Raw genomic sequence first — 144,179 nt, forward strand, 5'->3', positions numbered from 1 at the left:
TTCAGACGAAAGAATGACCAAGTTTATTCCTTCTGTAGATAAATTAGTGTCGGAATGCTGTGCTGCTAAAATTCCGTAGTGTGCACTGGAGTAATGGGGCTCCGCTGCAACAGAATTTCCGAGAGGTGTGGTGTTGTCTCAGCAGTTCCCTGGCTCCTCACTCTCTCCTCACAGGAAGTTGTGTAGTCTTCTCATTGTCAGTGTGGTGTTGTCCCCCCAGCTACTCTCTCCCACCCTAGACAATGCATACTCATCTGCTGCTGTCTCATGGGGTGTGGCTGGATCTTGTATCTAAGCTTTAGCCCCACCCCCTGAGTGATGTCATCACCTCTGACCAGCCCCTTCATCACCATCTAACTGTCATATACATATATACCTTTTTATTGGGGCATTTAGGGAAGAATAAGGTGTGATTACAGCAAGCTGCTTTGTGCTTAGCGTTGCCACAGGCAGAGGAGCAGACAGGAAATGGATACAGCAGATGCAGCAACCTCAGTCTGCTATGAAATGTTCTGCAGCACTTCTGGGCGGTGAACTGGCAGGGGTGTTGTGGGAGGGGAGTAGGCAGGGTGGGAGGATTGTGGTAAATTGAAAACAATGCATTCTGGGAATTGTAGTACTGAGCAACTGTTCAACTGGGAAGTACAACCAGTAAGTACAGGACTGAGATCCCCAAAACAAATGGAGTTTTGGTGGTTTCACAACTAGGACAGACAGGTAAGCAGCATTGCAACTGCAGCATGTGTATGTTTTTCTACACAACATCGGAGTTCCTCTTTAATATATTTTTTAAGGGTAGGTCTCCTTCCTCTTCCTGTATGTTGGGGGGTGTGGGCTGGCTCATCTTAAAGGGGTACTCCGCCCACAGACATCTTATCCCCTATCCAAAAAATAAGATGTCTGAATGCGGGGGGGGGGGGGGGTCCTGATCACGTGCCTTCACACCACACCCCCTCATGACTATGGGAGGGGGCGTGATGACCGTCACGCCCTCTCCCATAGTCATGAGGGGGTGTGGTGTGATGTCACAAGGGGCCCGGCGTAACATCACGTCTCTGGCCTTGGAAACCCAGTGTTCTAAACATACTGCGGAACCCCCACGATTAAACATCCTTTGGCTAGGGGATCAGATGTCTGTGGGCGGAGTACCCCTTTAATGTGCTATCACTGCAGCCTACGTTCCTATTCAATGGCCGAATATTGGTGCAGATGACACATTAGAGGTACTCCGGTGGAAAACCATGTTTTGTTTTTGTTTTTTAAAATCAACTGGCTCCATTTGTAAATGACTTCTATTAAAAAAAAAAATCTTAATCCTTCCAGTACTTATCAGCTGCTGTATTCTCCACAGGAAGGTGTGTAGTTCCTTTCTGTCTGACCACAGTGCTCTCTGTTGACCATGTCAGGAACTGTCCTGAGCAGGATAGATTTGCTATGGGGATTTTCTCCTGCTCTGGACAGTTCCTGACATGGACAGAGGTGTCAGCAGAGAGCACTGTGGTCAGACTGGAAAGAACTACACAACTTCCTGTGGAGCATACAGCATCTAAGTACTGATTTTTTTTTTATGGAAGTAATTTACAAATCTGTATAACTTTCTGTAGCCAGTTGATATGAAAACAATTGTTTTCCACCGGAGTACCCCTTTAAGCAATGACCTGTACACACGACCCGATCCCCACGTTCTGCCCGTTCCACCTTCATTTTTAATTTTCTGTGTTTTATGTTTTTCTTGCAGGCTGGTGCTGAAGTACGACAATGAGAATGTGAGAATAGTGTAAGTACCGACCAGGGTTTGTCTGTGCGCTGACATCATCAAGTGTCGTTGATGAGTTCTGATGTCATCATTTCCGTGATGTCATTTTTTACTTTAGTTTTTTCTTTTTGTTGTCTCTTTTAACATTTTTTCTGATCTCCGCAGCTTCCAAATGGAGAGGAGCTGGTATCCAGTATCGGGGAGATTTTGGTTCACTTTGAACAGCGTGGAGGTGTTTAACGGCACAGTGAACGCCACGTTCCTGGCCCCTCAGGTCAACGCTCCCAGTATCTACTCCTACCGCTGCGAGTACGTCAGCACCATGGCCAAGTATGGACCCCTCCTGGTCAGGAACACCTCCGAAACTTCCCCTTCTTCCAACTGGCACCTGACCATCACCGATTTTCAGGTAGGTGGGAGAGGGTGTCACAGAAGACTTCACTGTATCCCTAATGGGACATCACATACAGGATAAGTAATGTAATGTATGTACACAGTGACCTCACCAGCAGAATAGTGAGTACAGCTCTGGGGTATAATACAGGATATAACTCAGGATCAGTACAGGATAAGTAATGTAATGTATGTACACAGTGACCTCACCAGCAGAATAGTGAGTACAGCTCTGGAGTATAATACAGGATATAACTCAGGATCAGTACAGGATAAGTAATGTAATGTATGTACACAGTGACCTCACCAGCAGAATAGTGAGTACAGCTCTGGAGTATAATACAGGATATAACTCAGGATCAGTACAGGATAAGTAATGTAATGTATGTACACAGTGACCTCACCAGCAGAATAGTGAGTACAGCTCTGGAGTATAATAGCGGATATAACTCAGGATCAGTACAGGATAAGTAATGTAATGTATGTACACAATGATCTCACCAGCAGAATAGTGAGTACAGCTCTGGAGTATAATACAGGATATAACTCAGGATCAGTAGAGGATAAGTAATGTAATGTATGTACACAGTGACCTCACCAGCAGAATAGTGAGTACAGCTCTGGAGTATAATACAGGATATAACTCAGGATCAGTACAGGATAAGTAATGTAATGTATGTACACAGTGACCTCACCAGCAGAATAGTGAGTACAGCTCTGGGGTATAATACAGGATATAACTCAGGATCAGTACAGGATATGTATTTAACCCCATCTTTCTTTCTCCCATTAGATCCAGGCCTTCAATATGACCAGTGTGAGGTTTTCCTACGCCAGTGACTGCGCCGGCTTCTTCTCTCCCGGGATCTGGATGGGTCTCATCACCACTCTGCTTTTCGTCTTCATCCTGACCTACGGACTGCACATGGTTATGAGCCTGAAGACCATGGACCGCTTCGATGACCCCAAGGGACCCTCCATCTCTGTGCCCCAGACGGAGTGATCTCCCCACCCTACTGAGCCGTCATCTCCTTTCTCTCCTGTGTCCAGGTCCTACGACATTCCAGACATTGATTCGCCTCCCCGGCTCTCCACTTATGTCTTCATATATGCCCCCGTGTGTGCCCAAAGTCAGGTTTAACCCTTGGTTTGCCAGCCTCTTCACTGTATATAAAAGCTATCTCTACGTATCGGGATCACTGAGGCGTAATTGACCTCATACCTCTGAGGTGTCCCAGACTAGAGAAGCGAGGCTCTCTGCCTTGGTGAGTGGGCGGAGGTCCCTTTTTTAAAAACGTTTACTTTCCGGTAAAAGTATTAGGGGTTTAGAGGGTTAATCCTGTAGTTGGCTTCTCATCCATGGGGCTGCACGGTGGTAGCTGTGCCCATATTTCCCAACCAGGGTACTGGCAGCTGTTGCAAAACTACAATTCCCAGCATGCCCGGACAGCCAACGGCTGTCCGGGCATGCTGGGAATTGTAGTTTTTCAACAGCTGGAGGCACTCTGGGTGGGAAACCCTGCTTTTAATTTAATTAATTTTTATTTTTTCATATCATTTGGCTCCAGAAAGTTAAACAGATTTGTAAATTACTACTATTAAAAAAAAATCTTAATGCTTCCAGTACTTATCAGCTGCTGAAGTTGAGTTGTTCATTTTTTATCTGACCACAGTGCTCTCTGCTGACACCTGTCTGTCTGTCTCAGGAATTGTCCAGAGCAGGATAGGTTTGTTATGGGGATTTGCTCCTACTCTGGACAGTTCCTAAAATGGACAGAGGTGTCAGCAGAGAACACTGTGGTCAGACAGGAAAGAACTACACAACTTCAGCAGCTGATAAGTACTGGAAGGATTAATATTTATTTTTTTCAATAGAAGTAATTTACAAATCTGTTTAACATTCTCAAGCCAGTTGATATGAAAAAAGAAAAAAAAAATTATGGAATACCCCTTTAATTTTACTTGCTCTTTGTATCCCCTATATATATTCTGTGAGATTACTTGAAAGCATTAGCAATGAGTAATTGTCAGGTCCTTCATACCTATGCGTGGGCACAACATGGCACCACCTATATATTTGTCATCCCCTGTACGCCCTGCAGGGGGAGCAGCAATGATGTATAAATTCTTTAGGAAAGTGTTCCCCCCCCCCCCCCCACCCCTTGGCCCTATTTGCAAAACTACAACTCCCATCGTGTAACAGAGGGCCACCGATTGGGGAACACCACAAGTGTACAGAATAAGAAGAAATGCTATTTATTTGTGTTTATGTGTTTATGCCAGCCTAGGCAGGAATGCTGGGATCTGTAGTACCCTAGTGATGTGATTCTGTGATCGGATAAAGTGCACTGTTAGGCAGGTTAAAGGGGTATTCCAGGAAAAAACTTTTATAAATATATATAATATTTATAAATCTCAACTGGCTCCAGAAAGTTAAACAGATTTGTAAATGACTTCTCTTAAAAAATCTTAATCCTTTCAGTACTTATGAGCTTCTGAAGTTAAGGTTGTTCTTTTCTGTCTAAGTGCTCTCTGATGACACGTGTCTTGGGAACTGCCCAGTTTAGAAGAGGTTTGCTATGGGGATTTGCTTCTAAACTGGGTGGTTCCCAAGACAGGTGTCATCAGAGAGGACTTAGACAGAAAAGAACAACCTTAACTTCAGAAGCTCATAAGTACTGAAAGGATTAAGATTTTTTAATAGAAGTCATTTACATATCTGTTTAACTTTCTGTAGCAAGTTGATATATATATATAAAAAAAAATGTTTTTCCTGGATAACCCCTTTAAGCTGCTGAGATATATATATATTGTCATGTGTTCCATGGAAATGAATGGGATACGTGCGATTTCCTCTGTAACTATTCACTGTATGGGATGAAATAAATCTTCCTGTGGGTTGTGTTTATGACGTTGTAGCTTCTCTTTTATAAAGAATCCAAGGTATTCACCGCACTGGTAAAACGTCCATTTATTCACTCCATTAAAGGGGTACTCCAGTGGAAAACTTTATGTATAATTTTTTTTTTTAAATCAACTGGTGCCAGATTTGTAAATTACTTCTATTAAAAAATCTTAATCCTTCCGGTACTTATTAGCAGCTGTATGCTCCAGAGGAGATTCTTTTCTTTTTGGAACACAGTGCTCTCTGCTGACATCTCTGTCCATTTTAGGAACTGTCCAGAGCAGGAAAAAATCCCCATAGAAAAGATATGCTGCTCTGTAGAGTTCCTAAAATGGACAGAGGTGTCAGCAGAGAGCACTGTGCTCGTGATGTCAGCAGAGAGCTCTGTGTTCCAAAAAGAAAATAATTTCCTCTAGTATTCAGCAGCTTATAAGTACTGGAAGGATTAAGATTTTTTTAATAGATTTAATTTACAAATCTGTTTAGCTTTCTGGCACCAGTTGATTTAAAAAATAAATAAATTACCACCGGAGTACCCCTTTAAAATCCACATAAACAAAGTAAGGTGCAATCCAACATGTTCAAGGTCAGAAACCTCCCCCTCTGACATGTTTCCGCCCTACCGGGCCTTAAAGGTGTACTCCGCTGCTCAGTGTTTGGAACAAACTGTTCCGAACACTGGAGCCGGCGCCGGGAGCCCCACCCCCTCAGTGCATAACGGCTGGAACAAACTGTTCCGAATGCTGGACACGGGAGCTCGTCATAGCCCCGCCCCCTCATGACGTCACACCCCCACCCCCTCAATGCAAGTCTATGGGAGGGGGCGTGACAGCCGTCACGCCCCCTCCCATAGACTTGAATTGAGGGGGCGGGGCGTGACGTTATGAGGGGTCGGGGCTAAGACGTCACAAGCTCCCGGCTTCATCGTTCGGAACAGTTTGTTCCAAACGCTGAGCAGCGGAGCACCCCTTTAATCATAGAGGGGATACTATTAACAGGTATTTAAAACAGTTAGCTCCGCCTATACTGGGGCGTAGAGATTCCACACACATTAAAAACACGACAAATATAAAAAATATTTAAAAAAACTATCAATAAGTCATAACCGAGTGTAACCTATGATTCATGGCTTTCGGGTACGAGGTATTAAACATGAGAATCCAGAAACCTTCACCTGCCCGTCTGTCTCCTCCACGTAATGGTTCAGTAACCCTTTCAATTCCAGTGATCACAAGGAGACTGACATCACCTGAGTGCGAGTGTGCAGAGTGCTTGGAGACATTAGAAGGATGTGGCTCCATAGATATGTTCCTGTAATCTATCTTTAATACGTCTCCTGGTGCATCCTACATGGCCTAAATTACAACTCGTACATAATAAATAGTCCATGTTGTGTTACAACTTATAAAAGATGGAATGACATACAATGATCCCGCCGACAATAGTGTCACTGATTTCTTTGGTCTGATTCATAAACGTACAGCAACCGCATCGGTTAGGCTAGGTTCACACTACGGAATTTCCACCTGAAGAATGGCGTTGCTCATTCTTCAGGCGGAAATACTTGCGGAACACATTGCAGTCTATTGGAGACTGCAGTGTCCGCGCGGTCCTAGCGCCGACTGATTCAGTGGGCACTGGCCGCACCCGGAGATTCCGTAGTCTGAACCTAGCCTTACCGCTGCATTTAAAGCAACACTTCCCACTAAGCCTTGTATTCTTAGGCTAGGTTCAGACTACGGAATCTCCAGGCCGAAAATTTCTGCCCGGAGATTCTAAGTGCGGCCAGCGCTGACTGAATCAATCGGCGCTAGGACCGCGCGGACACTGCAGTCTCCAATAGACTGCAATGTGTTCCGCGAGTATTTCCGCCTGAAGAAAGAGCACCTCCATTCTTCAGGCGGAAATTTCCAAGCGGATTTTCCGTTCACAAATTCCGCTTCACAAATTCCGAAGTGTGAATTTGTGAACGGAAACCCATTCGCTACACTATACACTATATGCGCCCTGTGGTCTTCACAGATGAAATCAGGTTCACACTGAGCACATGTGACAGACGTGACAGAGTCTGGAGACGCCGTGGAGAACGTTCTGCTGCCTGCAACATCCTCCAGCATGACCGGTTTGGCGGTGGGTCAGTAATGGTGTGGGGGGGGGGGTGGCATTTCTTTGGGGGGCCGCACAGCCCTCCATATGTTTGCCAGAGGTAGCCTGATTGCCATTAGGTACCGAGATGAGATCCTCAGACCCCTTGTGAGACCATATGCTGGTGCGGTTGGCCCTGGGTTCCTCCTAATGCAAGAAAATGCTAGACCTCATGTGGCTGGAGTGTGTCAGCAGTTCCTACAAGAGGAAGGCATTGATGCTATGGACTGGCCGCCCGTTCCCCACCACAGACTGTCCAGGAGTTGGCGGATGCTTTAGTCCAGGTCTGGGAGGACATCCCTCAGGAGACCATCCTCCACCTCATCAGGATCATGCCCAGGTGTTGTAGGGAGGTCATACGGGCACGTGGAGGCCACACACACTACTGAGCCTCATTGGGACTTGTATTAAGGACATTACATAAAGTTGGATCAGCCTGTAGTGGGGTTTTCCACTGTGATTTTGAGTGTGACTCCATATCCAGACCTCCAGGGTTGATAAATTTGATTTCCATTGATAATTTTTGTGTGATTTTGTTTTCAGCGAATTCAACTATGTAAAGAGGAAAGTATTTCATACGATTAGTTCATTCATTCAGATCTACGATGTGTTATCGCAGGGTTCACTTTATGTTTTGAGCAGTGTATGAAATGATAAATTCATCTCTGCTATGTATAGTTGTGGCCATAGCTAATGTTGTAGGGGTGTATTGATTACTCCGCCATTTACAGGACATCTGTTCTCTTTGGGATATAGGACTGTATAGGATGTGGATGGCATCATATGGCAGGTTGGTCCCTGCAGGGCTCAGTCTTAGGTTACACAGAACGGAGGGTGTGGATATAGACGGCTGATATAGTGGTGGGGATGGAGGAGCATGTATGTGTGTGTGTATATAATGGATATATAATCTGATTTAAAGGAGATATCCAGTGATGAAAAACGTATCCCCTATCCTTAGGATAAGGATAGGGGATAAGTTTCAGTTCGCGGGGGGTCCGACCGCTGGGGCCCCCCGCGATCTCCTGTACGAGGCCCCCGGCAGCCCGCTGGAAGGGGGCGTGTTGACCACTGCACGAAGCGGCGGCTGACACGTCCCCTCAATACAACTCTATGGCAGAGCCGGAGCGCTGTATTGAGGGGGCGTGTCGACCGCCGCTTCGTGCGATGGTCGACACCCGCAATCTGGCCAGCGAGCCGGGGCCCCATTCAGGAGATCGCAGGGGGCCCCAGTGGTCAGACCCCCCGCGATCTGAAACTTATCCCCTATCCTTAGGAGTTTTTCAGCACTGGACTACCCCTTTAAGTAATGTTGGCTGCTTATATAGCGCCAGCCTGTTCCGCAGTGTTGTACATGGACTGCCATTAAATTAATAAATATTAATAATAAATAAATATATATTTATACACACACAACTAGATTCCTATTTTTATTTCCCATCCTGCACTGGTCAGCTAACATCTGGAGTCCATTCTATAGTCTATAGCCGCCATTATTGATCTCTGTTTTTTATGACCATTCCCATCCCTTGCGCCTCTTCTACATCACATTCCCAGTAGCCTAGACCTCTGGTGCCTTCCTGCCCCAGCCCCATGCATGTGCCAAACAACAGACTGACCCCCGTCTAAGCCTAGATTTAACCCTAGATTTAACCCGTAAATTTAGAATGTCTATGAAGACGACGCGTTTCTGTGCGATCCTAGCTATTTCTGCCGGCAATCGTTATCTGCGGAATTTCTGCCTGGAATTATTCCAGGCGGACATTCCCTCGTGTGTATATAGCTGTGTTTTTCAACCAGGGTGCCTCCAGCTGTTGCAAAACTACAATTCCCAGCATGCCCAGACAGCCGAAGGCTGGGTGTTGTAGTTTTGCAACAGCTGGAGGAACCCTGGTTGGGAGTCACCGGAATGTAGCCTTGGAGTAGGGTCACAAGTATTTCATGCTGCGGAGGAGCTGGCAGTCACAAGAGTGAGCTGCCTGCTGTGGCCATGTACCTCTGTGTGTCTGCTCGTACCGGCAAAAATCAACAGCCACGAGCGGATACACAAAGCTACTCAACCGCAGGAGGGAACTCTCTTGTGAGTGCCATCAGCGCATCCACAGTGTGAAATATGATGCGGATGCGTTACGCGTGACCCTACCCTTAGTCCTTAGTGAGCCTTCACATGCTGCAGATTTGTTGCAGAACATTTCTGCAACTCAAAAAACAGTTTCATTCGTTCCGCAAATTTCCCGCCGTGTGAACACGGCCTGAGGGGGAATTTATGTGCAGAAATTTCTACGACTGAAAAGGAGTTCTGTTTCTTTAAAAGTGTTTATTTCGGAGGTGAGTGCATGGATTTCTGCACGTTTATGGAGATGAATGGGACAGTTGTGGAAACAGAGGATGACTGGAAATGATGATGATGATGACTGAAACCTGAGCCGCTTCCCGCCATAATCCTCCATCTTTCCCCTCAGTGTCGCGTTCCACAATTCCGCCATCTGCTGCTTCATGTGAATTGGCGTCTTCTCTTGTGTGGAGCTGCAGACCTCACAATATGGCCAGAAATAAGGTGCGGCCTGAAGATCAGTTCTATGGAAAGGGTACGTTCACACGAGCGGATCCCCAGCGCGAATTACGCCGTGGATATGCCGCTAAAGGACCGCTGTATGCTGCCTTTACAGGTGCCTGCTCAGAGCAGCAAGCAGACACACTGAAGCGATGTACGAGTCGCTGCGCATGCGCGGTGTACTCACACACCTCGCGTCCGCTCCCCCTGCTCTATGAGTTAGGCTGAGAGCTGCCGCGATGAACGAGTATATCGCATATCTCACATCGTAGTGTCTCTGCTCCTAGTAGCGTATTTCCGCTCCGAAAAGGCATCTGTAAAGGCAGCATACAGCGGTCCATCAGCGGCGGATCCGCAGCATAATACGCGCTGGGGATCTGCTCGTGTGAACGTTCCCAAAGGCTGAAAGCCCTGGCGAGCAGTGTCCTGCAGAGCGATGGGCGGCCATTGATCCCAGCCAGCTCCTGGTTTATAGGCCTTAAAGGGGTACTCCACCCCTAGACATCTTATCCCTTATCCAAAGGATAGGGGATAAGATGTCTGATCGCCCAGCAGCGGGACCCCCGCATTCTACCATGCGGCACCCACCTGTAACGGCTTCAGAAACGGCTGGAGGCCCTCAGGCTAATACCATTCCAACCAGCGGTTCCGGAAGCCGTTACAGGTGGGTGCTGCATGTTAGAATGCGGGGGTCCCCAGTGGCGGGACCCCCGCGATTAGACATCTTATCCCCTATCCTTTGGATAGGGGATAAGATGTCTAGGGGTGGAGTACCCCTTTAAATGAGGGAGATTTATCAAAACCTGTCCAGAGGAAAAATTGACCAGTTGCCCATAGCAACCAATCAGATCGCTTCTTTCATTTTTGAAAAGGCCTCTGAAAAATGAAAGAAGCGATCTGATTGGTTGCTATGGGCAACTTTTCCTCTGGACAGGTTTTAATAACTCTCCCCCATAGTGAGTCCTTCCTCTGGGATGTTGGCAGCGACCACCTCCTCAGGGCATCCTGCTAGGGTTACCATCTTTCTTGCAAAAAACATACTGGCCATGACATCACAGGATACATATATCTGGGGGGAATTTTGTCCTATTCTGACCCCTATTATAACTTTTTAACCTCTCCTTTTTTTTTTTATTAAATTCGGGAGTTGCAGTTTGTTACTAACTACAACTCCCAGCATGCCCTGATACAGCCTGTGGCTCAGCAGCTGCCCCTAATGAACACTATAGCCCCGCCCCCCATGTGACATCACGCCCTGTCCCCTCAATGCAAGTCTATGCATAGACTTGCATTGAGGGGACGGGGCGTGACGTCACACGGGGCGGAGTCGAGACATCACAGACTTCCATTCCTGTGGTCACGACCCAGACCCTCCAGCGCTACCGGACAAGAAACAGGTGGGTGCTGCATGCAATATTGCGGGGGTCCCCAGCGGCAGGACCCCCGCGATCAGACATCTTATCCCCTATCCTTTGGATAGGGGATAAGATGTCTAGGGGTGGAGTACCCCTTTAATGGCAGTCAGGATACCTCTAGCAAGCACATGGAGGGCTGTGCGGCCCCCCCCAAAGAAATGCCACCCCACACCATTACTGACACACCGCCAAACTGGTCATTCTGGAGGATGTTGCAGGCAGCAGAACGTTCTCCACGGTGTCTCCAGACTCACATGTGCTCAGTGTGAACCTGCTTTCATCTGTGAAGAGCACAGGGCGCCAGTGACGAATTTGCCAATCTTGGTGTTCTCTGGCAAATGCCAAACGTCCTGCACGGTGTTGGGCTGTAAGCACAACCCCCACCTGTGGACGTCGGGCCCTCATACCACCCTCATGGAGTCTGGTTCTGACCGTTTGAGTGGACACATGCACATTTGTGACCTGCTGGAGGTCATTCTGCAAGACTCTAGCAGTTCTCCTCCTGCTCCTCCTTGTTGCACAAAGATGGAGGTAGTGGTCCTGCTGCTGGGTTGTTGCCTCCTACGGCCTCCCCCACGTCTCCTGATGTACTGGCCTGTCTCCTGGTAGCGCCTCCATGCTCTGGACACTACGCTGACAGACACAGCAAACCTTCTTGCCACAGCTCGCATTGATGTGCCATCCTGGATGAGCTGCACTACCTGAGCCACTTGTGTGGGTTGTAGACTCCGTCTCATGCTACCACTAGAGTGAAAGCACCGCCAGCATTCAAAAGTGATCAAAACATCAGCCAGGAAGCATAGGATTTGAGAAGTGGTCTGTGGTCCCCACCACCTGCAGAACCACTCCTTTATTGAGGGTGTCTTACTAATTGCCTATAATTTCCACATGTTGTCTGTTCCATGTGAAATTGATTGTCAATCAGTGTTCTTCCTGAGTGGACAGTGGGATTTCACACAAGTGTCAGTGACTTGGAGTTACATTGTGTTGTTTAATGTGTTCCCTTTATTATTTCTTTGCGCAGTGTATATTTTGTTTCCAATATACCAGTGTTTTCCAACCAGTGTGCCTCCAGCTGTTGCAAAACTACAACTCCCAGCATGCCCGGACAGCCGAAGGCTGTCCGGGCATGCTGGGAGTTGTAGTTTTGCAACAGCTGGAGGCACACTGGTTGGGAAACTATGTAGCAGTCCGTATTATATAAGAGATATATGGGGGGGATACATGACACACAGCATCCATCCATCCATCCATCCATCCCCTCAGCAGATGATGCAGGCGCGCACTGATCCGCATCTGGAGCCGCATCACCAAGGTCGTCCACCCTGTTCATCCTCACATGACAGGCTCCGCTCCCCCTCCTCACACTATAAATTAAAAAAATTAAAAAATACATCAAAATACACCCAAATCAGGCTTCCGAGCTGCCCCCGGCCCTCCCCTGCCCCTCCCTCCCCTCCTCTCCTCCGCCACGTCCGATAGCCCCGGCCCCCGGGGGCTGCACGAAGGGACTACTTTGCCGTCGCGGAGGCGTACAGGGCGGTGCTGCCTTTGCAGCCATCTTTGGTCCATTTCCATTTCAGAAGCTGCAGCTTTGCTGAGTTGTGTTGGGCGGAGAGGAGGCTGCGGACCCCGGGCACCTGCACCATGGATGAGGAATACGATGTCATCGTCCTGGGCACCGGCCTGACAGTGAGTATTGCCCGGTGCCCCCTTAGTGATGTGGCAGCCCCTCTTGTCATTGTGGGCACTGCCATTCACTGCTTTTATAATACATTGCCATTCCCTCCTGGCACTACCCTACACCCTGCCCTGCAATAGATATGCCCAGGAAGATGCCATGCATTATAGATGGTGGAGCCTGCGCCTGGCATCATCCATCATTCTGCATCATCTTACATTTGCCCCCTAGATATTGTTGCATCCATTGTCATTGCCCCGTGGCCTGTAGCTCTCTCCTTGGTGCTGAACTGGTTAAATGCAACATAAGCAGGACCCACCCTCTTATGGTGGCACCCCGAGAGTTACAGGAGAGCGGAGATGGGTGCAGTGGGTGGGGGGTCAGTTATTTGTGTTGTGGTTGGGGGGCGCTGTTGTGCGGAGCCGGGTGCAATGGGTGGGGGGTCAGTTATGTGTGCTGTGGTCGGGGGGCACTGTTGTGCAGTGGGTGGGGGCGCTGTGGCGTCCGGGTGGCCCAGCCCCATCTCACTGACGGCTTCAGGTTTCTCTGTCAGGGAGGATTTCACATCCTGGAATCCCAGCTGTAGACATCAATTCATGCAAATCTGCCTGACACATTGTTACGCAGCAACGTGACCAAGGGCTGGAAGCGCACAATGCACAGAATCATACAGATACATGGCGATCATTATGGAGGTTCACAGATACATGGCGTTCACTATGGACGATCACAGATACATGGTGTCACTATGGAGGATCACAGATACATGGCGTTCACTATGGAGGATCACAGATACATGGTGTCATTATGGAGGTTCACAGATACATGGTGTCACTATGGAGGATCACAGATACATGGTGTCATTATGGAGGTTCACAGATACATGGTGTCACTATGGAGGTTCACAGATACATGGTGTCATTATGGAGGTTCACAGATACATGGCGTTCACTATGGACGATCACAGATACATGGTGTCATTATGGAGGTTCACAGATACATGGTGTCATTATGGAGGTTCACAGATACATGGTGTCATTATGGAGGTTCACAGATACATGGTGTCATTATGGAGGTTCACAGATACATGGTGTCATTATGGACGATCACAGATACATGGTGTTCACTATAGAGGATCACAGATACATGGTGTCATTATGGAGGTTCACAGATACATGGTGTCATTATGGAGGTTCACAGATACATGGTGTTCACTATGGACGATCACAGATACATGGTGTCATTATGGCGGTTGACAGATACATGGCGTTCACTATGGACGATCACAGATACATGGTGTCATTATGGAGGTTCACAGATACATGGTGTCATTATGGAGGTTCACAGATACATGGTGTCATTATGGAGGTTCACAGATACATGGTGTCATTATGGACGATCACAGATACATGGTGTTCACTATAGAGGATCACAGATACATGGTGTCATTATGGAGGATCACAGATACATGGCGTTCACTATGGACGATCACAGATACATGGTGTCATTATGGAGGTTCACAGATACATGGTGTCATTATGGAGGTTCACAGATACATGGTGTCATTATGGAGGTTCACAGATACATGGTGTCATTATGGAGGTTCACAGATACATGGTGTTCACTATGGACGATCACAGATACATGGTGTCATTATGGAGGTTCACAGATACATGGTGTTCACTATGGACGATCACAGATACATGGTGTCATTATGGAGGGTCACAGATACATGGTGTCATTATGGACGATCACAGATACATGGTGTTCACTATAGAGGATCACAGATACATGTTGTCATTATGGAGGATCACAGATACATGGCGTTCACTATGGACGATCACAGATACATGGTGTCATTATGGAGGTTCACAGATACATGGTGTCATTATGGAGGTTCACAGATACATGGTGTTCACTATGGACGATCACAGATACATGGTGTTCACTATGGACGATCACAGATGTATGGTGTCACTATGGAGGTTCACAGATGTATGGTGTCACTATGGAGGATCATACAGATACATGGCGGTCACTATGGAGGTTCACAGATGTATGGTGTCACTATAGAGGATCATACAGATACATGGCGGTCACTATGGAGGTTCACAGATGTATGGTGTCACTGTGGACAATCACATATACTTGGCGATCACTGTGGTGGTTCACAGATGTATGGTGTCACTTTGCAGGATCACAGATACATGTTGTCAGTCACTATGGAGGATCACAGATACATGGTGTCACTATAGGGGATCACACAGATACATGGTGTCACTATAGAGGATCACACAGATACATGGTGTTTACAATGGAGGTTCACACAGATACATGGCGTCACTATAGAGGATCACACAGATACATGGTGTCACTATGGAGGATCACACAGATACATGGTGTCACTATGGAGGATCACACAGATACATGGTGTTCACAATGGAGGTTCACACAGATACATGGCGTCACTATAGAGGATCACACAGATACATGGTGTCACTATGGAGGATCACTCAGATACATGGCGTCACTATAGAGGATCACACAGATACATGGTGTCACTATGGAGGATCACACAGATACATGGTGTCACTATGGAGGATCATACAGATACATGGTGTCACTATGGAGGATCACACAGATACATGGTGTCACTATGGAGGGTCACACAGATACATGGTGTCACTATGGAGGATCACACAGATACATTGTGTCACATTGGAGGATCACACAGATACATGGTGTCACTATAGAGGATCACACAGATACATGGTGTCACTATGGAGGATCACACAGATACATGGTGTCACTATGGAGGATCACACAGATACATGGTGTCACTATGGAGGATCACACAGATACATGGTGTCACTATGGAGGGTCACACAGATACATGGTGCCACTATGGAGGATCACACAGATACATGGTGTCACTATGGAGGATCTCTCAGATACATGGTATCACTATGGAGGATCACACAGATACATGGTATCACTATGGAGGGTCACTCAGATACATGGTGTCACTATGGAGGATCTCTCAGATACATGGTATCACTATGGAGGATCTCTCAGATACATGGTGTTCACTATGGAGGATCACACAGATACATGGTATCACTATGGAGGGTCACTCAGATACATGGTGTCACTATAGAGGATCACACAGATACATGGTGTCACTATGGAGGATCACAGATACATGGTATCACTATGGAGGATCACAGATACTGTACATGGTGATCACTATGGAGGATCACAGATACAAGGTGTCACTATAGAGGATCACACAGATACATGGTGTCACTATAGAGGATCACACAGGTACATGGTGTCACTATGGAGGATCACACAGATACATGGTATCACTATGGAGGGTCACTCAGATACATGGTGTCACTATAGAGGATCACACAGATACATGGTGTCACTATGGAGGATCACAGATACATGGTGTCACTATGGAGGATCACAGATACTGTACATGGTGATCACTATGGAGGATCACACAGATACATGGTGTCACTATGGAGGATCACACAGATACATGGTGTCACTATGGAGGATCACACAGATACATGGTGTCACTATGGAGGATCACAGATACATGGTGTCACTATGGAGGATCACAGATATACATGATGTCACTATAGAGGATCACAGATATACATGATGTCACTATAGAGGATCACAGATATACATGGTGTCACTATGGAGGATCACACAGATACATGGTGTCACTATGGAGGATCCCACAGATACATGGTGTCACTATGGAGGATCACTCAGATACATGGTATCACTATGGAGGATCACAGATACATGGTGTCACTATGGAGGATCACAGATACATGGTGTCACTATGGAGGATCACACAGATACATGGTGTCACTATGGAGGATCACACAGATACATGGTGTCACTATGGAGGATCACTCAGATACATGGTATCACTATGGAGGATCACAGATACATGGTGTCACTATGGAGGATCACAGATACATGGTGTCACTATGGAGGATCACACAGATACATGGTGTCACTATGGAGGATCACACAGATACATGGTGTCACTATGGAGGATCACAGATACATGGTGTCACTATGGAGGATCACACAGATACATGGTGTCACTATGGAGGATCACAGATATACATGATGTCACTATAGAGGATCACAGATATACATGATGTCACTATAGAGGATCACAGATATACATGGTGTCACTATGGAGGATCACACAGATACATGGTGTCACTATGGAGGGTCACAGATACATGGTGTTCACTATGGAGGATCACACAGATACATGGTGTCACTATGGAGGATCACATATATACATGGTGTCACTATAGAGGATCACATATATACATGATGTCACTATAGAGGATCACAGATACATGATGTCACTATAGAGGATCACATATATACATGATGTCACTATAGAGGATCACATATATACATGATGTCACTATAGAGGATCACATATATACATGGTGTCACTATAGAGGATCACATATATACATGATGTCACTATAGAGGATTACAGATATACATGATGTCACTATAGAGGATCACATATATACATGATGTCACTATAGAGGATCACATATATACATGATGTCACTATAGAGGATCACATATATACATGATGTCACTAGAGGATCACATATATACATGATGTCACTATAGAGGATCACATATATACATGATGTCACTATAGAGGATCACATATATACATGATGTCACTATAGAGGATCACATATATACATGATGTCACTAGAGGATCACATATATACATGATGTCACTATAGAGGATCACATATATACATGATGTCACTATAGAGGATCACATATATACATGATGTCACTAGAGGATCACATATATACATGATGTCACTATAGAGGATCACATATATACATGATGTCACTAGAGGATCACATATATACATGATGTCACTATAGAGGATCACATATATACATGATGTCACTATAGAGGATCACATATATACATGATGTCACTATAGAGGATCACATATATACATGATGTCACTAGAGGATCACATATATACATGATGTCACTATAGAGGATCACATATATACATGATGTCACTATAGAGGATCACATATATACATGGTGTCACTATAGAGGATCACATATATACATGGTGTCACTATAGAGGATCACAGATATACATGATGTCACTATAGAGGATCACATATATACATGATGTCACTATAGAGGATCACATATATACATGATGTCACTATAGAGGATCACATATATACATGATGTCACTATAGAGGATCACAGATATACATGATGTCACTATAGAGGATCACATATATACATGATGTCACTATAGAGGATCACATATATACATGATGTCACTATAGAGGATCACATATATACATGATGTCACTATAGAGGATCACATATATACATGGTGTCACTATAGAGGATCACATATATACATGGTGTCACTATAGAGGATCACATATATACATGGTGTCACTATAGAGGATCACATATATACATGGTGTCACTATAGAGGATCACATATATACATGGTGTCACTATAGAGGATCACATATATACATGGTGTCACTATAGAGGATCACATATATACATGATGTCACTATAGAGGATCACATATATACATGATGTCACTATAGAGGATCACATATATACATGATGTCACTATAGAGGATCACATATATACATGATGTCACTATAGAGGATCACAGATATACATGATGTCACTATAGAGGATCACATATATACATGATGTCACTATAGAGGATCACAGATATACATGATGTCACTATAGAGGATCACATATATACATGATGTCACTATAGAGGATCACATATATACATGATGTCACTATAGAGGATCACATATATACATGATGTCACTAGAGGATCACATATATACATGATGTCACTATAGAGGATCACATATATACATGATGTCACTAGAGGATCACATATATACATGATGTCACTATAGAGGATCACATATATACATGATGTCACTAGAGGATCACATATATACATGATGTCACTATAGAGGATCACATATATACATGATGTCACTATAGAGGATCACATATATACATGATGTCACTATAGAGGATCACAGATATACATGATGTCACTATAGAGGATCACATATATACATGGTGTCACTATAGAGGATCACATATATACATGATGTCACTAGAGGATCACATATATACATGATGACACTATAGAGGATCACATATATACATGATGTCACTATAGAGGATCACATATATACATGATGTCACTATAGAGGATCACAGATATACATGATGTCACTATAGAGGATCACATATATACATGATGTCACTAGAGGATCACATATATACATGATGTCAATAGAGGATCACATATATACATGGTGTCACTATAGAGGATCACATATATACATGGTGTCACTATAGAGGATCACATATATACATGATGTCACTATAGAGGATCACATATATACATGATGTCACTATAGAGGATCACATATATACATGATGTCACTATAGAGGATCACATATATACATGATGTCACTATAGAGGATCACATATATACATGATGTCACTAGAGGATCACATATATACATGATGTCACTATAGAGGATCACAGATATACATGATGTCACTATAGAGGATCACATATATACATGATGTCACTATAGAGGATCACATATATACATGATGTCACTATAGAGGATCACATATATACATGGTGTCACTATAGAGGATCACATATATACATGATGTCACTATAGAGGATCACATATATACATGATGTCACTATAGAGGATCACATATATACATGATGTCACTATAGAGGATCACATATATACATGATGTCACTATAGAGGATCACATATATACATGATGTCACTATAGAGGATCACATATATACATTATGTCACTATAGAGGATCACATATATACATGGTGTCACTATAGAGGATCACATATATACATGATGTCACTATAGAGGATCACAGATACATGATGTCACTATAGAGGATCACATATATACATGATGTCACTATAGAGGATCACATATATACATGATGTCACTAGAGGATCACAGATACATGATGTCACTAGAGGATCACAGATATACATGATGTCACTATAGAGGATCACATATATACATGATGTCACTATAGAGGATCACATATATACATGATGTCACTATAGAGGATCACATATATACATGATGTCACTATAGAGGATCACATATATACATGATGTCACTAGAGGATCACATATATACATGATGTCACTATAGAGGATCACATATATACATGATGTCACTATAGAGGATCACATATATACATGATGTCACTATAGAGGATCACATATATACATGATGTCACTATAGAGGATCATATATATACATGATGTCACTAGAGGATCACATATATACATGATGTCACTATAGAGGATCACATATATACATGATGTCACTATAGAGGATCACATATATACATGATGTCACTATAGAGGATCACATATATACATGATGTCACTATAGAGGATCACATATATACATGATGTCACTATAGAGGATCACATATATACATGGCATTCACTATGATATCCCCATGTGGTCAGATGTCACAGATCAGGAGGTATTGAATAGTGACCCTATGTATTCAGGACAGTCCTCAGTCATTCATTCTGCTTTTTCTTCCTTTTTTTCAGGAATGCATTTTGTCCGGGATCATGTCTGTTAATGGAAAGAAAGTTCTACACATGGACAGGAACCCGTATTATGGCGGAGAGAGTTCCTCTATCACCCCACTGGAAGAGGTAAAGCCCCAGTACCATGTCATAGTCCATAGTTGTGTTCATTACGCATTGTAGATGTCAGTGTTTCCCAACCAGGGGGCCTCCAGTTGTTGCAAAATTACAACTCCCAGTATGCCCGGACAGCCAAAGGCAAAAAAGAGTTTAAAAAAAGTTTAAAACGCACACACATTAACCCCTTCCTTATTAAAAGTTTAACCTTTTCCCAAATTCCATATAAAAAATATATAAACATAATAAAAATAAACATATGTGGTATTGCCGCATGCGTAAATGTCCGAACTATAAAAATACAAAATCAAACCTATATAAGTAGGGTATCAATTCAATCGTAAGCACCTACGGAATAAAGATAAAGTGTAATTTTTACTTAAAAAATGTACTGCGTAGAAACGGAAGCCCAAAAAATTTACAAAATGGCAATTTTTTCTTCAATTTTGTCGTACAATGATTTTTTTTTTCCGTAGATTTATGGGTAAAATGACTGATGTCATTACAAAGTAGAATTGAAGGTGCAAAAAAAGCCCTCATATGTTTTTTTAGGTGCAAAATTGAAAGAGTTATGATTTTAACCCCTTAAGGACTTAGCCCTTTTTCACCTTAAGGACCGGCCGTTTTTTGCACATCTGACCACTGTCACTTTAAACATTAATAACTCTGGAATGCTTTTAGTTATCATTCTGATTCCGAGATTGTTTTTTCGTGACATATTCTACTTTAACATAGTGGTAAATTTTTGTGGGAAATTGCATCCTTTCTTTGGGAAAAATCCCCAAATTTGATGAAAAAAATGAAAATTTTGCATTTTTCAAACTTTGAAGCTCTCTGCTTGTAAGGAAAATGGATATTCCAAATAAATTTTTTTTGGGTTCACATATACAATATGTCTACTTTATGTTTGCATCATAAAATTTATGAGTTTTTGCTTTTGGAAGACACCAGAGGGCTTCAAAGTTCAGCAGCAATTTTCAAATTTTTCACAAAATTTTCAAACTCCCTATTTTTCAGGGACCAGTTCAGGTTTGAAGTGGATTTGAAGGGTCTTCATATTAGAAATACCCCATAAATGACCCCATTATAAAAACTGCACCCCCAAAGTATTCAAAATGATATTCAGTCAGTGTTTTAACCCTTTAGGTGTTTCACAGGAATAGCAGCAAAGTGAAGGAGAAAATTCAAAATCTTCATTTTTTACACTTGCATGTTCTTGTAGACCCAATTTTTGAATTTTTGCAAGGGGTAAAAAGGAGAAAATTTTTACTTGTATTTGAAACCCAATTTCTCTCGAGTAAGCACATACCTCATATGTCTATGTAAAGTGTTCAGCGGGCGCAGTAGATGGCTCAGAAGGGAAGGAGCGACAAATGGTTTTTGGGGGGCATGTCACCTTTAGGAAGCCCCTATGGTGCCAGAACAGCAAAAAAAAAACACATGGCATACCATTTTGGAAACTAGACCCCTCGGGGAACGTAACAAGGGGTAATGTGAACCTTAATACCCCACAGGTGATTCATGACTTTTGCATATGTAAAAAAATAAAATAAATTTTTTACCTAAAATGCTTGGTTTCCCAAAAATTTTAAATTTTTAAAAAGGGTAATAGCAGAAAATACCCCCCAAAATTTGAAGCCCAATTTCTCCCGATTCAGAAAACACCCCATATGGGGGTGAAAAGTGCTCTGCTGGTGCACTACAGGTCTCAGAAGAGAAGGAGTCACATTTGGTGTTTTGGAAGCAAATTTTTCTCTGGGGGCATGCCACATTTAGGAAGCCCCTATGGTGCCAGGACAGCAAAAAAAAAAACCCCATGGCATACCATTTTGGAAACTAGACCCCTCGGGGAACGTAACAAGGGGTAATGTGAACCTTAATACCCCACAGGTGTTTCACGGCTTTTGCATATGTAAAAAAAACAAAACATTTTTTACCTAAAATGCTTTGTTTCACAAAAATTTTACATTTTTAAAAACGGTAATAGCAGAAAATACGCCCCAAAATTTGTAACACAATTTCTCCCGAGTACGGCGATACCCCATATGTGGCCCTAAACTGTTGCCTTGAAATACGACAGGGCTCCAAAGTGAGAGCGCCATGCGCATTTGAGGCCTGAATTAGGGACTTGCATAGGGGTGGACATAGGGGTATTCTACGCCAGTGATTCCCAAACAGGGAGCCTCCAGCTGTTGTAAAACTCCCAGCATGCTTGGACAGTCAGTGGCTGTCTGGCAATACTGGGAGTAGTTGTTTTGCAACAGCTGGAGGCTCCATTTTGGAAACAGTGGCGTACCAGATGTTTTTCATTTTTATTGGGGAGGGGAGGGGGGCTGTGTAGGGGTATGTGTATATGTAGTGTTTTTTACTTTTTATTTTATTGTGTGTTAGTGTAGTGTAGTGTTTTTATGGTACAGTCACACGGGCGGGGGTTCACAGTAGTTTCTCGCTGGCAGTTTGAGCTGTGGCAGAAAATTTGCCGCAGCTCAAACTTGCAGCCGGATGCTTACTGTAAACCTCCGCCCATGTGAGTGTACCTTGTACGTTCACATTGGGGGGAAACATCCAGCTGTTGCATAACTACAACTCCCAGCATGTACGGTCTATCAGTGCATGCTGGGAGTTGTAGTTTTGCAACAGCTGGAGGCACACTGGTTGTGAAACACCGAGTTTGGTAACAAACTCTGTGTTTTGCAACCAGTGTGCCTTCAGCTGTTGCAAAACTACAACTCCCAGCATGCAATGATAGACCGTACATGCTGGGAGTTGTAGTTATGCAACAGCTGGAGGCATACTACTTTGGCTGGGGATGCTGGGGATTGTAGTTTTGCAACAGCTGGAGACACACTGGTTTGCTACTTAACTCAGTGTTTCACAACCAGTGTGCCTTCAGCTGTTGCAAAACTATAACTCTCAGCAGTCACCGACAGCCAACGGGCATGCTGGGAGTTGTAGTTATGCAACCAGCAGATGCACCACTACAACTCCCAGCATGCACTTTAGCTGATTGTGCAAGCTGGGAGTTGTAGTTATACAACAGCTGAAGGTACACTTTTCCATAGAAAAAATGTGCCTCCAGCTGTTGCAAAACTATAAGTCCCAGCATGCCCATAAGGGAATGCTGGGAGTTGTGGTGGTCTGCCTCCTGCTGTTGCATAACTACAGCTCCCAGCATGCCCTTTTTGCATGCTGGGAGCTGTTGCTAAGCAACAGCAGGAGGCTGTCAATCAACTCCAACTGCTGCTCCAGCCGCCGCACACAGGTCAGTCCGTCGTCGTCGTCGCTCCTGGGGCCCCGATCCCAACATTGATGCCGGGGATCGGGGTCCCCAGCTCCCAGGGTCTTCTTCCCGCACCCGCTCACGTCCTCCGGAAGAGGGGCGGAGCGGGTTGCGGGAGTGACACCCGCAGCAGGTGCCCTGATTGGTCGGCCTGTAAACCGGTCGACGAATCAGGGCGATCGTGAGGTGGCACCAGTGCCACCTCACCCCTGCTGGCTATGGCTGTTCGGGGCCGTCAGAGACCAGCCTGTAATACCGGGTCACTGGAGACTCGATTGACCCGTAATCCGCCGCAGATCGCTGGGCTGAATTGTACAGCGATCTGGGGGGTCATGCCGACATGGGGGGTCATCATGGGCGATATGCCGCGATGCCTGCTGAACGATTTAATAGAAGTCTCTGAAGACTGAGTTAATCATCTGGGGGTCTGACACCACAGCACCTTCACCAGCCCTCATACATAGAATAGAGGCGGCTGGCCGACTAGTTCTCGCCAAATAAGCCTGCAACTTCCCATTCTTGTCCCCAAACTCAAAAAGGGCCGCCTCCCTGTCTGCCAATCACAACTGGATCTTATCCCTCTGAACCACCAAAAGACACCTCTGGGCCCTAGCCCACGCCCTCTCATTATCTAGGGAGGGATCCCTGACATACTCCACCTCCAAAGTATTCACCTCCACCTGCAGCCCAGCCTCCATAGCTGACCTAAGCTTCCTCTGGCCCCTCACACCCGCTACAAAGGCACCCTGTATCGTGGTCTTATATGCATCCCACTGCTCCCAGTACTCAGCATGAGCCACCCCCAACGCCTCCGCCACAGCCTCAGCCCTCAACCAGCCAGGGTGCATGCACCAAAGACTTGAAGTTGAGGACTACAAGTACAGCCGAGTGGTCTGAGATCCCCCTAGTGGTGTGGGAAACATGAGGAAAAAGCCGAGAGAACAATGTAATATCACTAATCTCCCAAAAATGGTCACAAGCCGTCTGGGAAACAACCAACCGCAAGGATTTAGTAATCAGCACAGAGACACCCCTAGCGTAGTTAGAGGCATGATAACCTCGCCCTATCCAGGCCCTTCTGGCCCATTATATGAGTCTCTTGTAGACATATAATATGAGGAGACTGACGTTTCACAAAGTCTAAGCATAAATTTGGAGTTAAGCCCCCCGCACGTTCCAGCTAACTACCCTTAGGGTCCCCATCATCACAAGCAGGTAAGAGCAAACACGGGAAAGACCAAGGGAGGACCAGAGCAAGGAAGGAGAGAGCACCGGGACCACACATACCGCTCCCATCCAACACAAAAACCGACAGGGCACAAACATAAAACACTGATTTGAATAAGCATAAACAAAACATTCCCCAAAACTTCCCTGTCTAGCACTAAACAGACAGAATACAAACTCTATGCCCTAACACAGTGCACACCTATACCCTAAATGCAACTACCTTGGGGCGTTAGAAGAACGCCTAGTAAACTGATCAGCTAATACCAGAACCCTCCCGCCACCCCACCATTAACACTAAAATGGCCGGTAACTAAGGAAAATGACCGCCAGAGAACCCCTAAGGAGAAACGGGACCTAGGAAGATTCATTGGGCAAACTAGCTCCCTAACCGCTAACTAAGTACAGTCCAGTACAGTTCAGTCCGGAGGTCTGACAGGCGGTGCCGCATCAACCTAGTGGAGAGCCTCAGTCGGGGAGGTGAAGAATTTATTGGAGGCCCCATCCACCACCCTCAGGCGAGCAGGATACAACATTGGGTAGCGGTAGCCCTTTGCACGAAGCTCCGACCGGACCTCAGTGAACTGAACCCACTGCTTGCGTAACTCCACGGAGAAGTCCAGATAAAAGGATACTTCTCTACCACCACAGATGACTTCTCCCTTAATTCGCACCGTACGAAGAACAGAATCCCTGTCTTTGAAGTGGAGAAGTTTCACCATTTAATGAACCCCTCTCAATTTATGTTTATCTACCCCTATCATGTCACTCACTACCCCTCTGTTTCATGTTCATTTCCTCTTTTGATGTTCAACCCCCTCATTTTATGTCCCATCCCTACCATTAGCCAATATTCTTATATGCCAAGTAATAATATGGTGTTGGGTCGCGGGGTAAACATAAAAAACTGATGCTTGCCTAGCCCCAATCCTCCGTTGGTCTGCCATAGACCCCGTTCTCTTCCGTGCGGTCCCAGTATCTTCTGTGCTTCCTTCTTCTGAGACAAGTAGCTGGTTTCAGGACCTTTCCCCGTCAGCCAATCAGTGACGGAGACAGGACATTGCTGTGGACAGTGATTGGCTGAGCGTGAAGGTCCAGCAAGCAGCTACTTGTCCCAGGAGAAGGTACCGGGACCGCACGGAGGAGAACGGGATCTGCAGGAGACCAATGGGGATCGGGGCTAGGTAAGCTCCCACGCCCCAGAACCATATTACACACACACATGGGAGTCGGGTGAAAGGTAGTGAACAACTGGACCCACACAGGAATCGGGTTTGGGCCCTTGCGGCCGCAGACATTCAAATGCAAGGTGATAATCGCAGGATTTAGCAGGCATGTAGTTGTGAATATCACAATTCAATTGTTTTTGCGATAAATCGTTCAGCCCCAATTTGTATGTGTCTTAGAATATGGGGCTTTCATCTTAACAATATCTATTGTTCCACCTTCAGCTCTACAAAAGGTTTGAAATCTCAGACGGTCCATCTGAGAGCATGGGGCGTGGACGTGACTGGAACGTGGATCTGATCCCCAAATTTCTTATGGCTAATGGTGAGTCAGTATTGGTGTAATCGTGTTATAATGGGGGTACTACATCTGCCCAATGGGGCACATCCTACTTGTCTTGTGGTCAAAGGAGGCAGCTGTGTAATAGGGATCAACCGATTATCTGTTTGGCCGATATTATCGGCTGATAATCACGATTTTGGGCATTATCGGTATCGGCAATTACCCTGCCGATAATGCCCCGCACCGCACCCCCCACCACACCACCGCTGCCGGTGCCCCATTGCCTCCCCCATCCCTGGTTTTATAATTACCTGTTACCAGGGTCCGCGCTATTTGTTGCTCCTGTGGTGTCCTGAGCTGTCCTGCATTACGCTGTGCGCTCCGCCGTCAGTGCGCACAGTGACGGCTCGGGACGGGAGCCAGAAGAAGCGCGGACCCTGGGCCCCGCGAACAGGTAATTATAAAACCAGGGGTGGGGCAGTGGATAAACTCAGGACGGGCAGAGGGAGAGAGGCGGGCGGCGGCGGTCTCTGGGCGGGGGGGGGGGGGCAGTGGCGGTAGCACTTTCCGGCGGCAGCCCTATGCGCATAGTGAGTTTTGGAGGCAGGGCCTGCGTGACTGTGACGAGCGGCTCCACCTCCAAAACTCACTGCACGCATAGGGATGCCGCCGGAAAGCCCTGTGTGTTTAGTGAGCGAGGAACACGCAGCGTATTTCCCGCTGCTGCCGTAAATTTTGCGCAGCGTGAAATATGCTGCGTATACCCCATGTGGGAACACACCCTTAAGGGTAGGGTCACACATAACTGATCTGCAGCGTATTTCACGCTTTGGATCCGCCAGTGACCCGACCCATAGTGTGCCTCCAGCTCTGACCAAAAGCTCTGCGGCTGCTCCACGATGTCTGAGTACTCTGCGCGTGTGCGTGGCCCCTATGTGGCTACAGGCTATTACTTCAATAGTGTTGAACTGCAATACTGGACACAACCTGTGAACAGGTGTGGTGCTGTTTCCGGAAAGAAGCAGGCATGTCTTTCTTATTCTCTACAACCCTTTTAACTACCTTGTGTCCTAATGTCAAATCTATCCGCACCTTTGGTACACACTGGATATCAGACTGGGCTTTTATATGCGCTTGGGAGCAGAGCCAATATACAGTGGTCCCTCAACATACGATGGTAATCCGTTCCAAATGGACCATCGTTTGTTGAAACCATCGTAGTGTTGAGGGATCCGTGCAATGTAAAGTATATGATGTAATACTCACCTGTCCCCGCCGCTCTGGACCCGTCACCGCTGCCCTGGATGTCACCCTCCATTGCTGTTGCCATGTCCCCGGGGTGTCCCCGCCGCTCCGGACGTCTCTGCTTCCTCGAGATCCTCGCTCTCCATCGCCGCCATCACGTCACTAAGCACGCCGCTCCTATTGGATGACGGGGCGGCGTGATGACGACGATGGAGTGCGCCGGCGATGCAGGGGATCCCGAAGAGGACGCTCCAGAGCCCTGAGGACAGGTAGGAGACCTTCACCGGAGCACATGGGGCACCGTAAACGGCTATCCGGTGGCAGCTGAAGCAGTCTGCGCTGCCAGATAGCCGTTTATGCGATGGCCCCGACATACAAAAGCATCGTATGTTGATGCTGCCTCTGAGAGGCCATCGCATGTTGAAATGATCGTATGTCGGGGCCATCGTAGGTTGGGGGGGGGGGGTCACTGTACACGAGGCTACATGTCTGTGGGCACAAGATATTGAAGTAGAGAAGCTTGGGGGGGTTTGTAAGATTTCCCCACTGAATAACAGGAAGCCGAATGGTAAAACTTAAAGAGGAAATCCCGAGATTGCAGTCTTATGTTTCCGCTCAGCTGTGTGCACAGGGATCTCCTCATATGTACAGTCAGGGTGGAGATCTCTTATGAGATCAGATTTACACAAGTGTAAGGGGAAGGTTCTGGGACAGGGGAAGGGGAAGGTTCTGGGACAGTCACCTATATACCTTTATATGAAGGGGTCACAGTCCATAAGGTGCCCAGGTTGGCATCAGCTGCTTTACCAAATCCGTCTTGTTTTGCCCATGGCGAACAATCACGACATTGATAAATCTGGGCCGATGTTTAACCCCTGAATGACGCAGCCAATTTAGATTTTTTTGCGTTTCCATTTTTTCCTCCCCAGCCTAACCCGCCTTATAACCACATTATTTTCTTATCTACAGAGCCATGTAAGGGCTGTTTATTTTATTTTTTTTTATTTTTTTTTTGCAAAACCAATTGTACTTAGTAGTCACATCTTTTATTATAAAATGTGTGGTGGAACTGAAAAAATTATAATTTTAGAGGTGAAATAATATAATAATAATAATAAAATAAAAAAACACAACAATTATTTGGCAGCTTTTGGGGGCTTTGGTTTTAACTTTTTATGGTTTTTACTTTTTTTAACTTTATTATAGGAGTCAATACAATTGCAGCCATACCCAATGTATAGCTATTGCGTAACATTGATTAGTGCAATCGAGGCTCTACTAGTACAGATTGTTTGAGGCAGCCTGTAAAAGCATATGTATTATGGCAGGAAAAGAGGCCTAGTATAGTGGCTGCCATAGTAACTGATCAGCAATCCACTATACCAGTGGTCTCCAACTAGAGATGAGCGAACTTACAGTAAATTCGATTCGTCACGAACTTCTCGGCTCGGCAGTTGATGACTTATCCTGCGTAAATTAGTTCAGCCTTCAGGTGCTCCCGTGGGCTGGAAAAGTTGGATACATTCCTAGGACTGTATCCACCTTTTCCAGCCCACCGGAGCACTGGAAAGCTGAACTAATTTACGCAGGATAAGTCATCAACTGCCGAGCCGAGAAGTACGTGACGATTCGAATTTACTGTTAGTTCGCTCATCTCTATCTCCAACCTGCGGACCTCCAGATGTTGCAAAACTACAATTCCCAGCATGCCCGGACAGCCAACGGCTGTCCGGGCATGCTGGGAGTTGTAGTTTTGCAACATCTGGAGGTCCGCAGGTTGAAGACCACTGCACTATACATTGCAGAGGTGTCCATCAGGCACCTGTCATTTAGCCCTTTAAATGCCACAATAACTATTGATAGCAACAAGTACTCACCAGGTGTGTGGCTCGCTCAAACATTCCCACCTGCACCTGACGTAATAGGTACGACATATTGCAAAAAAGGGGTTAATCCTGATGAATAAGCTTGTTGTTCCAGTGAGAAATAGGCATCTACTACTAACCCCTGATGCCGCTTATCTCCTGAAGAGATACATACATAGCAAACTGATGGCAGATCCCATCGATAGGTGCAATCAGTAGACAGATCTCTAAGACAGGGTTTCCCAAGTGGTGTGCCTCCAGCTTTTGCAAAACTACAACTCCCAGCATGCACGGACTGCCAAAGGCATGCTGGGATTTGCAGTTTTGCAGCAACAGGAGGCACCCTGGTTAGGAAACCCTGCTAAGGAGTAGGCCAGCTTAAAGGGGTACTCCACTGGAAAACATTTATATATATATATATATATATATATATATATATATATACGGTATATATATCAACTGGTTCCAGAAAGTTAAACAGATTAGTAAATTACTTCTATTTAAAAATCTTAATCCTTCCAGTACTTATCAGCTGCTATATGCTCCACAGGAAGTTGTTTGCTTTTTGAATTTCCTTTCTGTCTGACCACAGTGCTCTCTGCTGACACCGCTGTCCATTTTAGGAACTGTACAGAGTAGGAGCAAATCCCCATAGCAAACCTATCTTGCTCTGGACAGTTCCTGACATGGACAGAGGTGGCAGCAGAGAGCACTGTGGTCAGACAGAAAGGACATTCAAAAAGAAAAGAACTTCCTGTGGAGCATATAGCAGCTAATAAGTACTGGAAGGATTAAGATTTTTTTAAATAGAAGTCATTTACAAATCTGTTTAACTTTCTGGCACCAGTTGATTTAAAAAAAAAAAAATGTTTTCCAGTGAAGTACCCCTTTAAGTGGGGCTGTCAAGGGAAACATAGGACTGAGGGGGGGGGGGGTCTACACTTACAGATTATTTTCACGCTTTGCAAATGGCTAAAGTAGTGACCGCTGCATCCAAAAGTGTCTCCCAAGACCAATTTGGAAAAAGAACTTAGCTAGTAGAACAAAAATAAAAAACGCAAAAGAAACAAAAGACTAACAAAAAAATAAAAAAACAGCAACAAACATAGACCAGACCAAAATAAATAAAAGAAATGATAAATTACAACAGACAGTTTTAGTTTCAGGCAGATTGAGAAATCTGGGTCATTGTGTCTCACGTGACAAGGGGAGTGGCTTTGGAGGAATAGGTGTGGCCTAAAAAGAGCCGAAAGTTTGTTGTCGAATTTTGGTACAAAATAATACAAAAAAATAATTGGTACAAAAAGTTAGACAAATCTATAGATCACAGCAAATGTGTCAAACAGCCTGAGCTGCTGTGATCGACGTATCATATTCTTAGGCTAAGTTCACACTGTGACATTTCTATGCAGAATTTCTGCTGGAGATCGAGCCGGCGGCACGCTAGGACCACGTGGACTACATTGCCGTCCCCATAGATGGCAATGCATTTCTGAGCAGATCTCCCAAAAGATGCACCCAGAAATGCATTGCAGTCTATGGGGGCAGCAATGCAGTCTGCTCGGTCCTAGCACCGCCGGCTCTATCTCCAGCAGAAATTCTGCCCAGAAATTCCACAGTGTGAACCTTAGGGTCTATTTAAAGCCCATAGACTTCTGTAGGATTCCGCACACTCCCTGAATTTCCGCTTGTGGAATTCCGCTATTGGGAATTCAGAAGTGTAAATGGGAGTGCGGAATCCCATAGAAGTCTATGGGCTTTCATTTTAGGCGGAATTCCGCAAGCAGAAATTCTGCCATGTGAATAGACCCTTAGGCTAGGTTCACACTGCGGAATCTCTGGGCAGAAAATTTCCGCCCGGAGATTCCGAGTGCGGCCAGCATCGACTGAATCAGTCGGCGCTAGGACCACACGGACACTGCAGTCTCCAATAGACTGCAATGTGTTCCGCGAGTATTTCCACCTGAAGAATGAGCAACGCCATTCTTCAGGTGGAAATTTTCTGCCCCCCCCCCAACATACACACAAAAAAAAAAAACTGAAACTAGGAGCAGGTTGCAAACAGCTGCATATCATGGGTTCTGAACATAAATGAAGGAATAGATATTACACTCAGTACAAGGAAACCGATAACATAAAAACTACTTTCTCATAGCTAAACCAATGACCACCCAAGCTTCCCACAAAGTCATAAAACCAATAACTAGTCCGTGCAAAACCAACCAATGTCTACTCTGGTGCTTTGCACGGCTCTTTTGTTTGTTCACACTCGTATGTCAACATTACAGAACTGGTGTGACATGTACAGAGCAGGGGGAGCCGCTGGGGAAAAGAGCGAATCAAGTAGATAGTATTACACACCTGACGTCTAAAGAGACAGTCCGTCTGGATTCAGGGGGGCAAATAGAGGGGTTTCAATCATTGTGTAGATTCTGTGGTCTATTTCTGGATTCCTTCTGCTCCTCATGGGAGTATATGGTGTATTAAAGGGGTTTTCCAATCTAATTTCTTCTATACAGGATACGGTATAATTAGCTGATTGCAGGGGGGGGGGCATCTAAAAAAATAAGGACACCAGTTCCCCTTTAGAATAAAGCGCATTTTCTATGTGAGCTTCCAGAAACAGCCGAATACTGTACTCGAATACTGTACCATAGAGAATGAATGGAGTGGTGGTGCGCATGCGCATGCGCAATATAGTAACATAGTTTGTAAGGCCAAAAAAAGACAAGAGTCCATCGAGTTTAAAGGACAACTGTGGTGCGAGACTTTTCTATATTGCTGTGCCCGGGCTGGGGATAACTTTATAAGATGGTAAAATCCCCGTACTGTGTAAATTATAATCACGGTGGTCCTGGAGACCACGGGAACACATTTATTATTTTTTATTTCCTTTTGTACATTTTGCACAATTTTGTAGAAAATAACCCGATCCCTGGACGTCCTGATTCTGAGTGCCGGGTATTGCGGTAGTATTAATCCTGTTCTTTTGGTTACAGGCCAGCTGGTGAAGATGCTGCTGTACACCGAGGTCACTCGCTACCTGGACTTCAAAGTGGTGGAGGGAAGCTTTGTGTACAAAGGAGGGAAGATATACAAAGTCCCGTCAACCGAAACCGAGGCCCTGGCGTCCAGTAAGTGAACGCAGCGTTAGGCGGTAGTAAAATCCAGGACACAACACTTTGTATATTAAAGTTATACTAAACCAGGACGCCCCCATAGACTCGCTAGTGTAGTCCAGTTAGCCTTCAGCTGTTGAAAAACTACAACTGCCAGCTTGCCCGGACAGCCAACGGCTGTCCGGGCATGCTGGGAGTTGTAGTTTTGCTACAGCTGGAGGCACCCTTGTTGGGAAACAATTCTTTTGTACCTCCTATAGTAACTTTCTTCTAAGTCAATGTGCTACCTGGCAAGGAGCCTTACAACATGACTAAAGCTATTAGCTAATCCCTAGTTTAAGACTTACTGTTAAAGGGGTACTCCGGTAAATAAATAAAAAATGTTCTCGGTTGCTCTTCATTGAGGGACACCTTACTGATGGGTATATGCTCTTGCCACTAGGAGGTGCTGACCAGGGCTGTGGAGTCGACTCCCCGACCCCGACTCCTCTGTATTAATATGCGAATGTATTTATAAACACTTACAGTTGAATCCAAGAAGCTTTTCCACCAAGTTCTTCTAAGCTCTTCTAGCAGAAAGAGGTAGTTGGGCAGAAGCTGCTGCCTTCTCCTTTTTGTGTGCTGATCTGCTGCTGAAGATAGGGCAGTGGGAGGATCCAGGAAGGGGCATTTATTATAAAACATGATTTCCCTAGTAGAATCCCATAGTCATGTTTAAAGTTTAAGCTAACAATCAGAGTTTACAAGTTTTTATAGCCTTAGCTGAATGGCAGCAGTTTTTCCAATGGTTTACAGCTTCAGTCTTGAACTATTGACCCTCCATTCCCTTCACTTATACAAGTGTCTCTAGTCCTGCAAAAAACAGACTGTATCTGCATGATTTGTTCCTGCTTTGGAAGGTTTCTGACATGGACAGAGGTGGCAGTAGAGAGCACTGTGGTCAGACTGGAAAGAACTACACAACTTCCTCTAGAGCATACAGCAGCTGATAAGTCCTGGAAGGATTAAAGGGATATTCCAGGAAAAAACTTTTTATTTATTTATTTGTATCAACTGGCTACAGAAAGTTGAACAGATTTGTAAATGACTTCTATTAAACAATCTTAATCCTTTCAATAATTATCAGCTGCTGAAGTTGAGTTGTTGTTTTCTGTCTGGCAACAGTGCTCTCTGCTGACATCTCTGTTTGTCTCGGGAACTGCACAGAGTAGAAGAGGTTTGCTATGGGGATTTGTTTCTAAACTGGGCGGTTCCCGAGAAACACTTAGACAGAAAAGAACAACTCAACTTCAGCAGCTCATAAGTACTGAAAGGATTAAGATTTTTTATAGAAGTAATTTACAAATCTGTTTAACTTTCTGGAGCCAGTTGATATATATAAAACATTTTTTTTTCCTGGAATACCCCTTTAAGATTTTTATATAGAACTAATTTACAAATCTGTAGAACTTTATGCCACCAGTTTACTTAGAAATGTTTTTTTCTCCACCGGAGTACCCCTTTAACTTACAGCATCCGACACATAAAAAAAAGACAACTCCCATCATGCCCCAAGAGCTGATTTTACCTCCAGTCTTTTGTTTTGTTTTCTTCATAGATCTCATGGGGATGTTTGAAAAACGCAGATTTCGCAAGTTTTTGGTCTTTGTAGCCAACTTTGACGAGAACGACTCGAAGACATTTGAAGGTGTGGACCCAAAAAGCACCAACATGCGAGATGTGTACAAGAAATTCGACTTAGGGCAGGACGTCATTGATTTCACCGGCCACGCCCTGGCGCTGTACAGAACCGATGAGTAAGTGGAACATTTAACACGGCGTTTATTCAGTAATAGAATTTATTTAGACTTGCAGCAATGTCTGTTGATTCGCTACAGTCACATGGTGGAAATTCTGTGATTCCGCTCAAATTATGTTCTGCAAAGTTTTGCCGAATTTCCACAGAATTGCTCAAAATGCGGAATTCTGCTGAAAATTAAAGCCCCATTGACTTTAGTGGGATTATGCATGGAGTTCTGCCAAATTTAAAGGGGTACTCCACTGCTCAGTGTTTGGAACAAACTGTTCCGAATGCTGGAGCCGAACGCTGTCCCATGAAACATTGTCCTTAAAGGGGTACTCCGCTGCTCAGCGTTTGGAATAAACTGTTCCGAAGAGCCGGGAGCTCGTGATGTCATAGCCCCGCCCCTTCATGATGTCCCACCCCGCCCCCTCATGCCGTCACACCGGCCCCTTCAATGCAAGTATATGGGAGGGGGCGTGAGGGCGCTTACGCCCCCTCCCATAGACTTGCATTGAGGGGGTGGGGCATGACATCATGAAGGGGCAGGGTGGGGCGTCATGAAGGGGCGGGGCTATGACATCACAAGCTCCCGGCTTTTTTTTTTAAATCAACTGGTGCCAAAAAGTTAAACAGATTTGTAAATTCCTTCTATTTAAAAAAATCTTAATCCTTCCAGTACTTATTAGCCACTGAATACTACAGAGGAAATTCTTTTCATTTTGGAACACAGAGCTCTCTGCTGACATCACGAGCACAGTGCTCTCTGCTGACACCTCTGTCCATTTTAGGAACTGTCCAGAGCAGCATATATTTTCTATGGGGATTTTCTCCTACTCTGGACAGTTCTTAAAATGGACAGAGATGTCAGCAGAGAACACAGTGCTCGTAATGTCAGCAGAGAGCACTGTGAAGAAAGGAATTTCCTCTGTAGCATACAGCAGCTAATAAGTACTGGAAGGATTATGATTTTTTAATAGAAGTAATTTACAAATCTTTTTAACTTTCTGGCACCAGTTGATAAAAAATAAAGGTTTTTCACCGGAGTACCCCTTTAAGCTTTATTAGGATACCCTGACAGATTAACATTTAGGCTAGGTTCACACTGCAGAATTTCTGCCGGAGATCGAGCCGGCGGCACTAGGACCGCGCAGACTACATTGCCGTCCCAGTAGATGGCAATGTATTTCTGAGCAGATCTCCCAAAAGATCCACCCAGAAATGTATTGCCGTCTATGGGGGGCAGCAATGCAGTCTGCTCGGTCCTAACGCCGCCGGCTCGATCTCCGGCAGAAATTCTGCCCAGAAATTCTGCAGTATTGAACCCAGCCTAAGGCTACATTCACACTACGTAATTTTAGAGCAGAGAAATTTCACTTGGAAATTCCCATGCAGCAGCCTCCCGTTGTCTTTAATGGGATTCTGCTGCTCTGTGCACACTACAGAATTTCTGCGGTGGGAAATTCTGCTGCAGAAATTTAAATTCCGCACTGGAATTTGCTAAGAAATGCATTGAAGTGCAGGGAATGTCCATCCGAAGTTTCTCTGGGCAGACTTTCCGTAGTGTGAACATAGCCTTAGGACCACAGCACTGCTTAGAATTGTACAGGATTACAGCTCGCCTAGAGAAGGGCATTGTTTGCAGTTTGTATGGATGTGGTTGGGTTTGGGTAACATCTATTTTACTTTCATTTAGTTATTTGGATCAGCCATGCCTGGAAACCATCAATCGTATCAAGCTGTACAGCGAGTCCCTGGCAAGATACGGAAAGAGCCCTTATCTGTACCCTCTGTATGGCCTGGGGGAGCTGCCTCAAGGATTTGCCAGGTGAGGTTTTTTTTAACTCTTTATTTTGTTAAAGGGGTACTCCCCTGCTCAGCGTTTGGAACAAAGAGTCGGGAGCGCGTGACGTTATAGACCCGCCCCCCTCATTATGTCACACCCCGCCCCCTCAATGCAAGTCTATGGGAGGGGGCGTGTCACGCCCCCTCCCATAGACTTGCATTGAGGGGGCGGGGCGTGACATCAAGAGGGGGCGGGGCTATTATGTCACAAGCTCTAAGCATTCGGAACATTTTGTTCCAAACGCTGAGCAGCGGAGTACCCCTTTAAAGGGCTTTTTTTTTTTTTAACTACTACAGTGCTGGGGCGAAGGGACAAGTGCTTGATGCAGGACCTGCCGGCTCAGTCAGTCAATGGCCACAGTGATGACCCCTCTAGGAGGTCCTGCATCAAGCCCTCGTCTCAGTATCAGAGAGAAGATTGGGAGCCCAGACAGAGGCGGAAAGGAGCTACAGGGGACTGGGGCTAGTGAAGTATAAGGATATTTTTTTCTATTTTCCTTAGTTTTATTTATTTATTTATTTTTTACTCTTTATTTATAAAACACTGGATAACCCATTTTAAAGGTGAAAATTTTTTTTTTTTTAAATCAACTGGTGCCAGAAAGTTAAACAGATTTGTAAATTACTTCTATTAAAAAATCTTAATCCTTTCAGTACTTATGAGCTGCTGAAGTTGAGCTGTTCTTTTCTGTCTAAGTTCTCTCTGATGACACCTGTCTCGGGAACTGTCCAGAGTAGAAGCAAATCCCCACAGCAAACCTCTTCTACTCTGTGCAGTTCCCGAGACAAGCAGAGATGTCAGCAGAGAGCACTGTTGCCAGACAGAAAACAACAACTCAACTTCAGCAGCTGATAATTATTGGAAGGATTAAGATTTTTTTTTTAATAGAAGTAATTTACAAATCTGTTTAACTTTCTGGAGCCAGTTGATATAAAAAAATATTTTTTTCCTGGAATACCCCTTTAAGAGGTTAAAGGAATACTCAACCTAAAAAACGAAAATTCAGGTTTATTGAATATTTTAGCAGCCACTATGGACCAAAGGGTTTATTTATCTTTAGTGTGATGCCTAGTAGGCTCCATGACAATAACATGACTCCATGACTGCTATTACACAGGACGATGTGTGGCCGATAATCACCCCATGAAATTGGACCCCAATAGGTCACCGGGCTAAACCAGAGATATTTAGGGGCCGCCATTAAATTGTCATGTAATGTGGGCTGGTATTGTAGTCAGTAGAGATGAGCGAACTTACAGTAAATTCGATTCGTCACAAACTTCTCGGCTCAGCAGTTGATGACTTATCCTGCGTAAATTAGTTCAGCCTTCAGGTGCTCCGGTGGGCTGGAAAAGGTGGATACAGTCCTAGGAAAGAGTCTCCTAGGACTGTATCCACCTTTTCCAGCCCACCGGAGCACCTGAAAGCTGAACTAATTTATGCAGGAAAAGTTATCAACTGCCGAGCCGAGAAGTTCGTGACGAATCGACGAATTTTTACTGTAAGTTCGCTCATCTCTAGTAGTCAGCGTTCACTTATCCTCTTAATAGATATAAATGATATACCTGAATGAAGCTAATGCCGCTCTCTTCCTCTCATCTCCCTCTGTACAGGCTCAGTGCTATCTATGGCGGGACGTACATGTTAAACAAAAGCGTGGATGAGATTGTGATGGAAAAAGGAAAAGTTGTTGGTGTAAAGTCAGAGGGAGAGGTAAGTTCCATGGATACTGGAGGTAGGTGAGCTGTCTGGGCAGGATCTAGGTGCTTTTGCCTTTCCTATGTGGTTTCATATCTGGTCCTTAGCTTTGTATATAAATATATATATATATATATATATATATGTATCTGGGGAGATGTGCCTGTAGGATTCCAGAGCATTGTATGGGTAACATGGTAAGTCATTGTTGCCTTGGACTGTAGTGATTGCACCCAGGGGATAATCTACATCAGTGTTTCCCAACCAGTGTGCCTCCAGCTGTTGCAAAACTACAACTCCCAGCATGCCCGGACAGCCTTTGGCTGTCCGGGCATGCTGGGAGTTGTAGTTTTGCAACAGCTGGAGGCACACTGGTTGGGAAACACTGATCTACATAGAGTTTGTACAGTGTTCTGTGCCCCAGATTCCACTCTTGTCCATGGGCTTGGACTGGCATGGCGGCTTGGTTTCATTTAAAGGGGTATTCCAGGCCAAAACTTTTTATTTATTTATATATATATATATATATATATATATATATATATCAACTGGCTCCGGAAAGATAAACAGATTTGTAAATTACTTCTATTAAAAAATCTTAATCGTTCCAATAGTTATTAGCTTCTGAAGTTGAGTTGCTGTTTTCTGTCTAACTGCTCTCTGATGACTCACGTCCCGGGAGCTGTGCAGTTCCTTTGGACATATTCTCCCATCATGCACAGCTCCCGGGACGTGACATCATCATTGAGCAGTTAGACAGAAAACTTCAGAAGCTAATAACTATTGGAAGGATTAAGATTTTTTAATAGAAGTAATTTACAAATCTGTTTAACTTATCCGGAGCCAGTTGATGTATATATAAAAAAAGGTTTTGCCTGGAATACCCCTTTAAATAAATCATGATGCCAATGCAAGCGTGCACTTATGCTCTTCATATTCTTTTTTTTTTATTCCCTTCTTAGGTTGCACGTTGCAAGCAGCTGATCTGCGACCCCAGCTATATTGCCGACCGAGTGCGTAAGGCCGGTCAGGTGATCCGTGTCATCTGCATCCTGAGCCACCCCATCAAGAACACCAATGATGCCAACTCTTGCCAAATTATCATTCCACAGAACCAGGTCAACAGGAAATCAGGTGATCTAGAATAAGAACCCTGCGGATGTTATGTAACCTGGCATCTGTTATATCCAGGGACTATTTCTGTGTCGTCACTGATCTAAATCCTGCTCATGTCTTCCTGTACAGATATTTACGTCTGCATGATCTCATATGCGCACAACGTGGCCGCACAAGGGAAGTACATTGCTATTGTCAGCACCACGGTGGAGACGACCGAGCCCGAGAAGGAGATTGAGCCGGCGCTAGAGCTCTTGGAGCCTATAGATCAGAAGTAAGGACAGCACAATGCCCTTTAAAGGGGTACTCCGGTGGAAAACTTTTATTTTTTTTTTTTAATCAACTGGTGCCAGAAAGTTAAACAGATTTGTAAATTACTTCTATCAAAAAATCTTAATCCTTCCAGTACTTATTAGCTGCTGAATACTACAGAGGAAATGGTGTTCTTTTTGGAACACAGAGCTCTCTGCTGACATCACGAGCACAGTGCTCTCTGCTGACATTTCTGTCCATTTTAGGAACTGTCCAGAGCAGCATATGTTTGCTATGGGGATTTTCTCCTACTCTGGACAGTTCCTAAAATGGACAGAGATGTCAGCAGAGAGCACTGTGCTCGTGATGTCAGCAGAGAGCTCTGTGTTCCAAAAAGAAAAGAATTTCCTCTGTAGTATTCAACAGCTAATAAGTACCGGAAGGATTAAGAATTTTTTTTTTAATAGAAGTTATTTAGTAATCTGTTTATCTTTCTGGCACCAGTTGATTTAAAAAAAAACACCGGAGTACCCCTTTAATACATTTATAGGAAGACTCAGGGATACTAAATAAACATAGGAGTGGATATATTCATTGAACATTGCCCAAATGTTGTAATTCCTGATAAAATGTGGTACGTAGTGTACTACAAAAAGGGCGAGAAAATGCCTATACAGCATCCCCCTCACCTTTTATAGTACACTACAAACCACATTTTATCAGGAATTACAACATTTGGGTAATTAAAGGGGTACTTTGCCCAAAGACATCTTATCCCCTATCTAAAGAATAGGGGATAAGATGTCTGATCACGGCGGTCCCCCTGCTGGGACCCCCCGCGATATGCAGCACCCAGCATTTTAAATAGTATGTCTATAACACTGGGTTTCCACCGCCGGAGACTTGACCTCACACCGCGCCCCCTCATGGTGTCACATCCCCTCCCATAGACATGAATGGAGGGGGCGTGGCGTGACGTCTCCGGGCGATAAAACCCAGCTTTCTAAATATACTGTCTAGAATGCCGGGTGCTTCATTGAGATCGCAGGAGGTCGCAGCGACAGGAACCCCGCAATCAGACATCTAATCTCCAATTCTTTGGATATCCACACCAAGAGAAACGAGGACCGCAGCACTCCAGGAGTGCTGCGGTCCTCGTTTCTCTTGGTGTGAATATCCATGGGACCCCTGACCCGGGACCTTCTACTGCCTGCACCCACTATTACACCTATGAGAGGTTGTGCTGCTCTTTTCTATTTTTTCCAATTCTTTGGATAGGAAGAAGATGTCTGTGAGTGGAGTACTCCTTTAATTAGTCTACATTCACTTATATTGTCCAAACATTGTGAGAAAGGTCCTAAAGGGACCTTTATAGCTTTTGAGGACTGTTTTGTTCAGTTCCTTGGATTATTCTGGTATTATTGTTCTATAACCTTGAGCGATTCGGTTTGTGAGCCGCACGCACCGTTATCTACTAGAAATCTAAGACAGACCGTGGACCTGTAGGTTTAATGATTGGATTGTTGTTTGTAACGGTGTCTGATGACAATGACATTTTATTGTTTCAGGTTTGTCGCTATCAGCGATCTGTATGAACCAACTGATGATGGCTCAGAAAGTCAGGTACGTGCCTCCTCCTCCTCCTACCAAGGTGTCAGAATCCCATATGAGGGAGTCATTTGCTGCGAAAAAATACCAATTTATTGTGCTGCAAGTCAGCAACAGGACCACTTAGTCTGAATCTCAGGGTTCGCATGTGGCGTATTTGCTGAAGATTTTCTGAATGGAATCGCTGATTTTTAAATGCATTGAAATCAAATATTTTGTGCAACTCGATCTCCTCACATGACCCAGTTGTGCCGACCTCACATGGACATGTAACCTGTGAGATGCCTGTACTACATTGTCTTTACATCTGCGTTCTCCTCTTTCCGCGACAGGTGTTCTGCTCACGTTCTTACGACGCCACCACGCACTTTGAGACCACGTGCAACGACATCAAAGACATCTACAAGAGAATGACTGGAACAGACTTTGATTTCGAGAACATGAAGCGCAAGCAGAATGACGTTTACGGGGAAGAAGACCAGTGAAGGGGGGAGATGTCGGATCGGGGGTGGGTGGGTTATAGCAGTAAGGTACAACCGATAAACAATTAGGGTTTTATGGGCAGTCAGAAGGTTTAGACAAGCATGTTGGGGGAATCATGTCTTGGGATAAAGCTGGAAAAAAAATGGTAAGGTAAGGCCGGGATGTGGGAACAAATAGCTGAAGCTTCCATTTTCCCTTTTTGTCCTCATGATTCCAGGTTAACTTTTTAAGTCTTGGGCTAACACTGTGGTGGAGCTTCAACCTACAGAGTGCTGTCAGGTCCAGTATCTCAGCTAGACATCCGGCCACATAGTCCTTGTCGAAACGTTTACATTGCTAGCACATTACCGCCTGAACATTCCCTCTCTTGCAACCCGAGCAAAAATTGTGTAATGTGTGAGCGTTTCCCGGTCCCATATTTCAATAATTCTGACGACTTTGGCTGCAAAACCGGCCACTGGCATCATAAATGGTGGACGCGGGCTTACAGTCTGCCAGCTTTTCCTGTAGAATTCATATATAGGATCAGGGCATTCGGCCTTATTTCACAGAGGTTAGGCTGATTGTAGGGTTAATGTAGAGCGAGAGATTTCATACGGCACTTCTGTTGGAAATACAAAAGCTCCTTAAATGAGCCCAGCAGCAGTGAGTAGGAGCTGGATTACGTCAGCTGGTGGCGCAGAACGATCATGAGACTCGGTTCTTAATAGAAAATATGTAGAAGAAGAGTGAAGACAGTCGCACTCACCGCTCTGATCAATTCCTTTTTTAGGGTACGTTCACACTGAAGGTTTGGAGAGGAATTTCCTCGAGTAATTCTGCTCACTTATTCCTCTCCAATTCATTCAGCAGTGAAAAACCCCATAGTATGTAATGAAATTTCTGCTCCTCAGTTCACACTGAGGAATTTCCGCTAGCGGAAATCTGTCTCTGAATATCCGTTCCGCATGAAGAATTAACATGTTCTTTCTTCATGCGGAATTTACATCCTAACCCCATAGAAGTCAATGTCAAAATTAGTTTCAGGCCCCCACACTTCCGCGGAAGTTCGGGTGGAAATTGTGCGGATTTTGCTTGGAATTCCCGCAAAAGAAAAAAATGATTTCTGTGCGGAATTCCGCGCGGATTCTGAGCAGATTCTGCGCGGAAAAAGTTCACACTGAGGAATTTCCGCTAGCAGAATTCTGTCTCTGAATTCCGTTCCGCATGAAGAATGAACATGTTCTTTCTTCATGCGGAATTCGAATCCTAACCCCATAGAAGTCATTGTAAAAATTTGTTTCAGGCCCCCACACTTCTGCGGAAGTTCGCGCGGATTTTGGGCAGAATTCCCGCCAAAAAAAAAGTATTTTCTTTAACAATGTCTCCTATGCCGCGCTGAATTCCGCACTGATTTCTGTGAGGAATTTCGTGCAGATTCTGAGCAGATTCCACGCGGAAAAAAACTGTAATTTCTGAGCGGATCTGTTCAGCGCAAATTCCTCGCACATATTTGTCAGTGTGAACATACCCTTAAGGTACGTTCAGACGAGCGGATCCATAGCGTATTTTATGCTGAAATACTGCTGTGTGCTGCCTTTACAGGTGCCTGCTCGGAGCGGCAATACGCCGATACAAACAGACACACTGAAGCGATGTGCGAGTCGCTGCGCATGCGCGGTGTACTCACACACATCGCGGCCGCTCCCCCTGCTCTATGAGCTAGGCCGAGAGCTGCCGCGATGTGCGAGTATACTGCACATGTGTGAGGCAAATCGCACATCGCAGTGTGTCTGCTCATAGCGGCGTATTGCCGCTCCGAGCAGGCACCTGTAAAGGCAGCATACAGCGGTCCTTCAGCGGCGGATCCGCAGCGTAAAATACGCTATGGATCCGCTCTTCTGAACGTACCCTTATTCAGGTAACTTCAGGTACAGTCATGCATGATGCAGGGGCGCGTCACGCGCCCCTGCATCATGCATGACTGTACCTGAAGTTACCTGAATAAAGAAGGAATTGATCAGAGTGGTGAGTGCGCCATTCTTCTTCTACATATTTGATTGCAGGGTTACACTAGGATAGATACAGATATATGGCTGAAGCGTATAACAATGTTTTACCGAGGTTATATCTTAGGCTGATTGTAGGGTTACACTATATACAGATATCATATGGCTGAATTCTCGGGGAGACTAATTTTAATTTAAAGGGGTACTCCGGTGAAAATTTTTTATTTTTTTTTTTAAATCAACTGGTGCCAGAAAGTTAGACAGATTTGTAAATGACTTCTATTAAAAAAAAATCTTAATCTTTCCTGTACTTATTAGCTGCTGAATACTACAGTGGAAATTCTTTTCCGTTTGAAACACAGAGCTCTCTGCTGACATCATGAGCACAGTGCTCTCTGCTGACATCTCTGTCCATTTTAGGAACTGTCCAGAGTGGAAGAAAATCCCCATAGCAAAAACATATGCTACTCTGGACCATTCCTAAAATGGACAGAGATGTCAGCAGAGAGCACTGTGCTCCTGATGTCAGCAGAGAGCTCTGTGTTTCAAAAAGAAAATAATTTCCGCTGTAGTATTCAGCAGCTAATAAGGACAGGAAGGATTAAGATTTTTTTAATAGAAGTCATTTACAAATCTGTTTAACTTTCTGGCACCAGTTGATTTGAAAAAAAAAAAAAAACGTTTTTCACCGGAGTACCCCTTTAAAGATAGATTTTTTATTTATTTTTTTTAAACTCCAGGCAATGACCCTTGATGTCGGTCCGACTGGTAGGATGTAAATTCTCAACACAGAGACTAAAAAAGGTGAACTAACACAGTAGCGTGCCTTCAGGAGGGACTAGAGATGAGCGAACTTACAGTAAATTCGATTCGTCAGGAACTTCTCGGCTCGGCAGTTGATGACTTATCCTGCGTGAATTAGTTCAGCCTTCAGGTGCTCCGGTGGGCTGGAAAAGGTGGATACAGTCCTAGGAAAGAGTCTCGTAGGAATGTATCCACCTTTTCCAGCCCACGGGAGCACCTGAAAGCTGAACTAATTTATGCAGGAAAAGTCATCAACTGCCGAGCCGAGAAGTTCGTGACAAATCGAATTTACTGTAAGTTCGCTCATCTCTAGGAGAGACTCCTACAGAACATTTGGTAGCATAGTAAGTGTGTAGAGCTCCTTTATTGGGATGGACCGTCTCCTTGGCGAGGTCCTGTAGCAAAGTTAGCCATTGTTTTTTTTTTTTGTTTTTTTTTTTTGTTTTTTTTTTTTGTTTTTTTTTTTGCATTTTGTACATTCCAGAGGCCATGTTTGAGCATTCCTCCATAAGATAAGCTTCAGAACGTTATCCGCCCGCACCTTTACTCGGGTGGACCAACACGCAGCGACGCAGGCACAACGCATTTCATATCAAGGTTTTTTTTTTTCATCTAATACACAAGTTGTAGATCCGTCAGAATCCGTCGCTGCTCCTCGTAGCTTTGTGTTGTCCTCCATCTCGAGTGTTTCTCTAACAAGTGGCTTAAAAAGTTACACTACATTTATTATCTTCCTAATTTATTTAACTTATTAGCGAACGGGTCACGAGCCAATGCGGATTTTACAGAAAGCATAGGAGATTTATGGGGAAATTACGGTAACTAAAATTTAAAAAAATTTAAAAAAATCGCTTTTTGGGCTCAAAATGACACAGATGCTCATAGCAACCACTGCTGATTGGTTACTGTGGACACCTTGTGCCCCTTTGGCTATAGCAACCCAACAGAACTTTGTAAAATTCGGAATGGTTGCTATGGACACTTGTGTAAATAAAGGTGCATTAATATTTCCGTCATTTTGGGAAAGATGACTCCGGTCCCTGGTCATGACATTGCTCACCCCATACTAGAGGCAACTAAAACCCTACACTACACTAAAATATCGGAGGAGACCGTGATTGTGACATATTTTTTATTTCATATGTATTTCCTGTCGCTAGTAATGGCAATGCAGAGAATCGGTCCAACCAATTCCATTCCTCGTAGGGGAACATGAACAAGGTGGGATCCATCTTTCTGTAGACCTTAGTAACCAATGGGCTGTCATCTTGAGACATGGACTCTGGTTGCTATGGGCATTCAGAGTCTGACATCAGCTTAAGATATATACTTTGGTTGCTATCGTCAACCAAGTCGTGTATCAGCTTAAAGGGGTACTCCGCCCCCCAGGACATTTTATCCCATATCCAAAGGATCTCCAGCGGCGGGACCCCCGCGATCTTGGCTGCAGCACCTCAGACATCTGATGCACGCAGCGAACTTCGTTGACCGGCGATGCGGAGGCTCGTGACGTCACGGCCATGCCCCCTCAATGCAAGTCTATGGGAGGGGGCGTGACTGCATTGAGGGGGTGTGGCCGTGACATCACAAGCCTCTGGCGCTGCACCCTACACTCTAAACCAGTGATCCTCAACCTGCGGACCTCCAGATGTTGCAAAACTACAACTCCCAGCATGCCCGGACAGCCGTTGGCTGTCCGGGCATGCTGGGAATTGTAGTTTTGCAACATATGGAGGGCCACAGTTTGAAGACCACTGCTCTATACAAACACCGGGTGCAGCAGGGAGATCGTGGTGGTCCCCAGCAGCGGGACCCCTGCGATCAGACATCTTATCCCCTATCCTTTGGATAGGGGATAAGATGTCTAGCAGTGGAGTACCCCTTTAAAGGGGTTATCCAGGAAAAAAAATCTTTTTTTATATATCAACTGGCTCCAGAAAGTTAAACAGATGTGTAAATTACTTCTATTAAAAAATCTTAATCCTTTCAGTACTTATGAGCTTCTGAAGTTAAGGTTGTTCTTTTCTGTCTAAGTCCTTTCTGATGACACGTGTCTCGGGAAACGCCCAGTTTAGAAGCAAATCCCCCATAGCAAACCTCTTCTAAACTGGGCATTTCCCGAGACAGGTGTCATCAGAGAGCACTTAGACAGAAAAGAACAAGCAACCTTTACTTCAGAAGCTCATAAGTACTGAAAGGATTAAGATTTTTTAATAGAAGTAATTTACAAATCTCTTTAACTTTCTGGAGTCAGTTGATATATATAAAAAAAACTTTTTTTTTTCCTGGAATACCCCTTTAAGTTGGGGACTTGTTGCTGTGGGCAACAAGGTCACTTATCCATGGGCCAGTCCCAGTATTTGTCTCTTTGGTCCTATGGGAGGTCTATGGTATTAGTCACCATAAAGAGCATAGGGTTTCTCAGCATAGGTTCCAAATATCCCGTTTATCCAAGGAGTCCATGTTTGCAATCATCAGCAGTTCCTTAGACAATTGTATAATTGATAATCATTTATGGAAACGCGTGGGTAGACGGTAACAAGAAGTAAGAGAAGAGCCTTCCTTATTTCAGTATGGATCTCCTCGCATGGCGGTCATTAGAGATGAACGAACTTACAGTAAATTCGATTCGTCACGAACTTCTCGGCTCGGCAGTTGATGGCTTTTCCTGCATAAATTAGTTCAGCTTTCCGGTGCTCCGGTGGGCTGGAAAAGGTGGATACAGTCCTAGGAGGCTCTTTCCTAGGAATGTATCCACCTTTTCCAGCCCACCGGAGCACCGGAAAGCTGAACTAATTTATGCAGGAAAAGTCAGTCCCACAGGGGTAAACTCTGTCACTTATCTTGTGTTCACTGTAGAGTTTGGATCATGTCTCTTGTAGCGGTCGGCATTGTCCCTTTTCCGGTGTAGAGTATGCACCTTGTCTCCTGTGGTGGTCACCGTAGAATATGGTTCTCGTTTCCGGTGATGGTCACAATACAATATGGATCCCTGTGTCTGGTGGTGGCCATTGTACGTCGTTGGTCACCGCTCTTATATGGTGTCCCCTAGCTCCTCTTATATGTGGTGGCCGCCATGGCATATGAGGTTCATATTTTGTGGTGGCCACCATGTAGACTATGGTCCCTTCTCGTGTGGTGGGCTTCTTCCGGATACAGCTTACTCCACTCTGCTGTCTGTACTATTTCTTTGAACCTTTTTGGTTCTCTTTTTAATCTCTATTTATCGGCTTCTTTGCATTGTCCGCCCCTCTATAAAAATACAGATCTTCTTACTAGTAGATATTATTAATTTACTGTGTTTGACATAAACAATATCAATTAAAAATGTTGTGGAAATTCTGTGTCTTGTGTTTTTTTTTTTGGTCTTGTAGAAAACTTGGTGGCCGTAGACTTTTGGCCAAAACAATGGCTGCCTCTAGAAAGGGTTTCTTATTACTCAACGGTAGGGAGGTCAATTTCTGCTTCCTACATCTCAATGGCAGAAATACTGTGCTGAGGTAAAGGGTAAGGTCCCTCATCTGTAATATATTTACTTCCTGTTATAGGGAAATATGAAGCTGAATATTTGTACTAAACTACTCCCGGCTAGCTCAGTGGGCTGATCGGGACTTCCGCGGCGAAATCGCGGTGTCCAGAACAGCTGGAGCACACAAGGTGGGCCCCTACCTTCCTCCTGGGTGTCTGATCGACAAATGACTGCTCGGTGCCTGAGATCTAGGCATGAGCAGTCAAGCAGCAGAATCATTGATCAATGTTATCCTATGGGATAACCATGATCAATGTAAAAGATCAGTATGTGCAGTGTTATAGCCCCTAGATCATTTAACACCTTCCCTAATAAAAGTTTGAATCACCCCCCTTTTCCCATTTAAAAAAAAAAAACTGTGAAAATAAAAATAAACATATGTGGTATCACCGCAAGCGGAAATGTCCGAATTATAAAAATATATCGTTAATTAAACCGCACGGTCAATGACGGACGCGCAAAAAAATTTCAGAGTCCAAAATAGCGTATTTTTGGGCACTTTTTAGATCATGAAAAAATGAATAAAAAGCGATCAAAAAGTCCAATCAATATAAAAAAATGGTACCGATAAAAACTTCAGATCATTGTGCAGAAAATGAGCCCTCATACCGGCCTGTATGCAAAAAAATCGACATTTTCGTGCATGTTGTTATGATTTTTTTTAGAAGTACGACAAAATCAAACCTGTATAAGGCTGCATTCACACCTCGTTTTTTACATACGGGTGCCGGATCCAGCTGGGGGAGGGGAAAACCGGGCGCTCCTGTAGCCCAGCCGGATCAGCCCGTAAATCCATTTACTTTAATGAGCCGACCGGAGTCAAAACGGTGACTCCGGTCGGCTCAGCTTTGACCCGTATCCGGTTTTGTGACCCGACCTAAAGCCGTAGTACACCGTTTTGACTCCGGTCGGCTCATTAAAGTAAATGGATTTACGGGCTGATCCGGCTGGGGTAGGGGAGCGCCCAGTTTTCCCCTCCCGCAGCCGGATCCGGCACCCGTATGTAAAAAACGAGGTGTGAATGCAGCCTATGTAGGGTATCATTTTAACCGTATGGACCTACAGAATAAAGATAATGTGTCATTTGTACCGAAAAATGTACTGTGTAGAAACGGAAGCCCCCAAAAGTTACAAAATGGTGTTTTTTCTTCAATTTTGTCACACAATGATTTTTTTTTCCCCGTTTTGCCGTAGATTTTTGGGTAAAATGACTGCTGTCATTACAGAGTTGGAGGGGCAAAAAACAAAGCCATCATATTGATTTTTAGGTGCAAAATTTAAAGAATTTTTATTTTTTTTTTACGTAAGGAGGAAAGAACGAAAGAGCAAAAACGGAAACCCCCCGGGTCCTTAAGGGGTTAAAGGGGTACTCCGCTGCCCCATCGTTCAGAACATTTTGTTCCGAATGCTTGGAGCGGGCAGCAGGGGTCACGACGTCACGGCTATATCCCTTGTGACGTCAAGCCACGCCCCCTCAATGCAAGTCTATTGGAGGGGGCGTGGCCGCTGCCACGCCCCCTCCCATAGAATTGCATTAAATGGGCTTGGTGTGACGTAACAAGGGGCAAGGCTGTGATGCACAGAGATCTCTGCTGCACAGAGATCGTGGGGGTCCTGCCGCTGGATAGGGGATAAGATGTCTAGAGGCGGAGTACCCCTTTTAAAGAGTAGACTTGTTCATCCTTTCCTGCCCATCTTCATCTCTAATGACCTCCCGGCAGTGCACACTGAGTAACTCCATGGTTGGGTCATGCAGATGGATATGAATATGGTTACACTTCTTTGTATGTTCTCTATAGAGGTTATCCTCCTTGAACAATCCTTACTTGCTAAAAGGGTCTCTTCATATAAAGCATATCACAAAGTTTTCCACCCACAGCTCCACCACAGGAGAAATTAGGTATTACACTGTCCATTCACATAAATGGATTTTCTGTAAAACAAAGACGGGTCCTACAGACATTCTTTGTAAGCATTTTCCATTTTGGCCAACAGGTAAGGATCCTGAACAGAAGACCCCTCTCTATTAACTCAGACCCCCTAATAGGTTGTTTGAAAATGAGATTTTTTTACCAGAGCGACCAATTAATAAATCAGCAAGTAATTATTTGCTATTATGTATCCAAACCACATCTAGTAGCACATTGGACCTCATTTGGCTTTCACTTACATTAGATGAAGGTCCTGATATAATCCCAGACCTGTCTGTTGGATTATTTTCTGGGTACCAGGGAAGCAAGGAAAACTCGTCATGCTCCTCAAACTAATCCCTGACTATTCAATCCTTGTGAATGGTGCATTGTCATAATGATAGTCAACATCTGCCATAGGGAAACAGACATCTGGATCCATCTGACCAGACCATGTTTCTCTACAGAGATCTGGATCCATCTGACCAGGCCATGTTTCTCTATAGAGATCTGGATCCATCTAACCAGGCCATGTTTCTCTATAGAGATCTGGATCCATCTGACCAGGCCATGTTTCTCTATAGAGATCTGGATCCATCTGACCAGGCCATGTTTCTCTATAGAGATCTGGATCCATCAGACTAGGACTTGTTTCTCTATAGAGATCTGGATCCATCTGATCAGGCCATGTTTCTCTATAGAGATCTGGATCCATCTAACCAGGCCATGTTTCTCTATAGAGATCTGGATCCATCTGACCAGGCCATGTTTCTCTACAGAGATCTGGATCCATCTGACCAGGCCATGTTTCTCTATAGAGATCTGGACCCATCTGACCAGGTCATGTTTCTCCACAGAGATCTGGATCCATCTGACCAGGCCATGTTTCTCTATAGAGATCTGGACCCATCTGACCAGGCCATGTTTCTCTATAGAGATCTGGATCCATCTGACCAGGCCATGTTTCTCTATAGAGATCTGGATCCATCTGACCAGGACATGTTTCTCTATAGAGATCTGGATCCATCTGACCAGGACATGTTTCTCTATAGAGATCTGGATCCATCTGACCAGGCCATGTTTCTCTATAGAGATCTGGATTCATCTGACCAGACCATGTCTCTCTATAGAGATCTGGATCCATCTGACCAGGTCATGTTTCTCTATAGAGATCTGGATCCATCTAACCAGGCCATGTTTCTCTATAGAGATCTGGATTCATCTGACCAGGCCATGTTTCTCCACAGAGATCTGGATCCATCTGACCAGGCCATGTTTCTCTATAGAGATCTGGATCTATCTGACCAGGCCATGTTTCTCCACAGAGATCTGGATCCATCTGACCAGGTCATGTTTCTCCACAAAAACCTGGACCCATCTTAGCAGGCCATGTTTCTCTATAGAGATCTGGATCTATCTGACCAGGCCATGTTTCTCCACAGAGATCTGGATCCATCTGACCAGGCCATGTTTCCCCACAGAGATCTGGATCCATCTGACCAGGCCATGTTTCTACATAGAGATCTGCATCCATCTGACCAGGGCATGTTTCTCTATAGAGATCTGGATCCATCTGACCAGGCCATGTTTCCCCACAGATATCTGGATCCATCTGACCAGGCCATGTTTCTCCAAAGAGATCTGGGTCCATCTGACCAGGCCATGTTTCTCCAAATAGATCTGGATCCATCTGACCAGGCCATGTTTCTCTATAGAGATCTGGATCCATCTGACCAGGCCAAGTTTCTCCACTGAGATCTGGATCCATCTGACGAGGCCATGTTTCTCTATAGAGATCTGGATCCATCTGACCAGGACATGTTTCTCTATAGAGATCTGGATCCATCTGACCAGGCCATGTTTCTCTATAGAGATCTGGATCCATCTGACCAGGCCATGTTTCTCCACTGAGATCTGGATCCATCTGACCAGAACATGTTTCTCTATAGAGATCTGGATCCATCTGACCAGGCCATGTTTCTCCACTGAGATCTGGATCCATCTGACCAGGCCATGTTTCTCTATAGAGATCCGGATCCATCTGACCAGGCCATGTTTCTCTATAGAGATCTGGATCCATCTGACCGGGTCATGTTTCTCAAACCTGTGCAGAGTAAAAGTTGCCCTTAGCAACCAAAAATAAGTAATTAAATTGGTTGCTATGGGAAATTTTTCCTCTGCTCAGGTTTTGATAAATCTCCCCTGGAGTGGGGTGTCTGCTGGTATCACCCATGCGTGCTAAAGAGCAGCAAGTTGTGGATGTTAGTTGGACGCCAGTGTTGTATACGGCTGCAGCTTGACATCCTGACATCCTCCTCCTTTCGATGATGAGTTATGTCCACCGGATGCCCTTTCACTGGATGATCGTCCTCAATCTCACCATTCACCATGGGCGAGATTTATCAAAACCTGTGCAAAGGAAAAGTTGCCCATAGCAACCAATCAGATCGCTACTTTCATTTTGCAGAGGCCTTGTTAAAAATGAAAGAAGCGATCTGATTGGTTGCTATGGGCAACTGGGCAAGTTTTCCTCTGCACAGGTTTTGATAAATCTCCCCCCATAAATACACTAGAAAACCTCACACGTTTAACCGTGAGATGCTGCCCCTGGCTGGTCCAGCCCAGATAACCAGACCTTGCTCCAAGTCCCTCAGATCACTGAATTGTCCCTTGTAATTTCCCATGTAATTTTTTTTTTAAATATATGAAAGACCTTCCCCCCCCCCCCCCCCCAATCAGTTTTATCAGAGTAGTGCCCTGTAGAAAAAACGAAAAAAAATAAAAAAAAAGTTGCAAAATTGTGGGGGTTTTTTTCTAAATTTTTTTCCCACAAAAAATACTTTTTTTTTTGCTTTGCAGTACATTTTATGGTAAAATGAAATGTGTCATTATGAAGTACAATTGGTCTTGCAAAAAAAATAAGCCCTCCGTGGATGGAAAAATAAAAGATTTGTGTCTAGAAGGTGAGGAGGAAAAAAAAAAAAACGAAAACGCAAAATTGAACATTGCCTGTGTCCTCAAGGGGTTAAAATTGAAACTGTCTTTGTTGCCCATAGCGACCAAGCAGACCACGGTTTCATTTTTTGTTTCGGGGTGCCGTTGATTGGTTGCTATGGGCAACCAAAAGGCCATTTAGAAGATGGAGCAAGCGGTTGGTCTACAACAAGATGGCGCCGCTGCAGCGGACGGATTATGAAAGCCCGACTTTCCTCCTAGTTCCCGCGAGAGACCGTCGCTTCCTGATGACGTCAGCAGTCTGTAGAAGCTTCGTTTTGCGGTAGAGGCTGCTGTGGTTGTTGTTATTCTCCGGTGGGGTCGGTGCGGATCGCTGTTCGGACATGGCGCAGTACAAGGGGGCGGCCAGCGAGGCCGGGAGAGCCATGCAGCTCATGAAGAAACGCGAGAAGCAGCGGGAACAGCTGGAGCAGCTGAAACAGAAGATAGCCGAGGTGCTGTCATGTGACCGCCAGCCTGCTGAGACTTGTAGTGCCACAATGGCTCTTCTGCAAGTTTTAACACCTCTTTGCTTTGTGTCTGTGTATGGAAACAAGATCTGTGGGGCGTTAACCCTTTCCTTCACCACTTAGTACTTTCTGTAAACATGGGGTGCGGCGTCTGTCGCACTACAGATACCAGCAATCCCCGTAGACCCTAATAACAGGTCTAGAAGCTTCTTATGGAGCCTTCACTGTGGCTTTAGTTTTGCTCACAGCTGAGGCTTTGCTTCAATTTGTTTCTAGTTTTGACGGTACAGATCAGTGTTTCGCAACCAGGGAGCCTCCAGCTGTTGCAGAACTACAACTCCCAGCATACTGGATGGATATGCCATAAATGTCGGAGGTGGCAATACACCTTTCATATAACTTTCTAGGGTTTTTTCCATACAGTGTATTTCCAGCTGTTGCTAAACTACAACTCCCAGCATGCCCGGACAGCCTGCAGCTATTCGGGCATAGTTGTAGTTTTACAACAGCTGGAGGCACCCAGTTTGGGAAACACTGCCCCAAACCTTATGCCATTTGGGCATAATTTGAATTGCCTCTGGGCATTCTGGAAATTGTAATTTTGCAACAGCTGGAGGCACCCTGCTTACGAAACACTGAGCCGACCGGTGTCTTCCCAGTTGTTGCGGAACTACAACTCCCAGCATACTGGATATGCCGAAAATGTCGGAGGCGGCAACACACTGTTATTATAACTTTTTAGGGTGTCTTCCATACAGTGTATATTTAGCTGTTGCAAAACTACAACTCCCAGCATGCCCGGACAGCCAAAGGCTGTCCGGGCATGCTGGGAGTTGTAGTTTTACAACAGCTGGAGGCACCTTTTTTGGAAAGCACTGCTCCAACTAGTATCTCTCCAGATGTTTCAGAACTACAATTCCCAGCATGCCCAGACAGCTTGCAGCCATTTGGGCATAATATTGAATTACCTCTGGGCATTCTGGGAGTTGTAGTTTTTCAACAGCTGGAGGCACCTTGTTTGGAAAGCACTGCTCCAACTAGTATCTCTCCAGCTGTTGCAAAACTACAACTCCCAGCATGCCCAGACAGCCTGCAGCCATTTGGGCATACCTGATGGAAGTTGTAGTTTTGCAACAGCTGGAGGCACCCAGTTCGGGAAACACTCCTTCAAATCGTATTTTTCCAGCTGTAGCAGATCAACAATTCCCAGCATGCCCAGACAGCCTCCAGCCATTTGGGCATAATTGGAATTGCCTCTGGGCATTCTGGGAGTTGTAGTTTTGCAACAGCTGGAGGCACCCTGCTTAGGAAACACTAAGAACTATAATTTCCAGCATGCCTGAACAGCCTGCAGCCATTTGGGCATACTTAATGGGAGTTGTAGTTCTTTTTGAACTGTTGATAAGGCTTCCTAGCTGCCGCTGTGTTGTACTCCTCCTCGGTATAGCAGAGCTGTGTAGGTCAATGAATAAAACCCCATTTCTCTCTTTTTCTCTCTCAGGAGAATGTGGTTAAAGCCAATATTAACAAGAAGTTCTCTGCCCATTATGACGCCGTGGAGGCCGAGCTGAAGTCCAGCACCGTGGGTGAGTACAGTCAGGTATTGGAGCTATTAGGGCGCGTTCACACCGCAGCATTGAAATTCCACTGCAGCAGCCTCCCATTGTTTTCAATAGGATTCTACCGATCGTGCAAGCTTCGGGAATCCAAATTCTGTCCACTCAATCCGCACGGAAATGCGTTGTACTCAATTGAATGATGCTGGACGGATATTCCGTAGTGTGAATGGGCCCTTATTAATCACCAGCCGCCCTGTTAAAGGGGTAATCCCGTCCAGGATGTGTCTAGTTTATCCACAGGATGTGCCGTCATTGTCTGATCAATGGCGGTCCCACCTCTGGTCCCCACACATATCTCAGGCTCTAGCGCCCACAAAACCCTTTTCGGTCTGCATCCACCGGAAGTAGTCGGGAAGCCGAAAACAGCCAAAGCAACTGTTCTTGTGTAACTCCCATAGACGCTGAAGGGTGTATTCACACGTAAAGCATCCTGCGCGTATTTGATGCGCAGGATATGAAGCCGCAGATTTGAAGCTGCGTTCAGTCATTTAGTTTCCCTTGAAATCTGCAGCTTCAAGCCCTGCGCTTCAGATATGCGTTTGAATAAACCCTTAGGGCAGTGTCACACGGGGCGCATCCGCAATGTATTCCAGCTCCCGGCTGTGGTGGTATACCTCACTGTGTCCGCTTGTAATGGCGAATTTCCAGCTGTAAAAATCCGCCGCTACGAGCGGACACAGAGAGATACACCGCCGCAGCTGGGAGCTCACTATGCAGTCCCGCTTGTGTCTGCCGTTGGCACATCCACAGCGTGAAATACGCTGAGGGTGTGTCCGATGTGATCCCTCCCTTAAAGGGGTACTACTGTGGAATTTTTTTTTTTTTTTATCAACTGGTGCCAGAAAGTTAAACAGATTTGTAATTTACTTCTATTAAAAAATCTTAATCCTTCCAGTGCTTTTTAGGGGCTGTATACTACAGAGGAAATGTTTATCTTTTTGGATTTCTCTTGTCTCGACCACAGTACTCTCTGCTGACCTCTGCTGTCCATTTTAGGAACTGTCCAGAGCAGCATATGTTTGCTATGAGGATTTTCTCCTGCTCTGGACAGTTCCAAAAATGAACAGCAGAGGTCAGCAGGGAGCACTGTGGTCGTGACATAAGAGAAATCAAAAAAGATAAACATTTCCTCTGTAGTATACAGCCCCTAAAAAGTACTGGAAGGATTAAGATTTTTTTAATAGAAGTAATTTACAAATCTGTTTAACTTTGTGGCACCAGTTGTTTAAAAACATTTTTTTCCACGGTAGTACCCCTTTAAGTTGAGTTCACACTATGGAAGTTGAGAGCTCATGCGCCCGTCCCATCGTCTCTAACGTGCGAGTGCCGCCGCGTTCTGAGTTGACAGAGCGAGTGTCTGCCTCTAGTACATCACATGAGCACTGAGCGCACAGACGTCGGGAGCCAGCGCTCACTCTGTCAACTCAGGACACGGCGGCGCGCGCACGTTAGAGCCAATGGGACGGGTGCATGCACTGTGTAGTAAGACACAGCGGTCCCAGCGCTGGAAGGCAGGATAGGCGGGGCGAACCCCAAGACACGCCTATCCAACTGTCTGACTTTTGAATAAAAGGTTTTTATAAGTAAGGAAAGAAGAACAAACAGCAATAAAGGTAAATGGCTGCAGTCTCCTTATAATCATCTGGAACCATTATAGTGGTCTGGGGGGTCAAAATATGATGACAGTTGTGCTTTAAAGTTCCAGAAAACCCCTATAAAGCAATTTTACTTATAAGTGGAGCGTTCAAAGTGTCCCTCATATGACAAATTTGTGTCCTGCAGGTTTGGTCACCCTGAATGATATGAAAGCCAAACAGGAGGCGCTGGTGAAGGAGCGCGAGAAGCAGCTGGCCAAGAAGGAGCAGTTCAAGGATCTCCAGCTGTAAGTACAGGGACTACATTTACCTGACTGCATTTACCTGGCTACATTTACCTGGCTGCATTTACCTGGCTGCATTTACCTGGCTGCATTTACCTGACTGCATTTACCGGGCTGCATTTACCTGGCTGCATTTACCTGGCTGCATTTACCTGGCTGCATTTACCTGACTGCATTTACCGGGCTACATTTACCCGGCTGCATTTACCCGGCTGCATTTACCCGGCTGCATTTACCCGGCTGCATTTACCCGGCTGCATTTACCCGGCTGCATTTACCCGGCTGCATTTACCGGGCTGCATTTACCGGGCTGCATTTACCTGGCTGCATTTACCTGGCTGCATTTACCTGGCTGCATTTACCTGGCTGCATTTACCTGGCTGCATTTACCTGGCTGCATTTACCTGGCTGCATTTACCGGGCTGCATTTACCCGGCTGCATTTACCCGGCTGCATTTACCCGGCTGCATTTACCCGGCTGCATTTACCCGGCTGCATTTACCCGGCTGCATTTACCGGGCTACATTTACCGGGCTACATTTACCGGGCTACATTTACCGGGCTACATTTACCTGACTACATTTAGTCTGACTACATTTAGTCTGACATGTGACTATCCAGCCCTGACCCGCTATATCCTGGTTCACCAACCAGAATTAGGAGTCTGAGAAAAGAGAAGCAAGTAGGAAATATTAGGAGCATGTTTCCTAGGGGCAGAAACAGCGCCACTCTGGTCCTCAGTTTGTGTCAGGTATTGCAGCTCAGTTCTTTTAAAGTGAATACAACCTAGTTGTAATACCGCATACATCCTAAGTGCAGCGTGGTTTTTGGAAGAAAGCAGCTATGTTATTATTATTATTTTATTTTTTTAAGTCCTGGAAAACTCATCCGATCCTGTCTTATTGGTACCCCATTAAAGGGATATTTCAGGAAAAACTTTCTTTTTTCTGTCAACTGGCTCCAGAAAGTTAAATTGTAAATTACTTCTATTAAAAAATCTTAATCCTTTCAATAATTATCGGTTGCTGAAGTTGAGTTGTTGTTGTTTTCTGTCTGACAACAGTGCTCTCTGTGCAGTTCTCGGGAACTGCACAGAGTAGAAGAGGTTTGCTATGGAGATTTGCTTCTACTCTGGACAGTTCCTGAGACAGGTGTTATCAGAGAGCGCTTAGACAGAAAAGAACAACTCAACTTCAGCAGCTCATAAGTACTGAAAGGATTAAGATTTTTTTTATAGACGTAATTTACAAATCTGTTTAACTTTCTGGAGCCAGTTGAGATATATATATATAAGTTTTTTCCTGGATAACCCCTTTAAAGGCATTTTTCTGCTGCTCCAGACTCTCACATCGGTCATTCAGGCAAAATTCACTCTCAGAAATTCCGTCTGGAGATTCCGAGTGCGGCCAGCGACCTTTCAATTAGTCGGTACTAGGACCGCACGGACATTGCTGGCTCAGATTCCACCTAAGTAATGATCCAGGCTGCAAAATATCAGCCTCTAAAATTCTGTTGTGTGCACTGTGCACTGGGATCTTATTGCCAACAATGGGATTCTGCTGCTCCGGAATTTCTGACTAGAATTCGGGGCAGAAATTCCATAGTGTGACCCTTGCCGTATATTTACTGAATTCTCGACATAGTGCTAACGTAGCCTGCGACGCCGTACATCAGGCGTAATTCTATATCATTACTTTCCTATCTGACTAGGAAACTAGAGAAACAGAGGGAACGGGAGAGGAAAAAAGAACAGAAGAGGAAAATAGCCAGCTTGTCCTTTAACATTGACGACGATGAGGAAGACGATGACGACGACGACGAGGAGGAGGAAGAAGAGGAGGAAGAGGACGAAGATGATATGGAGGAAGTTGAGCTTGAAAAGATAGGTAAGGAGCTGTATGGTGGGGTAGAAGTGCAGCAACTTTCCTTTAGTCCAGCATCCGGTAAGGCCGATTATCCGGAATATCTGATGATTTATGCGTTTATTGGGCCCCGTTGTGAGTTTAAAGGGGTATTCCAGGAAAAAAAAATGTTTGTATATATATATATATATATATATATATATATCAACTGGCTGCAGAAAGTTAAAAAGATTTGTAAATTACTTCTATTAAAAAATCTTAATCCTTCAAATAATTATCAGCTGCTGAAGTTGAGTTGTTCTTTTCTGTCTGGCAACAGTGCTCTCTGCTGACATCTCTGCTTGTCTTGGGAACTGCACAGAGTAGAAGAGGTCTGCTATGGGGATTTTCTTCTACTCTGGACAGTTCCTTAGACAGAAAAGAACTACTGAACTTCAGCAGCTCATAAGTACTGAAAGGAGTAAGATATACACACTCACAAGTTTTTTCCTGGATAACCCCTTTAATTCCAGGAGCAGTAGAATTCTAACCGAAGACCTCCAGTTGTTGCAAAACTACAACTCCCAGCATGCCCGGACAGCCGTTGGCTGTCCGGGCATGCTGGAAGTTGTAGTTTTGCAACAGCTGGAGGTCCATGGTTTGGAGACTACTCATGTAAAGTATTGATTGATCAAGTAATGATTTTGCCCTTGGTTCCAGAGCTGCCCAAGAAGAAAAAGAAGCTGGGGAAGAACCCTGATGTGGACACAAGTTTCCTACCAGATAGGGATCGAGAGGTAAAGAAGCCAAAGGTCGCCAGTTACTAACCCCACATCAGAATGGGGGACATTGGACACTCGTTGGCTGTTGTGCCTGTATAATGTGTCGCCATGTCATGATATAGTGGACCTATATAGAGAAATATGGTATTTAATTATAAGACCTGGAATCCCTGTAATACCAGGACGGAGTTGGAAAGAGCAGCTACATTTGGCTACACCTTATACCGCCATATAATGTCTGCAAGGATTTTGATGGGGGCTACTGTAATATGGCTGTACAGTGATCCCTCAACTTACAATGGCCTCAGGTTACAATATTTTCAGTCTTTTCTGGACCATTGTAACTTGAAACCAGACTCAACATACAATTCTACAGACAGTCCAGATCTGTGATAGCTGTCAATGGCCGGAAGATCTGACCAATCAGAACATCTCACTGGTAAAACCCCTGTATTACTGAAGTGCATGCACTGACTGGTGTCTGGTAGCGCCCCCTACAATACAGGAAGGTATTACATGTTCTGTACTACTCTTTACCTGTATTACTGAAGTGTATGCACTGACTGGTGTCTGGTAGCGCCCCCTACAGTACAGGGAGGTATTACATGTTCTGTACTCTTTACCTGTATTACTGAAGTGCATGCACTGACTGGTGTCTGGTAGCGCCCCCTACAGTACAGGGAGGTATTACATGTTCTGTACTACTCTTTACCTGTATTACTGAAGTGCATGCACTGACTGGTGTCTGGTAGTGCCCCCTACAATACAGGGAGGTATTACATGTTCTGTACTCTTTACCTGTATTACTGAAGTGTATGCACTGACTGGTGTCTGGTAGTGCCCCCTACAATACAGGGAGGTATTACATGTTCTGTACTCTTTACCTGTATTACTGAAGTGTATGCACTGACTGGTGTCTGGTAGCGCCCCCTACAGTACAGGGAGGTATTACATGTTCTGTACTCTTTACCTGTATTACTGAAGTGTATGCACTGACTGGTGTCTGGTAGCGCCCCCTACAGTACAGGGAGGTACTACATGTTCTGTACTCTTTACCTGTATTACTGAAGTGCATGCACTGACTGGTGTCTGGTAGCTCCCCCTACAGTACAGGGAGGTATTACATGTTCTGGACACTTTACCTGTATTACTGAAGTGTATGCACTGACTGGTATCTGGTAGCGCCCCCTACAGTACAGGGAGGTATTACATGTTCTGTACTCTTTACCTGTATTACTGAAGTGCATGCACTGACTGGTGTCTGGTAGTGCCCCCTACAATACAGGGAGGTATTACATGTTCTGTACTCTTTACCTGTATTACTGAAGTGTATGCACTGACTGGTGTCTGGTAGTGCCCCCTACAATACAGGGAGGTATTACATGTTCTGTACTCTTTACCTGTACCATAGTTAGCTGCTCCTTTGGACACCAGGTGAGGGCGGCTCCATGTTACTTTTTTAGGACACTGTGTACTGTACAGGACCCTGAAGAAGCTCCTGTCCTCTATATAGACAGTGATTACAGCTCCCAGCAGATCTTTCTTACTTTTATATGGAAGGATTTGCTTTATCTTTATTAGTTATTTACTTATTTTTCTTTAATCCCAATTTTTTTCCTATTTTTCAGAACCAATTACCAGGTTTCCTGGAACCGATTAATATTGTAACTTAAAGGAGTACTCTGGTGCAGACTACTCCTGCTCCGTCCTGCCCGGGCTGCAAAAAAAATGAAAATGAACCATCTCTCACCTTCCTGGGTTCCTGCGGAGTGCCACTACAGCTGATCGGTCCTCCTTCTTCATACTTCCGTGTGAACGAAGCGTCACATGGCGCTCAGCCTATCGCCGGCCGCCGCAATGTTCTGCCTCAGCCGGTGATAGGCTGAGCGCCATGTGACGCTTCGTTCACACGGAAGTATGAAGAAGGAGGACCGATCAGCTGTAGTGGCGCTCCGCGGGAACCCAGGAAGGTGAGAGATGGTTCATTTTCATTTTTTTTGCAGGACGGAGCAGGAGTAGTCTGCACCAGAGTACTCCTTTAAGGGACCACTGTATATTGGAAAAACATGGCTGCCAGAAACAGCACCGTGTCTAGTTGCTCAGTTCAGCCGTAAGAATGATACTGTCCTTGAAAGGAAGAAACCTTGTTTTTCTCATCGATAACCTCATTAGATTTATATGATTGTAGTAAGTGACGGTATGTGCCTTTCCATTACCAGGAAGAAGAGAACCGTCTCAGAGAAGAGTTAAGACAGGAGTGGGAGCGCAAGCAAGAAAAGATCAAGAGTAAGTGTGAGGTTGCAGGGTGACGCGGTGTGAGTGGTTTTCGTGAACAGAGCGGGTGTGGACTCTTCTCTTCTCTCTACAGGTGAGGAAATAGAGATAACATTCAGCTACTGGGACGGCTCTGGACACCGCAGAACAGTCAAGGTAAGAGCCGACCGTCCCCACTGTTGACCTGAGGTCTTAAAGGAGATATCCATCAAAAATAACTTAACTACTATCCACCACTGACCGCTGGGACCCCCCATAATCTCCTGGTCTGGCTCTTGTGAGGAGCACATGCTGCAGGCGGCACGCACTCCATTCCTTTCTATGGGAGTGCTCCTAACTAAGAGAACCAGGGTCCCATCCCGGAGATCGTGGGGGTCCCAGCGGTCGGATGCCCCATGGTCAGCTACTTATCCTCTATTCTGTGGATGGGGGATAAGTAAATTTTTGCTAGAGTTCTCCTTTCAGTAGTTTATCGAGTACAGTGACCCCCCCCCGACCTACAATGGCCCCGACATACGATCATTTCAACATACAATGCTTTTGTATGTCGGGGCCATCGCATAAACGGCTATCTGGCAGCGCAGACTGCTTCAGCTGCCACCGGATAGCTGTTTACGGTGCCCCGCGTGCTCCGCTGACACACTTACCTGTCCTCGGGGCTCCGGTGCGTCCTCTTCGGGATCCTCTGCATCGTCGGCGCTCTCCATCGTCGTCATCACGTCGCTGCGCACGCCATCCCGTCATCCAATAGGAGCAGCGTGCGTAGCGACCTGATGGCGGCGACAGAGAGCGAGGATGCCGGGGAAGCAGAGGCCTTGCCGGAGCAATGGGGACACCGCAGGGACGCAGCGACAGCGATGGAAGGCGACATCCAGGGCAGCGGTGACGGTCCGGAGCGGTGGGGACACATGAGTATAACTTCCAATACCAGTGGTCTTCAACCTGCGGACCTCCAGAAGTTTCAAAACTACAACTCCCAGCATGCCTGGACAGCCGTTGGCTGTCCGGGCATGCTGGGTGTTGTCGTTTTGCAACATCTGGAGGTCCGAAGGCTGTAGACCGCTGTCCTATACTTTACATTGCACGGATCCCTCAACATACGATGGTTTCAACAAACGATGGTCCATCTGGAACGGATTACCATCATATGTTGAGGGACCACTGTAATTGCAAAACTGAGCGAATTTCTTCCAAAAACATGCCACCCCTGTACTCGGGTTCTGGGTGTTAATACAACTTGGCTTCTTTCACTTTTTTTTGAAGAATTCCGCTGCACAGACCAGATGCTGCACGGAGATCGCAGGGGGTCCCAGCGGCGGGACCCCCACAATCAGACATCTTATCCTATATCCTTTGGATAGGGGAAAAGATGTCTATAGGCACAGCACCCCTCTAACTCTTTTGTATCTTTTCAGATGAAGAAAGGGAATACCATCCAGCAGTTCCTACAGAAAGCCCTGGAGATCCTGCGTAAGGACTTCAGCGAGCTCAGGTGAGAATCAACAGGACGTCTGTCCGCAGGTTACATGCTGAGGATTATAGAACCCAGTATGTGTGTGTGTATATGTGTGTATATGTGTGTATACCGTATATACTCGAGTATAAGCCGAGTTTTTCAGCACGATTTTTCGTGCTGAAAACGCCCCCCCCTCGGCTTATACTCAAGTGAACTCTCCGCCTGTCAATCCCTTCTCAGTGGTCTTCAACCTACGGACCTCCAGATCTTGCAAAACTACAACTCCCAGCATGCCCGGGCCATCAGCTGTCCGGGCATGCTGGGAGTTGTAGTTTTGAAACATCTGGATGTTCGCAGGCTGAAGACCACTGCAGCGTTCGTCATCATCCAGACCCCCCCCCCCCCTCCCTTTAGTTTTCTACTCACCTCCCCTCGGTGGGAAGGAAGGGTGAGCTGGTCCGGGCCATCTATGCTGCAGGGACCATCCGATGGGAGGGTTAGTCGTTCCGGGCTGTCCATTTTCACCGGGAGGCCCTCTTCTCCGTGCGCAGCAGACGTACCTGCGCATGAATGTCCCTGTGTGTCATCGTCAAGGCAATGTCACTAGTCCGGGGCCGGCCCGAAGCGGAGAAGAGGGCCTCCCGGTGAAAATGGACAGCCTGGAACGACTAACCCATCCCACTGGACAGTCCCTGCAGCATAGATGTCCCGGACCAGCTCACCCTTCCTTCCCACCGGGGGAAGGTGAGTAGAAAACTGGATGATGACGAACGTCGCAGTGGTCTTCAGCCTGCGGACCTCCAGATGTTTCAAAACTACAACTCCCAGCATGCCCGGACAGCCGATGGCTGTCTGGGCATGCTAGGAGTTGTAGTTTTGCAACATCTGGAGGTCCGCAGGTTGAAGACCACTGAGAAGGGATTGAAAGGCGGTGATGATGAAGGGGGGGAGTGATGACAGGGTGATGATGACGGGGGTGAAAATGACAGGGTGATGATGATGGGGGTGTTAATGACATGGGAGGATGAAGTATTTCCCACCCTAGGCTTATAGTCGAGTCAATAACTTTATTTATTTATTTTTTTTCCTGGGTTTTTGGGGTGAAATTAGGGGCCTCGGCTTATATTCAGGTCGGCTTATAGTAGAATATATACGGTGTGTGTGTGTGTGTGTGTGTGTGTGTGTATATATATATAATATAATCTGTCTGGAGACCCCTGCTGTAGACTATTGAGTAACATTTTGTTATATTTCTGTATGATGAATCCTACAGGTCGGCCGGTGTGGAGCAGCTCATGTACATTAAAGAAGATCTTATCATCCCGCATGTGAGTATATTCTGCACAGGTATGACCTGGCATATGGCTCTGTATTAGTGTTTCCCAACCAGTGCGCCTCCAGCTGTTGCAAAACGTTAACTCCCAGCATGCCGCTGTCCTGGTAGTTTTGCAACTGCTGGAGGCACACTGGTTGGGAAACACTGCTCTGTATGCTGAACCTATAAGTCACACTGCATATATGTCATTATAACTACAATTCGCAATGTTAAAACATTACAGTAAACTATGAGCGTCTTACCTTACTATTTTGATATACGGTGTTTTAGCTGGAATAACTAATGTATATACTCAAATATAAGCCGACCCGAATGTAAACCGAGGCCCCTAATTTCACCCTATAACGATAGAATGGTAAACCTTATTTGCACTGGGGTTATATGTGTGAGTATACGGAGGCTCAATCCGTCTCAAGTGGTATCCAATATATATAGTAATTCACACTTGACAAATATGTGCGTTTTAAAGTGCTTTAGTAATTTTTCAATTTTCTTCGTAAAAAATCGGAGAATTCTCCCCTTTTTAAATGATCCAGGAGATGTCGGACGTTGATTAGTGAGCACTGTGGGTGAAGTACTTTTTGTATCGTATACATTTGAAAAGTGGAGAATTCTCCGATTTTGTACGAACAAAATTGAAAAATTATTAAAGCACTTTAAAACGCACATATTTGTCAAGTGTGAATTACTTTATATATTGGATACCCTAATTTCAACCCAAAAACCTGAGTAAAACGTATTGACTCGAGTATAAGCCTAAGGTGGGAAATACATCATCCCTCCTCCCCTGTCATCATCACCCCCCAATCATGATCCAATCCAGCACCCCCTTACCCCCCCCCCCCCCTCCGTCATCATACAACCCCCCCCTCCTTTCTTGTTGTCTACTCACCTCCCCAGTTGCAGCTCTCTGTCCTTTCATGTTGCCTAGCAGCCATCCATCTACGCTGCAGGGACCATCTGCATTCCGGTGGGGAGGGTGAGCTGATCTGGGGTGTCCATCTTCACCAGGAGGCTCTCTTCTCCGCTTCGGGGCGGCCCCGGAGTAGTGATGCTGAATTGCCACCACGCACGTACGTCCCTACGCGCACGTACGTCAATGCAGCGTCAGCAGTCGGGGGCCGGCCCAGAGTGGAGAAGAGAGCCTCCTGATGAAGATGGACGGCCCGGCCCACCCCCCACTGATATGTCTGAAGCTATTTTTTTTTTTTTCCTCGGGGGGGGGCGTTTTCAGCATGAAAAATCGTGCTGAAAAACTCTGCTTGTACTCGCGTATATAGGGTAACCCTTTTATGTCAAGTATGCAGAAGCCGAGGGCAGAATAACACCGTCTAGTCTATAGCGCTGCCTCCTGGTTAACGCTCTTTTCTTTATCCCGCAGCATCACAGCTTTTACGATTTTATTGTGACGAAAGCAAGAGGCAAAAGTGGTAAGTAATGCGTCACCCATTATAAGGGGAACCAAATATCTGATGCCATAGATAGGGGCAGGGTTGGGAAAACCATAGACTGTGCTCAGGCGGCTTCCAGTCTCCAGAGTAGGGCACTAATGGTTGTTTGGCCCTAGTGTTCTACATCAAAAGGGTATTTTGGAGGATAAAAAATGTTGCCAGAAAGTTGTACAGATTTCTTAAAGGGGTATTCCAGGAAAAAACTTTTTTTTTTTAATATACCAACTGGGTCCAGAAAGCTAAACAGATTTGTAAATTACTTCTATTAAAAAATCTTAATCCTTTCAGTACTTATGAGCTTCTGAAGTTAAGGTTGTTCTTTTCTGTCTAAGTGCTCTCTGATGACACCTGTCTCGGGAACTGCCCAGTTTAGAAGAGGTTTGCTATGGGGATTTGCTTCTAAACTGGGCGGTTCCCGATACACGTGTCATCAGAGAGCAATTAGACAGAAAAGAACAACCTTAACTTCAGAAGCTCATAAGTACTGAAAGGATTAAGATTTTTTAATAGAAGTAATTTACAAATCTATTTAACTTTCTGAAGCCAGTTGCTATATAATTTTTTTTTTTTCCCGCTGGATAACCCCTTTAATTACTTCTATATGAAAATCTTAATCCTTCCAGTACTTATCAGCCACTCTATGCTCCAGAAGAAGTTGTGTAGTTCTTTCCAGTCTGACCACAGTGCTCTCTGCTGACACCTCTGTCTATATCAGGAACTGTCCAGAGCTGGAGAGGTTTGCTATGGAGATTTGCTCCTACTGGTGTCAGCAGAGAGCACTGTGGTCAGACTGGAAAGAGATACACCACTTCCTGTGGAGCATACAGCAGCTGATAAGTACTGGAAGGATTAAGATTTTTATATAGAAGAAATTTACAAATCTGTTTATAAATTTACTTTCTGGCATCGTTTGATTTGAAAATCATTACTGGGATTTCTTTCCCACCCCCCCCTCACGTGTCTGCAGTCCCAGTATTGCCCACATCTTTATATTGGCTTATAGATAATCTGTTCCTATTCTGTCACAGGGCCCCTGTTTAACTTCGACGTGCACGAAGATGTCCGCCTGCTGAGCGATGCCACTGTGGAGAAGGACGAGGTAAGAGCTTGGGGGACAGAGGAAATCCAGACAACACGATATTCTACAGCAGTGTTTCCCAACCAGTGTGCCTCCAGCTGTTGCAAAACTACAATTCCCAGCATGCCCGGACAGCCGTTGGCTGTCCGGGCATGCTGGGAGTTGTAGTTTTGCATCACCTGGAGGCAGCCTGATTGGGAAACACTGTTCTACATATACATGGATGTTTGACAGCCGCTTTTCAGATATATATATAAATAAAATAAAATAAAAAATATAAATAAAAATAAATATAAATAAAATATAAAAAATAAATATAAATAATATAAATAAAATAAAAAAGGCCTCTATACAGAGAGCTCAGACCCTTTGGTATATACCAAAGGGTCTGAGCTCTCTGTATAGAGGCCTTTTTTATTTCCGGAATCCGAGGTGGTCTCAGGTTACAGACCAGAAGTGTTTGTGCAGGATGACAACCATTGGGCACAGAGTCGGGGTCCCAGCAGTCGGACCCCCATGATATCCTGTTATAGGGGACACGTTGTTAAGGACTGGAATAAGCCTGATGTGTGTTTGTGCAGAATGATAATAACTATAGGGGAGATAACTATAAGGCACCCATGACACCCCACCCTGACCCTTAGGACCACTGTACCCTGTAGACATGCTCACCCCATTGTTGTTCTCTCCTATCAGTCTCACGCTGGGAAAGTCGTTCTCCGTAGCTGGTATGAGAAAAACAAACACATCTTTCCGGCGAGCAGGTGGGAGCCCTATGACCCGGAGAAGAAGTGGGACAAGTACACGGTGAGTACACTAACCTGTATACTGGGGTCTGTACCAGCATAATCCCCGCCCCCACCCCACCCCCTGTACCATTACATTACATTACCACCCTGTACCATTACATTACATTACCACCCTGTACCATTACATTACATTACCACCCTGTACCATTACATTACCATCCTGTACCATTACATTACATTATCACCCTGTACCATTACATTACATTACATTACATTACATTACCACCCTGTACCATTACATTACATTACATTACATTACCACCCTGTACCATTACATTACATTACCACCCTGTACCATTACATTACATTACCACCCTGTACCATTACATTACCACCCTGTACCATTACATTACATTACATTACCACCCTGTACCATTACATTACATTACCACCCTGTACCATTACATTACATTACATTACCACCCTGTACCATTACATTACCACCCTGTACCATTACATTACCACCCTGTACCATTACATTACATTACCACCCTGTACCATTACATTACATTACCACCCTGTACCATTACATTACCATCCTGTACCATTACATTACATTATCACCCTGTACCATTACATTACATTACATTACATTACATTACCACCCTGTACCATTACATTACATTACATTACATTACCACCCTGTACCATTACATTACATTACATTACCACCCTGTACCATTACATTACATTACCACCCTGTACCATTACATTACATTACCACCCTGTACCATTACATTACATTACATTACATTACCACCCTGTACCATTACATTACCACCCTGTACCATTACATTACATTACCACCCTGTACCATTACATTACCACCCTGTACCATTACATTACATTACATTACCACCCTGTACCATTACATTACATTACCACCCTGTACCATTACATTACATTACCACCCTGTACCATTACATTACATTACATTACCACCCTGTACCATTACATTACATTACCACCCTGTACCATTACATTACCACCCTGTACCATTACATTACATTACATTACCATCCTGTACCATTACATTACATTACATTACCACCCTGTACCATTACATTACATTACCACCCTGTACCATTACATTACCACCCTGTACCATTACATTACATTACATTACCACCCTGTACCATTACATTACATTACATTACATTACCACCCTGTACCATTACATTACATTACCACCCTGTACCATTACATTACAATTACATTACCACCCTGTACCATTACATTACATTACCACCCTGTACCATTACATTACATTACCACCCTGTACCATTACATTACATTACATTACCACCCTGTACCATTACATTACATTACATTACCACCCTGTACCATTACATTACATTACATTACCACCCTGTACCATTACATTACATTACATTACCACCCTGTACCATTACATTACATTACATTACCACCCTGTACCATTACATTACATTACATTACCACCCTGTACCATTACATTACATTACATTACCACCCTGTACCATTACATTACATTACCACCCTGTACCATTACATTACATTACCACCCTGTACCATTACATTACATTACCACCCTGTACCATTACATTACATTACCACCCTGTACCATTACATTACATTACCACCCTGTACCATTACATTACCACCCTGTACCATTACATTACCATCCTGTACCATTACATTACCACCCTGTACCATTACATTACATTACCACCCTGTACCATTACATTACCACCCTGTACCATTACATTACCACCCTGTACCATTACATTACCACCCTGTACCATTACATTACATTACCATCCTGTACCATTACATTACATTACATTACCACCCTGTACCATTACATTACCACCCTGTACCATTACATTACATTACCACCCTGTACCATTACATTACATTACCACCCTGTACCATTACATTACATTACCACCCTGTACCATTACATTACATTACCACCCTGTACCATTACATTACCACCCTGTACCATTACATTACATTACCACCCTGTACCATTACATTACATTACCACCCTGTACCATTACATTACATTACCACCCTGTACCATTACATTACCATCCTGTACCATTACATTACATTACCACCCTGTACCATTACATTACATTACCACCCTGTACCATTACATTACATTACCACCCTGTACCATTACATTACATTACCACCCTGTACCATTACATTACATTACCATCCTGTACCATTACATTACATTACATTACATTACCACCCTGTACCATTACATTACCACCCTGTACCATTACATTACCACCCTGTACCATTACATTACATTACCACCCTGTACCATTACATTACCACCCTGTACCATTACATTACCACCCTGTACCATTACATTACATTACCACCCTGTACCATTACATTACATTACCACCCTGTACCATTACATTACCACCCTGTACCATTACATTACATTACCACCCTGTACCATTACATTACATTACCACCCTGTACCATTACATTACCACCCTGTACCATTACATTACATTACATTACCACCCTGTACCATTACATTACATTACCACCCTGTACCATTACATTACATTACCACCCTGTACCATTACATTACATTACCACCCTGTACCATTACATTACATTACCACCCTGTACCATTACATTACATTACCACCCTGTACCATTACATTACATTATCACCCTGTACCATTACATTACCACCCTGTACCATTACATTACATTACCACCCTGTACCATTACATTACATTACCACCCTGTACCATTACATTACATTACATTACATTACCACCCTGTACCATTACATTACATTACCACCCTGTACCATTACATTACATTACATTACCACCCTGTACCATTACATTACATTACATTACCATCCTGTACCATTACATTACATTACATTACCACCCTGTACCATTACATTACCATCCTGTACCATTACATTACATTACCACCCTGTAGCATTACATTACCACCCTGTAGCATTACATTACCACCCTGTACCATTACATTATCTCCCTGTACCATTACATTACATTACCACCCTGTACCATTACATTACATTACCACCCTGTACCATTTCATTACATTACCACCCTGTACCATTACATTACCACCCTGTACCATTACATTACATTACCACCCTGTACCATTACATTACATTACATTACCATCCTGTACCATTACATTACATTACATTACCATCCTGTACCATTACATTACATTACCACCCTGTACCATTACATTACCATCCTGTACCATTACATTACATTACCACCCTGTACCATTACATTACCACCCTGTACCATTACATTACATTACCATCCTGTACCATTACATTACATTACCACCCTGTACCATTACATTACATTACCACCCTGTACCATTACATTACCACCCTGTACCATTACATTACATTACCACCCTGTACCATTACATTACATTACCACCCTGTACCATTACATTACATTACCACCCTGTACCATTACATTACATTACCACCCTGTACCATTACATTACATTACCACCCTGTACCATTACATTACATTACCACCCTGTACCATTACATTACATTACCACCCTGTACCATTACATTACCACCCTGTACCATTACATTACCACCCTGTACCATTACATTACATTACCACCCTGTACCATTACATTACCACCCTGTACCATTACATTACCACCCTGTACCATTACATTACATTATCACCCTGTACCATTACATTACCATCCTGTACCATTACATTACATTACATTACCACCCTGTACCATTACATTACCATCCTGTACCATTACATTACCACCCTGTACCATTACATTACCACCCTGTACCATTACATTACATTACCACCCTGTACCATTACATTACATTACCACCCTGTACCATTACATTACATTACCACCCTGTACCATTACATTACATTACCACCCTGTACCATTACATTACATTACCATCCTGTACCATTACATTACCACCCTGTACCATTACATTACCACCCTGTACCATTACATTACATTACCACCCTGTACCATTACATTACATTACCACCCTGTACCATTACAATGCACTTCTCCACTATTGCTGTCAGTGAATGGAAACATTCAGATAACCAGTCTATTTCATTTGGTTGACACGTAAGATTTCGTCATTCACAAATTCAACGCCAATGTTAATGTTAGATGCTCATATTCCTCTCTTTACCGTCCCGCAGATCCGGTGATCACACACACAGAGACCCCCATCCTGCATCTAAGAAGCATCCTGATGGGACAGACGTGATGTTTTATGTTCTTATGGGATCATGTATATATTGTTGTATTTACTGTGGTGTTATTTTTTACTATGTTTTGGACGCAGAATAAATACATTGCTGTGTTCTCTACCAGACTCCTGTATTCACTACTTGTGCTGCGTCTGCACAGGGTGTGTGTGTGTGTGTGTGTACTGATCCTAAATTATAGAAGATCAGATAAGGGTATGTCTGCCAACAACCAGCAGAATAGTGAGTGCAGCTCTGGAGTATAATACAGGATATAACTCAGGATCAGTACAGGATAAGTAATGTAATGTATGTACACAGTGACCTCACCAGCAGAATAGTGAGTACAGCTCTGGAGTATAATACAGGATATAACTCAGGACCAGTACAGGATAAGTAATGTAATGTATGTACACAGTGACCTCACCAGCAGAATAGTGAGTACAGCTCTGGAGTATAATACAGGATATAACTCAGGATCAGTACAGGATAAGTAATGTAATGTATGTACACAGTGACCTCACCAGCAGAATAGTGAGTACAGCTCTGGAGTATAATACAGGATATAACTCAAGATCAGTAATGTAATATATGTACACAGTGACCTCACCAGCAGAATAGTGAGTACAGCTCTGGAGTATAATACAGGGTATAACTCAGGATCAGTAATGTAATGTATGTACACAGTGACCTCACCAGCAGAATAGTGAGTACAGCTATGGAGTATAATACAGGATATAACTCAGGATCAGTACAGGATAAGTAATGTAATGTATGTACACAGTGACCTCACCAGCAGAATAGTGAGTACAGCTATGGAGTATAATACAGGATATAACTCAGGATCAGTACAGGATAAGTAATGTAATGTATGTACACAGTGATCTCACCAGCAGAATAGTGAGTACAGCTCTGGAGTATAATACAGGATATAACTCAGGATCAGTACAGGATAAGTAATGTAATGTATGTACACAGTGACCTCACCAGCAGAATAGTGAGTACAGCTCTGGAGTATAATACAGAAACAACTGACATAATGCAGATCCCCTTTTGTCACCCAGTGCACATTATGCAACAAAATTTGTTTTTCTCCATCTCACTATTCACATGTAAAAAAAAAATTTAAAGTATTTATTCATCATTTTAAAACATAATATTTTTTGCAATAAAAAAAGTTCTCCGTCCAGGATGAACATAAAATGTGGGTCTAGTTCCCGCTCCTTCCTCTTTGAATGTGTTCCAGTTGACACAGTGGCTCGTAAATGCCCAACGCAACAATAAGTCTTGAAAAAGAACTGGGACAATCCGAGTGCAATACGTAAACCTGACCACCAGATGGCGAGCGCGCTCTGTGCACCGATGCCTCGCGGGGTCTTCACTGCGCTGTGTTATTATTGCATTTGTGCATCATGGGATTATCCTGGGATTTTTGATGAGTAATAAAGCGATTGTTTTGGCTCAATATGTCTCTATTTTTCCCATTTCTCCAGATGCCTGTCTTTACTCGCTGACTGTTTCTTACACACCCATTTCCTTCTGCTCTGATTAAACACAGGAAAAAAAAATGCTAATAATAACATTCAGAGATGAATCCGACTATGGTTGCCGCTTATCAGGACTGAAGACGTCTCCTAGATGGAACGGATTACAGGGAAGGGCAGGTTGCGCCTCCTGTGCCGCAAACCATTGACCAAAGTGGCTGATAACAGAGAACAGCCTGCAACAAGACGACTTCCATTCAAGGTATGGATTTTTTTTCTGCTGTATCGGTGTTTCTCAACCAGGGTGACTCTAGCTGTTGCAAAACTACAACTCCCAGCATGCCCGGACAGCCAACGGCTGTCCGGGCATGCTGGGAGTTGTAGTTTTGCAACAGCTGGAGGCGCCCTGGTTGAGAAAACCCTGTCCTATATAGCGAATGGCTGTCCGGGCATGCTGGGAGTTGTAGTTTTGCAACAGCTGGAGGCGCCCTGGTTGAGAAAACCCTGTCCTATATAGCGAATGGCTGTCCGGGCATGCTGGGAGTTGTAGTTTTGCAACAGCTGGAGGCGCCCTGGTTGAGAAAACCCTGTCCTATATAGCGAATGGCTGTCCGGGCATGCTGGGAGTTGTAGTTTTGCAACAGCTGGAGGCGCCCTGGTTGAGAAAACCCTGTCCTATATAGCGAATGGCTGTCCGGGCATGCTGGGAGTTGTAGTTTTGCAACAGCTGGAGGCGCCCTGGTTGAGAAAACCCTGTCCTATATAGCGAACGGCTGTCCGGGCATGCTGGGAGTTGTAGTTTGCAACAGCTGGAGGTCCACAGATTAGTGAACACTGACCTTGAAGGGGTACTCTGGTAGAAAACTTTTTTTTTTATTCAACTGGTGATGGAAAGTTAAACAGATTTGTAAATTACTTCTGTTAAAAAAAAAAAATCTTAATCCTTCCAGTACATATTAGCTGCTGAATACTACAGAGGAAATTTTCATTTTGGAACACAGTGCTCTCTGTTGACATCACAAGCACAGTGCTCTCTGCTGACATCACAAGTACAGTGCTCTCTGCTGACATCTCTGTCCATTTTAGGAACTGTCCAGAGCAGCATATGTTTTCTATGGGGATTTTCTCCTACTGAACAGTTCTTAAAATGGACAGAGATGTCGGCAGAGAGCACTGTGCTCGTGATGTCGGCAGAGAGCACTGTGTTCCAAAAATAAAATAATTTCCTCTGTAGTATTCAGCAGCTAATAAGTACTGGAAGGATTAAGATTTTTTTTTTAACAGAAGTAATTTACAAATCTGTTTATCTTTCCATCACCAGTTGAATAAAAAATAGTTTTCTACCAGAGTACCCCTTTAAGGTCAGTGTTCACTAATCTGTGGACCTCCAGCTGTTGCAAACTACAACGCCCAGCATGCCCGGACAGCCGAGTTGTAGTTTGCAACAGCTGAAGGTCCACAGATTAGAGAACACTGACCTTAAAGGGGTACTCTGGTAGAAAACTTTATTTTTTTATTCAACTGGTGATGGAAAGATAAACAGATTTGTAAATGACTTCTATAAAAAAAAATCTTAATCCTTCCAGTACTTATTAGCTGCTGAATACTACAGAGGAAATTCTTTTCTTTTTTGGAACACATAGCTCTCTGCTGACATCACGAGCACAGTGCTCTCTGCTGACATCTCTGTCCATTTTAAGAACTGTCCAGAGTAGGAAAAAAATCCCCATAGCAAACATATGATGCTCTGGACAATTCCTAAAATGGACAGAGATGTCAGCAGAGAGCACTGTGCTCGTGATGTCAGCAGAGAGCTCTGTGTTCCAAAAAGAAAATAATTTCCTCTGTAGTATTCAGCAGCTAATAAGTACTGGAAGGATTAAGATTTTTTAATAGAAGTAATTTACAAATCTGTTTAACTTTCTGGCACCAGTTGATTAAAAAAAAATATATATGTTTTCCACCGGAGTACCCCTTTAATTTTCTCACTGTAGCTGCTTTCCTACAAGTCATGCCCAGGCTGATGCTTTTAAACCTGCACTGACACATTGTAACAAACATTTTACAATTTCGCTCGCTTGCCATGAACAGACGTCTCAAAGAACAGAAGAATAATGCAACATATGCGACGCTGCGGCCTGCAAACCTTTCCAGCACTATTGACAAGATCCTCTATTTCTGTTCACACAATAATTCACTGTTTCAGGGCGGAGGAGTCACTTATTGAGGTCACTCACATTAGCCGCTGGGATCTGTGGCCCCTGAGAAGCCCCTTCCTTCCAATCTTTCAGGTCAGCACCCTTAACCAGTGACCTACTTCTTCTGTTCTCCATCCTTCACGAGGGGACGGTATTATTGTTATCTGAATACAAGCCCCCCCCCCCCCCCCCCCCGCCCCTTTATTTAATGCCGTAACTCATCAGGGACCAGGTTAGGTCAGACTGTGGACTAGAAAGCTTGGGGCCCCTAATATATATATGATACGTCAGCGCCGGGACCACACAACGAGCTCACACGTGTTACACGGGAGCAGAGATCCTAAAATTGTCCGTATTAAAATTAAAAAAATGCACATACATGATCATATTCTTTAGTATCATGGCGCCCACATGATCTGTGGCGTTGTACATGATGGTCACGGCAGCAGGATATATATGTCGAAATTTTACGCCATCTTCGGAGCCCGAGACTATCGCCATCAGGAGACGTAGTCGCATGCAAGTCTATGGGTCTCCCGATTGGGATTGTTTTAAAGGGGTACTCCGCCCCTAGACATCTTATACCCTATCCAAAGGATCGCGGGGGTCCAGCCAATGGGGACCACCGCGATCTTGGCCACGACACCCTAGAGATCCGATGCACTGCGCAAATTTCGCCGGATCACAGACAATGCGGGGCGAAGGCTTGTGACGTCACAGCCACGCCCCCTCAATGCAAGTCTATGGGAGGGGGCGTGACGGCCGTCACGCCCCCTCCCATAGACTTGCATTGAGGGGGCGTGGCTATGACATCATGAGGGCCGGGGCTATGACGTCACAAGCTCCCGGCGCCGGCCCCCCAGGTTTGGAACAGTTTATTCCAAACGCTGAGCAGCGGAGTACCCCTTTAATCCTGTGTAGTCTGGCTCTGCATTAGATAAGAATGCCTGCAATATTGCCTGCCTGCAATATTTTATTAAGTGTGTTGCTGAAATAGATTTTTAAATAATAAAATAAAATGTATATTTGTATGGAATCATAAACTCTAGTGGTGTTCATTTAGTGTAAAAAGTTAAAGTGGTACTCCGGAGGGGAGGAAAAAAAATATTTTCAAATCAAATTACTTCTGTATAAACATCTTAATCCTTCCAATACTTATCAGCTGCTGTATGCTCCAGAGGAAGTTGTGTAGTTCTTTTCAGTCTGACCACAGTGCTCTCTGCTGACACCTCTGTCCATGTCAGGAACTTTCCAGAGCAGGAGCAAACCCCCATAGCAAACCTCTCCTGCTCTGAACAGTTCCTGACATGGACAGAGGTGACATCAGAGAGCACTGTGGTCAGACTGGAAAGAAATACACAACTTCCTCTGGAGCATACATCAGCTGATAAGTACTGGAAGGATTAAGATTTTTATATAGAAGTCATTCACAAATCTGTAGAACTTTCTGGCACCAGTTGATTTGAGTTCCCCTTTAACTGCTGTGTCTACAGGGAAGTCTAAGAAACGCCCCCTTGCCTCGTCATTGGTTTAGGATGCAGCGTTATACTGCCCCCTGCAGTATATATAAAAAAATACACAGGCTCAGTGAATGGAAATCTATTTTTATTACAGTAAGGCAGCGGTTCCCAACTAGGGTGGCTCCAGCTGTTGCAAAACTACAACTCCCAGCATGTCCCGTGCTCTATTTCAATGTGTATTGATCAGCAGGGGCGCTGGGTGTTGGACCCCCATTAATCCGATACTGATGTCTTATCCTGGAGATCGGTCAGCAATACATGTTGCCTGGAAACACCCTGCCGCACACTTCGCTGATCTGTAACAGCCCATCATGACCATCGTACAGTATATGTATACAGTATAGAGTGTGTATATATATATATACATATATATAATGTTTTACCACTGTTTACGACTTTTTTTTCCCCCACGTCACTCACCATGTGGTTTAAATAACATGTTAAGTTAATTACACGGCTCATTAGGATCTCTATGATACCAAGTAGGTGCATTTCTTTTTATACTTGTGAAATCTAACGCTGGTTATGGGTAAAAATAGATTTCATAATTTTTTTTTTTTTTTTTTTTTTTAATGTAAATAATTTTCCTTTTTTTTTTTACTTTATTTAATGTTATGGAATGATTTATTTCACAAGGCGATTCTCTGGCGGTTGATATCATTCTCTGGTATATTAATTGTCGGTCAATAATACGCTGCAATGAAATAGCGCAAGAAAATTCCACTGCAGCAGCCTCTTATAGTTTTCTATGGGATTCTGCTGCACCGCGCGCACTGCTGAATTTTTGCAGAAGTAAATTCAGTCGGGGGTAATTTAAATGATGGAAACCACTCAGAAATGCATTGCTGTCAATGGAGACGGGAGGGGGGATGTCCGAGCGGTCCTAGTGCCAACTGATTCAGGCGCACGGAATGCCTGTCCGGAGATATTCTGTAGTGGCCAGAATAAGCGTTATCTCAGATCCCGGCTGTTTAGCCCATGTGATGAGCGCACGTGCATAACATACTGCAGGAATACACTCCGCAGAGGAGATACATGTACGTCATTTTCAGTGTATCTCAACCTGAGTGCCTCCAGCTGTTGCAAAACTACAACTCCCATAATCCCCGGACAGCCTTCGGCCTGTCCTGAGCTCTTCTCAGTGCTGATAGCTGTTAGGGGTTAGGATTGGGGGTAAGGGTTTAGGATTAGGGTTTGGGGTTAGGATTAGGGTTTAGGATAGGGTTAGGATTAGAGGTTACACTAGGGGTTAAGATTAGGGGTTAGGGGTAATGGTTAGGATTAGGGATAAGGTTTAGGGGTAATGGTTAGGATTAGGGGTAATGGTTAGGATTAGGGGTAATGGTTAGGATTAGGGATAAGGTTTAGGATTAGGGGTAATGGTTAGGATTAGGGATAAGGTTTAGGATTAGGGGTAATGGTTAGGATTATGGGTAATGGTTAGGATTAGGGATAAGGTTTAGGATTAGGGGTAATGGTTAGGATTATGGGTAATGGTTAGGATTAGGGATAAGGTTTAGGATTAGGGATAAGGTTTAGGATTAGGGGTAATGGTTAGGATTAGGGATAAGGTTTAGGATTAGGGGTAATGGTTAGGATTAGGGGTAATGGTTAGGATTAGGGATAAGGTTTAGGATTAGGGGTTAGGATTAGGGAGTGAGAGGGAGCCGGCTGTAAAGCAGAAAAGTGTGTCCCTGTGCAGATAAACCTTGGTAAAACAGTGAGGCCGTGTCACTTTGGGTGATGTCGAATCAGCTGTTCAACCAAGTTTCGGCTACTGCGCAGGTACCCGCACATGTCCATCACCACTATTCGGCAGAACTGTCATCATGCGCAGGCAGAAGCAATCGATTGTAGAGCCATTCTTATAATCCAATTTATTGTGATTCTTCTGAAGGTGTCGCTCTTCCCCACTAGTGCTAAACGCACTTATGGGGACAAGTGTATAGGGTTAGGGGGATACTGTACCCTGTACCTACTGACACACCCTAACCCCCCCAACTCTAACCACACCTCAACCCTACAGTTTCTTACCCCCAACCCTAACCACACCCCAACCCCACACTTCCTAACCCCCAACCCTAACCACACCCCAACCCCACACTTCCTAACCCCCAACCCTAACCACACCCCAACCCCACACTTCCTAACCCCCCAATCCTAACCACACCCCAACCCAACACGTCCTAACCCCCAACCCTAACCACACCTCAACCCTACACTTCCTAACTAACCCCCAACCCTAACTACACCCCAACCCCACACGTCCTTACCCCCCAACCCTAACCATGTACGGCGCTGTCTGCTTTCAGCTCTGTTCTCTGATCGACCAGTGGTGCCCGGTGTTTTACCCCCTTCTCCCCCCTTAGTCAGGTATAATGAGGATAGGTCATCAATAATTTTTGCCTGGAAACAAAAAAACTCTACTTATTCCGCAATGTGTAAACCCACATACAGCTATGTAGAACGGGAGAAATAAAAGGCAACAATATAAAAATGCAAAAAAAAAATTATATGTGTATATATATATATTTATATATATATATATATATATATATATATATACTCTTGTTCCTTAATAGGCCTGGTCTTTATAGGGTTAAAGGGCTGGGAAAGTGAAAGTGTAATAAAATGTATTACTGCCATTAGTCACACCTATAGATGTAGATATCTGTGGCCCTGGAGATATGGGGCATTTAATGTACGGATCAGGGGGGGGGGGGGAGCTGGGATTTCCCTTTACTCCGGCTGATAACAGAGAGCAATAGATTCTGGCCCGAAATAGATAAACCAAAAACTTTAACCGTTTTGGTGCTGCAGCGTCTACGCCTGACTGGACGTCGGTGTCATCCTGGTTGGCAGCAGATGTTCAGAACAGCTTTGTATTCCCATAAGGCCCTTGTATGAAGATCCCCATCATGGTGCTGGTTTACATATTGTGGAATAAGTTGAATTTTTTTGTTTCCAGGCAAAATTTATTGATGACCTATCCTCAGGATACCTGACTATGGGGGGGAGAAGGGGGTAAGACCCTTTGGTGCTGCAGCGTCTACACCTGACTGGACATCGGTGTCACCCTGGTTGGCAGCAGATGTTTAGAACAGCTTTGTATTCCCATAAGGCCGCTGTATGAAGATCCCCATCATGGTGCTGGACCCTCCGCTCAGCGCAGCTTAGTCAGCCTGGGCGGCCGCGGCATCTTCAGCACATGACCCGGCACAATGCAGCGGGGAGGGGCCCGGGCTATATGTTTGAGCTCTCCATTGTCCAGAATTTCTCATTTCGCCCAGGGCGGAATATGTGACCCTACAGTGCTATAGGGCAGCGGCTGCGGAGACAGAGGCCCCATTCACCTGCAGCTCCGAAGAGAATATCCCCCCATCTACCCAGGGTCTCCGGGACCTCCACGCAGTCTGCTGACACACGGCATGTATAACAATGAAATCCATACATCAAGGGAGGAAGGAAAACTCCACAAACTCATGGTCTGCAAATTTCAGCCTGACTGCTATTGTGAGACCACAACTCCCAGCATGCCCGGACAGCCTTCGGCTGCCCGGGCATGCTGGGAATTGTGGTCTCACCACAGCTAGAAAGCATTAGATTGTGGACCCCTGCACTAAACGTTGTTTTATATAATGCAGATGGAGATAAGCCGTGACCAGATAAAAATTGGCGCCACTTATCTCTATTGATCTTGGTTTTCCCTCCAATGATATTAGACTGTCAGTTTTGCCAACCAGGCTGGCACCCACATGCCGGCCCGTTTGCATAATAGCAAAGTTGACCAAACCCCCTCAACCCACTCAACACCCCACAGATTAAGGGAAATAGGTATCGGGTATGTCAAATACTTTTTATTTCAGGGGAGATGAGCTGTCTGGTAGCAGCATATGTCAGTCTCCAAATCAGAAAAAAACTATAATAAAAATAATAAAAAATAAAAAATAAAATAAAACATGCACGCTCAGCTGAAGTGAGTGTGCATGAGTATGGGGGGGAAGGGAGGAATTGCTATTGGCAGAATAAGCATGCAAGAGTATAGACAGATAGGATGAATGGCTGTTGGGCGAATCAAGGGTACATGTGTATAGGGATGGGGACAGAAGAAGAAGCTGATGGCTGAACTGAGCGTGCATGTGTATGGGGGATGGGAGGAATAGCTGGAAGTCAGGAGTTTGTATGTGCATAGGGGGGATGGTGGGAATTGCTGTAGGCTGAAATGAGCGTGCCTGTGTATGGGAGGAATAGCTCTTGGCCAAAATGAGCGTGCATGTGTATGGGAGGAATAGCTGTTGGCCAAAATGAGCATGCATGTGTATGGGAGGAATAGCTGTTGGCCAAAATGAGTGTGCATGTATATGGGGGATGGGAGGAATAGCTGTCGGCCAAAATGGACATGTGTATGGGAGGAATAGCTGTCAGCCAAAATGAGCGTGCATGTGTATGGGAGGAATAGCTTCAGCCAAAATGAGCGTGCATGTGTATGGGGGATAGGAGGAATAGCTGTCAGACAAAATAAACATGCACGTGTATGAGAGGAATAGCTGTCTGAGCATGCATGTGTATGGGGGATGGGAGGAAGAGCCGCTGGCCAGAATGAGTGTGTATGTGCATGCTGGGGGGAGGGGGGGTAGTTGCTGTTGGCCAAAAAGAGGGATGGGAGGAAGAGCTGGAAGTCAGACGTTTGTATGTGCATAGGGGGGATGGTGGGAATTGCTGTAGGCCACAATGAGCGTGCATGTGTATGGGAGGAATAGCTGTTGGCCTAAATGAGCGTGCATGTGTATGGGAGGAATAGCTGTAAGCAAAAAGGAGGGGATGGGAGGAAGAGCCGCTGGCCAGAATGAGTGTGTATGTGCATGCGAGGGGGGGGGGGGGGGGTAGTTGCTGTTGGCCAAAAAGAGTGTGTATGGGAGTAATAGCTGTCGGAAGAAATGAGCGTGCATGTGTACGGGGGATGTGAGGAATATTCCTGTTATCGTGATGAAACCTATTGGGCTCTACCTGGCCCCCCAGATGTATTATCCCACTATATAGGATCTCCGTACAGTATATTATTTACTCTATAGGGGGCGTTGCGTTCTCACATGGGCCCCATTGAGGGCATAACACTCTGTACCAGTAATATTGTGAGTATGTGGGATTCCGCCATTGCTTTTCTGTTATGGATCGCCGGGGGCCCTTTAAGAGTCGGGATCTGGTTGCGACCACTATATCTGCTATAACTACTCCAAACTGTGGCCCTCCAGATGTTGCAAAACTACAACTCCCAGCATGCCCGGACAGCCAGCGGCTGTCCGGGCATGCTGGGAGCTGTAGTTTTGCAACACCTGGAGGTCCACACCACTTGCTGTATTCATTCCTGTATTCATCCAGTTCTTCAGCCTTGCACGGTCCACGCCCGCCGGCCCGCCACGCTGACAGCCGTAAACACTCGTGTAATTTATATACTCGCACAATCAACAGAAACAATACAGAAGGAAGCGACAATGTAAATAGAGATCCATTGATATGAAGGAGCCATTGATTCCCGGCTGGGGGCCCCCTCCATAATTTCACATTGTTTCATTGACTACCAGCACTGGGAAAGGATATCGAGATTACGTTACGTGTTTTTATAAAGCTCATTATTTTTAGCCATTTGCCGTTTCCTTTCAGTGTGTTTGTGTGCGAAATGTGGAGTAGACGTCGGCTTGAAGCGGGCAGGCGGGCGGCTGGCAGGGAGCGAAGCTCGGTGTAGTCACAATTCATTCCCCCTGCTTGTGTCACAATGACAGCGCCACTGTAAATTCAGTAATGTAATTACCTCTCCTCCTCCCCCGGCTCTTATGTTGCCTTCCCCCCATCTCTCCGCCATCCTGCCTCCTCTCATCTCTTACACATCACTATCCCAGGCGGCAGATCTCCCAAATGCGATAAAAAGAGTCATCATTAAGCTCATCCAGACTCCTACATGGCAAGTCTCTAGCTTCCATGTTCATGTATGACTAGGGATACGGGAAAATGGGTGAGGACAATATGGCGGCAGGATTTGACAGCTATCCCCTCCCCCCCTTTGACATATCTATGCCTATGACTAAGCTCTTGCAGAGCGCGAAACCCGTCAGGCTATCATTCTACTGGATGTTTAATATGAAATGATTTTAAATGATTGATGAAATAAAGCATTTGCTATTCCAGAATATTAGAATATTCCTTGCGCGGTAGCTTCTTCCTTGGTGTCCACGTGCATGCTGTACTTAGATGATCGTGCGTGTGTTCTTCAATGAAAAGTCCATCATCAAAGTCCATCTTTTCCCAACATCAGGACATAGTCAGTACGGTCGCGTACACAGATATCTGGCAAGTCCTGGGTTCAGCCAAGTGGGACAAAATTGGCGATTTAGGCGGGATGGGAGCCTCCCGACTCTACCATGTTGGCAGATACAGGCTTTCGTGGATTTCAACATGTCTGATCCTTTTGTTCTCAGGTAGATAAGCTGCTGCCAGAGTTATGTCTGGCAGCAGCTTTCTTTCCATTTCCCATTGAGTACGTATGCACACTCACCTGAACGAGCATTCGGTCAACAGCTATCTTATAGGAATGCCAGACGTGCCTATGCCCATGACTAAGCTGTCGCTGACAGGGAAACCTGTCAGGATGGTTCTCATGTTATTATTCTAAACTTGATGAAATAAAGCATTTGCCATTCCAGAAGGTTCCATGCACTGGACCTTCTTCCTAATTTTCGCATGCATGCTGGACTTAGATGATCGTCCGTGTGTTCTTCAATGTAAAGTCCATCATCAAAGTCCGTCTTTTCCCAACATCAGGACATAGTCAGGACAGTCGTGTACACAGATATCTGGCCAGTCCTGGGTTCAGCCATACGCATTAGATTAAAGTGGGACAAAATTGGTGATTTAGGCGGGATTGGCTAATTATGTAATGTGTATGGGAGCCTCCCGACTACCATATTGGCAGATACAGGCTTTCGTATATTTCAGCAAGGCTGATCCCTTTGTTATCAGGTTTTTGGGAGAGAGAAGAGGAGACAGGGGGTGCTCCCTGGAATCGTATATCAAAAAGGTGTTCACCCTCCACCACACCGAAGTGATATACTGACCTGTAAAAAAAAGTTGCACGTTGGTGTGTAACTGCAGCGGTAAGGAAAGGGAAGTAGATTTTGGCTGCTGTACTCTGACCGGTATCAGATTCCAGGAAGGAAATCGATTTGGACTAGCGAATATACAAACAAAAAAATGGTCTTGGAGGCGCTGCTCAAGACGAAAGTACTCAGGCCAGCACAGGACAACGTACAATTTATTGATTACAGTAAGGACGACGCGTTTTGGCACCGACTAGTGCCTTCCTCAGGTCCACCAAGATTTCATCCTTACTGTAATCAATTAATTTTACGTTGTCCTTTGTTATCAGGTAGATAAGCTGCTGCCGGAGATGTCTGGCAGCGGCTTTCTTACCATTTTCTATTGAGTACATATGTACACTCAACCAAGCTGAGCAACCATACGCATGGAGGGATTGGGAGAGATTACATCCACAATCACAGGAGACAGTCAGGAAATTCACATACCCAGCTATCTGGCCAATCTGGGTTCAGCCATACACATTAGGTTATTTAATTTAGGTAGGATTGGCTCATTATGTATGGAGGCCTCCTGCCTTCTATGATATTAACATGTCTGATCATTTTGTTCTCAGGTAAACAAAAAGCCGCTGCCAGAGATGTCCGTCAGTGGCTTCCTCCCTTGTTCTCGTTAAATACATATGCACACTGAGCCAAGTTGAGCAACCATATGCATGGAGGGATTGGGAGAGATTACTGTTAGCCAAAGGTAAATTTGGTCAAAAGCTATCTTATGTGAACAGCCATCTTTACATATAATATGTATAGGCACCTTAAAGGGGTACTCCACTGGAAAAAAAAATGTTTTGTTTTTTTAAATCAGCTGGTGCCAGAAAGTTAAACAGATTTGTAAATTACTTCTATTAAAAAATCTTAATCGTTCCAGTACTTATCAGCTGCTGTATGCTCCAGAGGAAGTTCTTTTTCTTTTTGAATTTCCTTTCTATCTGACCACAGTGCTCTCTGCTGACACCTCTGTCCATTTTAGGAACTGTCCAGAGTAGGAGCAAATCCCCATAGCAAACCTCTCCTGCTCCAGACAGTTCCTGTCATGGACAGAGGTGTCAGCAGAGAGCACTGTGGTCAGACAGAAAAGAAATTCAAAAAGAAAACTACTTTCTCTGTATTATAAAGCAGCTGATAAGTACTGGAAGGATTAAGATTTTTTTAATAGAAGTCATTTACAAATCTGTTTAACTTTCTGGCACCAGTTGATAAAAAAATAAAAATAGAAAATGTTTTCCACCCTTTAATCGGTGAAGAAGGACGGAAGAATCAATTATGGGCAGGGAATTAGAAAAAAAAAATGTATTTGTAAAAGTAATAGACAATGCATTTAAAAAAAAAGAAATACACTTCCTGTGGACATACAGCAGCTGATAAGTATTGGAAGGATTAAGATTTTTTAAATGGAAGTAATTTACAAATCAATTTCCACCAGAGTACCCCTTTAAGTTTTAGCCTGGAAGTGAACTTTAGACCCTTCAGTTCCCATGGCCACCAATATTCCAGGATTCAAATTTTTTCCCTGTTCTATTCCCAAAAAACCCTGAAATGTTGGTGGGCCTTAAGGACTGTGTTGGGGACCACTGCCTTAGATCTTGGGCCGCAGTCAGCAGTATTGCTTGTCAGGTCCCTATTTTGAGAGGCCCCAGTAGTAACCTCGGCTGGTCTGTGTGGCCTACAGATACTAATCTTCACTAGTTATATTCTATTGGTGCAACTCTGGGAAAGCTGGGTTCAGGTGTCGGGAATAGGAGGAGCCAATGGAGGTGATCGGGGCTCCACAACTATACAATGTAGAAAAGTGACCACATAGGGTTGTGATGTGTTTTTGTTTTCTTTACAGCAGTGGTCTCAAACTGTGTCCCTCCAGATGTTGCAAAACTTCAACTCCCGGCATGCCCGGACAGCCGGGTCACAGTTTGAGACCACTGGTCTAATAGGACAATCTAGGCCCGGCCTGACTCCCCAAAGGTCCCAGTCGTTGGCTGTCCGGGCATGCTGGGAGTTGGTTTTGCAACATCTGGAGGGACACAGTTTGAGACCACTGGTCTAATAGGACAATCTAAGCCCGGCCTGACTCCCCCCAAAGGTCCTAGCCAACGGCTGATGGGCATGATGGGAGTTGAAGTTTTGCAACATCTGGAGGGCCACAGTTTGAGACCATTTGTCTAATAGGACAATCTAAGCCCGGCCTGACTCCCCAAGGATCCTAGCCAACGGCTGTCCGGGCATGCTGGGAGTTGAAGTTTTGCAACATCTGGAGGGACACAGTTTGAGACCACTGGTCTAATAGGACAATCTAGGCACGGCCTGACTCCCCAAAGGTCCCAGTCGTTGGCTTCTGGGCATGCTGGGAGTTGAAGTTTTGCAACATCTGGAGGGACACAGTTTGAGACCACTGGTCTAATAGGACAATCTAAGCCCGGCCTGACTCCCCCAAAGGTCCTAGCCAACGGCTGATGGGCATGCTGGGAGTTGAAGTTTTGAAACATCTGGAGGGCCACAGTTTGGGACCACTGCCTTAGAGCTATCCGTTTCCATAGGACCCATTTGGCAACGCAACAGTAGAAGGTGCCAGAGGCCACGTCTCCTAGCGACAGTCACTTAGCATCGCATGTGGCCCTTGTAGCTCGGCCTAATGTACATAATGCGATGCAATGACATGCGTCTGACAGAAGTCATAATAAGATTTCTCCTGTCCAGGAACGTGCAGGACACCATGTTAAGTGATTGATGCCCCTGTGATAGGATTAGGGCTCTGTAAGGAAGATGGCTCCCTGTTTATTGATTGACCATGAGAGGTCCCCGACTACTACATTCACTTACAGTCAGGGGACTGTGAGGATTTATGTGTCAGGATAGAAATGGCTGCAGGTTCTACAATCCTGGGGTGGGGAGGTTCATGACATTGGATTACGGAATTGGAAGATGAAGATACGTATCTTATCCCACTGCTGTGAGTCGGATAGAGACAGAAGAGGGTCCTTGTGCATTGTCCCCCCCCCCCCCCATCTTTATCTTTGAAAGCTACTTGGCATAAAGTTTTTATGCTAATTCATTACCTATACAAATCCTTCTGCATTTCCTCCAAATCCTATACTGACTGGATAAATGACTCCTTATGCCTAATATAGGCAATTCGAGAAGTAAGCACCTCCCAAGGTCAAGGAAGCCCCTCTGAGGATCGAAAAGGTCCTATGAGGACATGAAGGCCAATGATTCACCCCATAAGGCAGTAGGAAGCCCTAGTGAGACCAAGAAAGCCCCATTGAGGACAGAAAAGATCCTATGAGGTCAAGGAGGCCAATAAATCAACCCAAAAGGCACTAGGAAGCCCTAGTGAGACCAAGAAAGCTCCAGTGAGGATAGAAAAGATCTTATTAGGACATGGAGGCCAATGTATCACCCCATAAGGCACAAGGAAGCCTTAGGAAGACCAAGAAAGCCCCAGTGAGCATAGAAAAGATCCTATGAGGACAAGGAGGCTCCTCTTTCAGGCCAGTGAATCACCCCATAAGGCACACAATGCACCTCCGAAAACAAGCAAGCCCTAGTAAGACCAAGGAAGCTCCTCTGTGGACTACAAAGCACATTTGAGGACAAGGAAGTTCCTTTCTGACCGATGAAGCCCCCCTAAGAAACAAGAAGCCCCTATGTGGCCAATGAGCCCCCCCCCCCCAGGGTAAGGAAACTCCTATGAGGATTAGGAATCCCCTCTGAGTTCCAGAAAGCCCCTCTGAGGAGGAATCTCCGCTAAGGCCAGAGAAGCTTATTAGAGGACAGGGAACCCCTTTTGAAGACAAGGAAGCCCCTATGAGGACAACAATTTTCCTGAGACAAGAAAGCCTTCTTTAGGACAGAGGAACCTCCCATGAGGACAAGAAACCTCCCCTGAAGACAAGAAAGTCCTCTGAGGACAAGGAACCTCCCCTGAGGACGACCCTTGAGAACAGGAAAGCCCTTTTGAGGACAGGGAAGCCCCTCTTAAGACAAGGAAGTCCCTCCGTGAAGACAAGGAACCTCCCTGAGAATAAGGAAGCCCATCTGAGGACAAAGAAACTTTCCTGAGGACAAGGAAGCCCCCTGGAGGACAAGGCCAAGTGGCTGCAGAGAAGAACCAATGATAACCAGTCAAGCAGTGGGGCCTTTGTGGAGCCCGTATGGAGCTCATATACAGTAGACTGGACCCCCAGATACCAGCGCAGTGTGAGCTCAGTAATAAAGGGAGTTTTTGTTAAAAAGTATAAAGATGCTGCTAGAAAGCGTATTATGAGCCAATAAACAGGTTTTTTTATGAAGGGATTGTGCATAAACGTGTCAGCACATCATATATCTGGGAACAAATGAGCTTCCAGAGTTTTTGTAGTAATTATATAAAATTCAGCGTGTCCATAAAACAGCCCCAAATTAATGGACCCACACAGCTCTTATTATCTACCATCGGCGATAATGGGGGGGGATGGCGGCAGAAGCACTGTATTTATTTATTTATTGTACCGAAGGGTTACCGTATTTTTCGCCCTATAGGACGCACCGGCGTATAAGACGCACCCTATTTTTAGGTGCAAAATCTAAAAAATTCAAGATTTTGAACCCAATAGTGGTCTTCAACCTGCGGACCTCCAGATGTTGCAAAACTATAACTCCCAGCATGCCCGGACAGCCGTTGGCTGTCCGGGCATGCTGGGAGTTGTAGTTTTGCAACATCTGGAGGTCTGCAGATTGAAGACCACTGCATAGGAGGTAATACTCACGTGTCCCCGCCGCTCCGGACCCGTCACCGCTGCCCTGGATGTCGCTTCATCGCTGTCGCCGCGTCCCCGTCGCTCCGGAACGTCTCTGCTGCCGGCCGGGTATCCTCGCTCTCCGTCGCCGCCATGACGTCGTTGCGCACGCCGACGCACGTACGCGACGACGTGATGACGAGGAAGGAGAGCGCCGGCCATACAGGGGATCCCTGAACGGAGAAGACACCGAGGAGGCAGGTAAGGTCCCCCCCCCCCCCCCTGGTGTCCTGTAAGCACTAACCCGGTGAAATCGCAGCGGTCCCGAACAGCCCGACTGAACAGCCGGGTTAGTGTCACTTTCCCCTGCAGCTTTGATCGCCGCGTCTGAAGGGTTAATACAGGGCATCACCGCGATCGGTAATGTCCTGTATTAGCCGCGGGTCCCGGCCGTTGATGGCCGCAGGGACCGCCGCGATAGGGGTGTATTCGCCATATAAGACGCACCGACTTTTTCCCCCCAGTTTTGGGGAAGAAAAAGTGCGTCTTATACGGCGAAAAATACGGTATGTGGTGACGTCAACGTTTTGGTGTTACCACGGGGTGTGAAGGGTGTAGGTGGATGGGGCAGATGGTATTAACCCCAGGGGCAAGATGTTATTAACCCCTAATGTTCTTGACGCCAGAGTGGTTTTTGGGTATCGGTAACCACCCAAACGATATCCCTGTTATCCCAAGGTTAGGCAGGGGAAGAAGAGTCCACGACCAGGTTATGGTTAATGGAGACTTTACTGAGGTTAGATAGTTATTATAGTCTTTACAGCTCGGCCAGGATCCCAGAGAGTCAACACCCCTAGGACAATGAGGGACTCGACCTGACAGGGCCTAAGTACTGCACAGGGTTATATCCTGCACTGGGACATTACAGGTATATGTGCAATACCAGACACTACCAACCCACAGGGGGGGCACAGTCCTGACTACATTGTTTATTTAATTCTGATTCCTTTAATAATTTAGCATCATGTTGTGGATCATTATACAATTTGACAAAGCTTCAAATGTCTTCTCGTATGATATGGTCACCCAATGGGATCTCATCTCCCAGATGTCATAGCCCCCCTCCCCTAAACCAGGTCACACGTTTGTGACTGTGCACTTAAAGGGACATCCATCTCCTCTGTTTGCTGACTGTACGGGCTGGAGGATAAATCAGCGATGTCGGGGCAGCTATACATTATACAGGGTGACGGGTCAGGCTCCTGTATGTAAACAGCTCCGACTCCTCCATGATTCTTCTCTGGGTTGTATCTGTTTTCTGTTTTTAGTGAAAGAATCTGGAATAATGAGAAGGATAGAAAATCCCTATAACCATTAATCCCTGACTTATCTTACATATCCCAGGACCCTGCGTGTACCCGGCAGTGTTATAAATAACTGCAAAGCAGAACATTCATGGAGTCCATCATCCTAGTCAGGAGTCATATACTGAAATAACTGAGAAGACAGGATAACAAATGAAGATCTATCTCATCTATCTATATCATATTTATCTCCTGTATTATACTCCAGAGCTGTACTCACTATTCTGCTGGTGGGGTCACTGTGTACATACATTACATTACTTATCATGTACTGATCCTGAGTTATATCCTGTATTATATTCCAGAGCTGCACTCACTATTCTGCTGGTGAGATCACTGTGTACATACATTACATTACTTATCCTGTACTGATCCTGAGTTATATCCTGTATTATATTCCAGAGCTGTACTCACTATTCTGCTGGTGAGATCACTGTGTACATACATTACATTACTTATTCTGTACTGATCCTGAGTTATATTCTGTATTATACTTCAGAGCTGTACTCACTATTCTGCTGGTGAGGTCACTGTGTACATACATTACATTACTTATCCTATACTGATCCTGAGTTATATCCTGTATTATACTCCAGAGCTGTATTCACTATTCTGCTGGTGAGGTCACTGTGTACATACATTACATTACTTATCCTGTACTGATCCTGTGTTATATCCTGTATTATACTCCAGAGCTGTACTCACTATTCTGCTGGTGAGGTCACTGTGTACATACATTACATTACTTATCCTGTACTGATCCTGAGCTATATCCTGTATTACACTCCAGAGCTGTACTCACTATTCTGCTGGTGGGGTCACTGTGTATATACATTACATTACTTATCCTGTACTGATCCTGAGTTATATCCTGTATTATACTCCAGAGCTGTACTCCCTATTCTGCTGGTGGAGTCACTGTGTACATACATTACATTACTTATCCTGTACTGATCCTGAGTTATATCCTGTATTAAACTCCAGAGCTGTACTCACTATTCTGCTGGTGGGGTCACTGTGTACATACATTACATTACTTATCATGTACTGATCCTGAGTTATATCCTGTATTATACTCCAGAGCTGTACTCACTATTCTGCTGGTGAGGTCACTGTGTACATACATTACATTACTTATCATGTACTGATCCTGAGTTATATCCTGTATTATACCCCAGAGCTGCACTCACTATTCTGCTGGTGAGGTCACTGTGTACATACATAACTTATCCTGTACTGATCCTGAGTTATATCCTGTATTATACTCCAGAGCTGTACTCACTATTCTGCTGGTGAGGTCACTGTGTACATACATTACATTACTTATCCTGTACTGATCCTGAGTTATATCCTGTATTATACTCCAGAGCTGTACTCACTATTCTGCTGGTGAGGTCACTGTGTACATACATTACATTACTTATCCTGTACTGATCCTGAGTTATATCCTGTATTATACTCCAGAGCTGTACTCACTATTCTGCTGGTGAGATCACTGTGTACATACATTACATTACTTATCCTGTACTGATCCTGAGTTATATCCTGTATAATACCCCAGAGCTGTACTCACTATTCTGCTGGTGAGGTCACTGTGTACATACATTACATTACTTATCCTGTACTGATCCTGAGTTATATCCTGTATTATACTCCAGAGCTGTACTCACTATTCTGCTGGTGAGGTCACTGTGTACATACATTACATTACTTATCCTGTACTGATCCTGAGTTATATCCTGTATTATACTCCAGAGCTGTACTCACTATTCTGCTGGTGAGATCACTGTGTACATTACATTACTTATCCTGTACTGATCCTGAGTTATATCCTGTATAATACCCCAGAGCTGTACTCACTATTCTGCTGGTGAGGTCACTGTGTACATACATTACATTACTTATCCTGTACTGATCCTGAGTTATATCCTGTATTATACTCCAGAGTAGTACTCACTATTCTGCTGGTGGAGCCACGTACATACATTACAGTTGCCATTGAAATCTCCCATTGAACTATATGACAGACCACTATAATCTCGTTATAACATGTACATTATAGGGGACGGTATATGGGGAAATACAACACTTACAGATGACTAGAACAAACTCTGAGAAGACACTGGACAAGCATTGGAAAATCCTAAAATCCTGCATAGGGAAAATAATTTGGAGGAGATTTATCAAAACCTGTGTAGAGGAAGAGCTGTGCAGTTGCCCATAGCAACCAATCAGATTGCTTCTTTCATTATTAAAAAGGCATCTGAAAAATGAAAGTGAAAGTGATCTGATTGGTTGCTATGGGCAACTACACTACTTTTCCTCTAAACAGGTTTTTGATAAATCTCCCCCTTACATCTTTCTCTTTAACACAGTGCAACACTCCCCTCCATCCATCTCACACACAACAAGCTGCAGAGCATTGCTCCCAGACGCCTCAGGAGTTAAGTTACAGTGAGGTAACCTAAACCTGCAGCTATAGTCGGGGGGGGGGGGGGGGGGGGGGATAATTTCGTATTGTTCACCAAGGGCCGGAGAGAAAGGGGGGGGGGCTGCGCTAGAGGGTTGTAGTCTGCTTCGCCTCTAAAACTTTCTTCCAAAATTAGCCCACAAAATGTAGGTCTCTTTTTCCAAAATCATCCAGGCCAAGGAATGGGAAAAGAGCCAAGAAAAATATCAGCTGGTTTAAGATTTTAGCCCAATATGGTCATAACAGGTTATTCTTCAGTCATTACAACAGCAGAGGCCGTCACTGAGGAAAAACAGGGGAATCCTTCCAAATCTGTCGGGCAGCGAAGAACAAAGGATCCTGATGTGAGACCCATGACCGCCGGAGATTATAACTACAAAATAATACACCGCCGAATAAGGGTCCGAGCAGAGAAATAAAAACTGCCCGGGTCCGGGGCGAATCCTGGGGTGTAAATTATAGGACCTGCTAAATGTTTATTTTTTTTAGGAGCAGGGGAAACAGATTCCTGGTGAAAAAGTGTAACCACAAGGAATTCTATTTTTTTGCCTTCGATTTACATTCCTACGGGGGATAGAGGAGAAAACTGGCTTAGTCCAAACATTTCCAGCCTAGACCCTCAATGAGGGTGCGGCTAAAGGGGGGGTAAAAAGAAGTAATATAGAGTCTGCCGGGTATAATGGTGACTGGTCCCTTTCTGAAATTCTAGAGCAGTGTTTCCCAACTAGTGTTCCTCCAGCTGTTGCACAATGACTATGCTGAGAGTTGTAGTTTTGCAACAGCTGGAGGATTGCTAGTTGGCAAACACTGCTCTAGAGATGGAAGCTGCCTTGTATTTGTAAAAGCTATGGACAATGCATTTCGAGAGTATACAACTCTCTTCATTAGGTCCTCATATACTCTAGAAACGCGGTCATGATGAAGATAGTTGTATACTCTCCAAACACAGTCCTGGTAAAGAGGTGTATACTGTCTAAACAAAGTTCTGAAGACAGTTGTATACTTTCAAAATGCAGTCCTAATGCTGTATCCTTTCATAATGCGGTCACAATGAACAGAGTTGTATACTCTGTAAACATGATTCTGATGAAGAGTTGTATACTCTCGAAACGTGGTCCTGATAATGACAGTTGTAGACCCTCAAAATACATTGCGGGAGATTTATCAAAACCCGTCTAGAGGAAAAGTTGCTGAGTTGCCCATAGCAACCAATCAGATCGCTTCTTTCATTTTTGAAAAGGCCTCTGAAAAATGAAAGAAGCAATCTGATTGGTTGCTATGGACAGCTCAAAAACTTTTCCTCTGGACAGGTTTTGATAAATCTCCCCCATTGTCTGTAGCTTTTACAAATAAATCTTTATTTTAGATAATACTCTGCCCGTTGTCAATTCTTCCTTTCTTCTTTACCGATTAAAGGGGTACTCCACTGCTCAGCGTTTGGAGCAAACCGTTCCGAATGCTGGAGCCGGCGCCAGGAGCTTGTGACGTCATAGCCCCGACCCTCATGATGTCACGCCCCCCCCCCCCAATGCAAATCTATGGTAGGGGGCGTGACAGCTGACTTGCATTGAGGGGGCAGTGCGTGTCAAAATGAGGGGGTGGGGCTATGACATCACGAGCTCCCGACGCCGGCTCCAGAGTTCGGAACAGTTTGTTCCAAAGGCTGAGCAGCGGAGTACCCCTTTAAGCATCTTCAAGCATCGTTCTTTCCACAATTCTTGTGGATCTATGAGTTCTATGACTGTTGTTTTCTAACATTCTGGAGCAGTACATCGTCAATATACTGGTCTCCAACATGTGGTTCTCTAACTACTACAAAACTACATCTCCCATCATGCCCTAATAGCTGGGAGGATTGGTTGGTGCACCTCTGTGTTCCAGCAAACGGAATGTTGGTTGTGTTTAGGCTGAAACTAACCCTTTAGGAAATTTCTTCCAAAATGTGTAGTTGTGACAGTGTTACCCAACTTGTGGCACTCCCAATGACAATTCCAATTGTGATAGAAGATGTTTGTTTTGCATGAAACCAATATGTGTTTAGCAAAAAATACAAGCCTGGAAGCTGCCTGTATCAGAACTGTAGTCCAATCGTAAAGCGGTGTGAAAGCCATCACTCATAAAAAAAGATCCAGAAGATTCGGAGAAAGAAAAATGTTGAAGACACTTAACGTGTTTTGAGAGTATGCAACTCTCCTCATCAGGTCCTGATGAAGAGAGAGTTGTATACTCTCAAAATGCATTGTCTATTTCTTTTACAAATTTTTTTAAATTTTTTCTAATTCCCTGCCCGTAATTGATTCTTCTGTCCTTCTTCACCGATTAAAGGGGTGGAAATTTTTTATTTTTTTTTATCAACTGGTGCCAGAAAGTTAAACAGATTTGTAAATTACTTCTATTAAAAAATCTTAATCCTTTTAGTACTTATCAGCTGGTTTATAATGCAGAGGAAGTTATTTTCTTTTTGAATTTCTTTTCTGTCTGACCACAATGTTCTCTGCTGACACCTCTGTCCATGTCAGGATCTGTCCAGAGCAGGAGCATATCCCCATAGCAAACCTCTCCTGCACTGGACAGTTCCTGACATGGACAGAGGTGGCAGCAGAGAGCACTGTGGTCAGACAGAAAGGAAATTCAAAAAGAAAAGAACTTCCTCTGGAGCATAAAGCAGCTGATAAGTACTGGAAAGATAAAGATTTTTGAATAGAAGTAATTTACAAATCTGTTTAACTTTCTGGCATCAGTTGATTTTAAAATGCCTTCAGGCATCGTTCTTTCCACAATCTTTCTGGATTATTTCTAACCACTTTCTGACATTCCGGAGAAATACATCGTCAATATACCCGATTTCTCCACAATGGTGATCAGGTAAGGCAATGATCTCCAACTTGTGGCTCTCCAGCTACTGAAAAACTACATCTCCCATCATGCCCTGATAGCTGGGAGGATTAGTTCACCCCTGTGTTCCAGCAAATAGAATTGTCATCCAAAAAGTGCCACAGCTGGAAAGCCGCAGGTTGGAGAACACTGTAGTAGGGTAAAGGCAGTAAGAAGGAATATGTATTTTTTTTTATTTATTTATTTTTTTGGGGGGGGGGGAGTGCCTTCAAGGTTCATGTCCCGAAATTCCGTTATAGGGGTACTCCGGTGGAAAACTTTTTTTTTTTTTAATGAACTGGTGCCAGAAAGTTAAACAGATTTGTATATTACTTCTATTAACAAATCTAAATCCTTTCAGTACTTATTAGCAGCTGTATGCTACAGAGGAAATTCTTTACTTTTTGAATTTCTTTTTTGTCTTGTCCACAGTGCTCTCTGCTGACACCTCTGTCCATGTCAGGAACTGTCCAGAGCAGCATAGGTTGGCTATGGGGATTTTCTCCTGCTCCGGACAGTTCCTGATGCGGGCATCAGGTGTCAGCAGAGAGGCCTGTGGACAACACAAAAAAGAAATTAAAAAAAGAAAGAATTTCCTCTGTAGCATACAGCTGCTAAAAAGTACTAAAAGGATTAAGATTTTTTTATAGAAGTAATTTACAAATCTGTTTAACTTTCTGGCACCAGTTCCCTTTACAAAAAAAAGTTTTCCACCGGAGTACCCCTTTAATCCCCTTATCTCTGACCTAGGCACTAAAGGGCAAATTCCAATTAATCTAATTATGTTGGGATTTTCTTTTCATTGAAGGAAACCAGATTTTCCGGAAACCCGGCACAAGAGAGAACCTACAAATGTCATGCAGATGTTGGCCAGACAAATCCATTACATGTCGTTGATAATGCTGCCATAGATACAGGTGGCAGAAAGACTCACCCAGCTGTCGGTTAGATTGTTTTCAGGATAGGAAGGTTAGGACACAATCCTTTATAGTACTGCCTTTGGCTGTCAGAGCATGATGGGAGTTGTAGTTTTGCAACAGCTGGAAAGCCACAGATTAGGGAACACAGCCGTGAAGTGACAGTGGCCCTGACTGCAGGACACCCAAACAGTGTGTCTCCAGCTGTTGCAAAACTACAACTCGCAGCATGCCCGGACAGCCTTTGGCTGTCCGGGCATGCTGGGAGTTGTAGTTTTGCAACAGCTGGAGATACACTGTATGCAAAACACCTTAGAAAGTTATATTAAAGATGTATTCCCACCTCCGACATTTATGGCATATCCACTTGGACTCTTATCTCAATAGATCAACTCAAAAGTTATTAAAATAACACAACTTTACCTATAATAGATAAATCAACATGCATTCTGATTGGTTATTAAAACATTAGGGTATCATGCAGTGATAAATGAAGGATTTTCCCAACATTTTGACCCTAATAAATGATTCCTGTTCCAAAAACACCTGTCCCAACGTGTTTCCCCTCCCAAATGGGCAATGTTCATCAGGGTACACAAGACGGACGAAGTTATGATGATGGGTGACATCGGGGCAGAGCTGTGGTAATGGCTGCTAATGGCCTAACACAGTGGTTTCCATACTATGCCCCCACCCCCTGCTGTTGTACAACTACAACTCCCAGCATGCCCGGACAACCGTCTGCTGCCTGGACATGCCAGGAGTTGTAGTTTTGCATCATCTAGCTCAACAACGCTCTCTTCTCCAACTTAGGGACCATTCAAGGTAAGAGATAATGCATGTATGGTGGGACAGCCCCTGAAATCTGAGACTGTCCCACTGTATCAGAACAGCTGACAATTGTGTTATCATTGTACATGAGTATTTGGGTCTGTACATGAGTATTGGGTTACTCCTATTAAAAAAATCTTAATCCTTCCTGTACTTATTAGCTGCTGAATATTACAGCGGAAATTCTTTTCTTTTTGAAACACAGAGCTCTCTGCTGACATCATGAGCACAGTGCTCTCTGCTGACATCTTTGTCCATTTTAGGAACTGTCCAAAACAGCATATGTTTGCTATGGGGATTTCCTTTTACTCTGGACAGTTCCTAAAATGGACAGAGATGTCAGCAGAGAGCACTGTGCTCATGATGTCAGCAGACAGCTCTGTGTTTCAAACGGAAAATAATTTCCACTTTAGTATTCAGAAGCTAATAAGTACAGGAAGGATTAAGATTTTTTAATAGAAGTAATTTACAAATCTGTTTAACTTTCTGGCACCAGTTGATTTAAAAAAAAAAAAAAAAAAAAAGGTTTTCACCGGAGTACCCCTTTAACTTCAGAAGCTCATAAGTACTGAAAGGATTAAGATTTTTTAATAGAAGTAATTTACAAATCTGTTTAACTTTCTGGAGACAGTTGATTTATATATATATATATATATATATATATATATATATATATATATACATATATATATATATATATATATATATATATAAAAGTTTTTTCCTGGATAACCCCTTTAAGAGCTCCAATATGGCTGCTATACCAGAAAAATATTCTCTTCAGCAGATTGGAAAAGCTGGATGGCAGGCAGTACACAGTGCAAGGCTCTCAGTACTCCAGCTTTCCCAGTCTCCTGAAGAGATTATCTTTATATGAGTGTATATATATATATATATGTATATATATATATATATATATATATATATATATATATATATATATACGGTTCAGTATGGTTTAGTTTTTGATGATCGCCATTGTCCTCTCTGTTGTCCGCTCAGCAAATGGAAGGACGAGACGGTAGTAAAAAGCTTTATTGAAGATTGAATGAAACCTTTACTGGCCTATAAAGGCCTCGTGCCGCACTGAAGGAAATTTCCCCAGAGAGACGCGGGAAAATGTCCCCTTTTATGGACGGATTGGGAACGTTTCCTCACCCAATCCTGCCTTCTATGATGTCACCTATACGGTGACATCATAGTATAGCTGAGTATGTCATCACATGACTTCTGTCCAGTAATAAGCGTACGGTCACTGTCCCACCGCCGCTGCACGCTTGCCTCGTATACATAGTGCTCCTAGTGTCGAATTTCCCTATACAGGAACCGGGGCTGGGATCCAGGAATTAACAGTTGGTGGTAACTGATACGGGTGCAGCGCCTCCACCCAAAATCAATTTGCTTTACATCTGTTGCTGTGAGAGCCAGCATGCTGCCTGGGGTTATGTACATTGCATTGAGGGTCACTTATGGTGGGGTAGGTAGGGGGGGCTATCTCCATTCTGACCTCTGACCCCCTGCTGGCACATCCTTACTCACTCCACAAACTCAGCCCAGGAACTTGCATTCTGTCTGATGGGAATCGTGTCAGGGGCGGGCGCAGGTCACATGACTGATGTCCTCTGTGCTTGGCATTTATAGTGATCAATATAGATGGCATCTGTGCACTTTATTTCCTTACTATTATATTATCTAGTTCCAGACCCCCCACCCAGCTAACATGTTTCACTTATATAGGAGAGCAGTGGTCTCAAACTGTGGCCCTCCAGATGCTGCAAAACTTCAACTCCCAGCATGCCCGGACAGCCGTTGGCTGTAGTAGATGGTTAGGCTGACCATATTTCCTTGAGACAAAAACGGACATTGGAATAGTGATAGGCCTCTACTGAGCCCATATATAGTCGTAGGTCCCTATACTGACACCATATATAGTTGTAGGCCCCTATACTGCCACCATATATAGTTGTAGGTCCCCATACTGCCACCATATATATATAGTTGTATTGTAGGTCCCTTATACTGCCACCATATATATATAGTTGTAGGTCCCTATACTGCCACCATATATAGTTGTAGGCCCCTATACTGACACCATATATATATAGTTGTATTGTAGGTCCCTTATACTGCCACCATATATATAGTTGTAGGCCCCTATACTGCCACCATATATAGTTGTAGGCCTCTATACTGCTCCCATATATAGTTGTAGGTCCCTATACTGCCCCATATATAGTTGTAGGCCTCTATACTGCCTCCATATATAGTTATAGGCCCCTATACTGTCCCCATATATAGTTGTAGGCCCCTATACTGCCACCATATATAGTTGTAGGTCCCTATACTGCCCCATATATAGTTGTAGGCCTCTATACTGACACCATATATAGTTGTAGGCCTCTATACTGCTCCCATATATAGTCGTAGGTCCCTATACTGCCCCATATATAGTTGTAGGTCCCCATACTGCCCCATATATAGTTGTAGGCCCTTATACTGCCCCATATATAGTTGTAGGTCCCCATACTGCCCCATATATAGTTGTAGGCCCTTATACTGCCCCATATATAGTTGTAGGCCTCTATACTGCCCCCATATATAGTCGTAGGTCCCTATACTGCCCCATATATAGTTGTAGGTCCCCATACTGCCCCATATATAGTTGTAGGCCCTTATACTGCCCCATATATAGTCGTAGGTCCCTAAACTGCCCCATATATAGTTGAAGGCCCCTGTACTGCCCCATATATAGTCGTAGGTCCCTAAACTGCCCCATATATAGTTGTAGGCCCCTATACTGCCCCCATATATAGTTGTAGGCCCCTATACTGCCCCCATATATAGTTGTAGGCCCCTATACTGACACCATATATAGTTGTAGGCCCCTATACTGCCCCCATATATATTTGTAGCCCCCTATACTGCCCCATATATAGTTGTAGGCCCCTATACTGCCCCATATATAGTTGTAGCCCCCTATACTGCCCCATATATAGTTGTAGGCCCCTATACTGCCCCCATATATAGTTGTAGCCCCCTATACTGCCCCATATATAGTTGTAGGCCCCTATACTGCCCCCATATATAGTGATAGGCCCCTATACTGCCCCATATATAGTTGTAGACCCCTATACTGCCCCATATATAGTTGTAGGCCCTTATACTGCCACCATATATAGTTATAGGCCCCTATACTGACACCATATATAGTTGTAGGCCTCTATACTGCCACCATATATAGTTGTAGGCCCTTATACTGCCCCCATATATAGTTGTAGGCCCCTATACTGCCCCATATATAGTCGTAGGCCCCTATACTGCCCCATATATAGTCGTAGGTCCCTATACTTCCCCATTATATAGTTGTGTGGTGGCTCAGTACGAGAGTTGTTAGCCCGTACCCTTGCGGTGTTGACCTTGGCAGGATATCAGGAGTTTCATTCTGTTTCTTGCTAAATGTAATTTGGAATGAGATTTACGGCTTTGGGTAACACACTGACTACCTTTGTGCACGCCCCTCTGGACGTCCTGCGGGGCCCATAAATACAAGTTAGTGCCGCATTATTTCCCATAGGGACTCATAAGAAGGCAGCTGTCACTTTGAGAGGGAACGTCAAAAAATGAGACATCTGATTGGTTGAAAAAAAAAATATATATATATAAATGTATATAGGTATAGGTATTTGTTATCTAGGCTCTGTGTGGTGGCATTGTTAGGGCATTGCATAGCTGTATTATTTGGACACTGTATGGTGGTATTTTATGAGCACTGTATAGCTGTATTATACAAAAACTTTTTTAGCTGTATTATTTGGCCACTGTAAACATTGTACGATTAGGACACTGTGTAGGTGTATTATTTGGGAATTACATGGTGGTAATATTATAACACTATATATCTGTATTATTCTATAACTGTTTTGGTGTCTGATATAGGCACTATGGGGGAGATTTATCAAAACCTGTGCAGAGGAAGAGTGGTGCAGTTGCCCATAGCAACCAATCAGATTGCTTCTTTCATTTTCCACAGGCCTCTTTAGAGGCCTGTGGAAAATGAAAGAAGCAATCTGATTGGTTGCTATGGGCAACTGCACCACTCTTCCTCTGCACAGGTTTTGATAAATCTCCCCCTATATGATAGTATTTTTTTGAGCACTGTATAGCTGTATTATTCTGAAACTGTTTTGGTGTCTGATATAGGCACTATATGGAAGTATTATTTGAGCACTGTATTGCTGTATTCTTCTGAAGCTGTTTTGGTGTATTATTTGGGCACTGTATAGTGGTATTATTTGAGCACTCTATAGCTGGATGATTAGGACACTGTTTAGCTGTATTTTTTGGCACTGTATGGTGGTATTATTTGGGCACTGTATACACTGCCCTGATAAAACACCAAAACTTTTCAGAATAATACAGCTTTAATATTCTGAAACTGTTTGGGTGTATTATTTGGGCACTGTGTTGTGGTATTATTCGAGCACTGAATAGCTGTATTATTAGAATACTGTTTAGCTGTATTTTTTGGCACTGTATGGTGGTATTATTTGGGCACTGTATACACTGCCCTGATAAAACACCAAAACCTTTCAGAATACTACAGCTTTAATATTCTGAAACTGTTTGGGTGCATCATTTGATCACTGTATAGCTGTATTATTTGGACACTGTATGGTGGTATTATCTGTATTTTGTATAGCAGTGTCATATAGGTACTGTATAGCTGTATTATTTGGGCACTGTGTTGTAGTATTATTCGAGCACTGAATAGCTGTATTATTAGAATACTGTTTAGCTGTATTTTTTGGCACTGTATGGTGGTATTATTTGAGCACTGTATAGCTAAATTATTCCAAACCTGTTTAGGTGTATTATTTGGGCACTGTATGGTGGTATTATTTAAACATGTATCGCTGTAACATGAGGACACTGGTTAGCTGTATTATTTGGTCACTGTATGGTGGTATTACCTCGGCAATATAAAGCTTTATTATTACAAAACTAATTAGGTGTATTTTTTGGGCACTGTATGGTGGTATTATCTGTATTTTGTATAGCAGTGTCATATAGGTACTGTATAGCTGTATTATTTGGGCACTGTGTTGTGGTATTATTCGAGCACTGAATAGCTGTATTATTAGAATACTGTTTAGCTGTATTATTTGATCATTGTATGGTGGTATTATTTGAGCACTGTATAGCTAAATTATTCCAAACCTGCTTAGGTGTATTATTTGGGCACTGTATGGTGGTATTATTTAAACATGTATCGCTGTAACATGAGGACACTGGTTAGCTGTATTATTTGGTCATTGTATGGTGGTATTATCTTGGCAATATAAAGCTTTATTATTACAAAACTAATTAGGTATATTTTTTGGGCACTATATGGTGGTATTATTTGTATTTTGTATAGCAGTGTATAAAGCTGTAATATTTTGGCATATTGTAGCCCCTGTAGTCCTTGTTTTTTTAAGGACCATTATTATAACTGCACACTGTACCCACATGTGCCACAGAGCCGGCAGTATATGGAGTGATCCTTGTTTTTTTTATAGAAAAGTAAAAAAAAAAAATTATATCATTTTTTTGTTCCTCAGAACTTAAGACGTTCATTTCCATTTTTGGACAATCAATCACATTTTCTGAGGAATTGTTTCTTTGATTGTTGCTGAAGCCACATTTTTATTACCGACTCACGTTTCACTGTTCCTTCAGAGCTGAGATTTTATTCCTGTTCTTGTATATAAGCAGAGCTCATAAAGGAGAACTCCACTCTTGTGGCTCAGTCTGGTTAATATTAGATATAGTGCAGGATGCCGTACATATGAAAAGAGAAAAAACTGATACAATTGTTCTGTGAACTATGAGACAGTGACAGGAATGGTGGTCGGGGATCGCTATACTTTCCCAAGGCACCGGTCCTATGTGGACACCAGGTTTCAGAAAGCACATATCTCTACCAGGGAAAGCTGGGTGAGATATGGGATATCCAGAAATAGTTAAATCCCTGGCGAGCCGTAGCTTGTTAGGGACTTTCATAAGTCCTGTTATTGTGCCTGTATGTTATATGTTATTATGGGATAAAAAGCAAGTTTGGTAGCGGGGTCTTCTATCTCCTTCCTGGACCACTTCAGGTTTTTAGACTAGCCCAGATCAGCAAAGGTGCTGCAGACAGCTCACCACTTGGCTTAAAAGTAGAGCAGAATTAGTATACAAGGGAAGCTGTGAGAAACCTGCACCACTGATAGAGAGTTTGAATCCGGAGGTTTCCAGCCTCAAAAGTGAACATTGTAACCTGTGTGAGTAACACATTTGTTGACTGTTGCGATAGGTGGCTGGTAGTAAGCCACCTGTATAGACAGGGGAGTTTTATCTGTATAGTTAGCGCTGGACAAGCAGGATTTATTTTGTGTTTTGTGTGAAAGCTGTATTTTTTTATGTTTGCTAGAAAATAAAAACAGAAGAAGCCCTGACTGCTATTTGCTGTGATTTGCCTAGCTTTTCAGAGCTAATCTCCCACACACGGTATATGGCAAATATATGGCATAATATAGATTATAGGCATACAGATGATACATTGGAAGAGTACGATGTTGCTTACATTATATTATTTCAGCACTGTATAGCTGTATTATTCTAAATCTGATTTAGTGTGTTATTTGGGCACTGTATGGTGGTATTTTTTGGGCACTATATGGTGGTATTAACATGAGCACTGTATATCAGCATTATTCAGAAACTGATTTGGGCTCTGTATGGTGGTATTATTTCAGCACTGTATAGCTGTATTATTTAGCCATAGTATGGTGGCAATATTTGAGCGTTGTATAGCTGTATTATTAGGAGACTATGTAGCTGTATTATTTGGCCATTGAATGGTGTATTATTTGATCACTGTATAGCTATATTATTAGGACACTGTGTATAGATTGCCCTAGCATTGGTGCTGTGGATCTAAGCTGAGGTGCCAATACTGCCGTTAAAAACTTAATATGGGCCCCTGTATACCATATAACATAAACCAATAAAATTACCATAAAAGTCAGCACTGTATTGGACTTAACTTGAGTTACCTTGAGATAATGGATGAAGGATTGGGACGATAATGCTCACGAAGTTCTGTGCAAGTTAAGAGGAATCCCGCTGGCAAGCACCTAAAGACAAGCAAGTCCTAGAAACCGTATTTCCAGACAAAGGAGACCACCCAGTCTCTGAAACGCGTTGGCAGGATTTTTGGACTGCATATACGACCTGTAGTGATGTCACTACTCACGCTAATTCCATCTAGCTAACATTGCAGTGGGGTGCACGGCAGTAGAGACGCCTCTGGCAGGGGCTGACTCCTGCTTTCCCCCAAACGGACATCGTTTGAACTATAGGAGCAAAACTTCACTATTAAAAGACTGATTTTCCAGGAGCTGTTACTACAAAGGATTAATATTGCAGTGTATTTAATTATAGGACACTCCAGCACTTCCAGCTTCATAAGATACATCTCATTATCAGGTATATACTAATCTTTTTAGATTATCTCAATTATTAGGACACTGTTTAGCTGTATTAATTGGCCATTGAATGGTGTATTATTTGAGCTCTGTATAGCTGTATTATTAAAGGGGTATTCCAGGATTTTTTTTTTATTTGACAATGCTACAGAGACTGTAAAGTTGATAATATATTGTCTGTACCTGTGTGTGACGATTTTCTCACAATTCTTATGTGACTTTCACCCCAATATTTATTTTTAACAGCATACAAAATGACTGTTGTCTCAGATTTTTCCCAGGTTGCAATGCGGCCGAGACCTGACATCACCAGTCAGCTGATGACAGGGAGCCTGCCTGCTTCAATGGGTGGAGTGATCGCTTGGTGGGAGAGAGATCAATCTGCAACTAATGCAACAGCTGTAGGCACCCTGATTGAAAACCACAGGTCTTTTGAATGGATGCAGCTCATTTATGTTTCAATGGGTGGGGTGGCTGATGTGTGGGAGGGAGGAAACTGGAATTATGGGATTTGTAGGCAATGGAGAAAACTTAAACAGGAAATACCAGTTCACAAAAAGCTAGCCACAGTGTTATGGTAATCTCACAACATAGCCATTTATCCCCAAGACAAGCGCAGATCCTTCCTAAGCATGTCCATTACTGTCTGCCAGGTACGTACTAAAATCACCTTATGGTGGAGAACCCCTTTAAGACACTGTTTAGCTGTATTATTTGGTCATTGTATGGTAGTATTTTTTGAGCACTCTACAGCTGTATTATTCAGAAACTGTCTAGGTTTATTAGGGTACTGTATGGTGGTATTGTCTGTACATCTCTCCTTCAGGGATCAGTGGGGGTCCCAGCAATCAGACCCCCCCCCCCCCCATTGTAGATAGGGAATACCTTTCGAATGGGGCCTAAGTGTGCAGAAGTGGACCACCCTACGTAATAGGCATACTCAGCCAGGCTCGCTCCGGTGGAGTTTCAAGTTCACGCAGCACTACATAGATCAGTCAGCTCACATTGTAAATCCTCCTATTGATTAAATGTTTTTAGCTGAAATACTCGCACATCTATTCATCAGTCCAGCGATTTTGTGTCCGGGCTAAATATATGTGTAACCGAAGCCGAAGTGACCAGCTCAGTGAAAATCTACAGGGGCAGCGCCCTCCCACCGCCGCCGCTCCCTGCTCTTTACTATACCTATCAATCTTAACCACAGCTGGTGCAAAACTACAACTCCCAGCATGCCCGGACAGCCAACGGCTGTCCGGACATGCTGGGAGCTGTAGTTTTGCAACAGCTGGAGGCACCCTGGTTGAGAAACTGTACTCTAATGCCAATGGCTACCCATTACGGAGACTCCAATCCTATATCTTCACTTTACCAAAAAGGACCTCCTTGTCCTTGTCCAAGACTTCTCTTGTGCTTCCCCTCTATTCTGGAACTTTCTCTCTCCCCTTCACCCTAAAACTCTCAAACCTTCCTAAGGCCTCATTGACACGGCGGAAAAATACCGCTCAGAAATTTAGTTGCAGCAGAGTTCCTATTGTTTTCAGTGGGATTCTGCTGTACTGTGCACACAGCGAAATTTCCGTGGTGGAAATGTCGACCACGGAAATTCCCATTCCGGCCTCCGCAGGAAGAATCAACACGACGATTCTTTCTGCGGAATCCATGCACTGGCGTCTATGGAGATATCGCACTGCCGAGCGGTCCTAGCGCCAGCATGTTCTGCTGGCGTCCGCTGCCTGCGGAATGTCCGCTGGAATTTTTTTTTGCGGGCGGAACAAAAAATCTGCCGTAGGAACATAGCCTTAGGCTATGTTCATTTGGGACTTCTGCTCTTATTCACCTTAAAACTCTCAAACCTTCCTAAGGTCTCGTTCACGCAGTGGAATCCGGCAGAAAAATTCAACTGGAAAATTCCGAGTCCTATTGTTTTCAGTGGGATTCTGCTGCACTGTGCACACGGAACCACAGAATTTCTGTGGTGGAAACATCTGCCTCGGAAATCCCTATTCTGGCCTCCGCAGGAAAAAAATGTATATGTTTCTGCGGAATCCTCTCGGAAATGCATTACTGTCTATGGAGTTGGCACGTTTCTAAGCGGTCCTAGCGCCGGTGGCGCCCGCTGCCTGCAGACGTTCCGCAAAGGATCCACAGCATAGAACTTCCTTTCATCTTCACCCTAACCTTCCTAAGGCCTTGTTCACGTGGCAGAATTTATGAGTGGAATCCGGAAGAAAAATTCAGCTCAGAAATCCTGTTGCAGCAGAGTCCTACTGTTTTCAATGGGATACTGCTGCACCGTGTACATGGCGGAATTTCTGCGGCGGAAAAACGTCTGATGCGAAAATTATTATTTCAGTCTTCGCAGATAAGAACTCAGATGTCAATTCTTTCTATTGATTCCTTTTGGAAATGCATTGGCGGTAAGCTGGCGGCGCATTTCCGAGCATTTTCTGCCAATCTGCAACCACATCCGCCATGTGACATTTCCGTAGGCTATGTTTATTTGTTGCCCATGAAGAAGACAGGGGGAGTAGTTCAGGGCAGCTAGGGTTTGTAGTCCTTGTGGCGGAATGGCTTTGTGGCTGGATAACCCTGTATGTACCCCATGGGGTCAGCACAATTGTTGAAAGTCTTTGACCCTGGGGTACAGTATTGTGCGGTGGACGGTAGCCATGTTGGTGTGCACAGTAGACTAAGTCCAGACACGTGGATTAGTGAACTTTCTTGGAAATCCATTTCAGCACAGGGCAGTGATGTTCCAGTCTTTAGTTATAGATGCTTGAGATTTAGTCACAGTTCCCTTTAGGGTTAATAGCAGAAATATTGTAGGAAAGTCTCTGAATCCCCTACTAGGACTTTAGTGTTACTAATGGAGTTATATACAGTCTGACTGTGGTGAATGAACTTGAACGAGCTTGTACTCATGGTGGCTGAGTGTAAGACAAAGACAGTCATGACGTGTAAGCCCCGTGCCACTAACTCTGGCCAGAATGCCAAAAGAGTTTAGTGTTGACAGAAGAGTACTTGCACAGCTATTTTCTCTTCTGACTAGACAATTCCCTCTATAGAAATAAATGCCTTCAATGTTCACTGGAGAAAGTTCTTGAGTAAAACCTCCTGAAACACCATGTGGTGCCGTGATCACACTGACCCAGAGCTGCCTCCGGTGAGACGTTAGTAATTGGAGCAGGATTTGAGCGGATGTTCCGCTGCTGAAATTCTGCCGCCAAAAGAATGAACTTGGCCATTTTTCTGGCAGAATCCACTCCGCAGACATTGCCGTGTATAGGAACAGCAATGTCTGTGCAGTCCTAGCTCCGACTGATTTAGTCGGCACTGATTACATTCTGGCCGGAAATTCCGAAGTGTGAACCCAGTCCAACTAGTCTGAAAACTGGTTCCAGCTTTCTGGGGACATAGGGATGGACTTGGGAGACTCCTCCCTCTAGTAATTTCTAGAACATTCTGGTTGCTTCTAGCAGAAGCCTGTCTGAGGGAAGGTCATGTGACCAAAACCCCATGCATCTCTTACATGTGATCCACCAGTGGTGAGCTGCTGCCAGACACCTCACAAAAGGATTGGGTTCTAAAATTTTACATGACCAAATCCTTCTTAACCTTAGCCAATGGCTGTCCGGGCATGCTGGGAGTTGTAGTTTAGCAACAGCTGGGGGTCCACAGTTTGAAAGCCTATGATATAAGGGTTATTTTTATCTCATGTTGAGTCGCTTTTACCAACACTGCCACTCACTGGCGCCTTACATCTCCACCCTGGGCATGCTGGGAGTTGCAGTTTCACAACAGCTGGTGGCACCCCGCTATATAGTATGCCATTGCAGTAATGGAGCGCTATACATGATGTGAACAGGGCCTAATATTGTCCAGGGCAGACGACCACAATTTTCTTCACATGATTCGCCTATTACTGTGAAATTTCAATACAATGGGCGACTCTATAAGAGGCTTCGGGGCCTACAATCCCCCCTGAATATACCCAATAACCCATAGGTCACCCGCACCCGTCTTTTTTTCCGGATATTTCTCCTTATTTCCTCGGCTAGAGCGATTGGCTATTTCACGCCGCGTCAATTATTTTTTTCCCCATTTTCGGAATAACTCTAGTACAAGCGGCTTCTTCCAGGAGCTTAAGATGTGGATGTGTCAGATCCACAGCAGGAGGGTCGGAATTCGCCTCCTGGGCTGCCCTGATAAGAGGAATGTGCGGCAGAAGTGGTGGCTATTGTTTGCCCATGTAAAGGCCCGGCCTCCATCGGCCTCCTTTATTGGACCCCCCTTAACCCCCCCCCCCCCCGACTAAAAGTATTCATGGCCCCCCAGGAAATGTATAATGAATGGATGTTCTAACACGTACACTTATGTATGGAGAATGGTTCTCGCACCAACATCTGTTTCATCCTGTTTACTTAAAATGATCAAAAATATCAATCACACGTCATGGCTAAGTATAGCGCTCCAGATTTATAGCGGTGGCCGCATTAACATAATTGCCAGAGCTCTATCTGCATATATATATATATATATATGTGAGAGATAGATAGATATGAGATAGATAGATATGAGATAGATAGATATGAGATAGATAGATATGAGATAGGTAGGAGATAGATAGATAGATAGATAGATAGATTGATAGATAGATATGAGATAGATAGATAGATAGATAGATATGAGATAGATAGATATGAGATAGATAGATATGAGATAGATAGATATGAGATAGATATGAGATAGATAGATATGAGATAGATAGATAGATATGAGATAGATAGATAGATATGAGATAGATAGATATGAGATAGATAGATATGAGATAGATAGATATGAGATAGATAGATAGATAGATAGATATGAGATAGATAGATAGATAGATAGATATGAGATAGATAGATATGAGATAGATTGATAGATATGAGATAAGATAGATATTAGATAGATAGATATGAGAGAGATAAATATGAGATAGATAGATAGATTGATAGATAGATAGTTAGTTAGATAGATAGATAGATAGATAGATACAGTCCCCAAGGACAGCAGCACACCAAATATTAGATGCAGGGTTGCAGGCTGCTTACGGATCTCGGATCTTGATCCAAACAATATACAAACGAATGGGCAGCAGCACACCGAAGTAGTGAAAAAAGTAGTGGTCTTTATTCAGGCATAAATTGTCAGGCTGCCTCCCTGTATTGTCCCCTGGGCCCCCCCGCATCTATTCTACTGTAATTGTATATTATCCCCTATGTTCTGTATATAAGAATGTTGTATCTTTAAGAAAGGTTAACATGTGATCACCAGTTGTCATGTGAGTTGTCATGTGATTGTTATCCAGGAGGTATCAGTGACCAGGTGACTTATGGGTGACCAATGGGACCCCACCAGAGTCTCCCCTATAAAAGCCCTGGGAGGAGTCTCTTCTCTCTTAGTTCCTGAGTCTTTGCTGAGGTGCAGTCGAGCCTAAGAGTCTGGAGTCATCGGAGCCTCAAGTCAAGTCTACAGCCACAAGATACAAGTCTACAAGTAACTACAGTCACAGCTTAGTCTGTCTCCAGTCAAGTCACTGTCATCTATTGTCAAGTCAATGTGGCCTGCACTAAATTGTCCAAAACCACTGCAAGTCCCAGCAAGCCCTTAAGGTCTCTGAAGTTACTGGTCACCTCCGTGGGTCCGGCTACACTGTATAGACTGTACCATCTGTCACTCAGTAAAGTTACCGTTGTCCATAACTTGGCGTCAGAGTCATTATTTCCCCCCCGTGCCTAGCCCTGGATCCAGCGGTATACCTTCGGGTGGTATTGAGGATAAACCATACCCTGGCGTCACGAATACAAGTGGTTAATGCCATCTGCCCCTAGGGTAATTCCATCTGCCCTGCATCACACCCAATACCACAGATTGATAGATAGATAGATATCAGATATATAAACAGATATATAGATAGATAGATATGAGATTTACATTTTCTATTATTCTTTGTGTTTGAATTCCTTGCCATTTTCAAGATGGCGTCCAATACACACATGATACGTTAATAAAATAGAGCTTTGATGCACTGTAAGTCCGGGTTCAACCAATCTGCCGCGAACATAACATGTTCAACCTACGGCGGAATCCAATTTTTTGTCCGAAGTTCCGTTGCAAAACATCCATTGTGTGAACAGAGCTACAGAATCCCTAGAGGTCAATGGGAAGCTGTTGCAAGCAGATTTTGTACGGAATTTTCTTGTGGAAATTCTATGCAGAATCTCCACAGTGTTTACTGGGCCTTGTATTTTGCAGCATATTTTTGTCCATTGTCCGAACAAACACGCTGTTTTTCAGGACGGAAACGTGTGACCTTTTGTGCTAGTAAATGCTGCAAAATTTGCGTATATATTCGGAAAATAGACAGAATCGGGGAGATTTATCAAAACTTGTGTAGAGGAAAAGTTGCCCAGTTGCCCATAGCAACCAATCAGATGGCTTCTTTCATTTTTAAAGAGGCCTGTGAAAGATGAAAGCAGCAATCTGATTGGTTGCTATGGGTAACTAGTCAATTTTTCCTCCTCTGCACAGGTTTTCATACATCTCCCCCATTGTGCGCACATCCTTATAATTTATGCCGAATACCATTTCACTGGTGACCTAGAAGGGTCTCGTCTCCCTCTCTCCGGTGGCCGGCACGCGCTCTCTATCTCTGATACTTCCATTTTTTTTTTCCTCCTCTCCAAATCTCAAATTTCTTGTATTATTTTATTTGAATGGAGTTTCCCTCCTGTTTCCACGGGGACTGGCGCTATTGTCGAGCCGTAGCCTCATTAGGCAGCGATTACGGCAAAGGACGTCTCCAGTGGAGAGGGTCAGCGGATGGCACGCGGCCCTGGATGCCCTACGCTTCTTCCATGGAGTGGTTCTTAGCACAATCATACAATGCATTGAAAAGAAAAGAACAAAACATGGCGGCCAACCAGTGTAAAGGATACACCCGCTTTTCTATGGATATGATCTTCAACCATTTTGCAGTTTAATATAGAACAGTGGTCTCAAACTGTGGCACTCCAGATGTTGCAAAACTTCAACTCCCAGTGTGCCCGGACAGCCAACGGCTGTCCGGGCACACTGGGAGTTGAAGTTTTGCAACATCTGGAGGGCCACAGTTTGAGACCACTGGTCTAATAGGACAATCTAGGCCCGGCCTGACTCCCCAAAGGTCCTAGCCAATGGCTGTTTGGGCATGCTGGGATTTGAAGTTTTGCAACATCTGGAGGGCCACAGTTTGAGACCACTGGTCTAATAGGACAATCTAGGCCCAGTCTGACTCCCCAAAGGTCCTAGCCAATGGCTGTTTGGGCATGCTGGGAGTTGAAGTTTTGCAACATCTGGAGGGCCACAGTTTGAGACCACTGGTCTAATAGGACAATCTAGGCCCGGCCTGACTCCCCAAAGGTCCTAGCCAATGGCTGTTTGGGCATGCTGGGATTTGAAGTTTTGCAACATCTGGAGAGCCACAGTTTGAGACCACTGATCTAATAGGACAATCTAGGCCCAGTCTGACTCCCCAAAGGTCCTAGCCAATGGCTGTTTGGGCATGCTGGGAGTTGAAGTTTTGCAACATCTGGAGGGCCACAGTTTGAGACCACTGGTCTAATAGGACAATCTAGGCCCGGCCTGACTCCCCAAAGGTCCTAGCCAATGGCTGTTTGGGCATGCTGGGATTTGAAGTTTTGCAACATCTGGAGAGCCACAGTTTGAGACCACTGATCTAATAGGACAATCTAGGCCCAGTCTGACTCCCCAAAGGTCCTAGCCAATGGCTGTTTGGGCATGCTGGGAGTTGAAGTTTTGCAACATCTGGAGGACCACAGTTTGAGACCACTGGTCTAATAGGACAATCTAGGCCCGGCCTGACTCCCCAAAGGTCCTAGCCAATGGCTGTTTGGGCATGCTGGGATTTGAAGTTTTGCAACATCTGGAGGGCCACAGTTTGAGACCACTGGTCTAATAGGACAATCTAGGCCCGGCCTGTCTCCTCCAAAGGTCCTAGTCAACGGCTGTCCGGGCACGCTGGGAGTTGAAGTTTTGCAACATCTGGAGGGCCACAGTTTGAGACCACTGGTCTAATAGGACAATCTAGGCCCGGCCTGACTCCCCAAAGGTCCTAGCCAATGGCTGTTTGGGCATGCTGGGATTTGAAGTTTTGCAACATCTGGAGGGCCACAGTTTGAGACCACTGGTCTAATAGGACAATCTAGGCCTGGTCTGACTCCCCAAAGGTCCCAGTCGTTGGCTGTCCGGGCACGCTGGGAGTTGAAGTTTTGCAACATCTGGAGGGCCACAGTTTGAGACCACTGGTCTAATAGGACAATCTAGGCCCGGTCTGACTCCCCAAAGGTCCTAGCCAATGGCTATTTGGGCATGCTGGGAGTTGAAATTTTGCAACATCTGGAGGGCCAAAGTTTAAGACCACTGATATAGAATCTATACCTGAGGTCCTATACATAATGGGGGCACATGGAGCCCCTATGGTTCCTCTGTACAGCACTATTATGTCTATGTAACATACATATTTTTTGTGGGGCACCATATGACAGCCTAAGCCCCACGTCTTCCCCCTTATCGCGGGTAGCGTGCATTCACCTCCTGCTTTCTCATAACCCACTCTCGCTAATGGCAGCTTGGTATTGTCACTTTATAAATCCATAATATTCCCCATTGCCCGGCCCCGGCGGCCACGCTGTGGCCCCTCGTACATTGCCCTATTAACTCTCCCAGCATTGCTTAGACGTTGCATTCTGTCCTGAAACTCACACAGCGCTAGTTAATCTGCTCCCTCATCACGAGCGGCGTCCACTCCCCCCATCTCGCGCTCCCTCATCTTGTTACTATAGTAACAGATACTGGCAGCAGTTTGCTCTCTGTGGGAATGATTTTGTGTATGGCGAGCACGCACATCTACATGGAGGTAGTCTCTGAAATCCTCAGCCCTCACCTGAGAACCTGTGGGGTCTAACCCCCGAAACTCGGGAGATTTAAGGTCACATGGGGGGGTCTCCATATCATAAAAGAAAAGTCTTAGGGCCTACAAGCCTGAGTTGGGTGACAATCAATATGGCTGCCATTATGCTTCCATAGCAATTCTACCCAGTCATTCTACAGTATGGGAGTAGATACCTGATATAAGGGGTGGTTTTTCGTCAATGACATTGGGTGGTTTATCACTAGAAGATGTCGTCGATGCTTCATCAGCAGGGGTCCGAGTAATGTGACCTCTGTCTATAGCAGGAATGAAGTGGCAGCGACGCTAGGAAAGCGACATTTATCTCCTGTCAGCTCCGCTTCTTTTCTGACATTGACTTCACGCCCTTTTATATGTTCAGCTCCCCCTAAATAAGAGCAATGTTTAATAAGGAACAAACACAACGGCGTCCATTGCTTGCGCTCTGTTAGTGGTTTCGTATGGCGGTGGTAACAGGTAATTCTGTATATGCAGGGCCGGCTCTGCCTATAGGCAAATAACGAATCCAAGAGCACACCTCCACAGTAATGTCAGGATCAACGCTGGGACTCTCGACAGGCTAAAATATTTTATTACCCATAATTCAGCGCGTTTCGTGGTAACTCCGCTTCATCAGATGAATTGCATTATGGGTAATAAAATCTTTTAGCCTGTCGAGAGTCCCAGTGCCCTGCTTGATCCTGACATTACTGTGGAGGTTTGCTTGTTGGATTCGTTGCAGGGTGTAGGGTCTCGCCTTACCCACGGTTCTATGCCTATACCATCGTTGTACGTGGACAATACAACCACCGTTGGTGAGCACCGGTTTTATCTGACTAATTATCCTTCCCTCTACGTTATCACACAACGGAGCGCTTGTTCCTTTATTTTCACTTATAGGCCTAGAGCAGGGGTCTCAAACTGGTGGCCCTCCAGATGTTGCAAAAACTTCAACTCCCAGCATGCCCAGACAGCCGTTAGCTGCAGCCAACTGTTGTCAGGCGTGTCCAGGCGTGTCCAGGCGTGTCCAGGCGTGTCCAGGCGTGTCCAGGCGTGTCCAGGCGTGTCCAGGCATGTCCAGGCGTGTCCAGGCGTGCTCCTGATGGGGTGCGCCACTCTGCCTGCTGCAAGAAAGTTAGACAACCAGTATCCAAACCACTCGCTCAGCCAGCAGCATGAGGAGGAGGTTTGTTACAGTGTGTCACTCCAGTAGTAAGCTAATTACATGAGGAGGAGGTTTATTACAGTGTGTCACCCCAATAGTAAGGTGAGGCATGTCAAAGGGCGGGCCAATGGGTGGAGTCAATGGGGTGGCAAAATTAACCTTCCACCATCCCTGTGTATATTGAGTGACGGATTTTGCCACCCTAGGTAAAAGCTCATTTTGCCGCCCTTTGACCCCGCCCATTGGCTCAACCAATTGACACGCCCCGCCTTACTACTGGGGTGACACACTATAAAAAAAAACTCCCCCTCATGTAATCACTTTACTACTGGGGTGACACACTGTAACAAACCTCCTCCTCATGTAATCTCCTTACTACTGGGGTGACACACTATAAAAAAAAACTCCTCCTCATGTAATCACCTTACTACTGGGGTGACACACTGTAACAAACCTCCTCCTCATGTAATCTCCTTACTACTGGGGTGACACACTATAACAAACCTCCTCCTCATGTAATCTCCTTACTACTGGGGTGACACACTATAAAAAAACCTCCTCCTCATGTAATCTCCTTACTACTGGGGTGACACACTGTAACAAACCTCCTCCTCATAAAATCTCCTTACTACTGGGGTGACACACTGTAACAAACCCCCTCCTCATGTAATCACCTTACTACTGGGGTGACACACTGTAACAAACCTTCTCATGTAATCTCCTTACTACTGGGGTGACACACTGTAACAAACGGTCTTCTCATGTAATCACCCTATTACTGGGGTGACACACTGTAACAAACCCCCTCCTTATGTAATCTCCTTACTACTGGTGACACACTGTAACAAACCCCCTCATCATATAATCTCCTTACTACTGGGGTGACACACTGTAACAAACGGTCTTCTCATGTAATCACCCTATTACTGGGGTGACACACTGTAACAAACCTCCTCCTCATGTAATCTCCTTACTACTGGGGTGATACACTGTAACAAACCTCCTCCAGGGATTTTGGCAGGGTTTTGCTGGATTGGCGGGTGCTTCGGATGCTGGCTAACTTTTTTGCTGCGGGCAAAAAGCAGCGCCCCCATCAAGAGTGCGCCCTAGGCAGCTGCCTATTTTGCCTATAGGCCAAACCGGCCCTGGGTGTCCCCAGTATATAGTGGTTAGTACTGACCAAAAGTTCTCCAAGGAAGAACAAGCGGGGACAGGTTCATTCCTACAAAAGAGCTGCTGTAGAGCAAGCTGCCTTGCTTAAACCAAGTTCTAGATGGCAAATTTATAGGTTACAGGGCAGGGTTTCCCAACCGGTGCGCCTCCAGCTGTCAGCTGTTCGGTCATCCTGGGAGTTGTAGTTTTGCAACAGCTGGAGGCACCCTGATTGGGAAAAGCTGGTTTAGGAGTTTGCAATCTAGTGCAGTTACCGTGTCATTGGCTGTCCGGGCATGCTGGTAGTTGTAGTTTTGCAACAGCTGGAGGCATCCTGGTTTGGTAACACTCGTTTTTCAGCCCGCAATCTAGGGCAGTTTGGGTATCATTGGGCATGCTCGGAGTTGTAGTTTTGAAACAGCTGGAGGTACCCTAGTCGGGAAACACTGCTTAAACCACATCACTCCCATACAGGATGGTAGAAGATATCGGCGGTGATATTTAACGATAACAAACGCCGCTAATAGGAATTTTAGGTTTGCAAAACCCAGGGACTAGTGTTTTCCTAACAGTGTGCCTCCAGCTGTCGCAAAACTACAACTCCCAGAATGCCTGGACAGCCAAAGGCTGTCCGGGCATGCTGGTAGTTGTAGTATTGCAACAGCTGGAGGCACCCTGGTTGGGAAACACTTGTTTTTCAGCCCGCAATCTAGTGCAGTTTGGGTGTCATTGGGCATGCTGGGAGTTGTAGTTTTGCAACAGCTGGAGGCACCCTGGTTGGGAAACACTTGTTTTTCAGCCCGCAATCTAGTGCAGTTTGGGTGTCATTGGGCATGCTGGGAGTTGTAGATTTGAAACAGCTGGAGGTACCCTAGTCGGGAAACACTGCTTAAACCACATCACTCCCATACAGGATGGTAGAAGATAGCGGCGGTGATATTTATCGATCGCAAACGCCGCTAATAGGAATTTTAGGTTTGCAACACCCAGGGACTAGTGTTTGCCAAACAGTGTGCCTCCAGCTGTTGCAAAACTACAACTCCCAGCATGCCAGGACAGCCAAAGGCTGTCCGGGCATGCTGGTAGTTGTAGTTTTGCAACAGCTGGAGGCACCCTGGTTGGGAAACACTTGTTTTTCAGCCCGCAATCTAGTGCAGTTTGGGTGTCATTGGGCATGCTGGGAGTTGTAGTTTTGAAACAGCTGGAGGTACCCTAGTCGGGAAACACTGTCCGGGCATGCTGGTAGTTGTAGTTTTGCAACAGCTGGAGGCACCCTGGTTGGGAAACACTTGTTTTTCAGCCCGCAATCTAGTGCAGTTTGGGTGTCATTGGGCATGCTGGGAGTTGTAGTTTTGAAACAGCTGGAGGTACCCTAGTCGGGAAACACTGCTTAAACCACATCACTCCCATACAGGATGGTAGAAGATGGCGGCGGTGATATTTAACGATCGCAAACGCCGCTAATAGTAATTTAGATTTGCAACACCCAGGGACTAGTGTTTGCCAAACAGTGTGCCTCCAGCTGTTGCAAAACTACAACTCCCAGCATGCCCGGACAGCCTTCGGCTGTCCGGGCATGCTGGGAATTGTAGTTTTGCAACAGCTGGAGGCACCCTGGTTGGGAAACACAGCTTTAACCACAGGCCTTTACTTTTGTGCCATCCTTTTTGAATCACCCTGTATAAAATTCCATGTTAAATTGTTCTATTGACGTTGGCACGGCAGGTATACCTGGAAGCCCCTGATCGTTGGTAAATCCTCCCAACCACTAATAGGCAGCTGGTAAAGGTGGCACAGTGAGTTGGCACGCTGCACTATCCCCCCCCATTGGCACATCCGGGGCTGCTTACTGGGTCGTCTCCAACGCGCCATATTCCAGATGACCTAAGTTAAAGGACAGATGTACTTTATTCCGGTTATGACACATTTCGTTCGCAATGGAGCCACCCAGCCTGTAAATAATGCCGTAAAGTCCTTGATGGCGTGTGTGAAGAGCACGGGCCCAGACGCTGGCAGCGCAGGTCCCAGGGATGGGTAATGCTCCTGTAAGTAATGTCTGTGTGTTACTAATTATTCTGACATCACTGGAAGATGGAATAATCTCCCCAGATTTATGTGACATATCACAGACTGCCGCGGCCCCCCTCTCGCTGCTGCTGCGTTAACTCTCGCCGGCCCGGGGATTAATCGCATCATCCGTAGCGGGAGTGTCACATTGGGTTATTACGGCGGTACGATTCCCAGCTGATCCCACATCTACGCTATATGACGGTCACTATCTTCAAGCAAGTGACACAATTAGACTAATACTATGTAAAGACCAATTATGTGGCCCCCTCGTCCCCAACTGCATATTAGAGTCAGTGTCGGTGGTATTTTTCAATAATGGGTATGGGGGGGCCGCTATACCTTCGTGTGTCCTGTTACAACAGTGGTCTCCAACCTGAGGCTCTCCTGCCGGTATAAAACTACAACTCCCATCATGTCATAGCAGCCTTTGGTTTTGGAGACTGGTGCACCGCCATGTGCCATGATGTGGCCCCCTCCTTCCCAACTGCATATTAGAGTCATATCTCTGTTCTAAAACCTGAGGATCTCCAGCTATCTAAGTGATAGTTATTACAAGACAGAACGCCAAAGTCTGGACTTTATAGGGACCAAAATGCGATTGCAAAATTATCATAACTATAAGTTATTGGTGTAAAATGTTAAAATCTCTGGGTTTAGGAGTCCAGTGGGCAGTCCTACAGTCAATCATTAATTAGAACCGCCCATTGAACTCCTAAGACCAGTACAAGAAGAGATTTTAATAAATAAAATACAAGTTATACTGAATCCTTTATTGCAATGTTATATCTTAACCCCTTAAGGACCAGGCAAATTTTATTTTTGCGTTTTCATTTTTTCCTCCTCGCCTTCTAAAAATCTTAAAGGGGTATTCCAGGAAAAAACTTTTTATATATATATATATATATATATATATATATATATATATATATATATATCTCAACTGGCTACAGAAAGTTAAACAGATTTGTAAATTACTTCTATTAAAAAATCTTAATCCTTTCAGTACTTATGAGCTTCTGAAGTTTAGGTTGTTCTTTTCTGTCTAAATCCTCTCTGATGACACCTGTCTCGGGAAACTCCCAGTTTAGAAGCAAATCCCCATAGCAAACCTCTTCTAAACTGGGCGTTTCCCGAGACAGGTGTCATCAGAGAGCACTTAAACAGAAAAGAATAACCTTAACTTCAGAAGCTCATAAGTACTGAAAGGATTAAGATTTTTTAATAGAAGTAATTTACAAATCTGTTTAACTTTCTGGAGCCAGTTGATATATATATATATATATATATATATATAAAGTTTTTTCCTGGAATACCCCTTTACCTCTTTTATATTTCCATCCACAGACCCATATGAGGGCTTGTTTTTTGACCACCTATAACTTTCTCATTTTTCCGTATACGGGGTAGGATGAGGGCTCATTTTTTGCGCCGTGATCTGTAGTTTTTATCGGTACCACTTTTCCTTAGGTTTTACTTTTTATAATTTTTTTATAAATTTTTTGGGAATAAAATGTGACAAAAAAGCAGCAATTTTGGCCTTTTCTATTTTTTTACATTTACGCCGTTCACTGTACGGGATAATTAACTTTCAGACTTTTACGCATGCGGCGATACCAAATATGTTTATTAATAATTTTTTTTCACGCTTTTTTGGGGGCAAAATGGGAAAAAAGGGATGATTTACATTATTATTGGGGATGGGGATTTTTCACATTTTTTTTATTTTTTTTTTAAAATCTTTACTTTTATTTTTACACTTTAATAGTCCCCATATGGACCTATTTATAGCAATCAGTTGATTGCTAATACTGTTTGTTGAGTGCTATGCATAGGGCACAGCACAAATCAGTATTATCGGCTATCTACTGCTCTGGTCTGTTCGATCTCAGACCAGAGCAGAAGACCCCTGGAGACGGATGGAGCCATGTGAGGGGACCTCCTTCCGCCATGATGGATGATCAGATCCCCGCGGCAGTGCTACGGGCAATCCATTTAAAGTACCGCACTGCCACAGATACCGTGATCTGTATTGATCCCAACATCTGAGGGATTAATGACGGACATCCGCGCGATCTCTGATGCCTGCTATTATCCACGGGTCCCTGGCTGCCGGTCCTGTGCTCGCGGTCATGGGGGAGCGTAAATGTACGTCATGGTGCGTTAAGTACCATGGCACCATGACATACATTTACGTACATTGTTGTTAAGGGATTAAAGAGTATTCCATGATTGTGTGGTAGAGGGTGTGAGATACAGGGCAGATGGAATTACCCTAGGGGCAGATGGCATTAACCTCTTGTATTCGTGACGCCAGGGCGTGGTTTATCCTCAATACCATCCGAAGGTATACCGCTGGATCCTGGGCTAGGCACGGGGGCAATAATGACTCAGACGCCAAGTTACGGACAATGGTAGCCTTACTGAGTGACAGATGGTACAGTCTATACGGTGTAGCCGGACCCACGGAGGTGACCAGTGACTTCAGAGACCTTAAGGGCTTGCTGGGACTTGTGGTTTTGGCAATTTAGTGCAGGCCATGTTGACTTCACAATAGATGACACTGACTGACTTGACTTGACTGGAGACAGACTAAGCTGTGACTGTAGTTACTTGTAGACTTGTATCTTGTGGCTGTAGACTTGACTTGAGGCTCCGATGACTCCAGACTCTTAGGATCGACTGCACCTCAGCAAAGACTCAGGAACTAAGAGAGAAGAGACTCCTCCCAGGACTTTTAAGGGGGAGACTCTAGATGGGTCCCATTTGTCACCCTTAAGTCACCTGGTCACTGATACCTCCTGGGTAACAATCACATGACAACTCACATGGTAAACAGTCTTAAAGTGATGCAAGGGGGGCCCAGGGGACACTGAAGGGAGGCTGCCTGACAGAGCAGCAAGGGTACAGGGCAACAACTCCCATACTGGGCCACCACAATTGTTTTTTATATTACTATACTGCAGGGGCTGTTAAGTTAGTGTACTTTATGATATAGTGTCTGTACCTGTGTTTGATGGTGATCTCAAAATTGGATTTTTGCCCACCCATGTGAATGTCGTCTCAGGTTTTCCCAGGTTGCAGTGCGGCCCGAGACATTACATCACTATTGAGGTTGACCGCTGGGTGGGAGGGAGATCCTTCTGCAGTGAATTGTAGTTTTGCAACAGCTGGAGGCACCCTGGTCAGAAAACACTGGTCTATTGTTTACAGCACAACATGGTAGCTAAGGTGTGTGTCAATGGGTGCGGTGGCTGATGTGTGGGAGGGAGTAAAGTGACCTCACACTTACAAACAAGGGATCCTGGGACTTGTAGTTGGAGGGAGGAAACTCAAACAGGAAATGTCAATTTCACAAAAAGATAGCCACAGCGTTATGGTGGACTCACAACATAGCCATTTATCCCCAAGACAAGCACGGATCCTTCCTAAGCATGTCCATTACTGTCTGGAAGGTAAGTACTAAAATCACCTTATGGTGGATAAATCTTTTAAAATGCTCAGTTTTGGGACTGCTCCACCATGTACGCTCCTGAGTCCTCCCTAAGCCTAGTCCGAATGCTGAACCTCATCTTTTATATTATTTGGAAGGTTCTTTTAAACCACAGGCCCCATTTTGTCTCTTACACCGTGCGGCCATACAGGTCTGGAACGCAAGTAAAAGACTGACGCCCCATCCTGACATCATTGAGGACATTAACATATGGAATAATCCGGAGTTTCCCAATTTTCACTCTTTTTTTTGGATCCTGGTTACTGGAAACCACTGGGTGTTAGTTACTATTATGTAATCAAAACAGTCACAGTGGTCGGCACCAAGCCCGTTCCTTAAAGGGGTACTCTGCCCCTAGACATCTTATCCCCTATCCAAAGGATCGGGATCTCGGCCGCAGCACCCCGCTGTCATTACTGCACAGAGCAAACTCGCGATACAGGGGCCGGAGCATCGTGATGTCACGGCTCCGCCCCTCGTGACGTCAAGGCCGCCACGCCCCCTCCTGCAAGAAATGGCGTACACTACCCACGGGTCCAACATGTTATAAGGTCACGTACTACTATATCCTAGTTCCGCCAACAATAAAGGACTTGCCGGGCAGCAAGTGGGGACACGAAGTACAGGTGCCACACTAGTCATTGCCCGTTGGTCCCTATTTACTTAACCAACGTTTTTTCTGGTTTCAAAGAAACTACAGGTAAGTGCATCCTTCAAGTTTTTGCACCTACTAAAGGTTTATCTTTAATTAATGTGCACAGGTTGGGGTCATTTTTAATAAGAAACCAGTTTCTATTTATTGCACTTTTTATGACATTAGCAAGAGGGCTAAATTTAAAGAGAATGTCTCCCATTTTTAGCTACATTTCTTCTTTTCTTATTACACAATAATCTGCTCCTATCCTGATGTAAAGCGTGTGACTATGCTTCAGCAAGAATTTCTTCCGAATTGTCTCCAGCAAGTAACTTCTTCAAATGGCCAACCTGAACCATAACCCATCATCAGAACTATTAATACGAAGCAAAAACTGTCCATAAGGTAGCGCACGTTTTACACGATCCGGATGGCAAAATGAAGCGGAGAAATTCAAGACTTTGGATGTAAACCTGAGGATAAAGGACCTTAACGTGTATAGAAGAAAGAAGAGACAGAGGGATATGATAGAGACTTTTATATACATAAAGGGAATCAACAGAGAAAAGGAGGAGAAGAGATATAAAAGAAGAAAAACTACCACAAGACAAGATGACATAGTTTTATATTAGAGGGGAAAGGTTTCTGCAGTAATATCAGGAAGTATTACTTTACTGAGAGAGTAGTGGATGCATGGAATAGTCTTCCTGCAGAAGTGGTCGCTGCAAATACAGTGAAGGAGTTTAAACATGCATGAGATAGGTATAAGGCTATCCTTCATATAAGATAGGGATAGGTATAAGGCTATCCTTCATATAAGATAGGGATAGGTATAAGGCTATCCTTTTATATAAGATAGGGATATGTATAAGGCTATCCTTCATATAAGATAGTGATAAGCATAAGGCTATCCTTCATATAAGATATAGATAGGCATAAGGCTATCCTTCATATAAGATAGAGATAAGGTTATGCTTCATATAAGATAGGGATAAGCATAAGGCTATCCTTCATATAAGATATAGATAGGCATAAGGCTATCCTTCATATAAGATAGAGATAAGGTTATGCTTCATATAAGATAGGGATAAGCATAAGGCTATCCTTCATATAAGATAGAGATAGGCATAAGGCTATCCTTCATATAAGATAGGGATAAGCATAAGGCTATCCTTCATAAAAGATAGGGATAGGTATAAGGCTATCCTCCATATAAGATAGGGATAAGCATAAGGCTATCCTTCATATAAGATAGGGATAAGCATAAGGATATCCTTCATATAAGATAGGGATAAGCATAAGGCTATCCTTCATATAAGATAGGGATAAGCATAAGGCTATCCTTCATATAAGATAGGGATAAGCATAAGGCTATCCTTCATATAAGATAGGGATAAGCATAAGGCTATCCTTCATTTAAGATAGGGATAAGCATAAGGCTATCCTTCATATAAGATAGGGATAGATATAAGGCTATCCTTCATATAAGATATGAATAGGTATAAGGCTATCCTTCATATAAGATAGGGATAGATATAAGGCTATTCTTCTTATAAGATAGGGATAGATAGAAGGATATCCTCCATATAAAAGATAGGGATAGATATAAGGTTATCCTTCATATACGATAGGGATAGGTATAAGGCTATCCTTCATATAAGATAGGGATAGGTATAAGGTTATCCTTCATATAAGATAGGGATAGGTATAAGGCTATCCTTCATATAAAATAGGGATAGGCATAAGGCTATCCTTCATATAAAATAGGGATAGGGATTAGAATATCCTTCATATAAGATAGGGATAGGTATAAGGCTATCCTTCATATAAGATAGGGATATGTATAAGGCTATCCTTCATATAAGATAGGGATATGTATAAGGCTATCCTTCATATAAGATAGGGCCAGGGACTATTGATAGGATTCAGATTATTGGGCAGACTAGATGGGCCAAATGGTTCTTATCTGCCGACACATTCTATGTTTCTATGTTCATGTTGTTCATTCAAACACTTCACAAAACTGTTGTATTCCGATGAGGCGCCATCCCAGGTTATAAAAACATCATCTAAAAACCTGAGATAAAACCTCATGGAACCCAAAAACGGATTATTGTTAGTGAAAACAAAACGTTTTTCAAAAGGTGCCACATAAAGGTTGGCAAAGGTGCATGCCATGTGGGTGCCCATGGCCACACCCCCAATTTGTTTTTGGGTTCCATGAGGTTTTATCTCAGGTTTGTAGATGATGTTCTTATAACCTGGGATGGCGCCTCATCGGAATACAGCAGTTTTGTGCAGTATTTGAATGAGACAACAACATGAACCTCAGGTTTACATCCAAAGTAGATGAAAAAAGTCTTGTATTTTTGGATGTGGTTGTGCGGGTGGAAGATGGACAGATAGTCACTTCAAGTTTTAGAAAACCTACTGCATGTAATTCTCTCCTTCATTTCGCCAGCTGCCATCCGGATCACGTAAAACGTGCGGTACCTCATGGACAGTTTTTGCGCCTTCGTCGTATTAATAGTTCTGACGATGGCTTTATGGTTCAGGCTGGCCATTGGAAGGAGAAGTTACTTACTAGAGATAATTCGGAAGAAATTCTTGCTGAAGCATAGTCACACGCTTTACATCAGGATAGGAGCAATTTATTGCGTAATAAGAAAAGAGGAAATGTAGCTAAAAATGGGAGAAATCGCTTCTCTTTAAAGGAAAACTGTCAGCTTTCTCCCCCCCGCACTAACAAGTGGTACTGGCTGGTAGTGCGGGGGACGCTGATCAGTTTGGTCCTTACCGTGCCCGGATCCGCCCCGCCGTTCGGCCGTAATCTTCTATTTTCGTAATATGCAAATGAGGTGCTAACTGGCATCGGCCAGGCTAACTGGCACTCTGATGTCAGTGCCGCCGGCCGCAGCACCGCCCAGCTCATCAATATTGCTCCCCTCTCTCTTCATTACAGAGTGGGGAGAAGAGGGAGAGGCGGAGGGAGGGGAGGAATATTGATGAGATGGGTGGCACTGATGTCAGAGTGCCAGTTAGCCCGGCCAGTGGCAGTTAGCACCTCATTTGCATATTCCAAAAATAGAAGATTGCAGCGGAACGGCGCGGCGGATCCGGGCACGGAAAGGACCAAACTGATCAGCGTCCCCCGCACTACCAGCCAGTACCGCTGATCCCTACTCTCTCAGACAAAGACTAGGTGGAAGTGGTTGAGTCACATATGTATGTTTCCCTACAACTATATATTATACAGCGTTATTTCACCCTGGTCATATTTTTGGCATTTAATCTGGGATTGCCCATTCCTAAAACAATTTTGGACCGAGGTGTTGGATCCATTGGATCTATTGTACATAGTCGCCTGGTAAGTTGTACCTTTCAGATCTTCTTCTTCGGTGTCCTGGATGAGGAGGAATGGTCACACCATGACAGGACCGTCTTATTTGAGATTCTTTATATGGGACTCAAAGCTATTGCTGTGGATAGGTGAGGGACCCATGGGTGGGTATCTGTCAAAAAATTAGTTAAAGGGGTACTCCAGTGGAATTTTTTTTTTTTAAATCAACTTGTGCCAGAAATTTTAACAGATTTGTAAATTACTTCAATTTAAAAATCTATTTAAAGGGGTACTCTGCCCCTAGACATCTTATCCCCTATCGAAAGGATAGGGGATAAGATGTCAGATCGTGGGGGTCCCGCTGCTGGGGACCCCCGAGATCTCGGCTGCAGCACCCACCTGTTGCAGCTTCGGCAGCGCTGGAGGCTCTCATCCTAACGCCTCACAACCACGGTGACGCGAGAGCATGACGTCACGACTCCACCCCCGTGTGACATCATACCCTGTCCCCTCAATGCAAGTCTATGGGAGGGGGCGTGATGGCTGCCACGCCCCCTCCCATAGACTTGCATTGAGGGGCGGGGCATGACGCCACACAGGGGCGGAGTCGTGACATCTCGATATCACGTCACCGTGGTCGGGAGCCGAAGCCTCCAGTGTTTTCGGAAGCCGCAACAGGTGGGTGCTGCAGCCGAGATCCCGGGGGTCCCCAGCGACGGGACCCCCGCGATCTGACATCTTATCCCCTATCCTTTGGATAGGGGATAAGATGTCTAGGGGCGGAGTACCCCTTTAAAAATGCTCTCTGCTGTCACCTCTGTCCATTTTAGGAACTGTCTAGAGTTGGAGCAAATCCCAATGATAACCTCTCGTGCTCTGGACAGTTCCTGACATGGACAGAAGTGTCAGCAGAGAGCACTGTGGTCAGACCGAAATGAAATTCAAAAAGAAAAGAACTTTCTCTAGAGCATACAGCAACTGATAAGTACTGGAAGGATTAAGATTTTTAAATAGAAGTAATTTACAAATGTTTTACTTTCTGGCACCAGTTTTTCACTGGAGTACCCCTTTAATACTGCAATGTCTAATGGTTTATAACAGTTTAGGTTGAACTCGATGGATTCTTGTCTTTTTTTTCGACCTTACAAACTATGTTACTATGTTACTGTTACAGTGGTCTCAAACTGTGGCCCTCCAGATGTTTTAAAACTTCAACTCCCAGCATGCCCGGACAGCCAATGGCTGTCCGGGCATGCTGGGAGTTGAAGTTTTAAAACATTTCGAGGGCCACAGTTTGAGACCACTGGTCTATGAGAATAGGGATCCCCCTCAGAAATTTCCCAAAGTGGACTTTCCTCCGACACAATTCTAGTACTCCAGAAATCAATAAAAATTCTTGCTTTATCTAGAATTCATTAAAAGCCGGGAAGATGCACATCTCAATCAAGAAGCCGTGATGCCATGATGAAGGACCCTACAGGTCAGAAACCCGTCTGCGTTATTTGTCCATGTAAACGTGCATCAATAACATCCACGTCTTATTGCAATGGTGCCAAACATTATTTGTTCTTGGTCTCAATCAAGAAGCTGGCGGCTTGACGTGTTTCGGAGGCTTACCCCTTAGTCTGCTTATAACCCCACTACTTTTTCCATTGTCCTCTCTCCAGATGGTCAAGAACCATACATAATGAAGCAAAACTGTACAAGATGAACAGTAAAAGACACATGTTCATCACAGAGGACCCCTCAGGACCTATGAGCAAAAGCCATTAGAAAAAGCAGAGATAACCTTGGTGGACTTCACTCCTCTGTGCTCACTCCTGTCCTATCAGACTGCAGCGTGAAAACAGAAAGGAGGAGGTTACAGAGCCGCCTGCAGTGATTGGATGAAGAAACCCAACCATGTATTATATGTTCCCCACTCAGGGTGCGTTCACACTGCGGAATGTCCGCTCGCTGAATTCCGCGAGCGGAGATTCCACCTGGTGGCCGCCGCCGAAGATACTTTGGCGCTAGGGCCGCGGGGCACTGAGCCGTCACTATTGACGGCTATGCAGTGCTTGCTGAATCCGCACAAAGGATCAACATGTTCTTTCTTTGCGCTGAACAATTTTGCCGGAATTGTCCGCCGCTGAAATCCCGCAGTGTGAACGGGTCTCACGGAGACCCATTCACACTAATGTTAAGTTCACACCGCAGGATTCCGCTCACGGAGTTCCGCTCGTGGAATTCCGCGGGAATTCCGTAGTGTGAACGCACCCTAAAGAAAAAAAATAAGTGGCCACCGGCAGACACCCCAGTATTTAAAGATGATCGAAAAGCTTTTATGCAAGTCTGGGATCCATTCTACTCCATAACCAGGTGCACTCACCATTCAGGGCCATTGGAAAGTCACCCAGCTTTCTCCAGGTCTTCTAATCGAGATGTCTTCCCAGCATTTTGTATACTGTCTCTGCACCCCATGGACGTCCCCACCTGACGTCTACATCCAGATGGTCGCTCTTAATGATGTCTTGTCTATCCTTGAGTTTTTGTTTGTGCTTGGAAAAAAAATCTGTCAAGTATTCGGCAGCGTTGAACCGTGTTTGGAAGCCATTAGGAACACATGTCTGCACTAGATCTCATGTAAATCAACCCGCTGACCTATGACCCTTCGAAACCCATCACTGAATCCCCCTATTAATCCTGGATAATGCTCTGTAGTGAAGTGTTACCTGTAACATACAAACATCTGTACCTGATATCCATGGATGGAAACTGTCAATTAGGAGGACCATCAATCCAAAAACTTGCCACCCCCTGACCCTTCTCATCTGGTCACAGAGGGGGCAGATCAAATGATAATTGTCGGCTCATTCAGTGGGATATATCTTAATTTGGCCCTGTAGTACTCATATGTTTCCCCATAAGATCCCATACACCAAAACCCTGCATAAAATTTAGTTTTAACCCTAATTTACCTAAATTTCCCTCAATGATCACAAGACAATGCCCAGTCTTCTGTATGAAACCAGTCCAACCTGTATATCTCCCAATGGGGACCATTAAGCAGTCCCATAGGCAATAATAATACATAATGGGGGAGATTCATCAAAATCTGTCCAGAGGAAAAGTTGCCCAGTTGCCCATAGCAACCAATCAGATCGCTTCTTTCACTTTTAATAAGGCCTCTGTAAAATGAAAGAAGCGATCTGATTGGTTTCTATGGACAACTTTTCCTTTGCACAGGTTTTGATAAATCTCCCCCATACGGCGTCCATTTTAGGACATCGTCAGTTGTCAGCTGTAACTCAGTCCCCCGACAGGCGAAACAGCGCCCCGCATCCTCCATCGGACCAATCGCAGTCAGTCGTCAGCCACAACTCCCTCATCCGAAACTCCCTCCAAAACGCCCCGATTCTTCCTGCCGCATAGCAGAGCCGACGCTGCACAGCATTGTATAGCAGAGCCGACGCTGCACAGCATTGTATAGCAGAGCCAACGCTGCACAGCATTGTATAACAGAGTCGACGCTGCACAGCATTGTATAGCAGAGCCGACGCTGCACAGCATTGTATAGCAGAGCCGACGCTGCACAGCATTGTATAACAGAGTCGAAACTGTGAAACTTGCACGTGTACAACAGACACTACATGTGCTGCCCTTAAGTCACCTGGTCACTGATACCTCCTGGATAACAGTCACATGACAACTCACATGACAACTGGTGATCACATGTTAACCTTTCTTAAAGATACAACATTCTTATATACATAACATAGGGGATAATATACAGTAACAGTAGAACAGATGCGGGGGGGGGGGGGGGGGGGGGGGGCAGGGGACACTGCAGGGAGGCTGCCTGACAGGACAGCAAGGGAATGGGGTAACAACTCCCGTACTGGGCCATCACAGTTGGATAAATACCGGCCATTGCAATGCCGGTATTTTTAATATAAAAATACCGGCTGTGCCGATAATATACCAGCCAGGTGGCAACCCTTGTCATACAGAAGGGGCAGTGACCAAGGGGTCATCCTGTCCCCTCTCACAATGGAGACAACACGCTATGGACCATCCTATCCTGGCATGGTGGTATGGGATGGCATGAACAAGCTCCAGTTGGGGGCCCATTAAGCGCCGTCTGCTCTATATCTGTAATCCTTCTGCATGTATAAAGCGTCTGACCACAGCAGATCACAGACAATGTCTGGGTGCGGACGTATCTATCCTGAATTTTTCCATTCGCCGTCAGTCTCGGCACACGCCGGGTTAAGTAATGTGCTCCTGATATTACAGATCGTCCTTACACACAATAACATTTCCTCTGTGACCTTAATGCGGTTATGAATATTCTCCCGTCACTGGAAATCGAGTTAGTATCGCATCTTCTGAACATTTAGCCTTCAATAAAATGTCACCACAAATGCAGATCGCTTTTTAATTCAATTTACTTGCCAAATGCACAAACACTGTAGCCCTCAGCTGTCTGGATAGAGTTTCCTTTATGTATAGCGTCCATACCATTACGCCCTTCTCACCAATACAGATCAATAACGTAATCACTTAAAGGGAAATCCCCATAACAGATCAATGTCATGTAGAATTAATTCAGATAAGCGACAAACGGCGAGCGGATTGCCGGATCCGCCCGATACAAGCACCCTATTCATTAATGGCGGACGAGCATGGCCTGTAATGGGCATTGATCACTGCCACACACTCTTCTATAGATTGATCAACTGAAACCGACATAACCGTCCCATTATAAAGAGTGGTCAATAATAACCGCGCCATTGCCTACTTGTTCTGTCTGCCCTGCCAGCTGGACACATCACATATGTTGGATAACTGAGCCAGCATTATAACATGTGCCCCACTGTATGGGATCCATTATAGTGATCCAGAAAGAAATATACAGTGGCACTCACCAGGTTGGAAAATGTGTTTCTTTATTTCATCTTGGATGCAGGTTACATACAGCGTCTCTGTCCAGCTGGACTTGGACGCCGGTGCGTTTGCTTGATTGGGTAACAATTGTTTCACGCGCTTGCGCGCTTCAACGGACCCAAGGGTGGCACTCACCAGGTTGGAAAATTTGTTTCTTTATTTCATGTTGGATGCAGGTTGCATTCAGCGTCTCTGTCCAGCCGGACTTGGACGCCGGTGCGTACGCTTGATTGGGTAAAAATTGTTTCACACGCTTGCACGCTTCAACAGACCCAAGAGTGGCACTCACCAAGTTGGGAAATTTGTTTCTTTATTTCATCTTGAATGCAGATTACATTCGGCGTCTCTGTACAGCTGGACTTGGACGCCGGTGCTTTCGCTTGATTAGGGAACAATTGTTTCACATGCTTGTGCACTTCAACGGACCCAAGGGTGGCACTCACCAGGTTGGAAAATTTTTTCTTTGTTTCACTTGGATGCAGGTTACATTCAGCGTCTCTGTCCAGCCGGACTTTGACGCCGGTGCGTTCGCTTGATTGGGTAATAATTGTTTCACGCGCTGGCACACTTCAACGGACCCAAGGGTGGCACTCACCAGGTTGGAAAATTTGTCTCTTTGTTTCACTTGGATGCAGGTTGAATTCAGCGTCTCTGTCCAGCCAGAGTTGGACGCCGGTGCGTTCGCTTGATCGGGTAACAATTGTTTCACGCGCAAGCGCGTGAAACAATTGTTACCCGATCATGCAAACGCACCGGCGTCCAAGTCCGGCTGGACAGAGACGCTCAATGTAACCTGCATCCAAGATGTAATAAAGAAACAAATTTTCCAACCTGGTGAGTGCCACTGTATATTTCTTTCTGGATCGTTGTTTGAAGTCACTGAATATACTCACAGTAGAGCACAACCAGTCACACTTCCCTGAGAACAAGTTCAGCCCCCAAGCGCTGGGATTGATGAGGCAGTGCCGATCAGCTGTATCTACACTTACGTTCGGATTCATAATAATGGCGCATGGGAGACTGTGCTGGTATAAATTTACGGTGGTTCAAATATGCAAATGTTGGAACATATGGACTCATAGCAACCAATCACAGCTTTGTTCTCACTGTTGCATTGGGAGAATTGCCAGTTTTTATTATGTCTGGTAACATCAAAGTAGTGACGTCTTAAGAAGCGCAATTTTTATATACACTTTTCCCTCACCCCACTGAATTACAAGTAACGAATATGACATTTTCATCACACCCTACTCTAAATATAGACCCCTAGACAAACACAGAATACCTTAACACAGACCCCAGAGCGGGTGTCCTACACTAATACAGACCTCCTAAATACAGATCTAGACCAGACACCCTAAACATAAACAGACCCCTATTCTAATACACAGCCCCTAAAAATAGACCTTAAACCAGACCTAAATACAGATCCAGTACAGACTCTTTAAACTAATATAGACCCTGGGCCAAACCCCCTTAATATATACAGATCCCACACCAAACCCCAAAATAAATACAGACCTCAAGACCATAACCCCTAAATATATTCAGAATGAAGGCAATCCCCCCCCAAAACAAATGAAGACCCAAATCTGGAACTCTTAAATGAATACAAATCTCAGACTAGACCCCCTAAATAAATACGGACCCCAGACCACACACCCTAGTACAAACCCCATAAACTAATACAGACCCAAGAGCAGACTCAATAAACTAATACAGATTCCAGACCTGACTACCTAAATTAGTATAGACCCCAGACCAGACCCCTAAACTAATACAGACCCTGGACTGGACTTCCTTAGATTATACAGACCCCAGACTAGTCTTCCAAAACTGAAACTAATTCAAGACCAGACTCACTAAATAATAAAGATTTTAAGATATTGGTTGTTCCAGGAAGTGTCATTGTGGTTCCTAGTATACATTTGGGCAGACCACCTTCTGGTTTTCATCTCTGCCTCATACCTCCTGTACCACACCGTCTCTCCTGTTACCGACCTGGATTGCTATTCCAGAACCTGAGCTGCCTGCCTTGACCTTCTTGTCTTTTACCTCCTCTGGATGACCTCTGTGTATCATGCTGACTCTCCAGTGCGTGACCCGGACTACTACACTTACTTGCCTGACCGCCTGGTGCTACGCATCAAACACATCTGCTCCGCTAATCCTGCTGCGACCAACACCGGGACCACGCTAGGGAAGTTACCTGGTACCCTGTAGCAGCAAAAGTCCATCTTCTGCATCCTGGAGGGATATAAAGAGTGGTGTAACAATCGTACCTGGCCAGGCTTAGCAGTTCAGTTCAGACTTATTACTGTTATTTAGCCATGGCTTTGTAGCTCTGACCAGTTTTACTAGTTTTTTTGCCTAGTCCTGACTCTGTACTACAATCAGTTTAATCCTGTCTTGTATGTATCCGTTACCTTAACCTGCTCCTTCATGTGTATTCAGACCTGCTTGTGCTTTGCCATAGTATGGGTCCTGATCCATTGCTTCTTGATCTGCCTCTATACCTGGTGTTGCTTTACTGTGTTTAGTTTTGTGTTATCCAGAACCAGTTTATCCTGATCTGTATAGAATTCTGACTTGTATTTAGACCTCTTTGTGTTTTGTACTTCGTCACGGTATAGGTCCTGATCATTGCTTCCTTCTTTGCCCCTATACCTGGTGTTCTTTTACTGTTAAGTCTTGTGTGTTCCAGAACCTGTGTATCCTGATCTGTATAGAATCCTGACCTGTATTCAGACCTGTTTGTCTTTTGTACTGCATCACAGTATAGGTCCTGATACAGTTCATTATGCTTTGCCCCTATACCTGGTGTTGTTTTAATCTGTTTAGTCTTGTGTGATCCAGAACCTGTTTATCCTGATCTGTAACCTGTGTATAGAATCCTGACTTGTATTCAGACCTGTTTGTGTTCTGTACTTCATCACGGTATAGGTCCTGATCCATTGCTTCTTGCTCTGCCCCTATACCTGGTGTTGTTTTTACTGTGTTTAGTTTTGAGTTGTCCAGAATATGTATATCCTGATCTGTATAGAATCCTGACTTGTATTCAGACCTGTTTGTATTTTGTACTTCATCACGGTATAGGTCTTGATCCATTGCTTCTTGCTCTTTCCCTATACCTGGTGTGGTTTTTACTGTGTTTAGTTTTGGGTTGTCCAGACCCTGTGTATCCTGATCTTTATAGAATCCTGACAGGTATTCAGGCCTGTTTGTGTCTTGTACTCCATCACAGGATAGGTCCTGATCAATTGCTTCTTGCTTTGCCCCTGTATTGTTTTACTGTGCATAGTCTTTTGTGATTGCGTATATTGCTTTGGTCCTGAGGCTGTTAATTTGCCGTTATATCTTCCTGATATCTGTTTGTTACTACTTTGCATTCCTGCCGTTATATATCCTTTTATCCTGGTTCCCTTTCTGTCTGTTTGTTATAGCTTGTTAACCCTTCGTGTCAGGACTAAGGTAGATGGTGACCATCACCTTAGCAATCAGAATACAAGGGGCAGAATATTTCTGGACACTTTTCTTATTCCTTCAATAAAAAGCAGGTTTGGTGCTGATGAAGTCATAGTTCAGGAGGAGGAGGAGGATGATGATGATGATGATGCATCTGCTCACAGACCAAGGAGTCTTTAGGAGAGACAGATCAACTCGATGATATGGGGCGAACAATTCGGTTCTCAATCTGGAAGAAATGAAAGAATTTGTTCCATCCTGTGATGCTGATCTATTACTGACAAAGCTGGAAGCGGCTCAATGTACAATGATGTTTATCATAAATGAAGTCAGAGCCTCAAATAATCCAGGTATCAAGGAGGAGAAGCCAAGTACTTAGTGGGATTTTTTTTGTTTATGATTGCACAATTTTTTCCTATACTCCTTATGTCAGGGTTTCCCAACCAGGGCACCTCCAGCTGTTGCAAAACTATAACTCCCAGCATGCCCGGACAGCCGAAGGCTGTCCGGGCATGCTGGAAGTTGTAGTTTTGCAACAGCTGGAGGCATCCTGGTTGGGAAACACAGCCCTATGGCCTGTTGTTTTTAGGCTAGTAAGAAGTTGGGAGATCTGGCAAAGTGTAGAATATATTGAGTCCCAGAGACAATAGGCCAAGTTCAGTGTGTCTTCAGCCAAAAGATCTGTCATCCAGTTCTTAGGTCTCTGCCAGCTTTAAAGGGGTACTCCACTGGAAAACATTTTTTTTGTTTTTAAATCAACTGGTGCCAGAAATTTAAACAGATTTGTAAATTACTTCTATTTAAAAATCTTAATCCTTCCAGTACTTATCAGCTGCTGTATGATCAACAGGAAATTCTTTTTGAATTTCCTTTCTGTCTGACCACAGTGCTCTCTGCTGACACCTCTGTCCATTTTAGGAACTGTCCAGAGAAGGAGCAAATCCCCATAGCAAACCTCTCCTGCTCTGGACAGTTCCTGACATGGACAGAGGTGTCAGCAGAGAGCACATGTGGTCAGACACAAAAGAAATTAAAAAAGAAAAGAACTGCCTGTTGAGAATACAGAAGCTGATAAGTACTGGAAGGATTAAGATTTTTAAACAGAAGTAATTTACAAATCTGTTTAACTTTCTGGCACCAGTTGATTTAGAAAACAAGTTTTCCAGCTAGGTATTCCAAAGAAAAAAAAAAATTGCAAACCAACTGGTGGCGGAAAGTTATACAGAGTTGTAAATTACTTCTATATAAAAATCTTAACCCTTCCAGTACTTATCAGGTGCTGTATGCTCCACAGGAAGTTGTGTAGTCCTTTCCAGTCTGACAACAGTGCTCTCTGCTGACACCTTTGTCCATGTCAGGAACTGTCCAGAGCAAGAGCAAATCCCCATAGCAAACTTCTCCTGCTCTGGACAGTTCCTGACATGGACAGAAGTGGCAGCAGAGAGCACTGTGGTCAGACTGAAAAGAACTACACAACTTCCTGTGGAGCATGCAGCAGCTAATAAGTACTGGAAGGATTAAGATTTTTTTTTTTTATAGAGGTAATTTATAATTCTAGAACAAGCTGATTTGAAATGTTTTCCCCTCCGCAGTACATCTTTACATCAAAAATGATCTATTGTTTAAATCAAGTTTTTATGTTAAAGGAGTACTCCGCCCCTAGATATCTTATTCCCTATCCTAAGTATAGGGGATAAGATGTGTGATCTTGGGGGGGGGGGGGGCCGGCTGCTGGGACCCCTGCGATCTCCGGGCCAGTACCCCAGCGTTCTGAACATTTATGTTCAGAATGCCAGGTTCAGGCGGCCGTGGTCGTGACATATGAAATGAATGGAGGGGGCGTGATGTCACGATTACGGCCGCTCGAACCCGATGTTCTGAACATAAATGTTTAGAATGCCGGGTGCCGGCCCAGTGATTGCGAAGGGTCCCAGCAGCCGGACCCCCCATGATCACACATCTTATCCCTTATCCTTTCCATAGGGGATAAGATGTCTAGGGGCGGAGTACCCCTTTAAACATATTTTTCAATAACTTTTGGTCTCAAATTTTCATCATAACAATTTGTTTTTAAATTAATCCTGAAAATTAGCAGTTTCCTCTCCGGAATGCACTCAATATGGAGAGCGCCATGCTTGAACCAGTCGGGCAGGGATGTGAACACTTAAGTGCTCTTGGGTCCCGCTTGGGTAGTTATTCTAGTCTCCTCCGGAGCCTTGTAAATAGAGACGGGGAAACATTTTTTAGCCTGAAAGTTGACACATCATCATTCTTAGTAAAGAGTTATTGGTCGGGTAAGTTAAGGACTTTACAAGGGACAGTCAACGGTAGAAGTGGGGGTGTCCTTTTTTAGGACTGAACCTCCAGGGGTGAGTTTTTGGGGTAAATCAGTCATAGACCTTCTGAATTAGATATCTGGGTGTCCTACAGTATTTTTACTGTTTGATACATCTCAGATGATGTTGTCTCCCCTGGAGTTCACTAGAGTAGGTACTGTGAACATGTGAGTTAGAGAAATGGACTTAAAGGGGTACTCCGCCCCTAGAAATATTAAATCCCTCTCCAAAGGATCTCGGCTGCGGCACCACAGACGTCTGGTGCACGGAGCGAACTTTGCTTCGTGCCAGATGACAGGCGATGTGGGGCGGAGGCTCGTGAAGTCACGGCCATGCCTCCTCTATGCAAGTCTATGGGTGGGGGCGTGATGGCCATCACGCCCCCTCCCATAGATTTGCATTGAGGGGGCATAGCCGTGACATCATGAGCCTCTGGCGCTGAACCTGACGCTCTAAACGAACGACGGGTGCAGCATGGAGATTGCGTGGGTCCCCAGCGGCGGGACCCTCGCGATCAGACATCTTATCCCCTATCCTTTGGATAGGGGATAAGATGTCTAGGGGCGGAGTACTGCTTTAATGGGGTATTCCAGAAAAAAACTTTTTTTTTTTTATATCAACTGGCTCCAGAAAGTTAAACAGATTTGTAAATTACTTCTATTAAAAAGTCTGAATCCTTTCAATAATTATGAGCTGCTGAAGTTGAGTTGTTGTTTTCTGTCTGGCAACAGTGCTCTCTGCTGACATCTCTGCTTGTCTCGGAAACTGCACAGAGTAGGAGAGGTTTGCTATGGGGATTTGCTTCTAAACTGGGCGATTCCCGAGACAGGTGTCATCAGAGAGCACTTAGACAGAAAAGATCAACTTAACTTCAGCAGCTCATAAGTACTGAAAGGATTAAGATTTTTTAATAGAAGTAATTTACAAATCTGTTTAACTTTCTGGAGCCAGTTGATATATATAAAAAAACTTTTTCCTGGAGAACCCCTTTAATTCTGATTATCTAAATAGGACATAATACAGGATCTAACATTCACAACAGATGATGATCACAGAACATGTCCACTACTCTCTACTATAGAGGTCAATGAGTCCGCTGATCCAACATTTACAACAGGTGGTGATCACAGAGCATGCCCACTATACTCTCCTGTAGAGGTCAATGAGTCCGCTGATCCAACATTCACAACAGGTGATGATCACAGAGCATGCCCACTAAACTCTACAAAATAAGTAGGAGTGTGGTAGCAATCTGGCACAACTATCCCCACTAGATCATGCAACCAGGTAGCGCTGGAGGCGTGCAATCCGGATCCCACTAACAGCCAGGTGGTGCTCAGAGTATATAGAAAGGACAAAATAGGTAAAGTTTAAGACGAAAAAAGACTCGGCGACTACCCACAGCTGATCAACGTGTGGGCTCTAATCCATAAGACAGATCACAACACAGTTCTTCATGGGGAAGGGAGATGAAGGAGGCAGGGGGTACAGGTGGAACAGCGCGGTTTCGTGCCGGATAGGCACTTCTTCAAACCACACAGAAATCACTATACTCTACTATATAAATCAATAAGTCTGCTACAAAATAATAGATAAATAGTAGAATAAAATAATAGAATAATTACATATAATAGAATAAAAAATAAAAAAATCACAAACATAAAATAGTAACAAATGAAAAGAATAGAAAATGCATCAGTATCCTGTAGGAATTAGTAATAAAAAAAGGCAAGTGATCAATTCCGTTAAGAGGGGTGGACGTTCTTTTTTTTATAGGGGTTGTGACATTGTTTCTAGATGACATTAAGCAATAGAGAAAAGAGTCATGTGAGGTCTTGGGAGTCATCATGGTTCCATAGATAATAAATGGTCAATGTGATCTGATGAGTCGTCTATGTGATTCCTATTTCTTTATTTACCAAAAATTGCTCCTCAACCCAGAAAAAAGCTAGGCGTCTCCCTTCCCTGCAATCTGCTGTTTACTGCCTTTTGTTAGCGGGAATTCTGTCTTTAGTAACATCTAGATCAGGACAGAACACAGGAAGTGGTGGTGGGACTGATATAGCGTTATGCAGGGGGGGGGGGGGACGCCTGGACTGTGCATGCACTCTGCATCAGATGGTCAAATTAAGGCTTCCCTCCTATCTCTTACCACCTATAAAGTTCTGGGCAGCTGCCCCTTCTGAGAGTACTGGTGTTCTTACTATGTACACAGTGCTGCCTCCTGAATGTAATCCCCTCTGCCCCTTTTAGTTATCATTATCAGTAGTTCAATGCTTAGACCAGGGCTAATTTTCTGATGTAACCCCTTCCTTGCTGTGATCCTGTGGCTGTTTTCTTTTACGCTCACACCCAGTGCATAAAAAAAAACAAAAAAACTTCTAACCCCCAACCTCCACATGCAATCTATAGTGCTGAAGTATGTAATCACCCCCCAGCACAATGTAGCCTAGTCCAGTGTTCTTTCTCTAGCACTAGGTTATGATATAGCAAAGACGAGCATGTGCTGTTTTGTGATTGGTGAGAGAAGTAAGGGAAAGGAAGTCCATGATGTGTAATACTGGCAAACAGTCCAGCTCTGGCCCCAACCCCTGTAATGGAGAAAAATGATGAGTAGTGCACTATGGAGGGGGCCTCAGGGGTCCCATAACAACAGTAAGAACCCGACGCTCTAAACGAACACTGGGTGCAGCACGGAGATTGCGAGGGTCCCCAGTGGCTGGATCCCCGTGATCAGAAATCTTATCCCCTATCCTTTGGATAGGGGATAAGATGTCTAGGGGTGGCGTACCCCTTTAATTCTGATTATCTAAATAGGACATAATACAGGATCTAACATTCACAACAGATGATGATCACAGAACATGTCCACTACACTTTACTATCGAGGTCAGTGACTCTGCTGATCCAACATTCGCAACAGGTGATGATCACAGTGCATGCCCACTACACTCTACTACAGAGGTCAATGGGGAGATTTATCAAAACCTGTGCAAAGGAAAAGTTGCCCATAGCAACCAATCAGATCTCTTCTTTAATTTTGCAAATGCCTAGTTAAAAATGAAAGAAGCAAGCTAATTGGTTGCTTTGAGCAACTGGGAAACTTTTCCTCTGGGCAGGTTTTGATAAATCTCCCCCAATGAGTCCACTGATCCAACATTCACAACAGGTAATGATCACAGAGCATGCCCACTACACTCTCCTGTAGAGGTCAATGAGTCCGCTCATTTAACATTCACAACAGGTGATGATCACAGAGCATGCCCACTACACTCTCCTGTAGAGGTCAATGAGTCCGCTCATTTAACATTCACAACAGGTGATGATCACAGAGCATGCCCACTATACTCTACAAATGAAGTAGGAGTGTGGTAGCAATCTGGCACTACTATCCCCACTAGATCAGGCAACCAAGCAGTGCTGGAGGCGTGCAATCCGGATCCCACTATAGCAAGGCCACAATAGTATATAGCAAGGCCACAATAGGTAACGTTTAAGATGAAAAAAGACTCGGCAACTCACCACAGCTGATCAATGTGTGGGCTCTAATCCATAAGACAGATCACAACACAGTTCTTCATGGGGAAGGGAGATGAAGGAGGCAGGCGGTACAGGTGGAACAGCACAGTGGAACAGCACAGTTTCGTGCCGGATAGGCACTTCTTCAAGCCACACAGAAATCACTATACTCTACTATGAATATATTATAGTAAAGGTGACCCTGGGAATTATAGACCTGTTACTTTAACCTCAGTTGTATGTAAATTGTTTGAGGGTTTTCTAAGAGATGCTATTTTGGGGTATATTGATGAAAATAAATGTATGACCCCGTATCAGCATGGTTTTATGAGGGATCGGTCCTGTCAAACTAACCTTATCCGCTTTTATGAGGAGGTGAGCTCCAGACTGGACCAGGGGGAATCGCTGAATGTCGTACATCTGGATTTTTCCAAAGCATTTGATACGGTTCCACATAAAAGGTTGGTGCATAAAATGAGAGGGATCGGGCTGGGGGAGAATGTGTGTAAGTGGGTAAGTAACTGGTTCAGTGATAGGAAACAGAGGATGGTTATTAATGGTGCTTATTCTGATTGGGTGACTGTTACTAGTGGGGACCACAGGGGTCCGACTAATGACCTTGTAGAGGGGTTGAATAGTAAAGTAGCAATCTTTGCAGATGATACTAAACTCTGTAAAGCGGTAAACACTATAGAGGACAGTGCACTGTGTATAGTAGATAACACTATAGAGGACAGTGCACTGTGTATAGTAGATAACACTATAGAGGACAGTGCACTGTGTATAGTAGATAACACTATAGAGGACAGTGCACTGTGTATAGTAGATAACACTATAGGAGACAGTGCACTGTGTATAGTAGATAACACTATAGAGGACAGTGCACTGTTACAAATGAATCTGGATAGGTTGGAGATTTGGGCTGGGAAGTGGCAGATGAGGTTCAACACTGATAAATGTAAAGTAATGCACATGGGGAGAAAAAATCCAGGCTGGGATTATGTATTAAATGGGAGAACACTTGGGACGACTGACATGAACAAGGACTTAGGAGTCTTAGTTAATAGTAAACTGAGCTGTAGTGACCAGTGTCTGGCAGCTGCGGCCAAGGCAAATAAAATCATGGGGTGGATCAATAGGGCATAGATGTACAAATCACTAGTCAGACCACACATAGAATACTGTGTACAGTACTGGTCAGACCACACATAGAATACTGTGTACAGTACTGGTCAGACCACACATAGAATACTGTGTACAGTACTGGTCAGACCACACATAGAATACTGTGTACAGTACTGGTCAGACCACACATAGAATACTGTGTACAGTACTGGTCAGACCACACATAGAATACTGTGTACAGTACTGGTCAAACCACACATAGAATACTGTGTACAGTACTGGTCAGACCACACATAGAATACTGTGTACAGTACTGGTCAGACCACACATAGAAACTGTGTACAGTACTGGTCAGACCACACATAGAATACTGTGTACAGTACTGGTCAGACCACACATGGAATACTGTGTACAGTACCGGTCAGACCACACATATAATGCTGTGTACAGTACTGGTCAGACCACACATAGAATACTGTGTACAGTACTGGTCAGACCACGCATAGAATACTGTGCACAGTACTGGTCAGACCACACATAGAATACTGTGTACAGTACTGGTCAGACCACACATAGAATACTGTGTACAGTACTGGTCAGACCACACACAGAATACTGTGTACAATACTGGTCAGACCACACAGAATACTGTGTACAGTACTGGTCAGACCACACATAGAATACTGTGTACAGTACTGGTCAGACCACACATAGAATACTGTGTACAGTACTGGTCAGACCACACATAGAATACTTTGTACAGTACTGGTCAGATCACACATAGAATACTTTGTACAGTACTGGTCAGACCACACATAGAATACTGTGTACAGTACTGGTCAGACCACACATAGAATACTGTGTACAGTACTGGTCAGACCACACATAGAATACTGTGTACAGTACTGGTCAGATCACACATAGAATACTGTGTACAGTACTGGTCAGACCACACATAGAATACTGTGCACAGTACTGGGCACCAGTGTACAAGAAAGATATAGTGGAGCTAGAGAGGGTTCAAAGACGGCCAACCAGAGTAATACGGGGAATGGGAGGACTACAGTACCCAGAAAGATTATCAGAATTAGGGTTATTTAGTTTAGAAAAAAGAAGGCTTCGGGGCGACCTAATAACTATGTATAAATATATCAGGGGGCCGTACAGAGATCTCTCCATGATCTATTTATACCCAGGACTGTATCTATAACAAGGGGGCATCCTCTACGTCTAGAGGAAAGAAGGTTCCTACACCAGCACAGACGGGGGTTCTTTACTGTAAGAGCAGTGAGACTGTGGAATTCTCTCCCGGAGGAGGTGGTCATGGGGAACTCTGTAAAAGAGTTTAAAAGGGGTCTGGATGCATTTTTGGAGAGTAATAACATCGCTGGTTATGTATATTAGATTTATAGGGACAGAACGTTGATCCAGGGATTTATTCTGATGTTATATTTGGAGTCGGGAAGGAATTTTTGCCTCTAGTATGAGGGTTTTTTGCCTTCCTCTGGATCAACTCAGTAGGGACTCATTAGGGATATAGGTTGAACTTGATGGACTCCGGTCTTCTTTCAACCTTATGAACTATGTTACTATGTTACTATACTCTACTCCACTATACTCTACTATAGAAATTAATAAGTCTGCTAGTTCATGTAATAAAATAATAGAATTAAAAACAATCACAAACATAAAATGGTAACACATGAAAAGAATATAACATGCATCAGTATCCTGTAGGAATTAGTAATAAAAAAGGCAAAGTGATCAATTCCGTTCAGAGGGGTGGACATTTTTTTTATAGGGGTTGTTGAAGCACATGACATATTTTAGCTTACTCTCGGAATCAGTGACATTGTTTCTAGATGACATTAAGCAATAGAGAAAAGAGTCATGTGAGGTCTTGGGAGTCATCATGGTTCCGTAGATAATAAATGGTCAATGTGATCTGATGAGTCGTCTATGTCAGTGGTCTTCAACCTGTGGACCTCCAGATGTTGCAAAACTACAACTCCCAGCATGCCCGGACAGCCAATGGCTGTCCGGGCATGCTGGGAGTTGTAGTTTTTCAACATCTGGAGGTCCGCAGGTTGGAGACCACTGGTCTATGTGATTCATATTTCATATATTCATATTTCATATATTCATATTTTACCGAAAACGGCTCCTCAACCCAGAAAAAAGTTAGGCGTCTCCCTTCCCTGCAATCTGCTGTTTTACCATTTGTTAGGGGAATTCCATCTTTAGTAACATCTAGGGTGCAGTCGATCATCAAACTGAAAAGCAGGAGCGCTCAGATAAGTGTTGTGCCCAATCACTTCCTCCCTTCATTCCTCAGAAAGCCAAGTAAATGGTGTACGAATCTACAGAAAGTCTATAAAAGTCCAGCAGTATCACAGCACAAAATGTCCACCCATAATAGTGCCATACCAGCACACACTGCTAATCAATAATACTGCCATCCTGGTACACATTGCCCATCCATAATTCTGCCAACCCAATACACACTGCCATCATAGAATACACTGCACACCATAATACTGCCATCATAGAATACACTGCACACCATAATACTGCCATCATAGAATACACTGCACACCATAATACTGCCATCATAGAATACACTGCACACCACAATACTGCCATCATAGAATACACTGCACACCATAATACTGCCATCATAGAATACACTGCACACCATAATACTGCCATCATAGAATACACTGCACACCA

General features: G+C 44.4%; 3 protein-coding genes across 3 annotated transcripts in view; all 3 read left to right on the plus strand.

Annotated features, from left to right (window-relative positions):
• ATP6AP1 (ATPase H+ transporting accessory protein 1) overlaps nucleotides 1–5,057 on the plus strand; it is a 19,790-nt gene extending 14,733 nt beyond the window's left edge. The window contains exons 8-10 of the mRNA XM_056539720.1: nucleotides 1,739–1,777; nucleotides 1,922–2,165; nucleotides 2,943–5,057. Of these exons, the coding sequence (XP_056395695.1) occupies nucleotides 1,739–1,777; nucleotides 1,922–2,165; nucleotides 2,943–3,152 (493 nt within the window). The 3' untranslated portion in view covers nucleotides 3,153–5,057. The remainder of the gene's footprint in view (nucleotides 1–1,738; nucleotides 1,778–1,921; nucleotides 2,166–2,942) is intronic.
• Nucleotides 5,058–12,711: 7,654 nt separating this feature from the next.
• Nucleotides 12,712–43,317, plus strand: GDI1 (GDP dissociation inhibitor 1). The gene is made up of 11 exons (XM_056539166.1): nucleotides 12,712–12,860; nucleotides 20,592–20,699; nucleotides 26,646–26,745; nucleotides 32,813–32,947; nucleotides 34,530–34,728; nucleotides 36,409–36,540; nucleotides 38,172–38,271; nucleotides 39,219–39,390; nucleotides 39,502–39,646; nucleotides 41,193–41,247; nucleotides 41,565–43,317. Exons 1-11 carry the CDS (start codon nucleotides 12,816–12,818, stop codon nucleotides 41,715–41,717), a joined length of 1,344 nt encoding a protein of 447 aa, XP_056395141.1. The 5' UTR covers nucleotides 12,712–12,815; the 3' UTR covers nucleotides 41,718–43,317.
• A 9,772-nt stretch (nucleotides 43,318–53,089) lies between these two features.
• FAM50A (family with sequence similarity 50 member A) lies at nucleotides 53,090–72,327 on the plus strand. Its single transcript, XM_056538340.1, has 13 exons — nucleotides 53,090–53,395; nucleotides 54,912–54,996; nucleotides 56,812–56,911; nucleotides 58,619–58,794; nucleotides 59,470–59,546; nucleotides 61,751–61,817; nucleotides 61,900–61,961; nucleotides 63,221–63,297; nucleotides 64,535–64,589; nucleotides 65,979–66,027; nucleotides 67,077–67,147; nucleotides 67,823–67,933; nucleotides 72,159–72,327. The coding sequence occupies exons 1-13, from the start codon at nucleotides 53,285–53,287 to the stop codon at nucleotides 72,165–72,167; spliced, it is 1,050 nt and encodes a 349-aa protein (XP_056394315.1). The 5' UTR covers nucleotides 53,090–53,284; the 3' UTR covers nucleotides 72,168–72,327.
• Nucleotides 72,328–144,179: the final 71,852 nt, after the last annotated feature.

This window comes from Hyla sarda, chromosome 9 (genome assembly GCF_029499605.1).
Source record: "Hyla sarda isolate aHylSar1 chromosome 9, aHylSar1.hap1, whole genome shotgun sequence".
NCBI lineage: Eukaryota > Metazoa > Chordata > Amphibia > Anura > Hylidae > Hyla > Hyla sarda.

Excerpts from the sequence above, each read along its gene's own strand:
- GDI1 (XM_056539166.1), top strand. The coding sequence starts at position 12,816 with ATGGATGAGGAATACGATGTCATCGTCCTGGGCACCGGCCTGACA. Across the intron at positions 32,948-34,529 it reads AACCGAGGCCCTGGCGTCCA|ATCTCATGGGGATGTTTGAA; the intron begins GTAAGTGAACGC and ends TTTTCTTCATAG. Across the intron at positions 39,647-41,192 it reads TTGGAGCCTATAGATCAGAA|GTTTGTCGCTATCAGCGATC; the intron begins GTAAGGACAGCA and ends TTATTGTTTCAG.
- FAM50A (XM_056538340.1), top strand. The coding sequence starts at position 53,285 with ATGGCGCAGTACAAGGGGGCGGCCAGCGAGGCCGGGAGAGCCATGCAG. Across the intron at positions 63,298-64,534 it reads AAGGACTTCAGCGAGCTCAG|GTCGGCCGGTGTGGAGCAGC; the intron begins GTGAGAATCAAC and ends TGAATCCTACAG. Across the intron at positions 66,028-67,076 it reads GAAAGCAAGAGGCAAAAGTG|GGCCCCTGTTTAACTTCGAC; the intron begins GTAAGTAATGCG and ends ATTCTGTCACAG.